Source organism: Hypomesus nipponensis, chromosome 2 (assembly GCF_054491055.1).
Source record: "Hypomesus nipponensis isolate SF chromosome 2, ASM5449105v1, whole genome shotgun sequence".
NCBI classification, from domain to species: domain Eukaryota; kingdom Metazoa; phylum Chordata; class Actinopteri; order Osmeriformes; family Osmeridae; genus Hypomesus; species Hypomesus nipponensis.
In genome coordinates, this window is record NC_140362.1 from 10,478,983 (window position 1) to 10,623,161 (window position 144,179).

General features: G+C 40.8%; 3 protein-coding genes, 1 long non-coding RNA gene and 1 pseudogene across 9 annotated transcripts; 3 read left to right on the forward strand and 2 right to left on the reverse strand.

The window, feature by feature from the left end:
* Nucleotides 1-5,368: 5,368 nt before the first annotated feature.
* Nucleotides 5,369-6,538, forward strand: LOC146300719 (uncharacterized; annotated as a pseudogene).
* A 34,744-nt stretch (nt 6,539-41,282) lies between these two features.
* On the forward strand, nt 41,283-75,268 carry LOC146300720 (inner centromere protein A-like). Of its 6 annotated transcripts, XM_084705189.1 has the most exons (20): nt 53,303-53,394; nt 55,343-55,494; nt 55,677-55,784; nt 55,867-56,057; nt 56,403-56,510; nt 57,197-57,236; nt 57,380-57,591; nt 58,295-58,334; nt 58,416-58,509; nt 58,610-58,750; nt 58,887-58,904; nt 60,254-60,363; nt 60,480-60,600; nt 60,695-60,817; nt 61,924-62,087; nt 62,198-62,315; nt 73,480-73,548; nt 73,774-73,833; nt 74,531-74,684; nt 74,952-75,268. In XM_084705189.1, the coding sequence occupies exons 1-20, from the start codon at nt 53,365-53,367 to the stop codon at nt 75,134-75,136; spliced, it is 2,238 nt and encodes a 745-aa protein (XP_084561315.1). In that variant the 5' UTR covers nt 53,303-53,364; the 3' UTR covers nt 75,137-75,268. The 6 variants fall into 6 exon arrangements, with proteins under 6 accessions (XP_084561306.1, XP_084561282.1, XP_084561278.1 ...); XM_084705180.1 differs by lacking the exon at nt 53,303-53,394 and adding an exon at nt 41,283-41,333 and having other exon boundaries at nt 55,867-56,510; XM_084705156.1 differs by having other exon boundaries at nt 53,298-53,394; nt 55,867-56,510; nt 73,483-73,548.
* On the reverse strand, nt 43,845-52,668 carry LOC146300721 (zinc finger MYM-type protein 1-like). The gene is given in 5 exon segments (XM_084705202.1): nt 43,845-45,780; nt 45,783-46,187; nt 46,423-47,162; nt 48,520-48,532; nt 48,658-52,668. Coding segments are annotated over 3 exon segments (1,395 nt in total). The 5' UTR covers nt 46,694-47,162; nt 48,520-48,532; nt 48,658-52,668; the 3' UTR covers nt 43,845-45,061.
* Nucleotides 75,269-94,632: 19,364 nt separating the features above from the next.
* On the reverse strand, nt 94,633-108,719 carry LOC146300722 (myosin heavy chain, fast skeletal muscle-like). The gene is made up of 40 exons (XM_084705214.1): nt 108,679-108,719; nt 108,179-108,397; nt 107,852-107,995; nt 107,579-107,735; nt 107,441-107,468; nt 107,171-107,279; nt 106,510-106,602; nt 106,363-106,426; nt 106,149-106,247; nt 105,918-106,021; nt 105,703-105,841; nt 105,481-105,599; nt 105,177-105,326; nt 104,794-104,964; nt 104,343-104,646; nt 104,136-104,200; nt 103,919-104,006; nt 102,825-102,942; nt 102,618-102,741; nt 102,302-102,438; nt 101,291-101,546; nt 100,965-101,207; nt 100,700-100,876; nt 100,348-100,493; nt 99,859-99,949; nt 99,327-99,716; nt 98,916-99,042; nt 98,671-98,789; nt 98,352-98,548; nt 98,020-98,203; nt 97,736-97,901; nt 97,423-97,547; nt 97,014-97,322; nt 96,507-96,710; nt 96,296-96,421; nt 95,697-95,867; nt 95,359-95,463; nt 95,162-95,257; nt 94,862-94,993; nt 94,633-94,763 (listed from the first exon to the last, which is right to left on the reverse strand). The coding sequence occupies exons 2-40, from the start codon at nt 108,383-108,385 to the stop codon at nt 94,746-94,748; spliced, it is 5,802 nt and encodes a 1,933-aa protein (XP_084561340.1). The 5' UTR covers nt 108,386-108,397; nt 108,679-108,719; the 3' UTR covers nt 94,633-94,745.
* A 7,582-nt stretch (nt 108,720-116,301) lies between these two features.
* LOC146300723 (uncharacterized) lies at nt 116,302-120,442 on the forward strand. Its single transcript, XR_014766597.1, has 4 exons — nt 116,302-119,322; nt 119,425-119,959; nt 120,053-120,155; nt 120,347-120,442. It is a non-coding gene; the product is annotated as an uncharacterized LOC146300723 (long non-coding RNA).
* Nucleotides 120,443-144,179: the final 23,737 nt, after the last annotated feature.

Genomic DNA, 144,179 nt, shown 5'->3' on the forward strand with positions numbered 1-144,179 from the left:
CGTCAAGGGCTGGGATACCTTTGTCTACGAGGAGACTCTCTCACAGGTTCTGCCAGACTATCAGTATCGCGTGTGATTCTATGGGGTGTCCTGCGCCACTTGTCATTCATTCTGACTCATTCCACCAGAGGAGTGGAAGTTTTGGTAGCTATCCTCAGGGGCGTGGGATCGGGCAACATTTGTGAGGTAGCGTCATGGTCGTCCCCTTTAAACAATATAATTTGATGCATGTATCTCTTTTGTGCAAGACTGATGGTGCAGTGTAGCAGGGTGTTAACTCAGGGTTGGACCCTTATTGTGCTGAGTCATTCTTAATATTGTGTGGTGTGTGTGAGCGGTGATGTTCTTTATATGGAAAGTGTGTATTACCTGTCCAATACTGCCACTGGTCAGCTGGAATGACAGTGGATGAGAAAGGGGGAGGAGGGAGTGTATATCTTACTCAATACATTGTGAGATGATGTGCCTTGTCTCGCTGTAGGTGTATCTGATATAATTATACATACAAAGATGTTTTGTGTAACCTCAGTCTGTGTACAATATTGAGTTTTTGTTCCTCCCATAACAATCCACAAAGCCAATATTGTGTTGTCAACATGATTTATTTTCAAACAATCCTCAAAATATCACTATGAAAATCTTATTTTATGAAACATAGCACCGTCTTGTGACAGGTTTTTGTCATGTCTATTCAACTTCTTTTAACCTAGTTGGAAAAAATATATAATTGGAATTTTGCAATAAAACTGTATTGTGGTATGTAGTTATGTAAAGTGTGCTGTGAAACAATGTTTACAAAACTACAGTAGGCCATGTGTGACATTTGTACTCAAAGTTTGTACAAACATAGTCCCTTTGGAAAAAGTATGTTCTAAATGAATACAATGTCAAATTGTATTCTTAACATTGCTGTTAGCAGGTTTTTACCTTTCCAGAGTCACTACTCTTGGTTCTGAGCTTGTTGACTCAGGAGCCATGTCGGCACACTCCTCAGCCTCCTCCAGCTCATGCTGAAACTTCATTACAGTTTTTCTCAATTGCTAAGAAACTTGTGACACTTCTTGAATGTGTACTGTATTTTCCCCAAACTCTGAACACACATCTTCATACTTACACTGTTTTGGCAAAACCCTTGACTTTTGACCTAAAATCAAACACTGTAGTCAAAACCATATTATCTGTCGTATAAACCTAACTTTGCATTCAAAATACACACAAATCCCTCAAATAAATTCAACTTTCTGAATACCCTTTACACACTGCTGGGAGGAATTGAAAACACTATTATAAAAAGGTTTTCAAGAACCATTGAACCATTGAAGAACATGTACCTAAATTTTTGATATGTTTCACATATGTCACATTTTTGACATGATGTAAATCATAAAACTCACAATTACTGCAATTGTCCTTCTTACAGGCTGTTTATTTTCTATTTACATTATACAGCAAATGCATTTTGAGCTCTTGTTACTGTAGTGGTCACAGTATACAAATAGTAGTACTGCACAAATGTATTGCTGTAAAAATGAATGAAAAAATGGTATGCCTGAGCCATCCCTGACAAGACTCCACAGCAATGTCCCACAAGCTTCTTCCATGGCTTGGAGAAGGTTGTTCTGTCATAGAGATTTCTGTCACAGTTGGCATGGATCTCATTTGAGATTTGTGTTCCTTTTCCTCTTCATCTCCCTTGTCCACCTCCTTTCATTCTGACAATTCTGACAAATCTGCCTCTTCCTCTGATATTTGCATCCATGATTTCAAAGTACAGATGAGTTACTTTTGTATTCATTCCAAACCCCTGATTGCTTGTTGAGTATATTTGCTTGTTAGTGCTTACACATGGATAATTGGTTGTTTTGGGTGTTTGAATTGCGCTGGTTTGGGTTGACTTATCAAACGGCAGTGTTTTCTGAATGACATAATGGTGATAATTGTGTCTTAAAGTGAGAGGAGTGTTTAGACTTTTGCAAAGAAGTGTACATTTACCTGAGAAATGTGTCAAAAAGGGTAAATTGTGTTAAAAGATTGGGGTATATGGTCTTTCTGCTGGGATTTGGCAAAATGGTTGTGTTTAGGATGGCTTACACATACCATTTTTGTGTGTTAGCAATCGAGAAAAACTGTAACTTGGACATGTGGGAGTTGGTCTGCTCCTCCTGGGTGGCATTGAGAGCAGGTTTGAACATTAGCAGAATGCCCATCACATTTTAAAAGGCTGATTTGGTTAATTACTATTTTACTTTGTAATCAAGTCTTATTCTGTAATATTACATTCATATTACAGTTTTTCACAATTTTCTCAAAACAATAACGGCTTTCTCAAAACTGCACACACAAAACTGAAAACCTCACACACAAAATGCTAAACCTGACACTCCCTTTGCAAGATGACTCTTTGCCATCAAATCCATTACCTGTTCATAAAATGGAACTCATGTTCTCATTTGGTACACACAGCCATATTTTCAAATGACACACACATAGCATTCATAACAGTACACACAACTAAGCATTTTCTGCACACTACCAAGCATTCACACCAGCATCCGGTCGCGCACACGCAGACTGGACAACAGTTTCTACTCAAGGGCCATTAGACTTCTGAATGGACACTGATATGGACACTGATTTACTGCACACTAGCCACTTATACACTGTCACTTTCAGCTGCTGGTTGCACTATCAGTAACATTGCACTACTGTACCTCACCATCAGGCTCCTGGATGGTGATTGACGTAGTCACTGATCTGCAATTTTGCAATATTGTACTGTACTCCACTTAGGTTAGAATAGGGTATAGGGTTGAAATAAGTTTTATGTGCATTTACGGGTTAGTATAGTGTATTATTTATTGTTATCTGTAATTTAGGAAGTTTTAGTATTAGGGTTAGTATAGTCGATTATTTATTGCTATCTGTATATTTAGGAAGTTTCACTTATTTACAGTTTTTCACGATTGGTAACACACAAAAAGCAAAACTTTGGCACAATTTTCACAACCTTAACGTCATGTACCAATTGCTCGACCCAATTTATCACTACTTTACACTCCCTTATCTGCATTAGACTCTGACTTTCCTTGTTTACACACTGATGTCAATTACACATCACCTTGTTGTCAAAACACTACACACAATGTTCAGTTGTTGCACACACTTCTCAAGTAAAGTCTCAAAGCATCAACCTACAACACACAAATATTCAAATCTCTAAACACTCAGGTCTGGTGAGCAAATTGCGATCAGGACTGCAGCAAGGGTCTTGAGCCTCTGTTTTGTTTGGTGAACAATGGAGAACTTAGGACATATCAACAACCAGAGAAGGAGAGGAGTAAGAGTGAGAGGAGGAGGAGGAAGAGGAGGGAGAGGAAGAGGAGGACAAGGAAGAGGACAAGGAAGAGCACAAGGAAGAGGACAAGGAAAAGCACAAGGAAGAGGACAAGGAAGGTGATGACAAGGAGGAGGAGGAGGAGGAGAAGAAGAAGGAGGTGGAGGAGAAAGAATAAGGAGAACGGTGATCTCTAATGAGAATCGGGCCACCATGGTTGACCATGTGCTCAACCATGGATTGAGCATGAGGAAGGCTGGCCAGAAGGTCCAACCAAATCTCAGCCGCTTCACAGTTGCTGCCATCATTAGAAACTTTAAAATGGAGAACAGGTATGAATTATATTTGCCTTGTGTACTGAAATATTGCATATCAATAGAATACAGTGTGCTCACTGTATTTGTATTTTGCAGGACTGAAAGAGAACCACGACGTGGAGGAAGAACATGCACTTTTACAGCCAAACAGGAGACTGACATTGTGAAAATGGTTTGTGAAAACAACACTATCACACTCCGACAGATACAAACCAGGATCCTGACTGACCATGCCACATTCAGAAACATTCAGACCATCAGCCTCTCTACACTGTACCGTGTTCTCCGCAGGAATGCCATGCGGATGAAACAAGTTTACAGGGTCCTATTCGACCGGAACACAGACCACATCAAGGAGTTACGGCAAGAGTTTGTAAGTCCCATACATTCAGCACTGACACATGCATGTATTGCACCTGTAATGGGTCTCACTGTACCCCATTGTGTTGACCCATCTGTGTCCATACTATACAGTAACTGGCATTATCATGCTGTCTGTTCCAGCAGATCCAGGAGCATGACACAGCTAATGATCTATATGAAGACATGAATACATATTCATTGATGAGGTTGGATTCAACTTGGTGAAGAGGAGGCGCTGAGGCAGAAATGTCATTGGCCAGCGCACCATTGTTGAGGTCCCCGCCGAGCGTGGTGGGAACATCACTTTGTGTGCTGCAATGGGTTGAGCAGGCCCGTTGACAGTACTGTACTGTTCAAAAAATAAAACTTTTTTTGCTGCATATGTGTGCTGTTTTATGTTTGACTATGAAAAAATGTGGCCTACACTGAGACATTTTACAAAAGTTGAAATGGCTCATTCTCCAGAGTGATTGTCATTCATATGGTGTGTTCCATTTCAAGAATTGTGTTCTCAATTTTGCACTACTGTGTGCTGTGAATGCTTGGTAGTGTGCAACAAATGCTTATTGTGTGTACTGTTATGAATGGTATGTGTGTGTCATTTGAAAATAAGGCTGTGTGTACCAAATGAGAACACAAGTTCCATTTTGTAATGAGGTGAGAGATTTGATGGCAGAGAGTCAACTTGCAAAGGGAGTGTCAGTTTTTGCATTTTGTGTGTGAGGTTTTCAGTTTTGTTTGTGCGGTTTTGAGAAAGACGTTATTGTTTTGAGAAACGTGTGTTACAGTTTTTCTGAATTGCTAAAACACTAAAACCCATTGGCTGAACAAAGTTATCAGTTGCCTAAACTCATGTAGCTAATTGTGCAGTCTGTTGTCAATACCTTAAACCATTTCACATGGTAAAACACAATTTGCAAATCTCACATAGACTTTTCAGAAAAACTTTAAACACATTCTCATTCTCAAAACACATTCTGCACTCTAATGCACATGTCATCCATACTGGTAAACACAAGTGGCAACAATCAAATACAAATAGAGAACACATGTCATTGATTAGACACAACCACTCAAAATTGATTTCACTTGATGTCAAATGATGTGACCAACCAATATAAGGCAGTTTTGAGAGCAAACAGGTTGTTGAAAGTGGGAAGGAGAAGGTCTGAGAATGGATGGAAGAAACAATGTGAGAGGACGAGGACGTATTCGAGGTGGGCGACGAGGAGTAAGAGGAGGAGGGCAAGTAAGAGGAAGAGGAGGACAAAGAGGAAGAGGAAGACAAAGAGTGGAAATATCTGATGAAATTAGAGCAACAGTCATCGACCATGTTATAGTCCATGGATTGACAATGAGGGAAGCAGGACTTAGAGTGCACCCTAATTTGAGCCGATTTTCCGTGTCCACCATAGTAAGGACATTCAGAGAAGAGAACAGGTACAGTACACTACTGTATTTTTGTAATTGCAGATTTGCTGTACTACACTATTGCAGCTGTTTCAATAGACATTTGTAAAGTTCATCACTGTATGTATTGTACTGCATTAATATTTTTTGTAACTGCACATCTACTTTTTGTAGAACTACAAGGCTGCCACATGCAGGTGGAAGGACAGCTATATTCACTCCGGAGCAAGAGACCATTATAGTGGGCATGGTCCTTCAAAATAATTTGATACGACTCAGAGAAATCCAGGAACGAGTCATACAAGACAACACACACTTCCAGGGAATCGACAGTGTGAGCATATCCACAATTGACCGTGTCCTCCATCGTAACAGCATACGAATTAAACAGGTATACCGAGTACCTTTTGAGCGCAACTCACAAAGGGTGAAAGAATTGCGAGCTCAGTATGTGCAAGTAAGTGTACATTCAGACACATTTACAGTAATCCAGATTGTGTACAGTACTGCCACATACTATGTGAATGACATTACTCTTCAGTACATCAATGTATGTGAATCAGAAGTGCGTACGGTAGGCCTAATTGAACTTGTATTCCAACACAGACAATATTTGACTTGGAATCCTTGGAGAGACCCCATGAGTTCATCTTTCTCGATGAAGCGGGCTTCAATCTAACGAAGAGGTGAAGGAGAGGCCGAAACTTGATTGGACAGCGGGCCATTGTTGAAGTCCCTGGTCAACGAGGTGGCAATGTCACAATCTGTGCTGCTGTCAGCAACCATGGTGTTCTACATCACCATGTTACACTCGGGCCATATAACACCCAGCATCTTCTCAGATTTCTTGCCAATCTAAGAGATACTTTATTTGAGCAGCGGGTTCAAGAGCAGCAGGGTCAAGAGCTAAATGAGAACGACATTCCCACCTATGTAATAGTGTTGGACAATGTCAGTTTCCACCGAGCTGCTCCGGTAAGGGAATGGTTCAACATCAATGGTCAGTTTATGACCTTGTACCTCCCTCCATACTCGCCTTTCCTGAATGCGATTGAGGAGTTTTTCTCCTCATGGAGATGGAAAGTGTATGATAGACAACCCTACACCAGGGTAAATCTGCTGCAAGCCATGGAATTAGCCTGTGATGACATAGGTCAGGAATCATGTCAGGGCTGGATACGGCACACAAGAGGCTTCTTCCCCCGCTGCCTCAGGAGAGAAAATATTGCTTGTGATGTCGACGAGGTGCTCTGGCCTGACCCAGCCCAAAGACAAGAAGACGCACAGTGATGACATGATGACTCCTTTGATTTTTTTCCCTTTTTACTTTTACTGTAGTAGCGCATACTGTAGTAGGCCTACAGTGCATTGTAGGCTGTATAATGTACAATAAAAAAGTTGTATGGCCCTGAACGTTGTGCTTTCTATTTGTTACAGTAACAATACTGACTGCTCAATAGATTTTGACTGATTACAGGTTCATATCAACAAAGAACAAGAATGAGTTGTGAGTAGTGAGATGCAGGGTACCGTACTGTATAGGGGTACAAGGAGGAGAAAAAAACAACAAAAATGAGCAAAGCAGAGTAGTAATTTCTGCTACATTTTTAGCTACTATCCTATAAGAGAACATGTTTTCGTTCATCAAAGACAATGACGGATAAATATGAAATTTGTTTCGAGATAAAAAATCTACTTCTCCCTGAGAACTATCTGTTTTCAACAATGTGTTTTCAATTTTTGGGTGTATTGTTTACTGACTGCTTGATAGTGTATATCATTTTGATCACTTTGTTTATGATTTGAGAGCAGTGTTTGATTTTGAGCACAGGTAAATCTGTTTTGAAGTGAAAGTTTGATTTTGAGGACAGGTAAAACTGTTTTGAGGCGAAAGTTTCATTTTGCAAGAGAATTCGAGGTTTTGTAAATAGTGCTTGAAGATGAGGTTTTGTGTTTACAGTTTTGAGAAAATGGGTGACTGTTTCAAGAATGTGTTTTAGCAATTGTGAAAAACTGTAACAATTGTGAAAAACTGTAAGCTCAGCATAGATGTAAATTATGTTCTGTGTACTTATATGTTATGTTATGCCAGGTGCTTGCGTTGTCTTGTCTTAAGAATTTAAGTGCTCAGTCGGACCTTGTGTTGTTCTGTGTACCTGACAAAGAAAAGACTTGAACTTGAACTTGAACTGTAGTGCAACATTGAAAACACAATTATAGAAATGGAACGCACCATATGAATGACAATGACATTCTAGAGAATTAGATATTTCTCCTTTTGTAAAAAGGACCCTTATGTCTTACCCTTCTCCTTCTCTGGTTGTCGATATGTTCTACAGTTTTTTCCAAATGCTTACACTTTTTTCTTTACTTGTGCTCTTTTTTTCTAAATTTAACACACAAATCCAACAATTGCACACACAAAATGCAAAATGCCTCGCTTCTCTTGCAAAATGAAGCACTGCATTCAAAATATCACAAACACGTCTCAAAAGCAAACATTTGTGTCATGTTGCAAACACTTTTACCATGATATTACATTTTTGGGGATATCATATACACACAGTTATTCAAAACCTAAGGCTCTTCTTTCATGAGCCTCTATGTACATTTCTGTATAAGATTGAATGGCAGAGTTGCTGAAAAAACACAAAAACAAGATTGAAACCAAACTATTTTTTTACTGTAAGCATTTTGAAAAAGGTGATTACAGAATGGTACGTGTGTGTTTTTTTTTTTTGAGTGTGTGTGTGTGCTTACAGTTTTTCACAATTGTTAACACACGTTTCTCAAAACAATAACGTTTTTCTCAAAACTGCACACACAAAACTGAAAACCTCACACACAAAATGCTAAACCTGACACTCCCTTTGCAAGATGACTCTTTGCCATCAAATCTATCACCTGTTTACAAAATGGAACTTGTGTTCTCATTTGGTACACACAGCCATATTTTCAAATGACACACATATACCATTCATAACAGTACACACAATAAGCATTTGTTGCACACTACCAAGCATTCACAGCACACAGTAGTGCAAAATTGAAAACAATTCTCAAAATGGAACACATGAATGACAATGACTTTGGAGAATCAGCCATTTCAACTTTTGTAAAATGTCTCAGTGTTGGCCAAATTATTTCATAGTCAAACATAAAACAGCACACATATGCAGCAAAAAAAGTTTTATTTTTTGAACCGTACAGTACTGTCAACGGGCCTGCTCAACCCATTTCAGCACACAAAGTGATGTTCCCACCACGCTCGGCAGGGACCTCAACAATGGTGCGCTGGCCAATTACATTTCTGCCTCAGCACCTCCTCTTCACCAAGTTGAATCCAACCTCATCAATGAATATGTATTCATGTCTTCATATAGATCATTAGCTGTGTCATGCTCCTGGATCTGCTGGAACAGACAGCATGATAATGCCAGTTACTGTATAGTATGGACACAGATGGGTCAACACAATGGGGTACAGTGAGACACATTACAGGTGCAATACATGCATGTGTCAGTGCTGAATGTATGGGACTTACAAACTCTTGCCATAACTCCTTGATGTGGTCTGTGTTCCGGTCGAATAGGACCCTGTACACTTGTTTCATCCGCATGGCATTCCTGCGGAGAACACGGTACAGTGTAGAGAGGCTGATGGTCTGAATGTTTCTGAATGTGGCATGGTCAGCCAGGATCCTGGTTTGTATCTGTCGGAGTGTGATAGTGTTGTTTTCACAAACCATTTTCACAATGTCAGTCTCCTGTTCGGCTGTAAAAGTGCATGTTCTTCCTCCACGTCGTGGCTCTTTCAGTCCTGCAAAATACAAATACAGTGAGCACACTGTATTCTATTGATATGCAATATTTCAGTACACAAGACAAATATAATTCATACCTGTTCTCCATTTGAAAGTTTCTAATGATGGCAGCAACTGTGAAGCGGCTGATATTTGGTTGGACCCTCTGGCCAGCCTTCCTCATGCTCAAACCAAGGTTGAGCACATGGTCAACCATGGTGGCCCGAATCTCATTAGAGATTACCGTTCTCCTTATTCTTTCTCCTCCTTCTTCTTCTCCTCTTCCTCCTCCTCCTCTTCCTCGTCCTCTTCCTTGTCCTCTTCCTTTTCCTCTTCCTTGTCCTCTTCCTTGTCCTCCTCTTCCTCCTCTCACTCTTACCCCTCTCCTTCTCTGGTTGTTGATATGTTCTAAGTTCTCCATTGTTCACCAAACAAAACAGAGGCTCAAGGCCCTTTTTATGCTGCAGTCCTGATCGCAAATTGCTCACCAGACCTGAGTGCTCAGAGATTTGAATAGTTGTGTGTTGTAGGTTGATGCTTTGAGACTTTACTTGAGAAGTGTGTGCAACAACTAGGGCCTATTCCATAAAGGCCACTCAAAAAAGCTAGACTTAAAGTCCCTAAACCAGACTTGAATAAGTTTAATTAGTCAAGCGGGGCTTAAGCGGTTCCATAAAGGCCAATTTCAGCTCACGCAGTCCTACTAATTCAAGTCAGATTTACGTAGTCAAGCTAATTGCGCGTGCACCCTATTTTTTAACAGCCCGAGAGGTAAAACATGGATCATACAATCCACCACGGCAAAAGCAATGCACACGGCCACATGACTTCTTCCAGAAAGAACGTTCCCTTTAAATTTGTGTACAATGACAGCTCCCTCATCCACCGCTTCAATCAAAGTAAAATGACACGCCATGATTGACGTGAACGTAGAACGTAGAAAAATACCCTCTAAACTAATCTAAATTGACTTTTTTGACATTGTTTAAAATAAATAGCCTACTATTAATTAAAACATTATCCAGTATCCTAATGCTAACTTTTTAACATGGGTTTTGTGTCGGGGAAATGGGGGGCGGATTTAGGTTTGTTTTCTAATTGTAGGCTACTGTTACAGTTTTTCACAATTGCTAAAACACATTCTTGAAACAGTCACCCATTTTCTCAAAACTTTAAACACAAAACCTCATCTTCAAGCACTATTTACAAAACCTCGAATTCTCTTGCAAAATGAAACTTTCGCCTCAAAACAGTTTTACCTGTCCTCAAAATCAAACTTTCACTTCAAAACAGATTTACCTGTGCTCAAAATCAAACACTGCTCTTAAATCATAAACAAAGTAATCAAAATGATATACACTATCAAGCAGTCAGTAAACAATACACCAAAAAATTGAAAACACATTGTTCAAAACATATAGTTCTCAAGGAGAATCTCAAATAATCTCAAAACTAATTTCTTATTTATCCGTCATTGTCTTTTGATGAACGAAAACATGTTCTTTCATAGTAGCTCAACATTTATCAGACATTACTACTCTGCTTTGCTCTTTGCAATTGTTCTTGTTCTTTCTCCTCCTTGTACCCCTATACAGTACTATACTGGCCTTGCATAGTTTGTCACCAAAGGGCACTCTACAACGTCCCTGTTGGCAACACGAGTGGGGCAGAATGTTAGGAAAATCTGTTTGTGTTGTTATGCGTTTCTGGATTTTTTATTTCATTACAGTAATTTTCTATATCGGCCGATATATCAGAGTACTATACCCTGCATCTCACTACCCACAACTCACTCCTGTTCTTTGTTGATATAAACCTGCAACCTGTCTAAATCTATTGAGCATTCAGTACTGTTACTGTAACAAATGGGAAGTGCAAAGGAGTAAACACGTGATCAATGTACTTCTTCTTGTCTTTGGGCTGGGTCAGGGTCATTGACATCACAAGGAATATTTTCCCACCTTCAACAACCTGTTTGCTCTCTGAACTGGCTTATATTGGTTGTGTCACATCATTTAAAAACAAGTGAAATCTATTTTGAGTGGTTGTGTTTAGTCAATGACATGTTTTTTCTATTTGTATTTGAGCGTTGCCATTTGTGTTTACCAGTATGAATGACATGTCCATTAGAGTGCAGAATGTGTTTTGAGAATGAGAATGTGTTTAGAGTTTTGCTGAAAAGTCTATGTGAGATTTGCAAATTGTGTTTTACCATGTGAAATGGTTTAAGGTATTGACAACAGACTGCACAATTAGCTACATGAGTTTAGGCAACTGATAACTTTGTTCAGCCAATGGGTTTTAGTGTTTTAGCAATTCAGAAAAACTGTAACTTTTTGAGCGGCCTTTATGGAACAGGCCCCTGGTGTTTGAGTGTCAGGTTTCAGAAATTGTGTGAAAAGTAAGGAATTTGTGTGTAAGAATTTGAAAAAAACTAAGTTCTCCATTGTTCACCAAACAAAAGAGAGGCTAAAGGCCCTTTTTATGCTGCAGGTGCAAATTGCTCACCAGACCTGAGTGTTAAGAGATTTGAATATTTGTGTGTTGTAGGTTGATGCTTTGAGACTTTACTTGAGAAGTGTGTGCAACAACTGAACATTGTGTGTAGTGTTTTGACAACAAGGTGATTTGTCAGTGTGTAAACAAGGAAATTCAGAGTCTAATGCAAATAAGGGAGTGTGAAGTAGAGCCAAATTGGGTCGAGCAATTGGTACATGACGTGAAGGTTGTGAAAATTGTGCCAAATTTCTGCTTTTTGTGTTAACGATTGTGAAAAACTGTAATTAATGTATGACTCACCGCCTCCTCAGCCTGACTCTTGTAAGCCTTCCCAGAGGAGCAGAGGTAGAGGGCATGAGATAAATATAGTAATTGGTTTGCTCGATACAAAATGATGCAATATAATTACATTATTACCCTAACCCATTCCTTGTTGTTGTGAAATCTATCATCATTCCATCAAGTCCAAGATATCCATCATTCCAAAATTACAAATTCACATGGTTATCTAACAATAGTTTCAGAGTTCAACAGGATTGAATCACTCCCTAACCTAAATCTGTATTTTTCTGTGTCTCACCTTCTCTCCATCATCTTGGTAAACTCCCTTCTCGTCAGGTATCCACAGGCAAGAGCCTGTGTCATGGTTACCAGATTAGCAAGCTTCTCATCTTTCATCTCTTCAAGGACACCAAGCAGACCAGCTTTGAAAAACACCTGAGGCATAGGGGGAATACAAAACTGAATATAAAAAGATGACTAAAACAGATTCACATATTGCTCTCAAAGAGACTGTTCCTCTCATCAAATAAATACCAATGCACTGTTTGCAGAGGATTTACCATAAAGTTGCTTGAATCGCATTATCAAGAGTGTATCTGTTATGTTACCTTGGTGTGTCCAAACTTGAACTCCTCATGGTTTACATCAATTGACCCAAGAAGCTTCTCAACATCCTTCTTGTTGTCAACGGACTGGCCTTTGGGGATTACACCAGCATTCAATACTTTGTATCTGAATAGAGAGAAATCTTGATTTCTTACTGTACATTTTTCTGTCGGAAACTTTGCAACAACTGTCTAAAGTCTAAAGCCTAATGCCAATGTAGGTGGGGTTTAGGCCATGGATATTAGTTATTGATGCCCAAGACTGGACTTGACAATCACTGTTTAACATGATATCATGAATAAGAAATGGCCAATAGCAGTATGTTATCTGTTATTATTGAGTTTATTTGCTGTATGTTCTGCATGTGTACATGTGTGCTTCATGAATGTGTGTAGGAAATGAGGGAAGGGTGTTCATGATGTAGGAGTGGGGATTCAGTTTCTCGGTCCTTTGTGTCCTTATTATCAAATGTATCATAATTATAAAAGGTAAAAGGCATCCTGGATCCACACTCTTGACCACAGGTAACCTTGTGGAGCTCATAAAAACTACTATATTGTTTAGCAGCAGCACTAATCTATTGTTTTTGCACAACTCTACACCTCCTAAGCCGGATAGAATAGCTGGTACCAAGCTTGAATTGAGAGTTAGATTTTTCTGTCTAAATGTAAAGATATAGCCTACACACAATTGTGTGTAAATAGTATGCACCATCAAAAAAACTTTGGGAGACCATCCTTTACGATCCTATGAATAAAGCCTTTGTGTAGATTTACTGTTTGTAAGCCTCTGTCTTCCTGATTAGTTTGGGTTAGGATTAGCTGTTGACCTACCTAACCTAGTATCTTTGACCAAATGAATTTGATAAAAATATCTTAAGGCCATAATTCCTCAAATATAAAGGATGGTAAAGAAAAAGCCAATGAAAGATCTCACACTAAAATTGTAAAACAAACTTTACGACTAGATGTCATTGGATTGTTGTTAATTTCTTCAGCATTTACTGTTGTAACGTGAGCGTATAATAAACATCAGCCCTGAGTTATAGTCTAATGTGGGATGTGTCACATGCAATGGCAGAACTCCAGTAAAGCCCAGCCACCTTGGCTTCACTTTGAAAGTTCTTCATGAAAGGCCGAAGCGGGTATCGGCTCATCTCAGGCCAGATATTCCACGCCAAATAGTTCACTGTAATTCAATTATATAATTTAGTAGTGGCGTTTGAGCAGTATTAATAGCAGTAAAAAAGTACTTTAGGTTTGTGGTTGTGTAATACCGTTGATTGCTGAAAAGCAGGTGTTAACTGCTCATGGCAACACTTATAAATGTATAAATAATCTATATGAAGACAGGTTTGTGAGGAAGAATGTAAAATGTTCACACCATCACACAAGTTATGTTATAAAGTCAAAATTCGAATACAATTTCAAATGTAAATGCAATTACTTTGGGATTGTTTTGATTGTCACTCCTCTTTGGCCTTTAAAAAGGCTATTCCCCACCAATGACAATTCTCTTCTATTACAGTAAGCGGTGCTCAAAATTCCCCTGGAGTCCACACACACATACTCAAACATTGATGTTGGGCCATAAATGCAGTCTGTGATCCCTCACAGCAGGCAGCTTCTGTTCAAGATTAAGAGGCTATTTAATAATAATAATAATAATAATAATATATATATATATATAATTTGTAATGCACCTATCTTGCACACAAAATTCAGTAAAGTAAAATATGCGATCCATATTTATAATTATATATTTTTGTTTTATAGCATGCAGTTTGCACACCTTTTGACCAATTTGCTTAATTTGTGTGAACATGAAAATCCAGTTTCTTCTATATTATTGAAATAATTTTGAATAGGTTCTAAAGTAAAGGAAATAACTTTATTTGAAAGGGAACATTGGGTGTATTATTTCAAATCCAACGAGAAGAATATAGAGATGAAATATCTGGCTACCCACATACATGAGTGAACTGTATGACTTTGAAATGTGTCTAGGTTTTGCATGATTCTTGCATGACCATGCAACATTGTCCAATTGTATGAGAAAAATCTTATTGTAAACTAGGGAAGCACCGAATCCAGATTTTTGAGGTTCGGCCGAATATGGAATCCATTGGTTAAGATTCAGCCGAATCCGAAACCGAACACCAAATCCTACTCCCACCCTCAGTCCATTGACACAGTAAACACATTTATGAAGTAAACAACGTCCACAGCAGTGTATTTTATAATTTTTTTATTATAAAAGAATAATAGGCCTAGGCAACATTATGCCAGGAAGATAAGTGTGAAAAACTATTTTGACAATTACCATGTCTATCTCAAGATCCAATCAATAGCCAAAATATTAGCCTTTTAGACTTCTTGAATTTCTTTCGGATGTTTCATACGCAAATGTTTTAACGGCGGATATGTTGTGTTAAGGGTCCTTGCCACCACGAGACAAATTGGTATTGTAAATTGAACATGTATCTTGACTTGAATCGCCTTCTTTTGACTGAAAGTACTGCCAAACAACACTTTTTCTGCTCACAAGTTGCATTTTCCCTTTCTCTCAGCGGCTTACTGCATGCATTGAACGGTCCACCTACGTAAACACCTTCCTATAATCAACAGCGGCGTTATTAAGTCGACCAGTTTAGAGCGCGTAGTGCAAGCGTAGGGTTCGAGTTCGATGGAAAAAAATTCGGCCAAAACCAAACCCTGTCAAAAGCCCAATATTTGGACGAATCCGGAACCGAATCCTGGATTCAGTACACCCCGATTTTAAACCCCAGTAAACGTAAACGACACATAAGCAATGGTATCTCAAGTAGAGCTGGTAGCTTGGATCAATAAACATGTCATATCACCCTAAGTCCAATTTGGGATTTGAGGTGTCAAATGCTATGTCAGGCCAATAAATGGCTTTCATATGCCTCCCATGGAAGGCCAAAGAAGATTTTGGCTTGGCAGATCTTCAGGGCTATTTATTTGACTGGCCACTTGCCAGCATGGTATCAATGTCCTATGTTTGGATACGTTGTGGTGGAACAGACATACAGTATGGTCACATTGCTTTTTTGCCACCTTGACATCACCATGTTTGAAAACAACTTGACAGGAAAATAAGAAATATACTCATTCAGCAGTGCCACATTAGCCTGACGTTGTCATACTCATAATTCTAGTCAGAATATGAGTCCGAAAACTCTCCGTTGGGCTGTGACTATGGGGCGTGTTTCAACCGAACTCGTAAAACAAATGCCTCTACGCTCAATTGGATAGACTTTCAACCAATCAGAGCAACGTAATATGTTGTTTGTTGAAAACAAATTCAACCCAAGGGCTCTTTTGTGACGTTGTTGATTATGTTACTGTTGATCATCTGTCCATCATCGTATAAAGCCCGCCCTGGCAATTTAATTGGTCCGCCCAGATCCTGGTTTTATATTGTTGTTCCCAATACGAGACCCTCCAGACCCAACTTCCCGACCAAATTTTTTTGTGGGCGGGGAGAAGTTGGGCTGGCAGCCAGGCTAGTGCCACGTATGTCAGAGATGCCTTATATTACATTTAGTCATTTAGCAAACACTCTTATCCAGAGCAACTTACAGTAAGTACAGGGACATTCTCCCCAAGGTAAGTAGGGTGAAATGCCTTGCCCAAGAACACAACGTCATTTGGCACAGCCAGGAATCGAACCAACAACCTTCTGATTAATAGCCCGACTCCCTTACCGCCCAGCCTTCTCATGTGCTTGTAAAAGTTAATAATAACCTTAAGCTCTGAAGAGAGATGTTTTCAGTTAATGGTGAGAATAATTAGCCTGACGTTGTCATACTCATTTTTTGTCTGCGGGGCTAAGTTGGGCTGGCAGCCAAGCTAAAGAATAATAGGAATAAGAGAAACATTGATATGTTCATATAAATATGTATATAATACATGTAAATATGTTAATAGGTCTTTGGGACTACCACTAACTGAAGCATCACTCGTGGAAAAGTTGTGTTGCATTCATCTTCATAGACCTGCTATCCTTCCAATTCTATAACTACAGTGCACATACACACACGAACAGACATAAACACAATCCCACACATCCACAAACACACACACGATGAGCCATAAATAATTTGTCAGGGGCATCCCTATCAGCAAACTGACTCCCAGACTGTTTAGGTTATTCAACAGTTTGTTCAGGCTGGCTGGATTCCAGGCTCCTCTAATACAGTTTTGTGTTCCAGGCGCCTCTACAGTATCTCAGTTATGACAGTTAAATAAAACAACATCATACTGTAGTAACTCCAAACACACACAGTGAGCTGTAGATGTAGACGAGAATTAGTATGAGATAATCACATGTTCATGGTCGTCCCCTTTAAACAATTTAATTTAATGCATGTGTCTCTTTTGTGCAAGACTGACGGAGCAGTGTAGCAGGGTGTTATCTCAGGGTTGGACCCTTCTTGTGCTGAGTCATTCTTAATATTGTATGGTGTGTGTGAGCGGTGATGTTCTTTATACGGAAAGTGTGTATTACCTGGGTGATACTGCCGCTTGTCATTGCAGAAATGACAGTGGATGAGAAAGGAGGATATGTCTTACTCCATTTGTTGTGAGATGATGTGCCTTGTCTCACTGAGGGTGTATCTAATATAATTGTACATACAAAGATGTTTTGTGTAACCTCAGTCTGTGTAAAATATTGAGGTTTCTTTACAGGAGTAAAGACTGAATTCATTTTAATTCAACATGACTAAATGCCATAGGATGTGAGTTTCATTAAAGCTAGCTTAAATCAGTTGACAGGCTGACAGGCTTTTGTATACAGTCAAACGTGTTGCTACTGTACATTAGTTTTGTTATACATACTGACTTGGTTATGCCCACAAACAATTTTAGTCTTACCTCCTCAGGGAAAAGGATTTTCACATCACACTTCCCACCATCTATCTTAGACCCTTGAAGTACAACTCCTTGACATCGGGTATATAGCAGGGTATATAGCAGCATCAAATTTAGCACTCAATTTAGCACTCAGAGATTGTCTAAATATTGAGTGCATTATAAAAATGATTTATTATTATTATTATTCAAATGGTAAAGCCTGGGCCTCAAGCCTCTACCTCTCAGGCTTGCGAAGGTAAATTGCAGCTTTCCCATACTGGACCATCTCTACGTCCGTACTCATGGTGGCGGGGTACGGGAAAGAATGGATATTTACATAATAAAATGAATACAACCAAGCGGTCTGTTTAAATTGACAACTATGTCAATATATAGTTAAGCCTTGTGGGATGTCCTCCACCAAATACTTTATATAAAACATATTTTCTCAGGTTTTTTAGGACTTGTTGTCGAAACCTCCTTTACATTTACAAGAAGTCTGTGTAAGACCTCAGCATTTACTTTGGTAACCTGATTTGAGTTATAAAAAAGGGTCTCTTGAATCAAAGTCTAATTCGGGATGTGTCACATGCAATGGCAGGCAACAAAATAAGTCCTTGATCAGTTTGAAAGGCCGGGTCATTTATTTTCCAGGCCAAATATCTCAGTTGGAAATGTATGACAGTATGTTTAATATGTGAGAGGCTATATGTGGAGGTGGGTGTGATACATAAGGTCACATTACGTGCTTTCCACACTCAGTGTCCAAGTTGTAAAATAGAAAATTTCAACCACTCAGCGGTGCCATTGAATCTAATGTCGGTGATAAAACCTTGTAGACGCTTAATTTGCGTGGTGTTGTCGGATGTTAAAGCCCTGCTGCAGAAACACAGCAATGAATAAAGCTTTAATAAATAATCTTGATTGATTAGTAGCAGCTGTTGCCTGTTGATGACAAGACTGTCAAGAAGGAACAAAATGGAGGTCTTTGCTCTTTAGTCTTGAACAATTTGTATTAATCCACTGCAAATCTGTAAAAAGGAAATAAATGGTTGCATACCATGTGAAAGGTATTGCATACTTGATTTATAATTAGTTTGATTTTGCATTGTTTTGACTGTTACTCCCTTTTGGCCTTTACCTTGGCCTCTTCCGGACTGTTGATTCTATTAATAGCCATCCTTTTAACAGGCCCCTCTGCCGACATACTACACGCAGTGCCGGTCCTTGCTGAAGGCGACAAAGGCAGCCGCCTAGGTGCATCAATTTAAATTAACCCTCCCTCTGTCTAAACGTACTACCAGCAGAGGGCGCCAACCGCGGCACGTCCATGTTGTGTGTGTGTGTGTGTGGGGGGGGAGGGTAAACCTCTCCTCGGGCACCAAATTTCTAGAACCAGCACTGACTACACGTTACACACACATTGGAAGAAGAATACGTCTTTGGGGGATCCCTTACAGTCAACTGACTGTAAGGGTCAAGCTCCTTGTCCACACCCCATCAACTCCCATATTTTATTGCTGACATTTCCATAAATCGTCTGTCTCCAAATTAACTTTTCAATCACCCCACTGTGAACAAGGAGTATAGTGGAATCCCAAAAACAGGAATAATTAAGAAAATGGGTATAAAGCAGGGTATATAGCAGCATCAATTTTAGCAATCAATTTAGCACTCAGAGATTGTCAGAGATTGAGTGCATTATAAATATGATTTATTATTATTATTATTATTCAAATGGTAAAGCCTGGGCCTAGACATTACACAGAATGAAAGACCAAAGCAGACACTATTTATTTTAATAGCTATCCTCATAACTAGCCTCATTGAAGACATACTACGTCACACAAACATAGGACGATGAATATGTCTGTGGGGGATCCCTTATAGTAAACTGACTCCCAGTCCTCTGAGGTGAAGAGGTTCCTCAATGGCTTGCTTTGGCTGCCATCCAGGCTCCTCTCATTTCTCATTTTGCTCCAGGCTCCCCCTGTGTCATTCCTGATTCTAAATTGGGTCTGATCCAAGTGGGTCACCCACTCATGTACTGGGGGAGCTCATAAGCAACACTGAATATATAAAACTATGTAAATTAATCTGTAAAAGGAAGTATACGAATTGTACATCGAGTTATTCTGAGATTTGTAAACATTGAAGTACTTTTAGTGTGAACGTTTCCTGGATTTGGTTATTAGTGTGAGAGAAAGTAGAGGCTAAAATGGAATTTGCTTGGCTGGCTCTCATTGTGAGAACTTATGTGAAGGGGATCTGTTGTTCAGTTTGATATTCAGTGGCTGCCAACAAATCCTGCTCAAGGGCACCAAGACAAGATGTCATTCTAATGGGTTCCAGTGCTGACAGTAAAAAATATTTAGTCCACAGCTGGTTGTCAGACTGGGTTCTGAAACTCTTCTTACATGTGTCAAAGCATCACCAGATGGGATCAAGAGTACTTTAACCAGGGCATGAACTACAAAAAAGAAAGAAGAAAGCATGTCATAGGCAGAAAAGGAAATCATATTATGATTTGTTCTTTATGGAGGGCAACAATACTGGCACCTTTCTCAGGAAGGCATAAAAGGCATTTTTCTCAAATTAATGTTTATACTCATTTAAAATAATGTCCAGGCCTGTTGCTGGCATGTTCCAATTCTGTAGTGCCTGCTGTAGTTTTAGACCATCAACCAAACATGAATGAACCAAACTTACCAACAAATATGACAACAAACCCATGTGAAGGAGACATGGTGTACTGTATTAAGTCTCACAAGTCTTTTCACTTCCTGAAGCTACTGTTCACCTTAGGTTTGTGATTACACTACAACTCCTTCCCCTCGATTAAAAAATATGTATATAAAATACCAAATTGATTAAGGGTATGTTTAATGTGCTGAAAAAACATACAATTACTTATAACAATGTTGTTCCAAGTTTCGTTAGGTGACTGTCCAATATGGAGTTGGATTAGTTTCACATACAACCTCCACCTCTCTCTGCAGCCTCTGCTTGGTCTTCTCCAGAGAGACACACTAGGACTTGGTGGCCTTGCTGGTCTCTTCAGCTTTCTGGAGAGGCTGAGACAGCTTCTTCCTGTTGGGGACCAAATATGCTTCAAGTGCTACATAAGTAATTTGACAGTGGACAACTTGGTCAAGTTTTTAGTGAAAAATAAATGGTGAAAAACATCCTATTCAATGGTGTTATTTGACTTCCTTTAGTATCCCTCTCATTTGGATGGCATTAGTCTCATACTTGGTTTGACTTTATATTGGTTATACTGGTTGTTCAAAATACGTGACAGAAGAGAAAGTGTGATAAACTAATAGTAAAGGAAAATGATCCCTTTGGGGATAATTTATAGGATATTACTATTAGTATACTAATTGAGTATACATTGACCTTCTCCTCAACATGCCTCGAGATGTTTTGTTGTCACAGACCTTAGATTTATTAAATACCTTGATATTGGTGGAGAGGTCATCAATCTCCATCTTGTATTCACTTTCTCTTTCTCCAGCTTCTGTTTGACAGGCTGCAGGTTGTCGATCTGCACTCTTAGCTCTGCCACACTGTTAGTCTGCTTCTTCCTAAGGGCTGAGGCTGTGGCCTTATGCTGCAGGGTGGACTCCTCCAGGTCACATCTCTTCACTACTCTTCAGTAGAGGCTTGACCTTGTAGTAAACCTTCATCCAGGAGTAGCGGATAATTGTGGTTCTGGATCATGGTCAAATAATGACACTGAAAAATCCTGTCAACTCAGCCCCTCTCCAGCATCTTAAGGCAGTCCTTCCTGATCTTGTATTGAGTGGTAGAGCTTTTTATTGCAGATCAAGGGATTGTATATTCAAATCCCCACAGTACATTGCTTTAGATAAACATTATCACTATATTTTATGAATCACATTGTAAATTAATTAATTGTATACTACAAACAACCGTACAAATCTTTCACCGTCAGAAATTACAAAACGAGACGAGTGGTCATTCCTCAGTCTTGGCATTACCATAAGTGTCGAGTAGAGGGTTAGCTGCAATGACATCCTCAAGAAAACTGAAATGGGAGTTTGTCAGTCACTGAACAGGGGCTGACAAACTAAAACTGACAAATACATGTTTAATATAATTAAAATAACACAAATTTCAATCATGGAGCATTGGGGCTTATTGTTTATTTTCTTATTTACATTTTGTCATTTATTTTTCTTTGACTAGTGGTACAACAGATGTAATGTTGTCAGTGATCGCCTTTCAAGCTTATTTTATGGTGTATGCTTGAAATGTTTATATTAAGTAGCATCTATACATGTGACTACACTGGGATAATAAAGTTTTACTCTGTTACAGTTCTCCGGCTGATGGGAGTATCAAACCTTGTCTCTGGGAGGTCTTCCCCTCCCAGATGAATTCGACTTTTGGTTGACACTTGTGGAATATACAGTACGTGAGAACAGAGAACACAATATATGCTAATCAGCCATTATGGAGCGCAGATCACATATTAAATTATAGCTACATGCAGACAAATGTTTCTGCTTTGACACTTGTTATGATCACTCTGGATAAGAGCGTCTGCTAAATGACTAAATGATTGACCCACTGACTACTAGCTGGTGAACCCAAATGCACGACTCTACGTACTACGGTGTTCATTTTAGGACATCCTCAGACTCAAACGAAAAGGCGTCAAGTCTCAGACCAAACGGCTTCAGTCTCAGAAAAACCTCTGTCATTCTCAGACAAAACGTCCTCAAACTAAACGCCGTCAGAAAAACCTCCATCATTCTCAGACCAAACGCTCTCAAACCAAACGCCATCGTTCTCAGACCAAACGCTCTCAAACCAAACGCCATCGTTCTCAGACAAAACGCTCTCAAACTAAACGTTGTCAGATTTTTGTTATCAAAGTTAGCTAGATGGGGGAGCTGCTGACTAGCTTTCTGAATTAGCTAAAGTAGCAGCTTTTAAAGTGAATACCATGGTGTTGTTTCTGTCAACTGGTACAGCAAGAAAACTTACTTTTGATATAGCTAATACAAAATAGTTGTTTTCTGCAAGCTAGTTCACTCGTGTAACGTAAACCCATGTGTAGTCCTCCGGTTGCCATGGATACTGCAAACAAACTTTGGTAAAGAATCATAAACGTCATCAACACGCGGCGCACAAGGGTTTTCTGATGCCGTTTGGTTTGACGTCGTTTTGTCTGAGTCTGAGGATGTCCTAAAATGAACACTAGCAGAGCCTGTTTAAGGAGAGCCTTGCCACTCCCTATTACAGTTTTTCTGAATTGCTAAAACACTAAAACCCATTGGCTGAACAAAGTTATCAGTTGCCTAAACTCATGTAGCTAATTGTGCAGTCTGTTGTCAATACCTTAAACCATTTCACATGGTAAAACACAATTTGCAAATCTCACATAGACTTTTCAGCAAAACTCTAAACACATTCTCATTCTCAAAACACATTCTGCACTCTAATGGACATGTCATTCATACTGGTAAACACAAATGGCAACGCTCAAATACAAATAAAAAAAACATGTCATTGACTAAACACAACCACTCAAAATAGATTTCACTTGTTTTTAAATGATGTGACACAACCAATATAAGCCAGTTCAGAGAGCAAACAGGTTGTTGAAGGTGGGAAAATATTCCTTGTGATGTCAATGACCCTGACCCAGCCCAAAGACAAGAAGAAGCACATTGATCACGTGTTTACTCCTTTGCACTTCCCATTTGTTACAGTAACAGTACTGAATGCTCAATAGATTTAGACAGGTTGCAGGTTTATATCAACAAAGAACAGGAGTGAGTTGTGGGTAGTGAGATGCAGGGTATAGTACTCTGATATATCGGCCGATATAGAAAATTACTGTAATGAAATAAAAAATCCAGAAACGCATAACAACACAAACAGATTTCCCTAACATTCTGCCCCACTCGTGTTGCCAACAGGGACGTTGTAGAGTGCCCTTTGGTGACAAACTATGCAAGGCCAGTATAGTACTGTATAGGGGTACAAGGAGGAGAAAGAACAAGAACAATTGCAAAGAGCAAAGCAGAGTAGTAATGTCTGATAAATGTTGAGCTACTATGATAGAACATGTTTTCGTTCATCAAAAGACAATGACGGATAAATATAAAAATGTGTTTTGAGATTACGTAAAAATGTACTTCTCCTTGAGAACTATATGTTTTGAACAATGTGTTTTCAATTTTTTGGTGTATTGTTTACTGACTGCTTGATAGTGTACATCATTTTGATCACTTTGTTTATGATTTGAGAGCAGTGTTTGATTTTGAGCACAGGTAAATCTGTTTTGAGGTGAAAGTTTGATTTTGAGGACAGGTAAAACTGTTTTGAGGCGAAAGTTTCATTTTGCAAGAGAATTCGAGGTTTTGTAAATAGTGCTTGAAGATGAGGTTTTGTGTTTACAGTTTTGAGAAAATGGGAGACTGTTTCAAGAATGTGTTTTAGCAATTGTGAAAAACTGTAAACTTAAAGTCCTAAGCCAGACTTGAATAAGTTTAATTTGTCAAGCGGGGCTAAAGCGGTTCAATAAAGACCAATTTCAGCTCACGCAGTCCTACTAATTCAAGTCAGATTTAAGTAGTCAAGCTAATTGCGCATGCACCCTATTCTTAAGCCAGAGAGGTAAAACATGGATCGTAGAATCCACCACGGCAAAAGCAATGCACACGGCCACGTGATATCTTCCAGAAAGAACGTTCCCTTTACAGTTTTTTTCAATCGCTATGACAGTTTTTTCAATACCTTTAACAATTTTTCTAAACTCTTAACGCACCAACACACCGACCACACACAATTGGCAAAACTGTTAATTTCATGCTCGATATCACACATTGTAAACTAAACTCAAACACTAATTGTCATAACACAAAAATATACTAAAAATGACACCATGTCTACCAAACACTTGACACACGTTCTCTTTTCACAGTAACATTTAGTCAATCATAGCACAATGTCATAAAAAACACTAACATCAGATGGAATTACAGAAACTGCTTTCATTTATGCAGGTATGTGTCAGGTGTCACAGTATATGGATTATAGATTGTGTTTGCAATGCAGTTTCTTTTGAAGCCTCTACATTTTTGTTTTGTTGGGTTTAGAAAATGCATGCATTTTGTTTCTTTTGCTGCAGAAGTTCAGAACAAAAAATGAATGACCGATGTCAGAATAGCTTTATAGAATGTATGGTTACTGTATTGAAAAAAGAAGAAGACAGAAACATAATTGCTGCAGTAAAGGCTTCATTTGCAACAGGACATTACTGCAAGAAATATGCAATATAGCTGCCATTTACAGTATTACCCTAGCTCTGGCCCTTCTCTGAGCGCCACCACACATTCTAACTCCTCTCCCTTGCCCTTGTCCCACTCCTCTCCCTTGTCCTGGTACTTGTCTTCCTCTCCTTCGTGCAGGTATTACTGTACTGTATTCTTACTTTCTTCGTGTTTCTCTATATTGTTTTTTTCCACATAAGATCAGCACAAAGAGCTCCACTTTGCAGTATATGTACCATATAGTCATGCGATTGAAAGAACCTCAACATCATAGTGTTTCCTAGTTGGGAATCAACTGTAATTTATAGTATTTGCATAACTTCAACCAGCTTTTTTCAGTAGCAATGGAATAAAATACAGGGGATATATTTGTGTTTCAATTCACAATATGAACAGCTGTCACTTTGACTTTAGCCAATAAATTAGGTTTTGAACATAGTGTTATCTGTTCTGACATACAGTGTTAAAGCATTGGCAAATTGGTCCGTAAAAATCGATTGTTTTGGTCTTGGTGGAGCTTGTGTGTAAAAGAAGTTCAAGCATTGAAAATTTGTGTTTACTCTTTGCATTTTGTGTCAAAGCAACAAAAAATGTGTTAATTGTATAGCCAACACAGGCGGATGTTCTGCTAACTGTGTCAAGAGTTTAGAAAACTTGTTAAAGGTATTGAAAAAACTGTCATAGCGATTGAAAAAAACTGTAAATCGTGACAGCTTCCTTATCCACCGCTTCATCAAAATAAAATGATACGCCATGATTGACGTCGTGAACGATAGACTACGTAGGAGGACCTTTTTAGACCTTTACTTCGTTGATTAAAAAACACCCTCTAAACTCATCTAAATTGGCTTTTTTTTTTACATCGTTTAAAATAATAGCCTACTATTAATCAATACATCCAGTAGCCAAACTTTGTAACATGGTTTTTGTGTTGGGGAAATGGAGGGCGGATTTAGGTACGTTTTGGAATTTAGGGTACGATTAACAATTATATTGCCATGATACTTGGATAATTTAGATTGAGAAATAGGCCTATGCCTGATGCCTAAACATTTGAAATCACAAACTAGCATCCATACATTAACGGCTATGGTGTGTAGCCTATCAAAGCATTGTTCATCATTGTTTAATGCATTAGGCTAAATGTTGTAGGCTAATTAAGTTGATTTCTATCAATGTTGAACATATTGAACTGATGAGAATAAGAAAATGAGAATATACGTGGTAAAACATTGTTTTCCCATTGGGTCAGTGTTACAGGAACGTCTGGGAAAGCACCAAGTCACGCGAAGCCAGACAGTTAGTCTGACCCTGACCAGACTAGTTTCTCAGCCTAAGTTGCCATAGTAACCGAGTTCGAACTACGTTGAGCTAGCTTTATGGAACCGAATGAACTAGAAATTAGTCCGACTGACTGACATTAGTCTGGCTTATTCGGTAAACTCGCTTTATGGAACAGGCCTCAGAACCACTGCTCAAATCTGCAAAACCATATGCACATTTTGGGCCTTTGACTCAGTTTTCAATTTCATAAAACACTTTTTGCAAAACACAACACACAATTCTCCACGTAAACACACGACATTCTAACAGGAAGCATCTTGATTTCCTTTTTCAAACACAACCAATCAAAATGGCACACTAATTCATCAGTGCCTCACACTAACTCCTCACATGTGCAAACACTCATTGCTTTACTCAACACCAACCAATCATGGCTTTAGAATAGGCCTATAAATAGCCTAATTTGAGTCGATTTACAGTGGTGGGTATAATTTGAACCTTTATTGTAGAAATGATAACATGTATGTAACAATCTACTGTAATGTACACATGTTCTAATGTACACAACAGCTGTTTACAGTTTTTCACAATTGTTAACACACAAAAAGCAAAACTTTGGCACAATTGGGCTCCAGGTGTGACCAGTGCCATGTGCCCAGTGGCTGCAGCACCTCGACCGGCAGGTAGACTCCCTCTATCACCTCCCCCAATTGAAGTTGACGGACCCGCCTTTGGGGTCGGATTGGCTGGTCTGACTCTACTGGTTTGCTACAGTACCAATTGCTCGACCCAATTTATCACTACTTTACACTCCCTTATCTGCATTAGACTCTGACTTTCCTTGTTTACACACTGATGTCAATTACACATCACCTTGTTGTCAAAACACAACACACAATGTTCTGAGGCCTGTTCCATAAAGCAAGTTTACCGAATAAGCCAGACTTATGTCAGTTAGTTTGTGATTTCAAATGTTTAGGCATCAGGCATAGGCCTACATCTCAATCTAAATGATCAGAGTATAATTATCGTAGCAATATAATTGTTACAGTTTTTCACAATTGCTAAAACACTAAAACCCATTGGCTGAACAAAGTTATCAGTTGCCTAAACTCATGTAGCTAATTGTGCAGTCTGTTGTCAATACCTTAAACCATTTCACATGGTAAAACACAATTTGCAAATCTCACATAGACTTTTCAGCAAAACTCTAAACACATTCTCATTCTCAAAACACATTCTGCACTCTAATGGACATGTCATCCATACTGGTAAACACAAATGGCAACGCTCAAATACAAATAGAAAAAACATGTCATTGACTAAACACAACCACTCAAAATAGATTTCACTTGTTTTTAAATATTGTGACACAACCAATATAAGCCAGTTCAGAGAGCAAACAGGTTGTTGAAGGTGGGAAAATATTCCTTGTGATGTCAATGACCCTGACCCAGCCCAAAGACAAGAAGAAGCACATTGATCACATGTTTACTCCTTTGATTTTTGTCCCTTTTACTGTATAGTATTGTATACTGTAGCACAGTGCATCGTAGGCTCTATACTGTACAATTACGTAACAAATGGTATGGCCCTGAACATTGCACTTCCCATTTGTTACAGTAACAGTACTGAATGCTCAATAGATGTAGACAGGTTGCAGGTTTATATCAACAAAGAACAGGAGTGAGTTGTGGGTAGTGAGATGCAGGGTATAGTACTCTGATATATCGGCCGATATAGAAAATTACTGTAATGAAATAAAAAATCCAGAAACGCATAACAACACAAACAGATTTCCCTAACATTCTGCCCCACTCGTGTTGCCAACAGGGACGTTGTAGAGTGCCCTTTGGTGACAAACTATGCAAGGCCAGTATAGTATTGTATAGGGGACGATGGCGTTTGGTTTAAGAGCGTTTGGTCTGAGAATGACAGAGGTTTTTCTGACGGCGTTTAGTTTGAGGACGTTTTGTCTGAGAATGACAGAGGTTTTTCTGAGACTGAACCTGTTTGGTCTGAGACTTGACGCCTTTTCGTTTGAGTCTGAGGATGTCCTAAAAATGAACACCGTACTCTACAGAAGGCACAGTTGACAGGTTTATTGACAAAAAAAAGGACTAGGGGAAAGAAGGAGATCTGGGGTGGCAGGCAGGTGTTGGCAGGCAGACGAACAGGCAAAGAAGGATGTGGCATGGTCTGTAACAGGCAGTGACAAAAGCACAATTACTTAGCATACTGCGATAACGTACCTTAAGTCAGGAGCCAAAACTAACACGTCTAGTAGAAGCATTGAACTGGCGATAAGTGACTGGAAACCCAGGGTTGAAATACTGTGGTGCTGATGAGGGGATAAGTTGCAGGTGTGTCAATTTCACAGGAAGAATGGAATATGTGGCAGGAGACCCGGAGCCGGGAGCCAATACCTGTGAAATCAGGCCAGGGACATAACACATTTCATTTTTACTATCAGTACTCTGTATCTTCTCCCTTCAGCTGGGACGTGTACACGCTATGGCTAATGTTGCCCGGGAAACTGCCCGTTAGCCCTCCTCGAGTCAAAGTGCCCTTCCGAGGAAAATAAATAAATAATTGTGAATTTAAACAGCTGCAGAATTTCATGTAGACCTAGATTTTAAAAATCGCCACCCAAAACGTTTCATAAAGTAGCCTAATTCACTTCCATTCGATAAGCCTATGGGCAACGAGAGTGAAAGTCATAAGGGGGGGGGGGGGGCTGTTTACTCTGCGGTACTGCACGCGACCGCCACCTGAGACGGTCACGGTTGTTTTATTCTGTGTCGATAAAAAACTGCTTTGACGTTGTCAGAAAAGGTGAGTTTTAAGTTGTAGAAATGTATAACAAACGATCAATCATCAAATTTTATGAAATCAAATAAAATCTTCATAAATCCATGCTCAGTTTGCCACGTTTAGCCTAAATAATCAGACGGCTAGCTTGCCTACCAGACAACCAGCCCGTTATCACATGCTAATTTCTTGGTAGGAAAACTAAGCTACATGTCTGCTGATGGTTAGTTTATAACATTTTGATTTAACAATAAGAATAAATGATGTAAGTCATGCAAATGAATTACATGAATTAATATCATGTGGGAGGATGATATTAATCGCCAACTCTGCCGAGGAATATAAAATAAAAAGCCTTTAATTTACTTCTCTATCCATTTTATGTATTTATTTTAAAACTTTACAGATTTCTCTTATACTCCCCATCATAGTCAACAACCCATTATAATGTATTAATCTAACCTTTTTTAAGTTTAGATTTTGTGTCGTCAGGTCACAAAAAGACCTCTCTTTGCAAGATCTTTCAGTCAATAAACTCCTGGGTTCAGGATATAATTCCTCAAATTTGACTTGAGGACCAAACTATGTGTCTCTCATAGCAAGCAATAACTTTTCATGCAACAGTTGAACTTTTTCATCAGGGGTCATAAAAGTAAATACATGTGTTACCTTTATTATACACTTATTATTTTGTGAAGATCCCTACATGTTGTCTAAAATAATGGACAGCAATCAGGAAAACCATTCAGATTATTCTCCCCAGGGATATTCATTTTTATTATAATTTTTAATAAAAGCAAACAGTTTACAGCTGTCATTAGTTTAGCTGTTAAACTATGTTGTGAACTTGTTTTTTTAACCCACGTTTACATTCTCACTTTGGAGGAAATCAAAGCAGTGAATCATTTTATCCAAATAGCAACGCTTGGGATACTTAAGATGATAATGCTGTCACAAACAGTTTCAAATTTAACGATAGACTAGTATATCTAGACTCAACACATCAGCATGTTTTTGGTAACTTGATTTGAGCCATTAAAATGTCCCCTGAGATAATGTCTAATTTGGGATGTGAAATGTCACATGTAAGGTTAGGGGTCCACTAAGTTCACTAAGCAGAGACTTGCAGTCCATGGTTTGTATTCCAGTCCAAACATTTCAGTGGTAAATCTATTACAGCACCAATGTCAGAAATGTTAGGGTGGAGGGGGGAAAACATGGGGTGGTGACTTTATGAGCTTTCTTGAGTGCCTCTGCACTGCAATGTAGTCTGATGGACGATAAGGAATTTATAATACTGTGATGAGTTTCAGGGAAGGTACTCTCTTGGAAAGTACTCTCTGATGTATGCTGTAAACTTCAACAACAGAGTTACACTCTTCAAAACAAGAATTCCAAGAAGTATTCATTGATTTATTCACAAGCAAGCTCACCTCTTTTTAATATGGTCACAGAAGTAAGCATAAGATAGCTGCCAAAAATAGACATTGCAATTGATGTTGTAGGTCTTACTTTATGACCCTTCATCATATAAATGAGCCAAGCTGCTATTTGAGCAGTCTCAATGTCAGTCATGTAGAAATAGATTGTAGGTTTATTTAAGTTTGTATTGTGGGGTAGAAATTTTGTGGGGTAAAAAAGTAAGTTGAAGGTATTTTGGAGGGCAGTGCCAGTCCTAGCACATTTGGTGCCCTAGGCGAGATGTATGAACAGCGCCAACAGCGCCCCCCCCCTCCCCCCCCCCCCAGGAGCACAAATCGGGATGCCGCCCCCCCCAACCGCAACATGGATATGTGACTTGGCGCCCTCTGCTGGTGGTGCGGGACGGTTAATTAATGGATGAACTTCGGAATTTGCCGCCCCCCTCTTGATGCCGCCCTAGGCGGCTGCCTGTCGCCTATGCCTAGGACCGGCCCTGTTGGGGGGTATTTGTGTATTGTACTGTGCACTGTAGACTTCGTCCTTCAAGGCTGTAATATGCAAGACAAAGAAGACAGAATGGTTGTTTTAACAGCGCCTTCACATATTCACTACAATTTAGTCAATGACAAGTAATACCAAAATACTCTAGGGCACACACTCATACTGTTCACAAAAGCTATGTCATAAATACAGTCTGTCAGGGAAGCTCTTGTAGAATACTGGTTCCCGATGCTTGAGGTGAGAAGCTCGTCAACACTACTTCTGGCTACACTACACGCTTCTCCAATTCCCCATCCCAGATCTGCTCCTTGCACCTCTACATCATGGCTGACAGACTTCCACTAAAAACAGACAATGTTGATATCATACCATCGTGTATCAGTTTGAATATTACAGTTTTTCTAAATTGTTTACACACAAATACTGGTACTGGGGACACAATGACCACAACATGTAACTCATGCACCAACCACCTGAACCAATTCTGCTAAACTACAAGCAAAATTCCTGCTTTACACTCAAATTGCAGTTCTAAAACATACTTTTTTCACACTACACACAATTCTCAGCATTTGGCACAATTTTCATGAAGAAAATCTCTTGTTTTCACAAAGAACACACTGCCATTCAAATATGCACACTGACTCATCACATTGGCAAACAACAGTCACACCGTTTTGCAATTAGCAATCACAGCTTTAGCATAAAAGGGCAACAGGTGACCTCTTCTGTTTTGGAGCAGTGGATGCCAACATTGGAAACAGAGGCAGAGCCAGAGGAGTGAGAGCAGGAGGAGGACAGCGATGACAATGATGAGGAAGGCATGAGTACAGTAGTACAGTATTGCCTGTGGACTGTTCTGTAGGACTGTAAAAATAAAGTATATTTCAAGTATTTGGGAAATGTATTCCTACTTTGTATTCCTACACAGTATTTACAGTATTTTACTTTTTGTTTGTCAGAACTGAAAGATTACCAACACAAGTTGGTTGGGAATGTCTTCTGTCCTGAACAGGAAACTGAAATCATGAACATGGTCCAAGAAAATAACGCCATAACATTACGGCAAATACAAAGAAAAATAATAATACGTCATGTGACAAAAATGTTGTCTACATACAAAAAAGTTTTTTGTATGTAGACCACTGTATGTGCAACTTTGTGTTTGTTGCGATGTACACTGTACATTGTTTTTGTGGGAAAAATGTAATTATTTGTTACCGTATATTTGTGTGTTCTGAGTATAAAAACAATATTCCCCAAAATGTTTACAACACACTTATGTATATACTGTCTGTAGTAAGTGTAACACTGAACAAGAAAAGGCCCAAATCACGATGATGAATGAAGAACTCGTGTTTTCCATTCATCATAGTGTTTTATATTGAGCACATCAGTGAGAGATATTCTATGTTTTAGTGCCATCACATGGTAACTCACATGTACTGTAACAAGCATGGTTCTTACTGATTAAATGACAAACTAAAAGGTAAAAAAATACACTGACTGCTACACATCAAAGTTATTCAAATGCTTCCATTGAATTATTCAGCATTTAAATAATGAAAAATGAATACACATACTTTTATACATAATGTATGGAGAAAAACTCTCTTTGTAAAATTGTAAAATGTCACATCACTTTGAATTAAATAAAGTCTCAATAAAAATACGTTATGTACATATTTAAACAATCCCCCACTAATATATGACCTGTTCTGACATGTGAGCCTGACTTTGGGCCAATGGACTGCAGTTGTTTGAGATTACATTGCCAAAGTATAATCAGAATCAGAATACAATTTAATCACCAAGTAGTTTACAAAGGAATTTACTTTAGTGGGCTGGTGCATACAATACATGTATTCATTTAGCAGACACTTTTATCCAAAGCGACTTCCAAGAGAGAGCTTTACAAAAGTGTATAGGTCACTGATCATAACACCGAGATAGCCCCAAACATTGCGGGTAGCCAAACATGAAGGCTCAAGACGCACTTGTTCCGGGAGTACAACGGCACTTAAGAATGCTTGGCTGGACTTGTTAGTTTCCTCCAGGATCACAATGACTCTTATTAAGTGACTCATTGCTCTTTTAGGTTAGATATAACGAAGCTAAGTCTTGTACTCGCTGTGAAATATGTTACTGTTGATTGTCTTCTACAGGTACAGTCCTGCACTTTTGTGGTTCATGTTGTTTTAATTTGTAACTTGTATAACTGCATGCTCTTATGGGTCTTCCCTTTTGGCACTTGTTTAGCTTTTTCACAATGTATGCTTCATGTTTTTGGCTACTTGCAATGTTTGGGACAATCTCGTTGTTATGTTCAGTGACCTATGCTCTTTTGTAAAGCTCTTTCTTGGAAGTCGCTTTGGATAAAAGTGTCTGCTAAATGAATAAATGTAAATGTAAATGAAGCATACAATGTGAAAAACCAAAATAAGTGCCAAAGGGAAGAACCATAACAGCATGTAGTTAAACAAGTAAAAGTTAAACAACATGCACCTCGCGTGTGTTGTACACCAAGCGTGTACCTGAAGAAAAGCAAGCAACAGTAAAAATATTTCACAGCGAGTTTTAAATAATTTTAAATCAGTTACAGCTGACCAACAAGAGCAACAAGTCTCTAAGTAAGAGTCATTGTGATCCTGGAGGAAACTAAAATCAGGTCCAGCAAATCATTCCTAGGTACTGTGGTATTCCCGCAACAAGTGCGTCTCGAGCCTTTTCTTGAAGGTGGGGAGACAGTCAGTGTCTCTGATGGAGATGGGGAGTTGATTCCACCATTAGGGGGCCAGACAGGAGAAGAGCTTGTGTTGACCCGAATGAATGGGTCTTTATCTAGCTCTGCAGAAGCCTGCGTATGACCATTCATTTGAATCAGGTGTGTTGGAGCAGGGAAACATCTAAAACATACGGGACAGGTGTTCCCTGAGGACCAGGGTTGGGAACCACTGCATTACACAATGATTAAATCTGCTTTAAAATGACGGAAATAAAGTTCACAAATAACCGTCATGTATGTGTGCAACCATTTGTAAAACGTGTTACAATAAAGGCAGGCAACTGTAAATTATCAACCCCTTTCTCTTTGTTCTCATTCAGCTCAGGTAAATCAACGATTTGCTAATGTTCTCTTTTGTGCTCGTCTCTTGTTCGTATCCGCAACTTTTCTTGACCTAAGCAAATAAATGGGGTGCTAGTTTACCCATTTCAAATTGGTTTCAAACTTATCAAAAATCTGGAAAAATATTCTATAAAAAAGATAGTAGTATGAGCCAGGTTCGAGAATCAAACACAAATTATTGAGGGAAAGTTTTAGATATGTTGACTGGAGTTAATAGAATAAAAACGACCGGACGAGTCGGGTAGCAAATCGGAAATACAATACCACTGAGGTCTGACCTCATTATGTATCTATAGGTGTGTTCGACCTGGTTTGACTTTATGCAGCGCCGGCGTCGCCTGCAGCCACCTACAGCCCGGCTGACTTGAATCAGCCAAAGGCATTCTCAATTTCAAGGCAGCCGGCTGACTTGAAGCAGCCAATGGCATTCTCAGCTTCAAGGCAGCCGGCTGCAGCCTATCGAACGCCAACTCTGTCAAAACGTGTAATTTGTCGTTTGTGTACAGACGTGACATTTTAAGGTGCATTCAATGATTTGAATGCTGAATGGAGTCAAATTAGGGTCAATAATATTTTGCATCCGCAGAAAAAGACTAGCATCTGCAGAAATGATTAGCATCTGCAGAAGAAAATATATTTACTTGTTTTTCTGCGACTGCAAATATTTTTCTGCGACTTCAAAACTTTGGCCGTGTCAAAATCTGGTCAAAAACGTCCTAACAGCACATTGCTTGTTGAGTAGCTAATCAGAATGCTGCTCACTGACCACACAAATGTTGACTACTAGTGACGGGAAGTTCGGATCATTTTACAAATTTTGGTTCTTTAAATCTCGTTCAGTAAAATGAACAAATCTTTTTTCAAGTAATTCGTGCATTCAACATGCATACATAATCTCATGTAATTGCATGTAAACCAGCACATACTATTTTAAAATAAATTCCTGCATTAAAATAATGTATCATGATGTGACAGTGGTGGCTCCCCTTCCCAGATCACTGTCACCAGAGTTTTGACATTCCTCAACACACACCCATGGGCGTAGATTTAGGGGGGGACGCTAGGTACTTGTCCCCACCAACATTTGAAAATGACAAAATTGTCCCCACCAATATTTTAGCGAATTGTGATGCTATTTGGATCGATTCCGACGGCCAGGACGCGACAGTACAAGAAACGCCATAATTTGATTGGCTGAAAATCCGAAGGGGAGGGTTACCTGACACGCAACACGCACAGGAAGAAGCATATGCTACTTTGCTTGCTTGCACTGGCAGACAACGCAGACAAGTTAGCAGGTGTGTCGGCGACAACGGTACAGCTAACTTACCAGGGCTGTCTGCCAACAATACATACATAAAAGGCCAGAGTAACACATTTTTATATTCCCTTCAGCATGTAGGCCTACATGTTTGCCCCTTTTTGTGCTTTGTAGATTAGATATGCCTCCACCCAAGAAGAAGAAAGGGGACATACAAAGCTTTTTGAAAAAGCAGTGTAAGTCAGGCTAAATAACTAGCCTCACTAGCAGTGGTAGTGACCAGGCTTTCAAATGCAAATTCTACTGTGGAAAAGTATTAACTGGTGATATTATATGTTACCCAGGATATTGTTACAGCTAAACCTAGCTTCTGTAGCTAATCTTTCAACCAAGGTTAGGAGTCTAGCCTAGGACAAATTCACAGTTGATGGACTGTCACTGCATTGCTAGACAGGTGCTGGAAAAAACTGTTGGCAATGTGAATAAGTTAACACTGTTGGTTATTCAAATATAATGAATCATTATTTGATTATTAATGTCCAAATAACACTGTATACAATATGGTAGGAGGGTTAAACTTGCTAGCTATAGGATAGGCTACAAAATGAATGAACCATTTTGAATGCAGGAAAGACAGCATGAAAACACTCCAGATGTAGAGCAGGATGAGGAAACAGCATCAGGGCTTCAGGTGAGGTTTATGATAATAAAACATTTTGTTGTTCAGCATTACAGTCTCATCATCACAGCCTTTTTTTTGGAGAGTGCATTTTTAGATTATACAGTTATACTAGCTCTTTAGGGATAGTATACAGAATGGCATCTCAATTTGCGCGGATGGGTGGATGTCCCCACCAAGTCTGACACCAAACCTACGCCCTTGCACACACCTGCACCTCATTTGCCTGATTAGATGTTCAATCTATAAATGCCAGCTTAGTCTGTTTCTTCACTGCAAAGTCTTGTTAGTTAGTTCTTACCTGCAATACCGAGCGTTACTTATCTAAGAGTAGGGATGGGCGAACGATGCCTTGTGAAGCTTTGGTGGTTTCTTACGGTGGCCCTGAAGTGCAAATCACACCCCCTAATATGAGTACATCCCCCAATACAAAAACATGCTCCCCCAAATGGAAAACGACATTACATTAACTCTGAACGGAAAGGGTAGGTACTACACTTTAGCGCTGATTGGATGCTAGTAGGGTAAGAAATTGATCGACAGAAGTAAAAAATGCAATAGCCTGACAGAGTTACGTGCACCAGGACATGTATTTGGGTATCGAAGCATGTAGCATAGCGTGTTAAACATAGCCAAACAACTAGTTCACGTAACTCTGTCATTATCATGAACTTGATCGTTTTGGTTGGAAGGAAAGAGGAAACATTAATGTTTACAATTCAGAGTCATGACACTACTCTTTATTTTAATCAGGGTCATTCCTATGAAATAATCTCAGATATGCTGTTAACGTTTCACAATATAAGTAGCCTATGCGCACGCTAAAAACGCAGTTGAATGCAGGACTTTTCAGAAGAAAAAACTAATAGTCCAGTCTACAGAAGAACGAAATGCCACAATCACAGAGTAAGGTGGACCAGGATAGTTGTTTGGCTATCGATTTTTACATTTAACACGAAATACTTTTGCCTAAGTAGCCTACTATTTGCTACATTCTTCGATAGCCAAACAAATGTTCTGGTGCACGTAACTCTGCCAGGCTATTGCATTTTGTACTTCTGTCGTTCAATTTCATATTTCTTGTTAGTTAGCCATACTGCATCCAATCAGCGCTAAAGTGTAGTACCTACCCTTTCCGTTCAGAGTTAATGTAATGTGTTTTTGAGTTAATGTAATGTCGTTTTCCATTTGGGGGAGCGTGTTTTTGTATTGGGGGGAGGTGAACAAGTCATCTGATTTGGGGGGAGTGTTTTCATTTGGGGGATGTACTCATATTAGGGGGTGTGATTTGCACTTCAGGGCCACCGTAGTTTCTTCCGGATTGTGCCGAACTAAAGAGCCGAACATTGAAATTGGAGAGCACAGTGACATGTAGTGGTCAGATAAAATTATAGCAGCCGTTTAAACCAACTGAATAAGATGTACTTAGTTTCTGGCGGTACTTCGCCTCGTTAATCATTCGATGTCGTTCATTTTTGTAAGCCTACGTCACGTAGGCTACGTGGTCTAATTTTCGTGTTCATTCATTAAAACCATACATGTGTATTTGAGAACTGTATAATTTTCATACAATAAATGTTTTACTGTGATGTACTGGTCTACACCACACTTTGTAATGTTCTGCAAACAATATAAAGGCGGTAGAATGCTTAAGTGTATGGAATTATTAAATGACTGCTGATACAGAGTGGTAGCCTACACAACCATTCTGCTTATATAGCTGTCTCATTCCTTACATTTGTAATATGTACTGTGAATCAGGTTTAGAAACTTAGAAACAACTTTGAACCAGTTTGTGACGTCTGAAGCATTGAACGTCATCAATCACGTGGCATCGTCATTTGACACAAGCTCCAAACCACTTTTTCGAAACTGTGCGTATTGGTTTTGCGACACAAGCATCGATGCGTCAGTGCCATACGTCCCATCCCTATCTAAGAGATTTATGTGTACCGAACCTTTGTTTTTTGCCTCAACCATTCTTCTGCTCTTCCCTTTGCCTTTTTTAGAAACAGAGATGACGACCCTTGCCTGACATCCGTACCTGCTCTGTGCCTAGTCTCTGAAATTCCTGCAAGCCCCTGTTCGACCCAAGCCTGTGACCCGACCATCCTTTGGATTTGCCTGCCTTGCTGTTTGCCTGTTGACGACCTGTGCCTGTCTGACGACTCTGTACTACCATTAAAAGTCTGCACTTGGATCGCTACCCCTTTCCTGAGTCCGGTCATTACAGAAGACTTCGCCACAACTATGGATCCAGCGGAGCTAACCAACGCGGAGGGTCTTCCCATGGTACGCTGCTCGGGGATCATGACACACAGATCCGACATCTAGCACAGTCCTTCGAGGAACATGCCCGACTTGTCAAACGCTTACTCAATCGTGTCAGGAGTTCACACGCCATTTCCGAGAGGTATTCGACCACAAGGACGATGGACGATTAGCCCGGGATCAGTTGCTGACACTTCGACAAGGGTCCCAATCATCCGCAGACTACACTCTCCACTTCCGCACCCTGGCCACAGCCAGTGGACGGAACGATGCGGCCCTACTTGCCGTCTTCCACCAAGGACTGAACGCTGACTTGAAGTCGGAATTAGCCTGTCGAGAGGGGACTACGAATTTAGAACAGTTCCTTCAATTGGCTGTCCGCCTGGATAACCTGTTACGGACGAGAAGACCAACCAGGACTTCTGTGCAAACCTATAACCCTCCCCTCTCTACGGCGCTACCTGAATCTATGCAGATTGCTTGTGCGCAACTTACCATGGAGGAAAGGGATCGGAGAAGGGCGCAGCACTTGTGTATGTACTGTGGAAATCCGGGACACTACCGTTTGGGTATACCATTCATACCATGTGAACCCCCGTTGCACATACGTGCCATAGACAATAAGCCCATTCGGACGGGACACATATCTCTGCGCATTGGAGTCCTTCATAGAAAAACCATATTACTGCTGATCATAAATTCACCCGGTACAGATGTTATTCTCAGTCTGCCATGGCTCACCTACCACGACCCCGCTATCTCCTGGACGACAGGCGAACTACAGTCATGGGGGAGCCTCATGTCCCACTCAATGTCTGCCTGTCTCATGTCGGGCTACCCAGATAGAGAGCTCTGTTGTGTCAGAGACTGTTACTGTTCCTCCCGAATGTCATGATCCGAGTGCTTTTGACCTTTTACAGGGAGCAACACCTCTAAGAGGTCGGATCTATCCCTTATCAGTGGAGGAGACTGAGGACGGAGGAGTATATACAGGAGGCTTTAGCCATGGATTACATTTGTCCCTCCGTTTCCCCCGTAGCAGCCAGTTTCTTTTTTGTGGGGAAGAAGGACGGGGGTTTGAGGCCTTGTGTGGATTATCGGGGCTTAAATGAAGTCACAGTTACATTTCGTTATCCCCTACCCTTGGTACCCGCCTCTGGAACAGGTGAGGGGTTCACAGTACTTCAACAAGCTAGACCTTCGTAGCACCTACAACTTGGTCCGCAGAGGGTGATGAGTGGAAGACTGCTTTTGTCACTATCAATGGTCACTACGAATATAAGGTGATGCCGTATGGGTTGGCTAACGCCCAAGCCTTTGTCAATGACATCCTGCGGCCATGTTTGAATCAGTTCGTTGTTGTCTACATTGACAACATTCTTATCTACTCACCAACCCTGTGTGCACACATCTCCCATGTCCGACAGGTGCTGCAACTCTTACTCCAACAGCGACTATACGTCAAGGCAGAGAAGTGCGAGTTCCATGAAACATAAGTGGGTTTCCTGGGCTACATCCTAGACGCACAGCATGGATCAGAGCAAGGTCAAGGCGGTCCCCAAATGGCCTTGTCCGAAGTCGATCAAGGAACTGCAGCATTTCTTGGGCTTTGCCAATTTCTACAGGAGGTTTATCCGCAACTTCAGTGCAGTTGCCGCACCGCTGACATCGCTCCTGAAGGCAGCCACATCGAAGTTGTGCTGGACCGCTGCTGCCTCAACGGCATTCGACAAGCTCAAGGCGCTCTTCACCACTGCCCCTGTCCTGAGGCACCCTGATCCCACCAGACCTTTTGTGGTGGAGGTTGATGCCTCCGAATCAGGGGTTGGGGCTGTCCTTTATCAGCATCAGGGTCAACCGGCCAAGTTGTTTCCCTGTGCTTTCTAAGAAGCACAGGGAAACAAGAACCAATAAGCTGTCCCCCGCATAGAGGAACTACGACATTGGGAACTGGGAGCTGCTGGCTTTCAAGCTGGCGTTTGAAGAGTGGCGCCACTGGTTGGAGGGGCCAGACTCCCGTTTCTCGTGCTGACTGACCACAAGAACCTCGAATACATCAGGATGGCTAAGCGTCTCAATCCACGTCAAGCTCGGTGGGCCCTGTATTTCACGCGGTTCCACTTCACGATGTCAAACCGACCAGGTTCTAAGAACGTCAAGGCTGACGCCCTGTCACGCCAGTTCGACTGTGCATCGGAGCCTCCCACCACAGGACCCATTGTTCCGCCGACCTTCATCGTTTCCCCCATCTGATGGGACCTTGACCGCAAGATCCAACAGGCTCTCCATCGGGAACCAACGCCACCAGACTGTCCGGAAGGACGCACCTATGTTCCCGCCGCTTTGAGGCGACAACTGATACTCTGGCTTCACTCCTCTCCAGCATCTGGGCATCCGGGGATTCAATGCTCTGTCACGCTGGCCAGGGAGAGGTACTAATGGCCGACACCAGGGACGTCTAAAATGTTCTTCAGCCCCCCCAAATCATTTGGCATTATTGGCTTAATTTTTTTAAAATAATAATAATTAAACTATTGTTTCTCACACGGACAAGTTATTTATAACTCTAACAAATTATAATCCAATAGCCTGTCATCATACTTTACGATACAAACCCCGGGCACTAGTACCGTCTCGACGTCAACGACAGCCAGTATTATAGCCAAGGAGTTCAGAGTAAATGATGCACGGAGTGAAATTGTAAGTACAAGGAGTTACAGAATGTGGCTATCTGTAGTTGTTAGCGAGTGTTACCTGCTTTAGGTTTACTTGATATGAGGCAAATGAAAGCGAATATTGTAGTGGGCTATGTTAAAACTAAGCTAGCTTACTACTTTGTTAGAAACTGTTCCCAGTTAGCAAGAGTGTGAACTAGCGAATTCGAAATACAAGAAATAACTACCGACATCTCTCTATTCTTTGCATTGATATATCTCTCTAGTATTTCAAAACAATATTATCAGTCCCTATAGAATGTTGTTATTTATAATCAGTTAATGCTAGTGAAAACTAAATGTCATAGTGTCCCTCATAACGCTATTGTGCCGGTATATCATCCAATTCATTGACCAGATTGATATAAGAACATTCTTTAGGAGAGGTGGCAGCTCCGCCCAGTCAGATGAGAGAGAGAAGCAGGAGATTGACAGGGCTGAAGGAGCCGGTGTGACGGAGGTTAGTGGTCTACAGGTCTAGAAGGAAATGAGTGGAGATTTTTTGTCATTTGTAGCCTAAACTAAATTATTACATGATATTTTTATGCCAAATTGGCTTCTGTATCTCGATCAGTTATGTTTCAATGTTTGAACTTACTTATCTTAAAGGTGACATGATATGAAAACATTTTATGAGGTTATTTAACATTAATATGAGTTCCCCTAGCCTGCCTTTGGTCCCCCAGTGGCTAGAATTTTCGATAGGTCTAAACAAAGCCCTTGGTGTTCTTCTCCGCCTTTGACAAAATGAAGGCTCAAACGCTCTGTTTGAAAATCTCCAAGTGACGTAGATACGAGAAAAGTTACCTCCCCTCTCTCTGCTTTGCCCGCCCAGATCATCTGGCCCGCCCATGAGAAACAGAGCTACCACCGTGAAAGGGCAAGTGCGATATCGGTTTTTCCTGGAGAGACATCATGGGGAGCAAACAAACAAAGCACAACAGTTGCTCACATAAAACACATTGGGCCCTATCTTGCACCCAGCGCAAATGACTTAGTCAACGACGCAAGTGTCATTCCTAGCGCTCCCGTGGGCGATTTCAGCGAATAACGAGGCATGTTCCGGCGCAAACGTTCCCTGGTGCTATCTTGCTGTTTCCGAAAAACAATTCCGCTACTGACCAGGAAAAACAAGCTTCCGTGCGCACTGCTGGCAAGGCCAGGGTCTTCTTTCTGCGAAGCTACGTTACATTGTTTTGATTTATGGCATGTTACATTTCTTCAATGATTATAAACAGATTTTCATAAGAAATTTATATGTATGTGAACTTGATTTGTAACAACTGTGGGAATTTCCTCCGATGACAGTTTAACCTAAGCTAATTTTGTAAGGTTTCTTCTCCCATGCCTACAGAATCATAATTCGGTTTATTCGCCATGTAGCCTATGTTACACAAATACGCGATTTACTGTGGCAGGAAGGTGCAAACAATAAACATATACGGGTATAAATTAAGTTCAAAAGTACATTAGTTAAACTAATTCTGAGAACTAAACAATTTAAAAATATAACAATTAAAATTAAATATATGTAAAAATAAGAATAAGTATAGCTGCAAGCTGCGATGCGGGTTCCTCCGCAAAATATTATAAAAAATGTACATTGTAGAAGGTCAAGAGTTGGACAACAAGAGAGCAAAACTACTTTATGTAGGGCCAACTACAATCGGCTGAATGGGGATTTGAACTGAGCATAAGGTTACAAAGCAGCCTCTCTATCCTCTATGCTACACACCAACTGTTGAGAATGTATGAGAGGGCAGAGTATTAGCTTTGGGCGTATTTAGCTCCAAACTGGCCAATATACACATCTGACCAAAGACCAGCTCGACCTTTGCATGTAAACAGTGATTCTGACTGTCAGAGACCTTTAAATAGGCTGACCGAGTGAAACTAGCCTGGCTAACGTAGGTTGCTTTCTCAGGAAAATGACAAATGACATAGGCTTGTTTTGAAAGATCCTACATACTGGCTATCTTCAGCAGACTCTTGTCTACAAAAAGCAGCCCCCCATGACGTTTTAGAACTAGAATTTCGTGAATTACGATATAGTTTACACACTGCCAGTGAGTGAGCGAGCCAAGTCTGTCACTGAGGCTAAGTCAAAACAATGTACCCCTGGGACGCAGTCTCACTCCACTTGCAAGTTTTCCACAAATCACAAAAATAATCGGAGCATCTGGCTAAAAGCACCAGTCCCACATTTCCTAAAGGCTGCCTTCCTCAACATTTTAGGTGTCGACCAAACTGTGAAATGGTGAACTTATGAACATGACGCGACCAAAACATGGATGCCGCCTATGCGGTCTCCCTGGCGTGCTTATTACGAAGACTTTCACGAGCCAAATCAAAATTCTGAGCCGACGGGTCTGTGGAGAATCGCCTGTTCTCCTAAAAGCTGCCCTCCTCTACCTTTTTGATGAATTCGCATGATTCAGTAATTACACAGAGGGAAAAAGGTAGCTACTTTTCGAGTTCGGTTTTCCATCACTTCAAACTCACGATCTAAAGGTCTCAAAGTGCTCAAACCTTAAAGAGTAGTGTACTTTCACAAACCCAATCATTAATTCTAGCTTAAAATGTGTAGAAATAGGACTTACCGAACATGGCTGCCTCCAACATGGCTACCAGGCGATTCCAGTTGAAAACAACAATGAAAAATAATCAATATTCGTAACGGCGAGCTGCGATTGGAAGCAAAATGAAACAGGAGCTAAAGACCAAGGGTGGGGGCTTGGTCAGCACACCATTTCCAGAAAGGATGTGTGTGCGTCTCGCCAAGCTCGCGTGTGTGTCAAGTAGGTTGACCACTTGTCCAGTGGCGGTTCTAGACACATTTTACTGGGGGGGCCAAGGGGGGGCCAGTGTTTAATCACAGGGGCACAAAAAAACGGAAACACATGATATTTAAACATCAAATACTTTAATTTTGCTTTATTTTAACACAACTCCACATCAGCTGTTGTAGCTATCAGAGCCAATGCTGAAATGTGTAACATAAGTAACATTTGAAATCAAGTAAAATCACATATAAAAAAAAACAGTATTTTGACCAAATAAAAGGATACAACAATGTGTCATTTATATTTATGGAAGCCAGTGCAGTGGTACTGTGAACACTTGAGAGTGATTACTTTAGTATTTGAATAGGCGGAATTCTGGATCAATTGCATTTTTATCAAATATAGATGCATAGATTGCTGTTATGCATTGATTGCAGTCATTTTTATTATAAATATTGCATAGTGATATTTGGTTTTCTGCTATTCAGAACTTTCGCACTACAGCAACAGGACACGGCGGTTGTGCTGTCTGGCAAAACAGTCCACAAAAACATTAAGATCGAGGGCCTTGGCCCTTCTGGACTCTATACTCAGGACACCAAAATCACTGAGTCTCTCATCAGTAGTGGTGGAGCGCAAGAAGGTTTTTATTCGTTTCTTGCGTTCGCAAGAGGCAGAACTTACTGGAAGTGTAACGGCAATGTTACACAGTCTGAAGAGTTCAAAGAAAACTTCTCTGTATGGCTCAATGAAATGGATCAGCTCAACTGTACTACATGGCTTCTGGATTTCACCTCTCTGTTAAAAAAAAAATCAGACAGACAGCCAAATGAAAATACAGTGCTGTCCTTTAGAAAGGCATCACTCTGGGGGCTGAGAGACTGTATGCTTCTCATGAGCTCACAGTTGGTATTGGAGAAACGCCTATTCAACTCATTAAGCATGCTGTCAATGACGGGATAGAAATATAAAGTGCGAAACATATCTTTATCACGTCCCACCTCCCTCTGACCAACAGTGCTTAGTGTGCAGTAGCCACTGAGTTTAAAGCTCAGCTTTTTTTGACGTTTTGCCACTGACTGTGTTGCAGCATCACATTGCTCACAGATATTCAGTGCTTCATCCCAAAAGTTATCAAAGAAAGACTCATGTCTGTAGTCTTTCAAAGTCTGGACTAAAGCATTTATCAAGTCAACAGCACTTGACAGATCAACAGTTGGTAACTGTAACATGTCAGACAGCAGCTTTGTCTCCCTGAAACAACTTACGCAGCGTAACAAGATGCACAACACATTCAAAGTTAATCTGAGCCAGAAGACCTCGGGCCTCAACACTTCTCTCACCATGATGTTCTTGAGCCATCCCTTGAAGTTATCGTTTAAGGGCAGGTAGAGTGTCTGTAATGTTATGTAGAGCTAGAAATTGGCATGCCCATCGTGTGTCGCTTAAACGTTGGAGCTCTCTTGTACGGCCATACATTTCTCTTTGCAGAGACAGCCATTTTGGGTGCACATATGAGCCAGATACAAAAATATAGAGACTTTGTAACAAACAAAAAAACTCCTCTGTTTCTGGGACATCTTTGACTACATCGACGAACACTAACATTCAGAACCCCTGAATGCTTACCACTCATAACAGCAGCACCATCATACGCTTGGCCTACAAGGTTATTTTTGTAGTCTAAACCTAAGCGCTCCAGTAAGTGCACTATTTTTCCAGTAAGGCCTGCTGCATCGATCCTCTCTGCAGATTCAAAATGGAGAAAACTCTCCTTGATTGCCCCATTGTAATAGTACCTGAGAATGAAAGAAATCTGTTCTTTTTTTGAAACATCCTTTGTTTCATCTGCCATGATGCTGAATACCTCACTGTTTTTCACTTCCTCTATGATTTCAGACCGAACCATTTCTGCCAAACAACCCAAAACCTCAGTCTGGATGATGTGGCTTGTGTATTTTGCATTGTGTATGGAGGTTAATCTTTTCTTAACAACCGGGTCATGGTTAGCAACTGTGCTAAGAATGTCCCTGAAGTTCCCTTTGTTATTGGACTTCTCAGATTCACCATGTCTTCTTTGCACTATGATTTGTGTGGCTGTAAGTAACAGCACTTCCCCAATTGCTTAATGTATGCACGATTTTCTTGTACTTGTTTAGTGTGTTCTCTGTTAAGGATATCTGCCAGTGTTGCATCAGTTGTAACAGACCTTTGATAATCCCTCCATGCTATCATTGCATACTTGTGCCTATCAGATCTTTCATGTACTGAAAAACCTGTATCTCTCTCAGTTGCTTTTTTCCAGTTCCTAAAGCCAGGTGTTGAGACAAAAACAGTGTCTGGGGCATTTGGGGTGCTAAAATGTCTGCATGCATAACAATAAGTGGAGTCCATTCTAACAGAATATTCAAGCCATGGACGAAGGTCATACCAGTTTGGCCTAAAGCTCCGTCTCCTGTCCCCCATCAAAGTGGTTGGGAACATATTCAACTTGGGCTGTACTGCTACATCGTTCTTGGACTTGCTGATATCTGTGGAAAGATGCACAGTAAACTTAGGGCACAACTATTAATAACAGTTATCTAAGTATGTATGTATTATAAAATGTAGTCCAAGAATTTGTTTATTTTTTAAACATAAGAATCACATATCAATGATGCAAAACTTTATGGCAGAAAGCACCATTTTATGGACACACTACTATGAATTGTAATGATGCTGATTTGCAAATGGCATGTACAAGAACACCTTTTCTACATCACAAACCTGATGGTGTAGTTGATCCACATGGATCCACTGGCTGTTCCTCTATCTGTCCCTGCATGTTTTCTTCCTCCACTCCCTCTTCTTCACCCTCTAGAATGTCCCTCTCTGTGTCAGTGCCATCACTTCCATCATTTGCCTTCCCTGCCTTCTCTCCAACCTCCAACAACTCCTCTGGCTCTCCCTCTTCCAGCGCCCTTGCTCTCTCACGATTTGTTTCTCTTTTTTTATTAACTGGTGCAAAAAAAGCGGCAATGTCCCTTCCTTGTTTCATGACTGTCTGGCAGATGAAAAACAACGTACATTTTCTTCTTCTTACTTACGTAACTTAACTATCCCTCCCTACTTAACACAGGCTGATACTGTTGATTACTTTTGAAGGATGTAGATTGTTTGTGTCTATTCCAATATGTAATGATGGTATTCAATGACACAAATATGTGTTCTAGAAAGAGTGGTCTGGAGTCGCAGAGGTCCGATAATATCAGCTTTAATGCAGCAGTTGGAAATCAACAAGTACAGAGCTCTGGGGCTGTCTACGTTTCCCTACCCGCAACAGAGTTTGGGCTGGTTCACGAAGTCCAACTGGCTATCTGTCCCTGCCCCAGCATATATTATACAGTGCAATTGAAACAGTAATATCAAAAAAGGGTTGTGCTTGGTCTTTCGTGTATCAGGGAGTTGTTCTTCCCTACGCATCCCACCTGCTCGGGTGCTCTCTCAGCCCGGTTTCAAGGTTGCTTCTGAAATGGAGAGATAACAACACAAAATACAGCCTGTTTCCCACACCCTGTGTGAGACACGATGTTTTAAGCCTGAGCACAGTTCTAAGTTCATAAGACATACATTTAATAAGCACAATACATAACTTTAATACATGCATCCTTTATAAAGAGTCTTGTTCCTGTTGCTATATAGTGCACAGTGCCCATGATGCATTTGGTGATTAAGTTGCCACAAATATTAATAGCTGGAATTATAGATAATGCCATGCCCGTGATACAGCTAATGATTATAGTTCTAGAATTGTATTGTAATGTATTATAAATTCTTTACTTTACAGTAGGAGCTAAATCTCTGAGAGCGTCATGGATGTCCATATGGACCTTCATAGACTGACGGCGATGGTTGCTGATCTTTGCATGGATGGACGGACGGCGATGCTGTTCAGAGTGCCGTCCATAGAGGGAGCATATATTTTGGACGGCGATGGATTAGCAGGGACATCCGTCGCTAGGGGGAGCATAGATCATGGACGGCGTCATTTTGGTCAGAATTTGCTTCCATAGTCGCAAAGCATGGTAGCATTGCCTTTGTCTCCGCTCAAAGTGGTCCGTGCGTAACATCGGAGTTACTGACTGGTGGCTCCAAATCCACCCATAAAACACTTTAAACTGACGGCTTAAAAGACCGAAAGGGCGATGTATTTCATAGGGTCATAACACAATGTTAAAATCTTAAATGAGTCATAATTAACCATTCTCGAAATAATTAAAATATATGTAGCCTATATCTAGGCAAACCCAAACCATAACATATTGTTTTTCAAGTCTATATTGTCATGAGATTATACTGCCGATTATGTAAAAAAATAAAATAAAGGCGTAAATATATGGCCTACACTAACATGCAATTCATACAAATTAACTTGACAAAAGATTGAGTCATCCAAAGTTAATGTAGCTTGCTACATGCTATGGTAGCCTTCGGCAGTTCTGTTAGCTCAACAGCCTGCTAAACATGGCCGTCGTTAAATCCATCGCCGTTCCTGCTAATCCATCGCCGTCCAAAATATATGGTCCCTCTATCGACGGACGTCCCTGCTAATCAAGGACGGCACTCTGAACAGCATTGCCGTCCGTCAATCCATGCAAAGATCAGCAGCCATCGCCGTCAGTCTATGGACGTCCATGTGGACGGCTATGACGCCGTCCATGATCTATGCTCCCCTTAGTGACGGACGTCCCTGCTAATCCATCGCCGTCCAAAATATATGCTCCCTCTGTGGACGGCACTCTGAACAGCATCGCCGTCAGTCCATCCATGCAAAGATCAGCAGCCATCGCAGTCAGCAAAAAAAGATTTAGCTGCCTCTCTTACTTTACCGAGTTTGCTAAGATATTTAAACAAAGCGAGACCAGACATTTACAAACTAGATTTTCTTATCGGAGTGAGGAACAACAGTAACACGGTTACGTGCAAAAAAATAACTTTACGAGATGAAATTGTTTTGCTTACCTTAGTCCCTAGTCTTGCAACAAGACATTAAGTAGGTGCTCTCTTGACTTGTTACTGCCGTTCTCATTCTCATCTCGCATGTGATGAGGCAAGGCAGTGTTTGGATGCGTCGCCCTAATTAATCCGTGAAGAACGCTGAGTCACATTAGTTCCGCTTTTGGCGCTAGCGCATAAAATCGTAATAACTTTTTCAATTTTTTTCATTTTCATTTGCAGTCAGCTCAGGGGGGCCACAGGGGGGGCCGGGGACATTTCTACAGGGGCCCTGGCCCCCGTCGGCCCCCGTGTAAAACCGCCCCTGCCTTACACTATACATTAACGAAACCTATTTCTCCTGAAATCCATGTCATGTTTTCCCTATAGCTTATACATCAATGAGTGAGTTAGCAGCGCAACATCAGACAGACATTTGGCAAGTATTTATGGATGGTAAATATCCAGTATTTGGCTAACATAATCCTTGAGATAAGGACTAGGTGAATTACACTGGAATTTTTAGAAAATTGTAGAATTAGTGCGAATTTCGATTTCCATACTATACAGCTTGAATGGGACTTTTGACAAGCTAGCCGGCAGCAACCTATACAGGCTAGCATGTACCCTGGCTTTACAGCAAACTGGGATAGCAGTCATGCATTGACATGCTAGTCAAACGTACCAAAGCTTTGATAGCGTTTTGGGCTATGTTCCTGTTCTCTGAATTGGGCTATCTAGCAAGTTATTTTAGACTCCTGCCATTTGTTCTTTCTTCCTTCATCATTTTCATCCTTATTGAATTGCATTGTTGTTGTATTTCGCAGTGGTCAAAAATGAACGAGACTTCAGCAGCTGACGTCCGTTATTTCTTTGGAAATAAAAACAAAGTATGTTTCTGGATATGATAGACATTATTAACAGAGTAGTAGTTCATTTAACATGTTTTAAGGTACAGGACACCAGACTGACATTAATAGCGCTTAACTGACATTGTGAGTGAAAGTATACATCTATGAGTAAGATGGGGGTAATAAGCCCAATGCCGAAAGTCCCACAGCTGTCCCCCCCAATGTTTGATTGACTATTTCGCCCTTGCATTAGGCTACACACTGAGTGATCGTATAGTTTGAACATTTTGAACACTTACAATATATATACATTCTTAAACATGAACATTTTGTACAAACCACATACCTGCATTCACAATTAAAACATAGTTTGCTGCTTGCGTGACTGCATACAAATCTAAAAAATATAAAACCAAACTCAGGACAATGCTCTCCATAACACGTAATGAAGCGTGATTACCGCCAAAATATACTTTCTCGGTTACAACATTTATAAATCACTTTCATCGTTAGTTTTCAAGAGCATTGGTTACTGTAACTTATATACATTTATATGCATTCAATAGTTCGTAAATAAAACATGTTAATTTATTTAAATATTATTCACGGAGCGCTCCCAAAGCCTGCTTACTTCCAACAGAGAAGATTTAAAATACGGGTAGCGCAAACGCCCAAAATGCGTTAAATAAACGTAATAAACAGCAGTCGCCTGATATTACACCTTAGTGAATGCAGTATAACATTTGGAATTTTTTTTGTTAGAATTCACTTCATCTAAATAAGGTTCATTTCAACTCTGTTACACTCACTGTAATGCAAATGGATTAAGGAATGATCATGTTACAACAATTTACAATAGAAGGTGACATGAAGTTGTCTGTCTAGGTTTATTTTTAGGCGTTGTATTAATTGTAGCCTATATAGGCCCAACGTAGAAAAACCAACCGTTTAAAGGAAGCTCGCATCAAGCACTTTTCAAATGTGGTGTCGAAGTCTATGCTGTAAAATCCCTATTCTACGTACTGTACCCACTTGTTAACAAATCCGATCCATCATTCAACAGTTGTGAACGATGTGAACCGACACGATGTGACATCATGACTAGTACCCTAAATTACTCGGTTTACTATAGCCTACTATTCGTTGGCTCTATAGGATAAGCCACCGACATGCGCTGTGTTACCGTTTTGCTCAACAGGAATCGAATCCAGGTCGTTGGGATCTTTCTATAAATATATTTTCTTAAATGAGTTTCTTGGGATGTAGTGCTCACTTATACAGTCATGATCGCCGCAATGGATATGAAATGTAGCTTGAAGAACTCCAGTAATATGTTTGTGAATGTGTGATGAATCTGGTGACCGAGACAGACAACCGCCGCAGATGTGAAGGGAACATAGCACGCGCACGCGTAGGGAAACCAGTTGGATTGAAAACCAGTTGGCTTGTAACACCGGGACCAACTTAAATTTAAATGTTTTGTTTTTCTTCTCTTCCATGAACAAATCAGATGGTTGGCGTTTACCTTCTATTCACTTAATTTTGCTCTAGTATAACTCTTCCGATTGTATTGGAACCAATTTATAAACCAGGGGTTCAATTTCTGCATTCTTATTGAATGCCATCACACATCACAGATATGTTGTTTATAAATACAAGTTCTGGTCGGAAAGGCTTCAAAAACCTCCCTGTTTGGCTAGGAATTACAACAAATGTTGATCACGCATTTGTTAACCACCAAACTTCGAATTCATCCAAACAGACACATCTTTTAGCATTAATACTGACATAATTATGCAGAATTACCCTCTGGGATCAACTTTGTGAAACTTCAATGTAACGGGACTCTTTTAGCCCCCACCTTTCCTTGGAATTTCTGAAACTCATGTAAAATTTACTCAAAAAACTAAAAACCTTGTTAGCAAATGTTTCAAAATACTCATCACTTAACATATTTCAAAAGTAACCAAATTTATATCAAATTCTAGCCTGATGTCATACTCAATTCTAGTCAGAATATGAGTGTGATAACTCTCCGTTGGGCTGTGACTATGGGGTGTGTTTCAACCGAACTTGTAAAACAAATGCTTCTTCGCTCAATTGGATAGACCTACAACCCTCAGAGCAACGTAATATGTTGTTTGTTGAAAACGAATTCAACCCAAGCACTCTTTCGTGACATTGTTGATTACGTTACTGTTGATCATCTGTCCATCATCGTATAAAGCCCGCCCTGACAATTTCATTGGTCCGAACAGCTTGTGTTCGGACATAGTTTTTCCCCAAACGTGCCCCCCCAGACCCAACTTCCTGACCAATTTTTTTTGTGGGCTAGGATAAGTTGGGCTGGCAGGCTAATCAAATTAGCCTATTTCTCTAAATTTGTGTCTTTTCAATCTCTCAATTAATGTGCACATGCGTCATGCGGTTACTCATCCTCAATCTCAAATGTCAAGCTGCAATTCCTTTTCTAGCCTGTACCCGCCGCCATCGCTGTTGAGTCTGTCTGTAAATTGTTAGCTACAAATGTCGTTACCATAGTTGCAAATTCAACTTCCTGGACTCTCCTAGGTCTCAGAACAGAGCAAAATGCACTTTCTCTACGTTTTCGCCATTAGCCATTAGCTATTAGCGAACAAAGTCACAGCTTGGATCTTTTCCTCTCAGATCCCAAAGCTATTCTAGCAGTTTGTAAAATACTTTGTTCAACAGACAGCGGACTGGCAAATTCACTAGAATCATGTCAGCCTTCTGATTTCTTTAACTTTAAAAACCGGAATTGAAACAACACTTAAATATCACCAATGAACCCGAATTTTGGTTTCCATATTTCTAAGTATTTCACACTTCCTCTGTACAACTTTTAAAACAATTAACCATGGTTATATTTACCTACATAGAACCTCGATTTACAATTCTATCAACTCTTAGTACCATTTCAATTTCAACAGAAAAATTTGGCCTTAACAACAATCTCAGTCTCTCTGACTGGTTCATCTTGTACACACTTCAGTCCCCCGGACTGGCTCAATTTTTTACTTGCGCACGGAGTAATTTAATCCTGTAGTGTTCTCACAACGATTGTGGACAGCCTACCCGCTTCACTGGTATTCTACAGAACTTAGTAAAATAGGTTACTAACGCTGCTTCCCGGACTCCGGCAATTACAATTCCTAATTCATCAGCAATAACAATCAGTTGTTATGTCAATTTCAACCAATATACATTTACAGGTCAGGATCCATGTGAGTTTAGTTCACGACTTCACAGCGGAGTATTTCATCAAACTCTGTTTTACTGCAATGGCATTCCCACATAAATCAGCAATATTCTTTCCATTCGGTTAGGTATTCAACTACTACCAAACTCAGATATATTTCAAATATCTCAGTTCTGGTCGGTAAGGCCGTAACTGATTCTGTTTCCCGGAACTTCCGGCACCATTTCTTAGCAAAACATACAGTCTATTTATTTCACAATCTGTCTGCTCCCAATGCGTCACAGATCACGGGTCTCAGTAAATATGACGCCCTACTCGCTGCACTGGGTCTTTCACCAGGTCTTAGCTAATATAGGACCTCAGTGCGTCTTTAAGGACTCCACTGTGGAATTTGTCAAAATTCTTCCCCAAAAACACAAAAGTCGACTAATTTTATTCTTACCTTGTCTATTGAAAGCTGTGCCTCTTAGCTAGTCCAGAATTCCGTCACCTTTCCACCTTTCCGTTGTGTTTTGCTATTTGCTGTTGTGTTTTGCACTTCAGGGCCACCGTAGTTACAGGAGTTAAGGACATTAAACATTTATCTGAGAAAACAAAACAAGTGCACAAAGGCACACATGGAGAATACAATCAAGCTAGCCATGCTAGGCAGAGACAATCACTATGCAACTGGACGAAGGTCACCAGATTGAGGTGAGGAGAAACAACGAAGAAGTGGATAAGAACAGGCACCTTCTATCAAAGTTAATTGATTTGTGTTAAATTATTTATAAATCCTTAATATTTAGTTTTACAGTAATGGTTGTGTTGTGTTTCCTAATAATACCAGGGAGAGTGGCTCAAGTGCCCAGATGTCCGTGGTTTTCAATATTTCTGAACTGAGTGTAATGATATTTATAGTCCACAAATGTGGACATTTGCCTATAGCTGTGTGCATTAATTACATAATTACTATTTCACAGAGAACTCGTATCATGCAGTTTGTGTTCAATTGTATTAGGATAGTTACCGAATTGACTGAATATTTCACAGCCCCACCTAGAGTAATTTTTACCAGCCGCCACCGCTGCAGCAACCTATTTCTTGGTATTTGATTGGCGAAATTGCTAACTAATTTTCATCATACATTTCATACAATTATACACCACGTTCCTTTTTTCAGTTTAACCTAATTTCCACATTTCCTCCTTGATTAATATTGTTTTGTTGTATCGTTCATTCATTCATTCATTAATTCATTCAGTAGGCTAGGCTTGTCATAGGGGTGAACTAGCCAGTGAACAAGCCAAAAAAAAAAAAAAAATTAGGATGTAGGCTGAAAATGAGCTTCCCCTCTTTGAAAGACCAGCAGCCACCACTGGTGTATATGTATAGATATTGTTTATATGTTTATTTGTAATATTATTTATCTTTGTGTTTGTTATGTAGTTATAATTTGAAAGTAAGTAGTTTCAAAGTAACAAGTTTTTTCTTGTTGTCGAGTATTGTCTATATCTGTCTATTGATTTTGTTCTTGTTCAAACTGAGGCAGTAGGTATATTCATGGGTAAGGAATTGAATGTTAATACACGTAAAAAACAATTACATGGCCGTTTTTAATACAAACAATCCAGGCACTTTAAAATGTCACGTCTGTACACGAACGACAGTTAGACTGTACACGTTTTGGCACAGTTGGCATTCTATAGCAGCCAACTGTCGGCGCCGCCAGGGCTGCATTCAAAGTCGAATACACCGAACGTTAGTGCAACCCCTCCTTTCTTAGGGCCACCGGGTTAATACTGACAGTATTATAGGCGGTATTATAGGCGGCCCGTAACTGCTTTGGCCGTTTGGAACCCATAATATTAAACTCCATTGGATAAACCATTACTTACTGGGCAAAGCTTTTATATATTTCAAGTGCTTCATCCGCTTGTCCAGTTTTCGTCGACAGGGTTGAACCTGGAACAAAACGCAATTATACTTTTTAATGCCAAAACGAGCAGACCTTTTCTTACGTCATTTCAGAACGGCACCCCATTGGCACTGGGAGTTTAAAACTATATGAACAGTTATCAGCGGGTGATACGGAAAAATAGGAACATGCAGTAGTTACGGTTTATGAACTTCTTGACACTGCAGCACTGCGGCGGTTATTTTAAATTATCTGACTACATACATTTGGTCCTGTATCTTATGTTCTCAGGGTAGGGACGTTCGTTAAGGTAAGTACCTCGTTAGCTAATCGTTTTGGTTGAAGTCATTTTGCCAGTACTGTGCTAGTCTACACCAGTGGTTCCCAACCCTGGTCCTCAGGGAACACTTGTCCTGCATGTTTTAGATGTTTCCCTGCTCCAACACACCTGATTAATATGAATGGGTCGTAATCCAGGTCTGTAGAGGCCTGTTTGTGACCATTCATTTGAATCAGGTGTGTTGGAGCAGAGACATTAGAACAGCAGACTAGCATTAACTATTTGCTGCTTGCTAGCAAACTAGTTTACGTCGCCCAGCTAGTCTTAATTATTTCTCATAAACTAGCATTGCTGGTTGAATGTCGAATTCACGATTTCTCCATGGTGTTGCTGTCGGGCAGGCTTGCTAGAATAGATAAATTGCATAACGCAGCACTGTTTATGAGCCAAATTGTCTTTTTCAGGCCTTCACCATGAGCTGCTCAGTTTTCTCGTCAACGCAAGCCCTCATGCAAATGTTTGATGGAAAAGTACAAGAATTTATAAGTGACATCGAAAACGTCCACATGGTTTGGCTCGTGGAGATCCAGCAGGAAGCCAATCGGATGTTCTCCAGGTGAGTTGACAATTTGAAGGTTTGTGTTGTGTATATATTCTAGCTTGCTAATGTAGGGTCTTCCCTCCCATTTCCAAATTAAGACAACTGGAAATATGAGAACATGGAGGGGGGAATAGTTTGGTTCTATTGTATTTACAATAATTGATTTATGAACTGCTTATTTTTCTTTTGCATCCCAGTGATTTCAGTGCTGAGCCAGAGTTGATGCCAAAGACCCCATCCCAGAAGAAAAGCAATCGCAGAAAACGAGTTTCTTTGGGACGGGCTGAAAAGACAGCCAAGAGACGGTATGTTGTGCTCTAGCCTACTCACTTGGGTGACTTTCATAGCTACGTAAAACTAACTGTTTGTGTTTATTTTCACCCTTAGATTTTCAAAGGGCAAGCGTAGTAACTTGCGCCGCTCTTCTGTTAGTACACTGAATCTCATCGCTGAAGATGATGCTAGCCCAGAGGCAACCACCTCTGAGGTGTTTGAAGAGCCCAAACGTAGCACTCGTAGAAACAAGCAGGGCCTGAAGCAGCAGTCTGAGGAGGCAGAGGATGTGGAGCTGCTTTCAGGTATCAGCAGAACCCCTCCCAAGTCTCTTTCAGATAGACCTCCAGAGAGGGCACTTAAAGAAGAGATTAACACTCAAATCTCAGTGAACAACACACACAAGGAGACAGAGACGGGGAAGGAGTTTAATAATCTGCACACTACAAGTCCACACCACTCGCCAGCCAGCCTGCAGCTGCCAGAAGCTGTGGTGAAACTCACCGCTGCCGACCGCCGGTCTGCTGACCTACTAGTAAAAGCCGCACCCTCCCCTGGCCGCTCTGCCACCAAGATGGCCATAGCCACCACCTCTAGCTCGTGCAGAAGCTCTGTGCGCCACTCTCTCACCCTTCGGCGCTCCCTGGCAGGTCTACGCCACAGCATGACCCAGGAGTCGGTGCGGCAGGCCTCCAGGCGCTCCTTCCTGAAGAAAAAGGCTCGCATGGGTAGCTCCACCTGCAGCAGTAACGTCAGTGGTGAGTGATATGTATTCATGACATACTGTCCATATAGAATAAAATACAATACAAGGACAAACGTAATGGACAGAAATATGTCTAACGTGATTAAAACACAGATTTTGGTCCAATGTTTTCAAAAACAAGTGGAATACCTGGTCACTTTGTGAAGGATCAGTTAGAGCCATTCTGATCAATCGTTTTTAAATTATTTAGCCAGCACACGTTACGTTTAATTCCTTAACAGAAGATGAAAAGTGGGAACTTGACTAGATGCAAACGTATGACTTGCACTTGTCCATCTTGGGAGCTTAAGCATTTTTCTGAATGCATCATGCCACCTGAAGCTTTTTCATTTTTGCTTTAAGGTGAGCCATGAACAATTAACCACAAGTGGGCTGTATAGAGTGGAGTACCGAGGCTTTTAAAGGGCAGTTTTAACATAACACGTACACATGAAATTTGCGTGCCATCATATTGGCTTGTGCATACAGTTTGCAATGCTGCTGCTGCTGCACATAGTCATCACATGACATCTTAATGTTGTTATTGGAGGTGGCAGGGGGTGCTATGTCAAATCCAATGCTGTTGTTTTTCTGCAATTTTTGTCCAAATCTAGAGATGGTAATTTGTTGGGTTGTGCTCTGCAGTTGCAAGTAGGTGTAGATGTCCAACTTTTTAACTGACGTTATCTCTCAATTCAGAGGATGTCATAATGTCTGATGTTGGAGAGAATACAAAAGGGTAAGTATATTCCATATTTGTTTCATTAAACACCGTTTTATTCCTTTAGTGAATGTTTGTTGGGGATTAAATTTATTTTGTTTTTAGCTCCACAACAAGTGTGCTCACTTCCTTTTAAAGTTCATACTGTGTGTTCGCCTTAGGGTGGTGTTTGAAGAGGCAACCACAGCAGAGGAACAGACTAAAGCTACCCACACAGAGACTTCTCCAGAGGTTCAGGATAAAAAACTCCTTCCACAGTCAGAGTCTGATGGAATTCGTTTCACCCGCTCCATGGCCCAGAACACTCCTAGCATGGTTTCCACCATCCCCATCATCACCAAAGACAAGAGTAGCACACCCTGCTCTGGTTCAGGTACCATTTGTCATATCTTTTGCTGTCTGCACATACTACTGTTAGTCTTTAATATTCACAAACATACTGATGTTCTTTCTATAAGCTAAGCTTGCTAGGCCATTTAATGCTCCCGTAAGTGCTCCAGTTAGGGCTCATGAAAAAACATTGGTTGAAAGGACAAGTGATGAAAATTGATCCCAGTGCTAAATAGTAGCTAAATAGACTATTTCTAAGTGCAGCACAAAATATATTTTATGAAACCACTTTTTAATCCAAGGCAAGACCATGGGCCAGAAAATTACCACAGGCTAACTCAATTGTGTGTAACCTACAATTAAATATTGCATCATCAAAAGTCATTCATGTTGAACAGTTTTGGGAACAATTGAAAAGGCAAAAAAGTTTCGCCTCTAGGATGCTGTAAAGGAGTGCTGGAATAAAGTGTTAGGTAAAATTCTGCACAAACATTTAGAATTAATACCAGAGGTAAAGTTATCAGGGAAAATGGTTGTCACACCAACTATTGAGACGTTTTTTAGTGTTCACAAAGAAACAGTTTTATATTAATATTATAAAATTATTATTATTGAAATTTGAAATAAAAGTAAACTGTTAATGGGCTAATGGAACCTGCTGTATGAATGGTCTGTGTGTAGTATCTTTGTTCTGTGTGAGAAGGTGGCTTAACAACCATAGTTACACATGCTTGATTTGTCCGTAGATGGTGGCTGGAAAAAAAATCAGTCACTCTCAATTCTAAGGTAAGTTGTGAAACTATTTAGGCCAAAAGTCAAAATAATAGAGTAAAGATACATTTTCAGTCAACTATGCCCTTGTCCTAGATCCCAACCAAGCTCCAAACGCAGAGGCACGGATGCATCAGGCGATTTCCAAAGCCCAAAGAAGAAGCCCTCTCCTCCCAAGAAAAGCCAGACTGTAAGTTGAAGGTGTTTTCAAACTGTTAGCCATAGCACTGTCCTGTTGCTTTTTCTAAGCAGTGTCATCATAACATTAAACAATGGTCTGTGATGCCTAGGCAATAAGGCCCAATATGAGGTCCTTCCTCCATACTGTGCAGAAGAACCAGATGCTGATGATGACTCCAAGCTCTGTAGGCCGTGGCAGTGTGATGAAGTCCTTCATTAAACACGCCACTCCTCTCAAAGTTGATGCCAAGGTAAGTCACAATCACTGGCCTCCTCACATCTGCTAGCTTTACAGTCTGTCCATTTTTACAAAATTGCTTCGATTTTTCTAGAATGTTCATAATGTAGTTTCTTAATCAAACATTTCTCTTCCTCCCTGCTTCCTAGTCGGTCAGTGGTATCGTGGTAAGTGTTAGTGTACAAACCAGGTCAGATTGTAAATTTTGGGGGTTTTATAGAGTAGTTTTTGGCACCAAATGTGTGAACATCTTGTCACCCCATCTCATCTGTGTTGGTGGATAGAAATGGTACTAGTGGGCTTTCCTGTCTATGAACTATTAACATGCCACTATAAAAATGTTTTTATTAACATCGTAAAATATTTGGTAATTAGATCAGTGATGCCCTGCCATCCTCTTCTTTATTACTATCACTCATTGGCTGGATTTCACTTTAAATAAAAAAGATCACTACCTCAAACCTTTTTGTTATATAGTTTCTGGGGCTGTCCCCACTCAGTCGACAAGTCGATAAGTCTATATGCTCTTGGTCGACTAAGATTTTTTTACTCGAGCTGCCGTATGGCAGTGTGAGATCTGATTCCCGCTTGTCATCATTGCTGAATTAACTAAATGTTCTACAGAAATAGTAGATTATATTATTTAAGAAAAATAAAGCAACTCTAAAAATATATAATTTAAAAGAAAAGTTGTTACTGTTTTCCCTTTCCTTAATCTGCGCTTTGTTTTGGTTTGGTATTTTGCACACGGCACGAGCACAATTGGCTGCAGAACTACAAACTCTGCCATAGCCAACTTTGTCAGTGTTATTAGTCAAAATGGCAAAGAAATCTGTGGTATGGCAGCATTTCACTAAAGTAATAACATTTACAAAGTACCGACTCAAAAAACGTTGAATGCAGACTCTGCCAACAACGGTTTATTTTTAATAGTTCAACGTCGAATATGATGTAGCCTACCACCTGAAAAACGTAAGCTGGAATAGCCCTACTTCACTCATGCTAACGCACTGGGTTGAAAAATGAATATGCCTATTATAAGAATCACATCCAAATCGAATGACATTATCTTCTCCGGCCAAGACAACAAAATCTTTCTCTGTTGTACCGTTCCCCACTCAGCTTCTACGTAAGTTCTCATGCTGCAAGTTTTCAGGCGCGCTCTGATGATTTGCATGTTAAACAAACCATATTTTTAATTCGTAGTACATTGTAAGAGATGCAAAGTACCATCGGCATTCGGTTACGGTTAGGACTGGTGATACAAGTCTTATTAGTACTAGTAGGCTATTAGCGTCCGAGTCTGCAATGTCCAGCAGCCATTGAGTCAGTCATGTTTGTGCATTTGTTTTTTGTGAAAGAAAAAAAAAGCGTTTCAAATTTCGATTAGTCGGTTTTCAGACATTTTGGTGGACCAAAGAAAATCTTAGTCGGGGACAGCCCTATTAGTCTCACTATAGCAGTAGAATCTGTCATGGTAAAACTTCAACTGTTTAACGAATATATTTTGTTTCAGGAAAGGGAGCGTCTGAAACTGGAGGCTGTTAAAAAGAAACAGGAGCAGGAGGAAGAACGGAAGAGAAAGATGGAGGAGGAAAAAAGAAGAAAACGTGAAGAAATGAAAAGGTTTGTGTTGAGTAAAATGTGGTCAGTTTAATGTATGTAAAATGTTGCTACTTGCTTGAATTACCGGTATTTTGCTTTACCAGTAAGTTTCAGTATGTCTACGTCATCCTTTTCAGGAAGAGGGATGAAAGACTCAGAAAAGTTGTGGAGGCACGAGTGAAGGAAGAACAGAAAGAAGAAGAGAAAAAAAAGAAAATTGAGCAAAAAATGGCACAAATTGATGAGAAAAATGATAAAGTGAGTTTAGGGTTAGGCCTGATTGTCATAAAGTGACATTTCAAAGGGTTTGAGTGTGCAATGGGGCTCTTATGTCTGTACTGTTGTTTCTCAGCTGAGAGTGGAGCGCTTGGCCGAAGAGAAGGCCAAGAAGAAGGTGGCCACCAAGCGGCAAGAAGAACTGGAGCAGAGGCGGAGGTTGGAGGAGGAAACGAGGAGGAAGAAGATCCAACAAGCCGTGAGACCCCATTCCAATGTTTCTGGGGGGAGTAGCTTATGTCGGTATACGAGGGCTGTCCCCGACTAAGATTTTCTTTGGTCGACCAAGACTCGACGAAACACTTCTGAAAATCGACTAATTGAAATTTGAAACAGGTTTTTTTCTTCTATAAATGTCAATGTTTTTCATCAAACCCTTTTGTGTGATGTTTTACCTGACTGTTTTAAGAGATAATATAAAAGAAATACACACTTAAGAAGGTAGATTAACAACTAGACAAACAAATGTAAAATGTAGCTGCTGGTCATTCCAGATTCAGTCGCTATAAAAGAAGCTATTACTAATAATAAGTCTCGTGTCACCAGTCCTGTTTTTACCAAATGCCAATATAATACAACATTTTGATTGGTTGTTATGTATTATCTCTTACAATGTACTACAAATACAAAATATTGTTTGTTTAACATGCAAATCATCAGAGCGTGCTGATCACTGCCTGAAAAAGTGCAGCATGCAAACTTGCGTAGAAGCCGAGTGGGGAACGGTCAACCCAATGTGTTAATGCGTTAGCATGAGCGAAGCATAGGCCAAATTACTTTTTTCAGGTGGTAGGCTCGGCTACATCATATTCGACATTGAATTATGAAAAATAAACCATTGTTGGCAGAGTTTGCATTCAACGTTTTTAGCATCCCCTGTACTTCGTAAATGTACTTTAATGAAATGCTGCCATACCACAGATTTCTTCGCCATTTTGACTAATAACAAAGACAAAGTAGGCTGCGGCAGAGTTTGTAGTTCGGCAGCCAATTCTGCTCGTGCCGTGTGCAAAAAACAAAACATAGCGCAGATTAACAAAAGGGAAAACAGTAACACCTTTTCTTTTACATTTCTTTATTTGTCTTAAATAATATAATCTACAATTTCTGTAGAACATTTCTTTAATTCAGCAATGGTGACACAAGCGTGAATCAGATCTCACACTGCCATACGACAGCTCGACAAAAAAAAATCTTAGTCCACTAAGAGCATATCAACCAGAATGTTGACTGAGTGGGGACAGCCCTACGGTATACTATGGATGCGATGATGTGGTTGTGTGTCTGACCATTCTGTGACCCCAGGAGGAGGAGGAGAGGCGCTTGCAGGAGCAGCAGGCCAGGCGGAGGGCAGAGGAGGAGCAAGAGCGAGCTCGCAAACTAACTGAGGCCCGCCGGGCACATGAGCTGAAAAAAGAGCAGGAGAGGGAGAAGGAGCTAGAGAGAGAGAAACAGGCAGCTGCTGAAAAGTGAGCTGTTCCCCCATTTGATTACTCTTCGGGAGAAGCCATGCATTTGTGGTAGATTTTTCAAATTTGTATTCCTTTTTGTGGGATCATCTTGAACTTGCTTGTTTCAGAGAGCGAGCGGAGCGGGAAAAGGCCCTGGCTCTCCAGAGGGAAGCAGAGAAGTCTGCAAGAGAGAAGGAAAAGAGAGTGCTAGAGGAGAAGAGAAAGGAGTTGGAGGAGCAGAAGAGGGTAAATTAAAAAAATGAAGTGTGGTATGCTCAGCCACACACACCGACTGATTTAAGTATTCAAGTGAATGGGCTCCTATGAGAGGCTGTATAGGCAATAATTCATACTTGGTCTCACATACAACACCATAACCTCACATATACCATTATACTCTCCCATCAAGGTTTCCCGCAGCACTTAACAATTAAGCACACGCCTGCCACCTTAACTACGTTGTCAAAAAAAACTGAGCGATATCCGCCATGTTACTCTGTCCTGTTTTCTCCCTTTCATTCCAAACCATGACCCATTCCAGTTTCCCTTCTCTACACCCCACCCTACCACCTTAGATAACCAATTTTCTACGGGAAACCCTGCTCCCATATATACCATTATACTCTTGCACTTAAACTAGCATACCCTTTTATATGCACAGTCAAATTTTCCTTTATTTACTGTTATACTCTCTTACACAGTGTAGCAGGGTTTGCACGTTAAGATTAGCAATACTTAATCTATAATAGTCTTGTGAAAAGGGCACCACCTCATCATTTGTTTAAAGGGACTGAGGAAACCTTATTTAATAATGGCCTTCGTAATAATCGGTCTATAGTCTTAAGTAGTGAATTCTATGAAAGTAGATCAGATAACGTGAGGAATAAAGTGAGTATTATACACAATGATTTATTTACAAAAATGTAATTATATTTAGGGCTGCTACAACTAATTGATTAAATCTATTAAAATCGATTATTAAAAGCGTTAGCAACGAATTTCATTATCGATTTGTTGTGTCGCGGGATTATTACACCACTCAATAAGTCGCAGAGATGTTTGAGTATTTAAAAAAAGTTTAGTTGAGCGCGGAGCAGAGTTAGAGGAAAGGCCATCGAAGGGACATTGAGTAACGTTGTTCTGAAACACATGGCAGAGGCAGAGAAATCAATAGCTACGACCCAAGTCATCCAATGTGTGGGAGCATTTCCCTCTAAATACATCGAAAAAGTGTGTTTTGACCGAGGTGAAGTTAGTTTCATATTCGACATTCGTCTCACATTCGGAACACTTTAGGGACCGGGTGAAACTACCCATACCATTTTGAAACGTGTTGACTTTTATAATATTTTTTTAAATATAAAACCTCAAACAGACACCAGAGTATCTTAAAGTGGAACTGAATTGATTTATGAAGTAAGGCTCATATAATTATTAAAATCAGGTCACAAAACTTTCTGTTAACTAAAAGAGCAAAATGTTCCATTTGTTAATAAAAACTAGTGTTGTCAAGCGATTAAAATATGTAATCGCATTCATATCATAGTTAACTCGCGATTAATCACAATTAATCGCACAATTTTACTTTTGGTCCCATTCTTTTTTCAAACTTTAATGCTCTTATAAACATGGAAAAGTGGTTCGGATTGCTTCGTGCAAATTTTTTTTTTGAAAACAATATTGCAATCGCCTGGCTTTGACGAGGGGGCGGAGATTCGCATCAGCTGTGTGCTTGGCCATCAAGTTGTATTTCAGACTGGACGTGCTGCGATGATAGCTCAGTTTACAATGAAATAACACACTGATCACTTTGGTCTTGTCAATGGAACCATTTGGCAATTTTTTTTAAAGTAAACCATTCAGAATCTTATTGGCATCCATTTCGGCGTCTCTCGCTCGCCATCCATTCAAAACGTAACGTTAGCCTACTACCAGAGAATGTCTAATATCTGTAAACGGGCTCTGCTACTACTCTTTAGCCGGCTCGCAAGCCAAAAAAGTGTGTGGAGTGCCTGTTGTTTTGTTTCCAGTCTAGCTAGATCCGGTGTGGTGTTGTAGTTTTTCTAAAGGCGGTAGTTGTTGCAACAGCATGTGAAAAAACTAAAAAGTTTGCTTGGCCAAAAAGAGCGTTAATCGCGCGCAAAAAAAATTTGACGCCGTTAATTTGGGTTTGCGTTAACGCCGTTAAAAACGTGTTAAACTGACAGCACTAATAAAAACGTTTTAGACTTAACTACTGGGTGCGGCCATCTTTGAATCATCATGTCTGTGAAGTCACGAGAATGGTACTGTGACTGCCGCCTGCTAGCAGTCATCAAGATTGACATTGATAGATTGTCATGGAGATAAGGGGTAGAAATGGCTTTAAACGAACCAGCTAAAACAAGGTGCAAAGTAGGATCTTATTGACTGGTTGTACAAACAAATTTTACAAGACAGAAGGCATTCACTATCATGTCCTACCCAAGCGGCAAACGGTTTTACAAAAATGGCTTGTATCTATACAGCGCCAAAGTCCGCCTGTTGCCCCCGGATTCAGAGTTTACAGGGATTACTTTACAAAAGAGGATTCTGTTTAGAAACCTTTTAAATACGCTAACGATACATACACACACTGGCGTTTTTGACATAGCTACGCTAGCTAGCTCTAGCTCCTAAATTCACATCTGATTGTAGACAAAGCTAGCTCTGTTACGTAACGTTTCCTAAACTGTAGTTTGTTTAACCTAGCAGCGAACAAGTTATCAACTCAACCAATGAGCATGTTTCACACAACTTGAGGGGGCTACTAGTAACTGAAACTTACCACCTATGTAGGGCGCTCCAAACTTTCAAGCTCAAGTCTCTTATTGTCAGATGCACAGAACAACACAGGGTCAGACCGAGCACTGATATTCTTAGGATAGACAAGACAACGCAAGGAAACCTAGCATAGTATGACATATAAGTAGCCTACTCAGATCATACTATAATTCATAGGTACAACCTATGATAAGCTAACATAAAAGGTATTTCTCCTCACACAGCATGGGAAGAGCCTGTGCTCAATGATGAACGATCATTTTGGTGGACCACAAACACCCAGGTCATGCAGGTCTGCCTCTTTGATCAGATAGAAGTAGCTAGCTACAAAACACCACTCGGTGTTGTTCAACCTGTCAGTGTTAACTATATTTTTATCTTCTGACAAAACCACATATTCTGCATCATATGGAACAACTGTGGTCCTGCGGGTACATAATTACGTATTGGTTCGAAAGCATACGGCATAGGATGAACAGGGATGGGTGTGATGGGTCGGTTTTCTTCAATTTTTAATGCAGTTTTGCGGGTTGAAATTGAGCCTAACCATTCTCGTGACATCAGATGTATACGTCATTTAAACATGGCGGCACCCAGTTCTTTTTTAGGACATAATTTACACACTAGAGATTTCGATTTTGAATAGAATATGGCCTACAGTTGTATGTTATATATATATTTTTCTGTCATTAAATGTATATACTATTATAAAATCAGTGTCTGATCGCAGCTCAGTTCCACTTTAACAATGTCTGGTATACTTCCACAGCCTTTACTTTTTCAATAAAGTTTCAAATAAAATGATAGAAAATCACTAATCTTTGAAAATAATCCTCACAAATCGTAAATTTTTTCAAAATTGTGTCAAATCTTAAATATACACGAGATTATTCTAATAAACTCTGGCCTACTTCCACAACCTTTCAATTTTCAATAAAGTTTTAAACAAAACTCAAATACATTTCTCATCTTGGAAAATTGCATTAAATCTGCGCTAATATTTACATTTAGTCATTTAGCAGACTCTATTATCCAGAGCAACTTAAAGTAAGTACAGGGTAGGGCTGGGCGGTATGACGGTATATACCGTGCGACGGTAGAAATGTGTCTACCGGGAGACATTTGGCTATACCGTTTCAACCGCGGTATACTCTAATACTATATTTTTGTATTACACGTGTCAATTAAATGTCTGGTTGTTGTATTGTAATTGCAAGATTTATACGATGGCTTATAAGCCATCGTATAAATCGCATTCTTGCAATATTTAGAATTGTAGTCAAACTTTTATTTGATTTGCTATTTTCATTTGACCTTGAAGCACATTTGCGTTGGTCTGACGGAATTTTTGATGTGGAGTGTATTTTGTCTAAGCGGACCACATTCATGCCGATGCTAATTAATTATATATTTGAGGACCCATTCTGCAGGTAACCAATTCGATTTGTTGTTCAAGTTATGTCTCGTGCTGTAAAATTATTGTTGTAAAATTACACTGGTGGCGTTGCTAGCATTCTTGATCTAGGATGATTAGTGAAGGCTAACTACTTACTAACTGAGAGTGAGGTCATGCCGGGATATATCAAACTGAGCTCGCTCATTTTTACATTTTCGTTCGAGGGCATTACGGATTCGCATTGAGCTGTGAGTAGGTCACCACGCGGATGCCATGACTGGCATCAGCCAATCGTAACACTCGTACTCATACCGTAACTTTGAGTCTTTAGTTTTTACCTCAAGTGTTGTCTCATGTGAGGCAGTTGTTTTTGTTTGTAATAAATAATCGAGTGCGATGATGAAGTACGCTATGGTTATTTTGTACCATTTCTTAATTGAATTTACAGAACAATTACTATACCGTGATATATACCGTAACCGTGATATAAAATCACTCATACCGTGATAGAAGATTTGGGCCATATCGCCCACCCCTAGTACAGGGACATTCTCCCTGAAGCAAGTATGGTGAAGTGCCTTGCCCAAGGACACAACGTCATATGCCATGGGAATATTCATAACTTTTTCAAAATGTTGTGCCTGTTTGTGCACAGTGGAGATTTTCTGTCAGTTCTGTTTTTGAATAAAGGGTTGGAAATTAATGCTTTTTTGTTTTATCCGATTCATCGATGAATCGAAAAAAGAATCGACAGATTAATCGATAATTAAAATAATCGTTAATTGCAGCCCTAATTATAATGAACAAATACCAAAGAAGTTATGGGTAAGTTTGAGTTGATCAGTACAGTAGGCCATTTATCATCATCTACAGTACATCATATAATACAATTATTCTGAGAATCTGGAGAAATCTCTGTAAGGGACAAGGGGGAAAATAAATTCTGCATGCCTGTGATCTTCAGGCACTCAGGCGGCACTGCATAAGAACAGGCATGATTCTGTAATGGAAATCATTGCATGGGCTCAGAAACACCTCCAGAACTCATTGTCTGTAAACACAGTTTGCTGTACCATCCACAAATGCAGGTTTAAAGCTCTATCATGCAAAGAAGAACCCACACGGTGAACATGATCCAGAAACACTGCCATCTTGTTTGGGCTAAAGCTAATTTAAATTGGAGGCAAAATGGGATACTGTTCTGTGGTCAGACAAATTTCAATTAAAAATTACTTTTGGAAACCTTGGATGCTGCGTCCCCAGGGACCAACTGGCTTGTAATCAGCGCTCAGTACAAAAGCCTGCATTTCTGATGGTATTGGGGGTGCATTAGTGCCTATAGAATGGTCAGCTTGCACATCTGGAAAGGCAACATCAATGCTGAGAAGTGTATATACAGGTTTTAGAGCAACATTTGTTTGCACCCAGGCAACATATTTTTCAGGGAAGGCCTTGCATATTTTAGGAAGACAATGTTAAACCACATCCTGCATCTGTTACAACTTCATGGCTTCGTTATAGAAGAGTCCGGGTGCTGAACTGGCCTGCCTACAGTTCAGAAACGTCACCAGTTAAAAGCATTTGGTAAATCACAAAATGAAAAATGACTAAGACCCAGGACTGTTTAAGCAGCAATAATCCTGTATCAAACACAAAAGGGACAACATTCCTCTCCCACAACTCCAGCAAATGTTCTCCTCAGTTCCCAGACAGATACAGACTTTTGTTAAAAGATGAGGGGATGCTATAGTGGTGAACATAGCCTTGTCCCAACTTTTGAGACGTGTTGCTGCCATCAAATTTAAAATGACCTTATTTCATCTGTTTAAACATTTGACATGTTTTATGTGTTTTATTGTGAATAACATAATGGGTTTGAGATTTATAAATCATTGTATTCAGTTTTTTTAAATTGTATTTCACACAACGTCCAAGCGAAAGGGGTTATCCTTTTGAAGGTGAACTCTTTCATTGGTCAGTTACGCCCCACCTGTCCGTCATCCTCAGAGTCGCGGCCAGGTGTGAAGTGGTTGGTAGCTTTTGAGTTCAATATTTCAAATGTTCATGGAATGCTTAAATTTCAAAATATAACAATACAACATTAATAAATGTTTTTGTTAGTATGGTAAAATTATTTGGATCTAAAATTTACTAATTTAACTATCTGAAGGGATTATAATCAAACATCAATTAAAACAATATCCTGTTTTTAGGCCCAAAACACTGCCCCCTCCTCCCCCAGTTACTACGCACTACGTATTAACAAATATATTTTTTGACTGCTACACATGTTATACATCATTGGAAAGCTACGATTCTTGTGCTTCCATTGCAATAAACCAATTTAAGATCAGGTCGCAACAGCAAGTGCCATCAATGTCTTTGTCCGGTGACCGTTCCTTCAACACAGCCAGAGAAAAAAAATGTACTTAGGCTACCTACCAATACTTCGGAATGTTCCAGGTATGCACACAACCCATCAAATCTCATCTGCTTACATTCCCAAAGGTCCGAAGTATTTAACCATGTCGAGTAGTTCTCCAAACAATGCTTTATATCCACACATAGCCACAATCTTGTTGCTTAATTAATCCTTATAATTATTTTTATTTCAGTCTCTTACACACTATCGCGCATAGGAGATGTGGGTCGAGTACAAACGTGGGGATAGTCTTAAAATGGGGGGGGGGGGGGGGTAGGCTGCCCTTCTTTTGCATGCCATGCAGGTGTAGAATTGCGACATTTTTGGGATAATTCTTATAATTGACATTTCTCTGGGCCAATTGGAATCTTAGCACGTTTTCTCTTGGCCAACGGAATCTTAGTAGCCTGATGTTGTCAAACTCTGTCATAATTCTAGTCAGAATATGAGTCTGATAACTCTCCGTTGGGCTGTGACTATGGGGCATGTTTCAACCAAACTCGTAAAACAAATGCCTCTTCGCTCAATTGGATAGACCTACAACCAATCATAGCAACGTAATATGTTGTTTGTTGTTAACAAATTCAACCCAAGCGCTCTTTAGTGACGTTGTTGATTACGTTACTGTTGATCATCTGTCCATCATTGTATAAAGCCCTGGCAATTTCATTGGTCCGCCCAGCTCCTGGTTTTATATAGTTTATCCCCAATATGAGCCCCTCCAGACCCAACTTCCCGACCAAATTTTTGTTGTGGGCGGGGCCAAGTTGGGCTGGAAGCCATGCTAGAATCTTAGCACTTGCGTCAGAATCTTTGAGCACACCGTGTCAACTGTTACTTGCACTGGCCAGCTTGCACTGAGGATAGCCTACCGATGTTGAGTTAGCCAATGTTGTTAGCGATGCTAGCTAACGTTAGTTTGCTAGCTGTATATAACATGTCACTGGGTCTTGCAGCTATGTGTTTAGCAAGTCGCAGTATTTCCAAGCCCTAATAGTTTAACTGAGACGACGCAGTAGATACAACGTACGTGCTCGGCTGGATAGAACTAGCACTAAATGGGATAGACTGTTGCACAGTAGTAGCTTAAGTACTGTACTATCTATCATGCCGTGGTGTACTGGCAGCATCATACATTTAAGCAATTCAAGACTTGCATGTGCAGTAAGTAACGTCACATTAAATAATGTATTTAAACTCAAGCTTGTGTGGTGCGTCGCGGTGTTCAATGCCACTGGCTAAACTTTGTCAAAAGAAAAAAAAATCATTTCCGGCACATTCAGTGAAGTTTGGCTAGCAACATCAGCTAGGCTAGCTGGCTCGTATGTTCTTCATGCAGCTTCTCCATGCAGGGCTCTAGACTGAGATCAAATGGTCGGCTTTTTTTTTTACTGACAATGATCGCTTCCATCAAACTTCTTTTGAATTAGACATTTCCCCCTAAATAAATATCAAGCTTATTTATGTGTTTGGGGACATATTTTCAGTTAGCAGATGTTACTACTGTTTGAATCGCAATTCCATCTGAAAAATACTGCTGGTGACAACGTTGTTTGAATAACTTGTTTCAAAGGGGGTTCGGCTTGTTTCATAATAAACGGACCCATCTGCAACCAACGCACGCCCTACAATTTCCCCCAGAAATTGTACCATCTGTAGTTCCTCTTTCAAGTAAAAAGCCCCTGTGTTCAAGTGTTGAGCATTAAATTAGCTGCATGGTCTGTAGAGATCTTGGGACAAAGCTGCAATAGCATACATAAGTGTTTCATTCTGTAAAAATTGTGAAAATCTTTTATGTCGTTAGAGTTCCATAGATATCTATATTATGTCTATGGATATCTATGCCTTGTCTCCCCAACGTGACGTCATCGCCAAATTGCGCTAATATGCTAATGCTAACACCAAAAACACAAAAACTGGTCTTTAACACCATTTAGAGACACGATTTGGAGATTTTTTTAATTATATACATATCTTGAGTGCTTCATGTACCCATTTATCAACAGTGATGTTTAACTGCAATATGGCCTTTAACTCACGCTCAGAAATGTCATTTGCATTTGGGATTCAGATGGCTGAGCGGTGAGGTAGTCAGGCTGGTAATCAGAAAGTTGCCGGAGCGATTCCCCGCCATACCAAATGACGTTGTGTCCTTGGGCAAAGCACTTCACCCTACTTGCCTCGGGGGAAATGTCCCTGTACTTACTGTAAGTCGCTCTGGATAAGAGCGTCTGCTAAAATGACTAAATGTAAATGCATATTAAAATCACAACAAAAATGGAGTTGGGGGCACGCCCCCCCCACCCCCCTCGACACTGTCACCTTTTTTACTCTGAGGAGTTTGCAGGTCTGCATCTTGTTTGACCCAATAGGAGCTTCCATGCCCCGTTGACAGCCTTCTAAAGCCAACAGGGTCTGTGCATCCTGCCCCCCCCCCCCCCCACTCGTTCTAAACCAATTCTCAAACTGCCTTCGACTGGCTCTGATATAAGCTTATTAGCCTTGTAGCTTAGCTCTAGCTGTAAATGGCGATACTCTTTGTGCCCCAATCCTGGGAATCAGATAAAGCACTCCAATGTGTTCATGCTTCAGTTTTTGTGTTTCAGTAATACTTATGTGGGATTTAGCTATTATATATGACAGTTCGAAGTACCACGTTTCATTAGAGATAACAATTATACCTTTTTATCCCAAGAATTTGATCTTGGTTACAAGGGTTATTCTGGAGTCTCCAAAAGGCCCTTTTAGAAAACGCCTGGATGTATGTATAAATTAGTGCTGACAAACGATTAAAATATTTAATCGCATTAATGCCATAGTTAACTCGCGATTAATCACAATTAATCGCACATTTTTATCTATTCTAAATGTCCCTGATTTCTTTTTGTCCCAATCTTTTTTCAAATTTTAATGCTCTTATCAACATAGAAAAGTGGTTCGGATTGCTTTGTGCAAATTTTTTTTTAAATTGAAAACAACATTGCAATCGCCTGGCTTTGACGAGGGGGCAGAGAATTCGCATCAGCTGTGTGCTTGGCCATCAAGTGGTATTTCAGACTGGACGTGCTGCGATGATAGCTCAGTTTACAACGACAAAACACACAGATCACTGGTCTTGTCAATAGAACCATTTGGCAACTTTTTAAAAGCAAACTTTCCATTCAGAATCTTATTGGCATCCATTTCGGCATCTCGCGCTCGTCATCCACTCAAAACGTTAGCCTACTACCAGAGAATGTCTAATATCCGTAAACGGGCTCTGCTACTACTCTTTAGCCAGCTCGCAAGCCAAACGAGTGTTTGGCGTGCCTGTTGTTTTGTTTCCGGTCTAGCTAGATCCGCTGTGGTGTTGTAGTTTTTCTAAGGTCGGTAGTTGTTGCAACAGCATGTGAAAAAAACTACAAAGTTTGCTAGGCCAAAAAGAGCGTTAATCGCGCGATAAAATAATTGACGCCGTTAATTTGGGTTTGCGTTAACGCCGTTAATAACGCGTTAAACTGACAGCAGTAGTATAAATATATTGTAGTATTATGTTTGACTTTTGATTTGAATTAGGTAAGGTTTCAACCTGTGGTCCAATTCTGTCTTCCAGCTAATACCTTCCGTCTCTTGGTCTCTTCAGGCCAAGAGACGGAAGGTATTACATGCATGTACTCCAAATGGTTCAAGAACAGCTTTCAATTTACTTTGGGCATGCTGTTTAGGCGTTTTTAGGCACATTTAACAGGATACCAGAAAAGGATATTCTAAGTAAATAAGACAAGCACACATTATAACACATCAATTGAAATGGTGTCCATGAGCCGCATAGTCCTTGGGAATATGTTTAGAAATCCATAAAAGTTAGTTATTTTATAATAATAATAAGCCTTTATCTTTACAGCACATTTCATACAAGATTTGCAGCTCAATGTGCTTTACATAAAATCAATTAAAAAAAAAAACTATAATACAAGTAATTAAATAAATAAATATATAAAAATGTAACAAAACAAAATACAAACCACAGTCTTTGCGGGAATCAAGCACATAAACCACAGTCTTTGCGGTCTCTCGAATCCGTCTTGGACCCGAGCTGCCTTTGCAGTTTCCAAAACATATAACAACCCAGACTAGCCGCACTCTTATCTGCAGTCTCTCGAATCCGTCTTGAACCTTAGAATCCTTTGTGTGAATACTTAAGACTAACTCCTGCCAGAGTGCTGCTGCCACTCCTTGATGCACCTGATCCAGGTCTGAAGAGCCGGCGCATTTCATTGTCAACGTTCGAAATATCCTCTGTAGATGGCTGTTTTCTTTGATCCAACATGTCTGACAATGAAGCCGCAGCATTTGGAGTATTCAAAATGTTATTAATGCGTCCAATGGCTTCATTAAGCTGCCCACTGTCTGCCATCTTGTCATGTCACTCAGTCTCGTCTTGATAGGGAAGGTGGGCCGTTAGCTACATGTACCCAAAATTCTCCTTCATGTATAAGCCAATCAGGAACTGAAAATGTTGTACCATTTTCAAACTGCCTTCCGTTTCAATCAAACTCTCACATAAGCAAGTATTCTCTCTTGCACATCCTGTTACATTTACACAGTAATTGTGGGTCTTGCATATAACTATTCTTATTCACATAGACTGTTGATCTGACTTGCATGTACTATTACATACACATATTATATACTATACTGCTCACACATACTATTTGTCTCTGACATATGTTGTCATACTTAAGTTTGATGGTGCATATAATATAATACGGCCTTATAGGCTCCTGCTTTTATATGTATGTGTGTTCCAGAAGGAGGAGCAGGTGAGGTTGGCTGAAGAGGAGAGGGCTGCCAAACAGAGAGAAGCTGTAAAGCCAGAGGTTACCAACTTATACCTGATGGTTTTTAGTTACAGACAGGGACTTTGTGAAGAATCATTTTAAGTTGTTGTTGTGGGAAACACTTAAAATCGTTGTTATTGTTTGTATATTGATGCATTATTATTATATCTGTAAGTATAGTATGATTCTTTCAGATAGATATTTCATTTAATCACCGAGCAGAGTTAAGAACTGTTTTTCACCCTTGTATGCTCTCTATTGCAGCACGCTGTTATGACACCGGTAGGAAAAGGATTAGCTTTAAACCAGACTGTGGACATTGAGGTATGGGAGTAAATGTGCATTTCTACTATTCTGTCTAATACTGGCCTTCAAATTCAGAACCCGAGTATAATTTGTATAACTAGTGCTGTACCCGTGCTCTTGGTGCAGCCAGTGATTAAGCCAGTGATGTTGGTTAATAGATTCAGTATCACACACTCACAGATTCCTAGAATTATAGCATTGCATGTCAGTAAAGTGCAGTGCCTGTGATGGACACAGTGATTTAGATGTTGGTTAATTGATAGTACAGTGGCCGTTGTGGCTCTCGCTCGCTTTAAAATACCATAATCACCACAGCCAATGGTAGTATGTTCAAAAAGACACTGCAGTTTGTAAACGTATACTATTAAGTGCTTAGGAGAATTGCATTATTTTGTACGGTTTATGACTTGCATATCATTGACAAGTGTTTACATTTAATTTATTTTTCTTAATTGCATGGACACAATTATGATGTGTAACCTCATTCTCATAAATAGTGCCTCAAAACCCCACACCATTAACACAATTGGCCACTACACTATTACTGGTTGCTTGTTCTTCTTGTTCGACAATGTCGGTTGGAGTTGAATGTTTACTCAGATTCAGCCAAATGTAACCCTAATTTGTCACGTCCAAACAACTTCATACACATATAGATTCCTGGCATAATAGTATGATATATTCAGACTTACAGTATGATTGTCCTTCCCTGCAGCAATCACCTCAGTCTTATGAAATCACTCCAAAGGGTGGCAACAAACCTTTGGTTATCAGCTATAATCCTGAGAATTATGGGATGGACCAGAATAGTGATGACTCCACAGATGATGAGTCGGCACCAAGGAAACCCATTCCATCATGGGCAGAAGGTATTTAGACTACAAAGGAATATGCCTCTTATGATTCATGACATAATTATATATCCACTAATCACCAATCACATCTATAGTTCTTGTTCACACGGCCAGTATAACGTGGCATTTGCCACATCATAATGACACATTAGAAATTGCAGTTCCGTTTAAACGGTTTTCTTCTTATGAGTTCTTATGGAAACGGGTAGGATACAATGACTGACAACTGTAACAAATGATTTGCTTCACATTATATGAATGTTATTTAACTGTGTCCTTTAGGCCTCAGTCTAAAGCAGTCGATGATGAAGCAATATTTCAATCCGCTGAACCTGCACAGTTACTTTGGGGAGATCGAAGAGCCACGGCTGGAGAACATCTTTGACAAGAGCAAACCTCGTTTCTTTAAACGTACCAGCTCTGCAGTCTGGAACTCACCCCCACGAATGGGAACTCTCCCCTATTAAACCCTATGTACTGGGAAAAATTATTTTTTATATATTTTATTTCATTTAAAGAATATTGTTAAATTTTGTAACATGAATAAAATTAGTTGAGCATCATTAAAGTCAATGAATAAATAACTTATTTCAAATTGCCCTCATCAGTGATGTGTGGATCTGTAACATTTTGTGAAGATTACCCTTAAATCAAGTGAGCTTCTTCTGGGAATTTCCTTCCTTTGTTTTACCATTTTTGTCCCCCAAAAAATATGTCAAACTATACAATTGAACATTATTACTGCTTGTTTTGTTTGGTGAAATTACATCAGTAAATTTGGTTGTCGCTCCACCTTAGGACTGTATGCAGCGGGTGGTTATCTTGGACATGTTGTCTGGACCACCCACTAGTACTAGGTCAGCACATGCATTTCAATCGGGCTGCCAGTACGGCTGGGTACACACGTCAACAAAATAATTAGTTTTTCATTCAGTCAATTGAATACCATCTCTGAGGGATCAGGGGGCTATTCTACAAAAGTAGAATAAAGAAATCCAGGAAAAAGCAAAGGAAAAAACTGAAAAAGCGCAACTGGACTGAGTGTGATTCGCTCATTGCGGCTTATTCGGTTGCACGTTTGACAAACCAGGATGAGAAGGTGAAGCTATGTCAATCTAAATGTACATAGTTAGGACAGAGCCTGTTTAAGGAGAGCCTTGCCACTCCCTATTAAGCCCCATTGTACCCAATTTGGCTGCAGTTCCACCAAAGTTCCACTGGGGGTGATCGCGAGCGAATGCATGTTGAATGGGAGTCATTGGAGCTAAAAACTGCTAAATTTGTCTCTTTCGCCTGATTGTCGTTGAGAAATCTCCGATTGATTTGATTGTAGTTTTTGCATGTTCAACATGGATTATAGGTCGAAAGTTGAATGAACGAGTAGGCCTACTTATGTCCTTTTGATTTCTTACAGGGTGAGTCGTTAGCTAGCATTCTGCTAATGAATGCTGATTGGTTAGTGAAGGACTGATACGACCAGAGCTCCCGCTTGATGGCATCCGAAGCGGTATCAGAATGTCAGAGCATTAGCAACAACATTAACAAGCCAAAACTCTTTCTAGCATGTGACAGGGAGAACCTAACCTGTCAGCTGTGTTGTCGATACCCTGAGAGAAAAAATTGACCTGGGGTTTCAGCTTGCGTACGCACAAAACGGGGCTGAAAATGTGTGTGCGCCACTTTCCACGCAAAGGTTGTGATTTATAAAAAACAAACTTGACGGGAGAATGTGCGGTCCTCCACGCAAACTCTGACCCTCCCGTAGGCCTACGCACATTTTGAAAACTGTTGGAATTGGTGACGCAGATGACCGTACTGTAGTCAGACTGCAGAAATTGAATGTGGGAAGAACATTACTCCTAATATTTATATATTTTGTTTTCCTTACACACGTTTTTTTCATTCAATTTCATGATTATCATGAAGATTACATCCAGCAATGTTATTTGCGCTTGTACTGAGTGATTCTTGTTCCATTAACACCTTGTACAATCCAACTCAAATTTTTTTTAAAAAATCTGCGCTTCCTCACCATCAGATTTTCCAGTACGGGAGTTCAGGAGGGGGAGATTCCCCGACTGCATGGAATACAGGCAGTGCCGCCGCTCCCATAACGCGCACTACGCGCTGTGCGTAGGGCACCAAGTCCTGAGGGGGCACCAAAACATTGCCAACTGAAAAATCATCATAGTTATTATAATTATAATGCCGATATTATTTCAGTAGGCCTATATAAATATTACGCACCTTTTAGGCATGTAAATCACAAAACAGGCAAAACAAGAGATATATTTAATTGCTCAAAAAATGTTACGACGGTGCCCCCCCCACCCCACAAAAAAACAAATACACACTGAACTTTCCAAGCTCGCCGTGGGTGCATTTTCCTACCTCAGTGGCCTGACGAATTTTGACAGTAGGCTAGGTAAACTTTTCGAAAATGGCCTCAAAAAGACAACAGGAGTCAGGGGCAGAAAAAGAAATAAACTGCGAGATGATGCCCGTGCATCACTTTCAGGTAAGTCCATGTTTATTGTTAAATATGGGAAATGTGCTGCTAACTTATAGTTAGCCTCGAACTAGCTGACGTTATTGCTAATTTTAGCACACTCAAATATGTTATCTATGCATTTGAAATAACTGACGCCAGCTAGATGTTACTTTACTGTACATTCTATGATGCTTTTATATTCGATTGATCAAATAGTTTTTAAATGAGTAATAAAGGTGGAGAGCTCCTTGGCTGCATGCTTTCAGTTTTAAATGTTTATAATTAATTTGGAAAACCATGCTAAGAAACGTAAGGGTGGCACTGAAAAATTATGACAAAAATACATCACCTTCACTAGACAAGGTTTTACCAATTGAAAAACGGCTGTTTATTTTACATATTTTGTTAATGCTCCAAAAACTATTATGCACTCAAATAAAGGCCCCAAAACTTTGCTCGCACGCATTGCGCGCTCGCATTAACAACTTAACTAGCATCATATCTAACACAGAATGTAGATGCATTGACAGGTGAGCTGTGGGGGGGGGCGCATCATAAATGAATTATGCGTAGGGCACCAAAATGGCAAGCGGCGGCACTGAATACCGGATAACATCACATATCCTAACTTTAGATAACTGCAGAACACAGTGTATAACTAAATATATGTATTTAATACTGTGCAAATATCCTCATATGTCAAAAACTGGAAATACAGTCGTCAAGCTCCCGTGCAATCGCTACACTCTACGTCCTCGTTATCAGTCCAGACTTCAATACATTACTGTTCATAACAAAATGCTTTTGTTTTCAAATTGTATCTCGACTTGCAGTATCGCTGCCAAAGTTGACGCCACTGGCAGTTTTTTTTTTAAATTGGCGATCTACCGGCCACCACATTTCGGAGTTTTCGGGCTCCACCAATAGACTAACAGTGTCTGAGAAGTTGTCATGCGCTATGATTCACCGTAGAGAACAATCGTATGCCAGGGTCATGATGAGATACTAGATTAACATTCATGAGGTGCTTTGCATTGACTTAGACTATTTATGGTTAAAAATGGGCGTGTTCAGGGTGTACAAGCTTCTGTTCGTAAAATGAATGTTCCGTGACACGTATAATACAACTTGAGGAGTCTGCTTTATTTGTGGCGTGTCTGTAGTATCTAACGTCTTGCCCTGTTATATCCTACCGCCCTGCTCCCCGGCCCCCTTGCGGTAGCCTCATCTCCATGCCCATAACCTTACGCCATTGACTAGACCCAGTTACATGACATCTTCCTCCTTTTGAACTGTAGGCTAATTAACAGCATAGAGCTAACAGGGTACAGCATCTCTTCTTAAGAAAATGAACAGTTTACAATGGAAATAAATTCTAACAGAACATGACTAACTCAAGCTCTCTGCTGTTGAGTTGAAAGTTATGACACCCAAGACCTTTTATAAGCCCTATCATTAGCTTCTGTAAATGCTTATGATTAAACAATATCCACATAAAGTGTTTTAAACCATGAACATCCACATCTCCATAAACTGTTAACAATAACATCTGTGTTTTCTTTTAGTTTCCCCACATTTCATGTCCCCTCCCGTTTATTGTTTTCCGTCCGTATACGTATTTGAGAATACGGGGTAACCTGAGGTAATGAGGTAGACTACTCATGTACCTCCATAGCTGCTGGAGAGTATTCTGCTCCAAGAGGCAAGCTATGTGTTAATCACAAAGTCTTTCAGTCTCTCTGGTGGGCGGAGAATCCTCCCCCGTGAAGATACACAAGCCTGAGCAGGGGGCTGTGCCACGGGCCCCAGTGGAACAGTCTGTCTAACAGGTGAAGGTGGGGAATGTTCAGCCACCTGTGTGTCCTCTGTCGTGTCCGGCTCTTGTGTAGGAGGGAACGTCGGGCGCAAGTGTCGCCTGTTCCTTCGCAGTGTCCCATGGTCCATGTGGATCAAGTAGGACCTCGGAGTAGGGTGTGGCATTTGGACTGTCCCTGTTGTCGTCCAGCCTGACTCACCATCGAGTTTCACTGCCACACTGTCACCTGGATTGAGAGGCAGAAGTGATCTGGCGCTGTGGCGTGTGTTGTAGGCACGCCTGTAGCTACTTTTGGCCTTGGAGTCAGCTTGGCGCACTTTTGCAAGGTCGGGCCATTTTGGAGACAGTACCTTTTCGACTGTAGGCACTGTTGTTTTGATCTGGCGGCCCATCATCAGCTGGGCAAGACTGCAACCCGTGGCATGCAGCAGAGTAGCTCTGTAGCTCATGAGAGCCAGGAATGGGTCAGCCTGCCGGAGGATCCTTTTCGCCGTTTGCACTGCCCTCTCAGCCTCCCCATTGGACTGGGGGTAGTGGGGGCTGGAGGTAATGTGTTGAAAGTCATAAGTCACAGAAAAGCTTTTAAACTCTTTACTTGAAAACTGTCCTCCATTGTCCGTGCGTAGCTCGTCTGGACACCCCCACCTGGCAAACATGTTTTTCAGCCGTGCACAGGTGGTCTCACTCGTCATGTCAGGCAGATGGGCTATTTCAAGATAGCGAGAAAAATAATCAATAACGACCAGATAGGTCTGCTTTGCATACTCACAGATGTCCGCTCCAATCTTTTGCCAGGGCCTTTGTGGTAGCGGTGTGGTTATCAGAGGCTCTTTCCTCTGTGTTGGTCTGACCTCCATACATTCTGGGCATGTTGTCACTAGGTCCTGAATCTCGCTCTCCAGACCAGGCCACCACACGCTCATGTGCGCCCTCTCGCGACATTTAGTGATGCCCTGGTGCCCATCGTGCAGACGTTGCAATATGTCACTTCTCATGCTGTGCGGGATGACGATACGGTCGCCATAGAGCACAAGACCTTCTGACACAGACAGTCCATTCCTCCACTGGTGGTATGCTCTTGCTTGAGCTGGAATGTTATTCACATGTTTTGGCCAACCTTCGATCACCTGTCTGCTTACCACTCGCAGTTCTCTGTCCATGCTCGTCTCCTGCTTGATCCTGTCCAGCTTCAGCAAAGATACGGGCCATGCTGCATGAGCTGCGGCTTCAAATGCTGAGACATCACATATTAGTTCACACACTTCACTGTGTATGAAGGGTAGTGGCTGTCTAGATAGCGTGTCAGCTACTGTCAGTGTTTTTCCCGGAACATACTCTGCCGTGGGGTTATACCTCATCAGGCGCATAAGTAGGCGTTGGCACCTCAGGGGAACTGCATCCAAGTCTTTATTGTTGATCAGAGGAACCAACGGTTTGTGATCTGTGTGTACTGTGAACTCGTTTAGGCCATACAGGTAAGTGGAAAATCTTTCACAGGCCCAGACCACAGCTAAAGTCTCATTTTCTATCTGCGCGTAGCGCTTTTCTGTACCAGTCAGTGCCCTAGAACAGAATGCTACTGGTTTCAGTCCCTCAAGGTGTTGTTGCAGTAGCACACTACCCAGCCCATAGCTACTTGCGTCCGAACTCACGATTGTAGGCTTGTGTACATCATAGAAGGCGAGAGTTGGTGCGGTGGTGACGAGTTGCTTTACTCTCTTAAAGGCGTCTGCTTGTGCAGCATCCCAGATCCAGGTTGTGTCATCTTTTAGCAGGTCATTTAGGGGTTGTAGTGCATCTGTCAGGTTGGGCAGGTATCTCCCTAGATAATGGACCATGCCCAGGAACCTTCTCAGACCTGGCACATCCTCTGGCGGTTGTATCTCTGTGATGGCACCGACTTTTGCGGGGTCAGGCCGGATGCCGGCTCTGTCGATGAGATGACCTAGGTAGTTTAACTGCCTCTGACGCATGTGACACTTTTTGTAGTTTAGCTTTAAGCCTGCGTTGTCCAGGGTCCGGAGTACATTTTCCTCATGCTCCTTCTCATCCTGTCCATGAACAAGAATGTCATCCATGTAAATTTCAACTCCTTCCAGGCCTCTGAGCAAGGTTGACATTTCTCTCTGGAATATCTCCGGTGCGCTGGAGATTCCAAAAGGGAGTCGCTTAAAGAAGTACCTCCCCATGGGTGTGATGAATGTGGTCAATTTGGCTGTATCGCGCTCCAGCGGGATCTGCCAAAACCCGCTTTCAGCGTCAAGGAGGGAGAACACACACGATTCTGCCAACCGAGGCAGTATGTCGTCCACTGTAGGTAGGACGAACCTCTCCCTCTTAACAGCTTTGTTGAGCCTTTTGAGGTCAACACAGATTCTCACATCCCCAGTCTTCTTTGGGACAGGAACCATTGAAGCGCACCACTCCGTTGGCTCTGTGATCTCCTCAATGACGCCACATTTCTCCATCCTCTCCAGTTCGGCTTTGACTTTAGGAAGCAGGGGTGCAGACACTCTCCTCGCCGTGTTAACTGCATATGGTTCTGCGCCCTCTCTTAAACAAATTCTCACTGGCTTTATGTTCAAGAGTCCCAAATCCTGCCCAAATGTGCTTTGGCACACCTGGACTTCCTCTACTCTTTGTACTAGTCCCATTGCCACAGCCACGTTTCGACCTAACAGGTTGCTGCCATTGGCTGTTTCAATCACATGGACCTTATATTTGTAGAACTGGCCTTTTGTATTTCGTTAAGGCTACAAATCCCCCCAAACAGCTCAGTTTACCTCCAGGACTGTCAAAGTCTCTGTCGTTCTTTTGTAGCTGGGGCAGGTGTCTGAGCTGGTGATATGTTTCTTTTGAAATCACCGTGGAATCTGCACCAGTATCAATATTAAAGGAGAGAGGTGTCCCACAAACTTTCAGTTTTACTGTCCAAGGTGTAGTGTTGTTGTCTGAGATGTAGGTGTACGTTTTGACTTCACCTAAAAACCGTCCGTCAGACTGGTCGGCATCCTGTTCCGCTATAGTCAGTTCATTTACCTTGGCAGAGTGACACACAACCGCAAAATGTCCTATTTTCCAATAGGGTCCAAATGCAGTGCTCCCTCCTCAGGCCCCTCTAAACCGGAACTCTCTCCTCAGGCCCCTAGAGCCGGAACTCTCTCCTCAGGCCCCTTTTTTCATGTGTATCCGAGGTATTAGCGCCACCGCTGGTCGGAGGATACTGTAGGCTATTTATATTAATAGGCTACCTTACATTGAACTTCGGTTTTAGCATAAGTCAATAATGTTTAACAAAGCGGAAATTAGCATTGCGGCTAGCGTTACGTATTGCTAACATTACAAACATGATCACTGTTCTAACCCTGGCAAGCATAGAAAATAGGTTTGGCAGTTTAGCGTCATCTAGTGGTCATTATAGAATATCACATTTTTTCCGTTGGTCATTTGCAGCAGCAACAGCTGGCTCGTGTTATTGTTTATTGTTTCCACGGCAACAAGAGCCGGCTCTGAAATAATTCATTTTTTAACGTTGATAATACAAACAACACTACTCTCTTAATCTGAAATCAATATCCATCCTTGTATTTATGTTAAATGTTGCTTCATCAATTACCACTTCAATCATAAAGATGTGTAATAGCACTAAACATATATTCCATATTCCAATAACGTAGGATTACGGTGTTCATGGGAAACTTAGGCTACTGCAGGGGGATAAATTAACAATAACCATGCCGAGAACATAGCCTTATGTATCGTTGATGAAATGCCTCATTTAGGCTATCACCGGCCAAACTGGCTAGCGAGTTTTTATTATGAAAATGAAATTTAGCCCGCATTTGGAGGGTGTTAATTTAGAACTCTGTACCTAACGCTAGCCGCAATGCTAATTTCCGCTTTGTTAAACACTATTGACTTATGCTAAAACCGAAGTTCAATGTAAGTTAGCCTATTAATATAAATAGCCTACAGTATCCTCCGACCAGCGGTGGCACTAATACCTCGGATACACATGAAAAAAGGGGCCTGAGGAGAGAGTTCCGGCTTCAGGGGCCTAAGGAGAGAGTTCCGGTTTGGAGGGGCCTGAGGAGGGAGCACTGCATTTGGACCCTTCTCCTATTTTCTGACAATTCCTGCATTGTACAGCTTTAGCTGGACACTGAGCATGTTTGTTGTCCTTGCCACACCTGTAGCATTTTGTGTTGGGTGGTTTTCCGCCTCTGTCGCGATATCCTCCTCCGTGGAAGCTGCCGCCCTTTTCTTCTCTTCCACCGTGTGGCTTTGAAGGCCCCGCGCGTGCATGATTCCGCGCCACTTCACTGAGGTAATTAGCTTCAGCTGAGCTAGCTATAGCCTGTTGGCTAACTTGGCACTTTATCTGCTCGGCCTGTCTCACCATCTCCACTGCTTTGTCCAGTGTCAGGTCTGCCGTCAGCTGTAGCTTTTCAGACATCCCTTTGTCCAAGATCCCTATAACCAGCTTATGTTTTCAATCTTTGCTGGACCAAACTGGCATGTCTCGGCTAGCTCGTATAGCGTGCGGATATATTCCTCCGCTGATTCACCTTGTTTCTGTGCCCTAAGGTGGAAACGAGCCCTCTCGTGTATAACGTTCACTTTCGGAACAAAATAACTATTTAGTTTGGCCAACACAGTCTCGTAGTCATCATCCTTTTCTTCACCCACGAAAACAAAAGTGCTGAAAACTTGTTCGGCCTCCTTGCCCAACGCATATAGCAGCGTGCTAACCTGTACGACACCGCTCTCGGTGTTTAGCTTAGTAGCTGTTCGGTACCGTTGAAAGCGTCGCCTCCACTCCGGCCACTGCTCCGGCCGTGTAAAGTCCATCGGTTCGGGTGGGTTGAATTTTGCCATTACTCGAATCTGCGTTCTGACACCATGTACAAGCTTCTGTTCGTAAAATGAATGTTCCGTGACACGTATAATACAACTGGAGGAGTCTGCTTTATTCGTGGCGTGTCTGTAGTATCTAACGTCTTGCCCTGTTATATCCTACCGCCCTGCTCCCCGGCCCCCTTGCGGCAGCCTCATCTCCATGCCCATAACCTTACGCCATTGACTAGACCCAGTTACATGACACAGGGCGGGGTACAATGCTGATTCACGTACGCACACTTGTGGGTAATCTGTGATTTATAAAGGGAACATTGCGTACAGGTGTGCGTACGCACGGTTTTATAAATCTGAATTTTTGTGTGCGTATGCCATTTTAGGCTTTTTAGGACCCCTGGGGTCTCATTTATAAAACTGTGCGTAGGATTCTTACTAAAAGTGTACGTACGCCCAAAAAACCTAAATGCACACCTGTACGCAATGTCCCCAACATGCACTTTACTCCGAAATGGCCGGCGTGAACCTCAGTCAGCACTGCCTCCCTTTCCTCGTCAGACATGATGACCCTCCTTGGTGGCTGACCATCCTTGCCCTTCAAATACATGCAACCATCTACAATATAAAACGGTTAGAAAAATGGTCTTAAAATACTTAAAATAAAGGAGAACAATTTAGTTGTTGTTAAGATTATTTATATCGTATGGTTACTTAACAAATCTCACCCTGGAGCATGAATTTATCAGACGATCTCCGGAGGGAGCGCTTGTAGGCCTACCCTGGAGAGGCATCCTCCTTGTACTTCCCTGCTGAGAGATAATTAAAAATGTCACTGAAGGATGACATAAATAAGTAGCTACTTACAAAATGTTAAGTATAAATGAAGTATAAATGTCCGTCTATTTCTTTTGTATCTAGATCCTATATGTATGCCTTATATTATTCTGTAAGACTATCTAAATGTAACTCAACTAGTTAGTTAAATCTTGATACTTGATACAATTGTAGCCCTGGTGTAAATCTAACAGATTGAAACCGTTTAGTTTCTACATTCATTTCTACAAAAAGTATATGTAGGAAACAAAATTGTAGTAATGCAATTTAACTCAGTAATTTAGTTTACAAGAGAAACAAAAAGGGTTAATTGAGATTTAAATATTTCAGTGCTACATTAAACAAAGTTTCGCAAGAAGTTAAAAGCTAGGAGTTAATATAAATTGTTCTAAATAGGCTAGTTGTGAGCATTAAGAGTTGTGTAAACGGAACAATATTTATAATATTGTCCTTTATTTTGAAGTGTGTTATAATATTGTACTATTGGTCAATGTTGTTGTCAGTCAAAGTCGTTTGTGGTGAGTGGTTGTGAGTGGAGGAAGTGAATGTGTGAGGGAGGGGTTGGTGGTTTTTTGGAGAGGAGAAAAAGTTGAACGGACGAAGAAGAACGGGAGAGATTCACCACATGGAGAAGAGTAATAAACCGAAAATAAATAAGAGACACGAAAATAGCGAGCTTGGAGAAAATCTAAGTGGATTACTGAAGCTGAAGAAAGGTACACTACGGCACTTTTCTTGTCTAACCGCAGTGGTTATAGCAAACGTTGTGCTAGTGTGGCTGGCTAACAGTTGGAGCTAATGGCGGAGAGTTGCTAATTCAGAGGACACGGATTTCCGATCGGAGAGGACGACGGTGTGTTCCTGCTGAAGAGGACTTTGCTGTATCTCGTGACTGGTTTTCATTTTCGTGTTTGGAGCTGTGTTTCTCGGATTAACAACTAACTGTAAGTTGGATTTCTGTGAGTTTGCTTCACCGAAGAAACACGTCCTTCGGAAGCATCGCACACCAGCTACCTTCAGGCCTGCAACGGGGTGTGTGTGTCTGTGTGGTACCACGGTTAATATGTTTTGAGAACGTTTTGCAGTGAAACTGATTTAAGGAGGAATATTTGTTTAGTTGTAAGGTTTCAAGTGGAAACAGAAAGAAAAGGTTAATTGTGTGCGTCTAAAGCAATATTGCCATTAGCCTATTTGAAGGGTGTTATTTGTGTTATATGTTTTTATTGTTTTCAAGTGGATGCTAAATATCATTTGTACGTTTCAATTATCGTCCAGTAAACAATACTTTTCTTGTTTAAAGAGTTGTCTGGGGTCAGTTATTCTAATACCAAAATATAGATTTACATGTAAAAAATAGGGTAGTATATGACTAACCCAAAATAGGTAAACCTTCGGGGTAGCTACCTTAAAGAAACGAACTCAAAACACCTCATCATTCCAGTCTTAAGTTAAAATGTTACAGCTTGGGCACGTTATGGAGTGTTGGGGTGCTACACAATATATACAATCGGTAGGCTATTACAAAATGTTATACTGATATGTTATTCTGTAAAACTCTAGTGTAAAGCTAGCAAACTTGCTAGTTTCAAAAGTCTAAGTTACTATAACTTAAACTATAAATCAACTATTTACTACTGTTCTATTATTTATTTTTGTATACAAACAATACACTAACTATGACTAGAACTAAATGTAAAGGAATGATTTAAGGGTTATATGATAGTAGATCGTCTCCGGGTGGATGTCTTGATGCGTCAGCAGATAAATAACAACTCGAGCCGATGACGGTCCAAAACTGTGTGAGAGCGAGACTGAGGTCAATTGCAATTTAGAAGCGACTACCTAGCAACCAGAGTAGCAATCAGGATAGTTTCCCGCTGCTGGCACGCGCAGCCATCTCAGGAATTTAAGGTCGGCATAGCGACGGACGCGTCCTTGCTTCGGAACGGCATTGTGACGTCAGGTAGGACACTATTTGGCTCCATAGACCTCCATTCATTCTGCACTCGCTCGTTGGCGCCATAGACATAATAAAGAGTGCCACTTGTGTAAAATTCGCTGGCCAATGTTTTCCAGTAATATCTGTTTTATTTCTACAATAGCATTCTTGTGTCAGTTGTGTCATCAAAGTCAGTGTTATGGAATATGACATATCAAGTCTCAGTTCATAGCCGGGTATAAACCGTCCAGTGCAGTAAACATAGGGGGCTAGGCTACAGTAGCTTGCTAGCTACAATTTCAGTACAGTAATTTCAAAGATTATTGCTCAAAATTTCTCAACGTTGGTAAGATTCTATTTACAAAATGCAACAAATAGTACTGTAATGGTAAATATTACTTGTGAAAAGTAATCCCCTGAGCCCTATTTAAGATGGTTCGCCGATTAGAGCATGAATATGCTGCACAGTGTTGCGGCATCTTGTTTACTCTGCTGCTACGCAACTGGGAATTTGACCTTTCCAGGATGGCGGCCGCATTTCTCGCGCCCAGCAGCCTATGCGGCGTCTACTCTTTATTACGTCTATGGTTAGCGCCCTCACATGGAATTTCAACCAGTTCAGAACCCGGAGTGGCAGTTCTCTCTGAATTTGAATTTACGCAATCTGAATTTCAGCAATCTGAATTTCAGCAATCTGAATTTCAGCAATCTGAATTTCAGCAATCTGAATTCCTGCAATCTGAATTCCTACAATCTGAATTTTAGAAATGTGTATTTTTGGATCAAAATAATTCAGTTTAATTAAATTCGGCATACAAATAATTCAGATATTATATATTCAACAGCAAAATATTTCAATTTTATGAAATTTGACACACAAATATTTCAGAACTTTCATATTCAAATTCAGATATTTTTGTCAGCTTTCTAGCTCCATAAATCCGTTGCTTTGCATCCTCCGACGGATGGTCTGGTGGCCTACGCCGAACAGTTCAGCTATGTCCTTTATTTTTAAATCATTTAATAAACAGTTTTCGATGGACTCGAACGGAATGTGGATGGTTATTCGTCACCGTCCCATTTGAGGCTCCACAGCATCCAGCCGTTCCAGGACTGAAGAGAGGTTTACAATGGCAACCTCATTAATGTGTACGTCTGTGACGGCAGAGTATGCAGCCAAGCTCTCTGTGACTTGTTCTACTCGGTCACAGGCATCAGACTCAGATATATTATTAGTTTCTACCAGCTCAGCTAATTCTATCAGTGTCTGCACAATTTGAGGGAGCGCCATGATCTGTGATGCGTCCTCTAAAGACCCGGCAATTCAATCAATTTCCCGGCACATTTGCCATGTAGGCTAATGCAATGTATTTGCACACCGCCCCCTACCGAACAAGATGCAGGGAGCTTCAGCCAAGCCCCCACCTCTCGGCTTGAGGCAACAGCCCCGGTGGATGTAGTTGGTATTGCATTTCCGATTTTCTACCCGACTCGTCCGGTCGTTTTTATTCTATTAACTCCAGTCAGCATATCGAAAACTATCTCCCCCAATAATTTTTGTTAGATTCTCGAACCTGGCTCATACTACTAGCTTTTACATAGAATTTTTCCAGATTTTTGCAAAGATTGAAACCAATCCGAAATGGGTAAACTAGCAGCCCATTTATTTGCTTACGTCAAGAAAAGTTGCCTGGAAACGTGCTCGCGGATACGAACAATGAACGAGCACAAAAGGGAGCATCAGCAAATCGCTGATTTACCTGAGCTGAATGAGAACAAAGAGAAAGGATTTGATAATCTACAGCTGCCTGCCTTTATTGTAGTTTTACAAATGGTTGCACATACATGACGGTTGTTTGTAGAGTTAATTAAGTTATTTTAAAGCAGATTTAACCATTTTGTAATGAACGCTATTATGCACATGGCATGACAAACGTAATTATAGCCTAATCTAATTAGTTATAATATCGTGGCATGTTACGGCTTCATTATATATTGTTGACATGTTATTCTGAGGCAAAGACAAAGATGAATAAATCATGTCTGATAACGTCAATATTGTTATGGTCGTTATATTGTTAGAACTTTAAGTCAGTTAACACCACAACGATGGCATTAACAATAAGCTAGTAAACAACACTCATCATCATTATAATAGTAAAGGTATAGGCTTAATTTGCTTTGCAAAGCTAGAACAACAACGGAGCCAGATATTCAGGTTTAAAGTTTATTTATCCGACACAATACATAAGCAGTTAAACTATAAACACAAAGCAAAAAGAACAACGTATAGGCCCTGCACGTATAATACTACAGTACTAATAGTATTGATTTTTGTAAAGTTCACATGAAGTCTATCTGCTTCTTGATCGGACTTGTACCACATTCTGACAGAATGCATTTTCGTTTTCGAATTATGGGCAGTTCTTTGCGGGCAGAACACGAAAATGAAAATGCAATGTCCGCTCTGTTTTCTTTTTGATTATGGCATATACTTGCAGTCTTGAGGAAGAAAATGCAAATAGGATGATTGATTACAAATTGTATTTATGAGTCAAATAATGCAGCCACATTCATAAAATGAAAATGCATTTCTGGAAATGCATTTGAATTTGAATTGTGGTCACGATTTTGCGGCCACGTTCTTAAAATGAAAATGCATTTCTGGAAATGAATTTGAATTGTGGTCACGATTTTGCAGCCACGTTCTTAAAATGAAAATGCATTTCTGGAAATAGAATAAAATGCATTTCTGGAAATGCATTTTCAAATTTTACATTTAAAATTGAATTTTGGTATCTATTTGCTGGGGCATATTTTGAAAATTAGATTTCAAATGTCTTTTTCGTTTTCATTTTAATTAAGGGAAAGAATGAGCAGTCTAAAAGAATAAAATTAAGATGCAAATAGGATGATGGATTACTAATTTCATTTATGAGTCAAATAATGCAGCCACATTCTTAAAATGAAAATGCAATTCTGGATATGCATTTTCATTTGAATTTTGTACATTTGCTTCCATAGAAAACCCTCTATGTAACGCTTGCTTATCGCAGCACAGCAGAGTGCATTGGGCAGCGATCTGAACGGTGTTACGTCCCAACTGGTTCCTAATTTAAATGGTTCCCCAGCTGTGCGTGCACCTGTCAGTCTGCCTCTATCACCAGATTCATCACAAATTCACAGACATATTACTGGCGATTTTTAAAGTCGGATCTCAGCAAATATGAAAGTAGGCCTATGGGCTACGTGCGCACTACATTAGACTGCCATTCGCGACAAAATAAATGGAGAAAAAATAAAACATTTGCAGGCACATGAAGTGGGATTCGATTGCACTTGACTAGAGCAAAAAATATATGATCACTAAAGTCCATTGATTTATGCAACGAGATACCAGCTTGAAGGGAAAGTTCACCAGTTACGTATTTATTATCTACGTTGGTCTTCAGTTAACATTTTGATTTTGCTTCTTCTGAATCAACTGGTTCCCATAAACACTACCCGAAAACTCTCCGTTGGGCTGTGACTACGGGGCGTGTTTCAACCGAACTCGTAAAACAAATGCCTGTACGCTCAATTGGATAGACCTACAACCAATCGTAATATGTTGTTTGTTGAAAACGAATTCAACCCAAGGGCTCTTTCGTTTCCCCTCCATGAGTCACCACCTTACCGCGGTGGAGGGGTTTGCGTGTCCTAGTGATCCTGGAAGCTATGTTGTCGGGGGCTTTATGCCCCTGGTAGGGTCTCCCAAGGCAAACAGGTTCCAGGTGAAAGACCAGACAAAGCGTGGCTCAAAAAACCAACCATGAAGAAACACAACAATGGTTCCCAGTTGCCCCTGCCCAGAAGCGGGTCACCGGGGCCCCCCCCTGGAGCCAGGCCCGGGGGTGGGGCTCGATGGCGAGCGCCTGGTGGCCGGGCCTTTTCCCATGGGGCCCGGTCGGGCACAGCCCGAAGAGACAACGTGGGACCCTCTTCCAGTGGGCTCACCATCCGCAGGAGGGGTCATGGGGGTCGGGTGCAGTGTGAGACGGGCGGGGGCCTTGGCGGTCCGATCCTCGGCTGCAGAAGCTAGGTTTAGGGACGTGGAACGTCACCTCGCTGGCGGGAAAGGAGCCTGAGCTGGTGCGCGAGGTAGAGAGTTTCCGGCTAGATATAGTCGGCCTCGCCTCGACGCACAGCACGGGCTCCGGAACCAGTCTCCTTGAGAGGGGCTGGACTCTCTTCCACTCTGGAGTTGCCCTTGGTGAGAGGCGTCGAGCTGGGGTGGGAATACTTGTTTCCCCTCGGTTCGGTGCCTGTACATTGGGGTTCACCCCGGTGGATGAGAGGGTAGCCTCCCTCCGCCTTCGGGTGGGGGGACGGGTCCTCACTGTCGTTTGTGCTTATGCACCAAACGGCAGCTCAGAGTACCCACCCTTTTTGGAGTCTCTGGAGGGGGTGCTGGAAAGCGCTCCTCCCGGGGATTCCCTCGTCCTCCTGGGGGACTTCAATGCTCATGTGGGCAATGACAGTGAGACCTGGAGGGGCGTGATTGGGAGGAACGGCCCCCCCAATCTGAACCCGAGTGGTGTTCTGTTGTTGGACTTCTGTGCTAAACACGGTTTGTCCATAACGAACACCATGTTCAAGCATAAGGGTGTCCATATGTGCACCTGGCACATGGACACCCGAGGTCTCAGTTCGATGATCGACTTCGTAGTCGTGTCGTCGGACTTGAGGCCGCATGTCTTGGACACTCGGGTGAGGAGAGGGGCGGAGCTGTCAACTGATCACCACCTGGTGGTGAGTTGGCTCCGATGGTGGGGGAGGACGCCGGTCAGGCCTGGCAGGCCCAAACGTAATGTGAGGGTCTGCTGGGAACGGCTGGCGGAACCCTCTGTCAGAAGGAGCTTCAACTTCCACCTCCGGGAGAGCTTAGATCATGTCTCGGGGGGGGCCGGGGACATTGAGTCCGAATGGGCCATGTTCCGGGCCTCCATTGTTGAAGCGGCTGACCGGAGCTGCGGCCGCAAGGCGGTCGGTGCATGTCGCGGCGGTAACCCTCGGACCCGGTGGTGGACTCCGGAGGTGAGGGATGCTGTCAAGCTGAAGAAGGAGGCCTATCGGGCTTTATTGGCTGGTAGGACTCCTGAGGCAGCTGAGGTGTACCGGCAGGCCAAGCGGAACGCGGCTCTGGCGGTCGCGGAGGCAAAAACCCGGGCATGGGAGGAGTTCGGCGAGGCCATGGAGAATGACTTCCGAACGGCTTCAAAAAGGTTCTTGACCACCATCCGGCGACTCAGGAGGGGGAAGCAGTGCTCTGTCAACACTGTATACGGTGGGGACGGTGCGCTGCTGACTTCGACGGGGGACGTCCTGGATCGGTGGAAGGAATACTTTGAAGACCTCCTTAATTCCACCAACACGCTTTCCGACGTGGAGGCAGAGTCTGGGGACATCGGGGGGGGCCCTTCTATCTCTGGGGCCGAGGTCGCCGAGGTGGTTGAAAAGCTCCGCGGTGGCAGGGCCCCTGGGGTGGACGAGGTCCGCCCGGAGTTCCTTAAGGCTCTGGATGTTGTAGGGCTGTCTTGGTTGACACAACTCTGCAACATCGCGTGGACATCGGGGACAGTGCCTCTGGACTGGCAGACCGGGGTGGTGGTTCCCCTCTTAAAAAGGGGGACCGGAGGGTGTGCTCCAACTTTAGGGGGATCACACTCCTCAGCCTCCCTGGGAAAGTCTATTCAGGGGTCCTGGAGAGGAGGGTCCGCCGGATTGTCGAACCTCGGATTCAGGAGGAGCAATGTGGTTTTCGTCCTGGCCGTGGAACAGTGGACCAGCTCTATACCCTACGCGGAGTCCTGGAGGGTACATGGGAGTTCGCCCAACCAGTCTACACATGTTTTGTGGATTTGGAAAAGGCGTTCGACCGTGTCCCTCGGGGGCTCATGTGGGGGGTGCTCCGAGAGTACGGGGTACCGGATTCCCTGATCGGGGCTGTCCGGTCCCTGTACGACCGGTGCCAGAGTTTGGTCCGCATTGCCGGTAGTAAGTCGAACTTGTTTCCGGTGAGGGTTGGACTCCGCCAGGGCTGCCCTATGTCACCGATTCTGTTCATTACCTATATGGACAGGATTTCTAGGCGCAGCCAGGGTGTTGAGGGGGTCCGGTTTGGTGACCTCAGGATCGGGTCGCTGCTTTTTGCAGATGATGTGGTCCTGTTGGCTTCATCGGGCCGTGACCTTCAGCTCTCACTGGAGCGGTTCGCAACCGAATGTGAAGCGGCTGGGATGCGAATCAGCACCTCCAAATCTGAGGCCATGGTTATCGACCGGAAAAGGGTGGAGTGCCATCTCCGGGTCGGGGAGGAGATCCTGAACCAAGTGGAGGAGTTCAAGTATCTCGGGGTCTTGTTCACGAGTGAGGGAAGAATGGAGCGCGAGGTCGACAGGCGGATCGGTGCGGCGTCCGCAGTGATGCGGGCTCTGCATCGGTCCGTCGTGGTGAAGAAGGAGCTGAGTCGAAAGGCGAAGCTCTCTATTTACCAGTCGATCTACGTTCCTACCCTCACCTATGGTCACGAACTATGGGTAGTGACCGAAAGAACAAGATCGCGAATACAAGCGGCCGAAATGAGCTTTCTCCGCAGGGTGTCCGGGCTCTCCCTTAGAGATAGGGTGAGAAGCTCGGTCATCCGGGAGGGGCTCAGAGTAGAACCGCTGCTCCTCCGCGTCGAGAGGAGCCAGCTGAGGTGGCTCGGGCATCTGATTAGGATGCCTCCTGGACGCCTCCCTGGTGAGGTGTTCCGGGCACGTCCCACTGGGAAGAGGCCCCGGGGAAGACCCAGGACACGCTGGAGGGACTATGTCACTCGGCTGGCCTGGGAACGCCTCGGGGTCCCCCAGGAAGAGGTGGTGGAAGTGGCCGGGGAGAGGGAAGCCTGGGCCTCCCTGCTTAGGTCGTTGCCCCCGCGACCCGATCCCCGGACAAGCGGCAGATGACGAGACGAGGGCTCTTTCGTGACGTTGTAGATTAAGTTACTGTTGATCATCTGTCCATCATGTATAAAGCCCGCCCTGGCAATTTCATTGGTCCGTCCAGATCCTGGTTTTATGTAGTTGTTCCCAATATGAGACCCTCTAGACCCAACTTCCTGACCACATTTTGTGGGCACGGAGAAGTTGGGCTGGCAGCCAGGCTAAGAATTCGGTCCAACATCGGCAAACAAATTATATAAACACGTGAAAGTAGTTTTCAAGCCATCCAATGAAAGGGTGTATTGTTGACTTGTTGTAGCACACGAACATTGCACATCTGGCACAAATCCACCTAATTATTTAATATTTTTGCACCGGGACTTCTCGGCAGTTCTCCATTGAATTGAATGATATCCCCGGTAAACTCATAGAGTTAATATAACTTGACACAGCTACTCCTGTCTTCCAAGATGGCGTCCCCATTCATTTCTATGAAAAGTGGTCAGTGGCGCAGTAAGGCAAGCGAGAGCGCCAAATGGGCCGCGCCATCTTTGCTTGCAATTAGCTGTCATGAGCTTGTGAGCTGGAGTTAAGGCATTGCAGAAAGCTGTCCAAATGTGGTACAAGTCCGATCAAGAAGCAGATACATGTGAACTTTACGAAAATAAATACTATTAGTACTGTAGTATAATATGTATTATATGCTGGGGGGGGTGTTAGACAAGTTAATACAGAGTTGTAGTTATCTAAGGTCATACAGAGTTGTAGTTCTCTAAGGTCACTGTTGTAGTCATGGCCAAGCGTGCAGCCTGCAGTTCAGGGCTGGATTAACAATTTTCTGTGCCCTGGGCAACAAGACTCAAGGCCCTTTGTGTTTGATGTGATGCCAGTTACGGATTTTAAAAATGAATGCAATTTTTTGGGCCTTGATTTGAGCGCAAAATAGTCCGACAGAATTCAGACATTTTTTATGTGCTTTATTGACCTGTGTAAACTAATTTCTATGTACAAAGTTGTGCAACCTAAGACAACATTTATACCTCCTACAACAAATCCACAAGCCATGACGTTTTGATGATTTTATTTTATTTTTCTGAAACCTCAAAATATCACTATGTAAAACATATTTTATGAAACATAGCAATGTTTAGGCATAAGGTCTTGTTCAGGTTAGTGTCTATTCCGCTTCTTTTGCCTGATTAAAAAAAAGAAATTAGGAATTATTGTAATGAATTGATACACTGTAATGCATTTCTTGTCTGAACCCTTGGTGTGACATCAGGAGATCTTTACCTTTCCAGAGTCACGACTCTTGGTTCTGAGCTTGTTGACCTGAGACTCAGCAATGTCGGCACGCTCCTCAGCCTCTTCCAGCTCATGCTGAACTTTCCTGAACTTGGACATGTGGGAGTTGGACTGCTCCTCCTAGGGTCATTCATGTTGAAAATGTTTCTTTAAAACTTTGTAAATGTGCTTGCTGCAGTGATCATTTAGACAAGAAATATGCTATAGGTAAAGTCATAGAGATATCCACCGAAAGCTAGGAAAGCTTTATTTTGCATAAGCAAAGCTCAAATAAGTTATTAGACTTACCGCCTCCTCAGCCTGTCTCTTGTAAGCCTTCACTTTAAGCTGCAGCTTATCCACCAAATCCTGAAGTCTGGTTACATTCTTCTTATCCTCCTCAGTCTGAAGCAGAATAAAGGTACATTTAAATTATTTGTTGTATAACATATACTGTTATATAAACATATACTGTTTTTGACAGTATATGTTGTATGTGTTGTTACCTGGTATGTGAGCTCTTTGACTCTGCGCTCATACTTGCGGACTCCCTTGATTGCATCTACACCTCTCCTTTGTTCAGCATCAACCTCAGTCTCCAGCTCACGCACCTGAATGGAGGACATCAGCTCATGGGTGAACCTATGGAATCTACCACTCAGGCACAACTTACTCAATGCAATCAATCAATTGCATACAAAATACTGTATTTTACCTCAATGAAAGCATTTGAAGTCATTTAGAGTATCAATTCCTTACAGAGAAGACACACATTAAACTTATTCTTCTCAATTACTTTTAATACACAATAGTTTACTGAGTTTGAAGGTGACTATCATCTCACCCTGGACTCCAGTTTCTGGAGCTGCTTCTTGCCACCCTTCATGGCTAGGTTCTCTGCTTCATCTAGACGGTGCTGCAGGTCCTTTACTGTCACTTCAAGATTCTTCTTCATCCTCTCAAGGTGAGAACTGGTGTCCTGCTCCTTCTTCAACTCTTCTGCCATCATGGCTGCCTGCAACAACAGAATACAGGTTGGTTGAACTGAGGAACTGTACATACACATAGTATATTGTACCAGATTACATGAACAAAAATGATTTCTCAGTACAGAATTATATCATCTAGACCATATACTGGTGGAATGACCCAACAAACAAAGCCTTTTGAGAACTGAACGGCATAAGAATCAGCACCATCTAACACGTTTCTGCATAGATGGATCAGTGGGGGTCGACACTAGAATTGTGAACACATAAGTTATGAAGAAATCACTAGAACATGGCCACAAGGTGGAAGGTATGCTACCATAGGGGTAGGCTACTGTATGATGATATGGTGGTTCCATATTACTTTGATATGGCCTTAATGATGATGTAAGTAAAGTAGTGACTTAATAGTGACTGTACTTTGATACTTAGATACTTAGTTAGCCAGACTCACATCAGTGATGGCCTTCTTGGCCTTCTCCTCAGCATTTCTGGCCTCCTGGACAATGTCGTCCACCTCTCCCTGCACCTGAATCAGGTCAGACTCAAGCTTCTTCTTGGTGTTCAACAGGCTGGTGTTCTGGAAGAGACATATGAGAGACATGGATATAGCAAAAACAAAACCTTTGCTGTGAATGTTATGTGTGTGTGTGGGTTCTCCACACCTGGGAATGCAGCAGTCCCACTCTCTCGCTGGCGTCCACCAGCTCCTGCTCGGCTACTTTGCGGCCTCTCTCTGTCTGCTCCAGACCCACTCTCAGCTCTTCAATCTCAGCCACCATCAGACCATTTCTACGTTCCACCATGGCAGCCTGTTCCTTCATGTCGTCTGCGGCCCGGACGGCATCATCCAGGTGCAATTGGGCATCCTAGAATCACCACAAAGTGTAGAGAAGAATGAGAAGATGCTGCTGTGTACAGTATTTCTTAAACCGTCTTCTACTGCTTCAGCAGTACTGTTTGTACTGGAAGGTGTACTGTTCTTTGTAAGGATGATATTATGAATTGCTCTTCTATATACATGCACCCATGTTTTCCAAACCAAAACAAATATGATCTGAGATGGATATTTGAGCCCCCATTTTGTGTGTAGATCTGCAGTAATGGTCTGAAGTAAGTATTAATGTAGTTCACTGCAGTCTGCTCATCACTATGGTCAACATTCACAGTACCTTGAGCTGCCCCTGAACATTTCTCAGCTGCTTCTGGGACTCAGCAGCCTGGCGGTTAGAATGGCTCAGCTGGATCTCCATCTCATTCAGGTCTCCCTCCATCTTCTTCTTGATTCTCAGGGCATCATTCCTGCTGCGGACCTCAGAGTCCAGGGTGCTCTGCATGGAGTCCAGCACTCTCTGGCTGTTCCTCTTGATCTGCTCCATCTCCTCATCCTTCTCTGCCAACTTCCTGTCCACCTCACCCTTGATCTGGTTCAGCTCCAGCTGCACACGCAGAATCTTGGACTCTTCATGCTCCAGTGTTCCCTAATAAAGGAATGTTTTAGCAAATGTCATTCTTAATTGTGGTAATCCTTAGAATGTTTATCATTTCCACGTCATTCTGGAAATGTTGGCGAGTTTGTACCTCAGCCTCCTCCAGAGCCGTCTGGATCTCAGACTTCTCTGTCTCCACTGTCTTCCTGGCCTTCTCCAGCTCATGGATGCTTTTGCCAGTCTCCCCGATCTGCTCGGTCAGGTCAGAGATCTCCTCTGTGATTTGAAACAGAAGCTTTTTCATTTAGCAAGCTCAGTTTACTGGATCCAAAATGAGCTCAACAGGAAACTGTTTTACCCCAGTTGATAGTTCTGTAAATCAACTAATGCACAGTATAATGAGATGGTGAAATAGGAAATAATTCTCTCTTTTCAATAATACAAAAGCACTACATTTATCTCACGTTGCAAGTTCTTGTTTTCTCTCTTCAGAGTCTCAAGTTGGTCAAGAGCCTCCTCATAGGAGTTCTTCATCTTGAAGAGCTCTGTGCTGAGAGAACGAGCCTCCTTCTGAGCTCCCTCCAGCTCAGCCTGGCCCTCCTCATACTTCTGCTTCCACTCTGCAAGAACCTAGGAGAAAGCACACACAAAAGTAGCCTTTACAAAATTAATGTCAACATGTAGACAATGTGTTAGGCTCCACACTTACAATTACATCAAAACCTAGAGCTGCCACAATATTTTTCACCTTGTCAAAGTTCCTCTGCTTCTTATCCAGGTTTGTAGCCAGGCCATTGGCTCTCTCAACATCAATCATGAGGTCCTCAACCTCTCCCTGCAGCCTCTGCTTGGTCTTCTCCAGAGAGGCACACTTGGAGTTGGTGGCCTCGATGGTCTCCTCAGCTTCCTGGAGTCGCTGAGCCAGCTTCTTTCTGTTGACAAAAAAAGTATTGCAATTGTGTTCTGTCCTGAGAGCAAACTTTGAGTGGTTGACAGTAACTTTATATTGGGGAATTATGAATTACTATTCACTTTCTATATTGCAAGATTAAGGAAGACTATTGCATTTTGTGTACTTACTTGGCCTCTTCCAGCTCTTCTGTCCTCTGGATGGCATCAGTTTCATACTTGGTTCTCCACTGAGCCACCTCAGAGTTAGCCTTGGACATGCCACGTTGTAGCTCTGCCTTGGCCTCCTGTTCCTCCTCAAACTGCTCTCTCAGCAGGTCACAGTCATGCCGGGCAGATTGGACACCATGGGCCAGTGCGTTCTTAGCCTGAGAGGAAAATAATTGGAGATGTGGGTGAAGTAGTAAGGGACCAAAAAAGAGTATTTGTAAACCACTGTACTTTTAAACTGTCATAGTTGATAAACATAGGGATTCTTTAGTTGTTTTACCTTGACCTCCTCCTCAACATGCCTCTTGAGCTCCTCAATCTGCTGGGTGTAGGCCTGCTTGCCTCTGGTCAACTGAGACACCAGGGCTTCCTTTTCCTCCAGCTGGCGACCAAACTCACCTGTGGGCAATTAAGGAAGTTATTCCTTGGGTCTGATTCATTATTATACTTGTTTTGATTGTTTTCAATATACACCTTGTGGAACATATTTCTGCATGTAGGCCTTTGAACAAATATGTCCCATACCGTTCTCAGTGAGGAGTCGGGCTCTCTGTCCACTGATGTCATTGACCTGGCGAACATTCTCATCATTCTTGGTCTTGATCTCACTGAGCTGGTCCTCAAGGGTACGGCACATCTTCTCCAGATTGCCCTGTGGCACAATCATCATATTTCAATCGCATAGATACTATCGGGTTTTTTCTTTATACTGTTAAGTGTAACACAATGTTTTCCAATTGTTGAATTGTTAAAATGTAGTAAATTATATGAAATTACAAAGGTGCCTTTAAGAGGGAATTTAAAATCAGTAAAAGATTAACATGAAAAAGGCTTTCCACAAACCTTGGTAACCCACTCTAAAACCCAACCTTTTCGTACTTGGTATAGTTTTACATATATTCTATCTTTCTGTTTAAGTTTATTTGTATCACTGACCTTAGCCTTAGCAACTGCCTCCATGTTAGAAGAAAGGTCATCAATCTCCATCTTGTATTCACTCTTCTCTTTCTCAAGTTTCTGTTTGACTCGCTGCAGGTTGTCGATCTGCTCTCCCAGCTCTGCCACACTGTCAGCCTGCTTCTTCCTCAGGGCTGAGGCTGTGGACTCATGCTGCAGGGTGGACTCCTCCAGGTCACGTCTCAGCTTCTGGAACTCAGCCTCTCGCTTCTTGTTCATCTCAATCTGAGCAGCTGTGGCGCCTCCAGCCTCCTCCAGCCTCTCACTGATCTCCTCAAGTTCCCTGGACAGATCGGCCCTCTGCTTCTCCACCTTGGCCCTGGCAGCACGCTCAGCCTCAATCTCCTCTTCCAGCTCTTCAATACGAGCCTATAGTAGACAAAAACATTTAGCATCAAAGTCTCAAAATTCTGGCCCGACTAAATAGACAACGTGGATTTTAAACACAAACAAGGCCAATATCATCAAGGCAAAACCAGGAAATGTTACTTGTTTAGCAACTACAGCGCACCTGGAGCTCCTTGATCTTCTTCTGTAGCTGGGCACTCAGAGACTGCTCATCCTCAACCTTGCTGAGGAGCTGGCTGGTCTCAAAGTCCTTCCTTTAGTGCACACATGAATCCATGTCAGGTTTTGGTTTTGTGTCATTGAGTGGAAATTAAAAAAGGAAAGCACATCCATAATTGTTCTGTTAAGTATTTCAAAACAAAAGCCTTGTTATCCCTAATGATAAAGATAATCAATTAAGTAATATATAAGTTATCTGATTAGTATAATTAGAAACAAAAATCAGTTTCATAGGTTTTTATTATTGCATTACTTCAAGGTGAGTAATATGAATAATCATTGTGAAATGCATGACCTGTAGATAGGGTTAAACGTTGGACGTCAAAATGATTATGTTGAAGAAATATGAGGTGTAAATTCAATCGAAGGATTGCTGGAGTAAATTGAATCAATATAATGTCAAGAATGTCACTAATGATTATACATTACTTACTTCTTAATCTTTTCATCGGACTGCTGCTTGTCGTTCTCCAGGTCCATTATGGACTCCTGGGCTAGTTTCAGGTCTCCCTCCAGCTTTCTCTTGCCTCTCTCCAGGTCCATACGGAGCTTCTTCTCTTGCTCCAGAGAACCTTCAAGCTATAGGAAAAAACACAATTCTCATACTAAAGCTTTGATGTTAACAGCTTTTTATTCATTGTATAGTAATGTATAATATTCGTTATATTAGTCAGTTGTCCTACTGAATCCCTAAAACTAACTTTTTATATGAGATTTAATTCAATACCAATCGAGGCAAAGTTGGATAAAACCCAAAATTTTGCTCGAAAGGTAAGTTTACTCACATCATCTACTTGCTGTTCCAGCTTGGTCTTGGCCTTGGTCAGAGTGTTGACTTTGTCCTCCTCTGCTTGTAGGTCATCCAGTGTCTGCTGGTGGGCCTCTTGGAGGGCTTTCTTTTCCTTGGTCAGCTTGGCAACACTCTCATCTTGAGATGCCATCTCCTCAGTCAGGTTTTTAACCTGCACAAGACAACGTTAGTTCAAGTGAAAACTATTGTTTGGTGCTTTTGAACAAGCTACTGCTTGGGTATTGGTGATATGTTGATACCTTGTTCTCGGTGGCATGTTTCTCCTTCTCCACTTTGGCCAGGGTAAGCTCCAAATCATCAATGTCCTTCTTCAGCTCAGAGCACTCATCCTCCAGCTTCCTCTTCTTGGCTGTTAGCTCAGCATTGATCTCTTCTTCATCCTCCAGTCTTTCTGTTGTCTCTTTGAGTTTAGCCTCCAGCTGGATTTTGCTCTTGATCAGACCCTCACATCTCTCCTCAGCATCATTCAGACCTTCTGATTCCTGAGAATAACAGAGGTTAATTAGACTTGAATGTGGTGTGTGTGTGTGTGTGTGTGTTTTATGCGTGCGTGTGGCTCACTCACAGATGCAACTTGGAGAGCCAAGTCATTCTTCTCCTGCATAAGGGATACCATTTTCTCCTCCAGCTCCTTCTTGCGAGCCTCAGCCTTGGTAAGAGCAACTTTACATTTCTCATAGTCCTCTTTCATGTTGGCCAGCTCCTTCTCTGTCTCAGCACTTTGCAGAAGAGGCTTGATCTTGTAGTAAACCTTCATCCATGGCCAGTGTTTCACATTCATGAATGAGCGGACATTGTACTGGATGGTGTAGATAGACTCTCTGATAATGAGAAATAGACACAGTCATTGTTAAGCTCAATAGAAATTATGCAATTACATTGCAATTACATTGCATAATTTCACCCTAACTGTGACAATCAGGTCCCCCTGTCTCAGATTATCATCACCTGAGTATTAAGACGGCACTCCCTCTTCACGCCTGCAAACAATTAAACCCATCAGTCCACTCCCTCATGCTTTGTGTATTTAATCCAGTTACTCCCTTCACTCTGTGCTGAGTTTTGTTAACAATATAGTGACATTTTTTTAAAATATCCGGATGGACTCTGTTATATACTGACTTTGTTTTTGATCCTGACCTCTTATCTGCTCCACCTGTACTATTCCTAGACGGCGTGATCCAGACCCTTGCCTATGCTGTGGAACCTGACCAAGCCTTCCTTCATTGCCCAGTCCACCCCTGTTTGACCTACGCCTGTGACCTGACTACCCTTTTGGATTGTCTCTCTGGCTCTGATAACTGTGTATGACCCCTGCTTGTCCAACAACGCCCCCATAAACCCGCACTTGGATCCTTTGTCTTGGGAGTCTGTCCGTTACACTAAAGCTAACCCATTCCTACATGTAAAATCTATCATTCCAAAAAAGCCCAAGATAGCCATCATTTTAAAATGATGAAAATCATTATTCTTACAATAGCTTCATAGTAAAACCAAATGTATCACTCCCTAAAAACAAGATTTGAATGGAAATACTTGAATCAATATTATTATTTTGTTATCATCTCCATCTCACCTCCTCTCCATCATCTTGGTAAACTCCTTCCTCATCACGTATCCACGGGCAAGAGCCTGTGTCATGGTTACCAGATTAGCGAGCTTCTCATCTCTCATCTCCTCAAGGACACCAAGCAAACCAGCTTTGAAGAACACCTGAGACACAGGTATGGAAAAAAAACTTGTATAAACAACATTTGTTGTTTATACAACAAACAGCAACACTTTAAACTGCATTTTGAATGTTAACCAGGTAAATGAGATATTTAATAACCTTTGTAGGTCACAAACATGAGTTGCCAGTGTCCCATCATCAATAGTGTATGGTATGTTACCTTGGTGTGTCCAAACTTGTACTCCTCATGGTTCACATCAATTGACCCAAGCAGCTTCTCAGAAGCCTTCTTGTTATCCATGAACTGGCCTTCAGGGATTACACCGGCATTCAATACTTTGTATCTGAATAGGGAGAAATGTGTTTTATTAATTGCTATGTTGTTATCTATCTACCATATCTTTGTTGCATTAGTGTGTTACATTACCTCTGCTTGAAGTCAGCATAGAGGATTCTACTGGGGAAGCCCTTTGTGCAAATCCGAATACCCTCCAGCACACCATTACACCTCAACTGGTGGATAACCAGGAAGTTCTCCATCAGACCTGGATGAAACATTTAGGGTCAGCTATTTAATTTGTGGAACTTGATTATAGACATAATAATAAAATGAATGTACTCTATGTTTAAGGTACTACAGGCAAAAACACAGATGTTTGTTCAGTTGGTTAATTTCGATATTTTTTATACAACCTTCGCCGAGAAAACAAAACCTTAAATCATGGTCTGTTACCATCCTTTATTGAAATCTGTCTCAGCAAGTTAAGAAATAACTTAAATGAATTGTACATTGTTGGAAAGCTTATTCTCTCAAGCATATGGCTGGCCAAATCATATATTTCTATTTACTTTTTTGTCATGGAAGTGAGGGGGGACGACACACAGAGCGATAGAGAGAACCCGTTCCAACACTTCTAAATGTTGAACAGCGGTTTTCTCAAAATGGCATAGATGTATAGATCTAGCACACATGTCAAGCTAAACAAGTCTTGGCTCATAATGGGTAAAGCCACACATTTTTACATACTGCTTTGTAATTGCAATATCTAGACATGTTCAGAGGGATTTTCTTTTTTTTTTTTTGCCAATCTCATTTTATGTGGTGTTATAGGCCAGAAAAAAGGGAAAAACGTTGTTGTTTTTTTAGCACTGGTCAAGTGCATTTCAACATAATTAACTGAAAAACATTATTTTGTCAAAATCCTCTGAAAAATTCTAACCAATTAGTTATTGATCCCATTAAAACAAACCAAAATGTTCTGACTTAATTTATGATGTAGTAGCCGTGTTCTACATTGTATGCAAATTAGCGCATATTTAATTAGAAATTAATTAATAATAATTTATTGGGCGGGAAACTAAAAGTCACAATACAAATATATCTTAAATTTTTGGGTATATTCATGTGGTAAAGTTTCATTCTGATATAAGAACAGGATTTTTTTTCTATTCACCTGTAGTACCTCCCCATAAAGTCGATAATGACTTAAGATAAATAATATGTAAAACAATATGTTTTACCTGGAGTCTTTGACTCATTGGGGATCAGACACCGCACAAAATGAGGGTGGGTGCTCCTCAAGTTGGTCATCAGCTTGCCTAAGTTCTCCTGCAAGGTTGTTATAAAGCATTGTTACTCTCAGATATTATTCACAATAAAGCTAAAATGCTCACTAATACTAAAGTACAATCACAGCATGAAACTATCAAAAATTGTGTTAAAAAAACCCTCACTCACTCTGAACTGAGAGGACACAGTCTGCATGGAACCTCCCTTCTTCTTGCCTCCTTTCTTTGTGGTATCTGTTATGGGAGTATCAGGAGTTAGACAATATAATATATGAATATGTCTTGTTGCTTGAACAGTACTTTTCAAGCAACAAATCATGTTAATATGTGTAATGTATAAACCTGTGTGTTTGTACTCTAATTCAACCATACTAACCCTCAGGTGGAGGAGCAACATAGAGTGTGGCCAACAGTTTGGTTGAGGACTTTCCATACAGCTGAATCACAGAGTCGTTCAGGGGATCCTTGTTCTTGTCCAGCCAACCAGTGATATTGTAGTCCACTGTACCAGCATAGTGGATCAGAGAGAAGTGGGCTTCTGCTTTGCCCTTTGCTGGTTTAGGCTTCTCAAATGCTTTAGTCTTTCCAAGATGCTGGTCATACAGCTTGTTCTTGAAGGAAGTATCAGAAGCTTTGGGGAACATGCACTCCTCCTCAAGGATGGAGAAAATGCCCATTGGCTGTGTAGAAATATACTTTGATCAGTCAAATATGCTATGTATAAGATTTAGCTGAAACAAAAGTTTAGTCATACTGTATCTACGTGTATGAATAACCTTGTATCCTTGCCAGGTATGACATATCCACAGTTTTTACAAACACCTCACCTTCTCAATAAGCTCAATGCAGGCAGCCAAGTCCATGCCAAAATCAATGAAAGCCCAGACAATGCCTTCTTTCTTGTACTCCTCTTGCTCCAGAACGAACATGGTGTGGTTGAAGAACTGTTGCAGTTTCTCATTGGTGAAGTTGATGCACAGCTGCTCCATGCTGTTGTACTGTAGATTTGCAAAGTTTGGCAGAACTTTATTGAGCAATCCCACCAGGCCGTATGCATTTTTTACTTTATCTGCACTTTTTGTTCCTCTAAATCAAATCAGTAGGTACTAGAGTAGATACTATCTGTATAGTTTAATGACACCAAAGAAACCACTTTTGAACGTATTTCTAATAATTTTGTCAAATATTGCCATAATGACCTCAAACTCACGTCAAAGATCTCAAAACCAGCAATGTCAAGCACACCGATGTAGTAGTTCCTTGGCTGCTTGGTGTCCAACATCTGGTTGATGCGGATGACCATCCACAAGAACATCCTCTCATAGATGGACTTGGCCAGAGCACTCACTGAATTGTTCACCTGTGTTATAATGTTGGTTCCACTTAAACATTGATTTCATTTTAAGAATAGTTTTTTACCCGTAATAATTGAACGCTATGCTAAAATTACAATCAAGCTTTATTTCTTAACAGCTTGTTGGTTCAAATTGCTCTGATACTTTTCCAAGCCTTACCTGAGGCACTGTCTGACCCTTGGTCACATACTCATTGCCGACTTTCACTCTGGGGTAGCACAGGGCTTTCAGCATTTCTGCTGAGTTCAGACCGAGAAGGTAGCCAATTTTATCAGCCACTGGGGAGAGAAAGGAGCAATGTGCATCAGACAGCAATGTTTATCACAGGAATATAGTTAAATGAATGCTCTTCAGAACATTGACACAAACAATTCAGCTTACCCTCTGTGCCATCTGGCTCAGCCTGCTCCTCACGCTGCTTCTGCTTGAATTTCATGTTGCCGTGATGCATGACAGCACCGGTAAACTTGTAGATGCTCATCTTCTCTTCACCGGTGAAGCCCAAGATGTCGATAGCATCCTGGAGTGGGAAAGAAAGTTTACATGAAACCACCAATACATTATGATTTTCAAGTTAAACCCTTTTAGTGACTTACATCTGTGGCATCAAGCTCGACTGTGTCATCAATACTGGCCACAGTGATCTGACCCTGGCTGATCATGGGATAGTCATAGGGGTTGGTGGTGATAAGCGACATTTCTGTGGAGACAAAACAAAAATTATTATCACCCAAGGCATGTGTATATTTTATGTAAAAGACTGAACCCTTAACGAGTGGACAAAGGAGTAAATGCCATTCAGAACATCTTTCCCTACAGTGCCTCACCAACAAGCTCAGGTTTGTGGTTGGTCATCATCTGGTAGAAGATGTGGTAGCCTCTCTCATCAGGCAGCTGGAAACTTACTCTGGACTTCTCCAGCAGGTCTGTGAGAGACATGGTTGAAAGGATAGAGAAAAACGAGAACAATTTGAATCTAAAGTGACTGGACACCAACATTTATATAAAGGATCAACTGGGAAATGATCCAAACCTACTTACAGGTCTCAATGTCAGCACTTGCCAGTTTTCCATTCATGTGGAAGTGAATCCGAATGAATTTACCCTGAAAGAGTGCATAGAGAGGGCTTTTTCAACATATCCTATTGATTTCTAAGTTAGTGTAAAATATTTTCCCTCCAAACTTACAAAGCGAGATGAGTTGTCATTCCTCACTGTCTTGGCATTACCGTAGGACTCCAGTAGAGGGTTAGCTGCAATGATCTGATCCTCAAGAGAACCCTGAAGGGAGACAAACCAGTTGGTCATATAGACTGATCACCAATATTCCAAAATAATTATCTTGTCACTTTGTCTTTAATCATTCACTCCTGGAACGCTTCCCCTAGACTAGGTCTAACCCTGTTTCTATATTATCTTTGAACACCTTTAGTTTTATATGTTTGGTCAGAGTTAATACAGTACCCCCCACTTAAAGAATGTCATAAATCCTTAACCTCTTGAGTTGCTATATAAGTAACATACTAACACTCTTATTAATGGTATGCTGTATGTAAAACTATGACAGGACTGCTGTCAAGAATGACAACATATCTGGATGAAGATATAAACTATATTTTATCTACCGTAAGTATGCTTGTTTTCAAATGTGGGGGGACAGATGTTTTTAATAACTGATGATGCAGCCAGTGACTATAATTTTCTTGTGAGGATTTATTTACAGTTTTTATGTCAAATGAAACATACACCCTTGAACTGTACCTTGGACAAAACTTTTTTGGAGGGCTGAAAACAATGATGGGTCAACAATTGATTGTATGCACTTTATATGGTGTATGTAAGGTCATACCTGCATTTTGCCGGGTATTACTTCCTTCTTCGTTCCAGAAACAGCAATTGTGGCAAAGTACTGGATGACACGTTTGGTGTTTACAGTCTTTCCAGCACCGGATTCTCCACTAGTTTATTAGATTATAAAAATATAATTTAGTGTGCATGAACTAAAATAAGTGTTGTCAAGCTTCTTAAGTCATTAATCACAACTATTTTCACATTTATATACATATAAGTATATATATAGTATATACATAAAATATACTCTGTTAAGTATTAAACTTACGTGATTAGGACTGACTGGTTCTCCTTATCTGAAAGTAAATTGAAAAAATAAATATGTCGGAAGTGATACGAGAAGAAACTAAGAATACATCCGTCCATCTATTTATGAATTCAGCCATCCATCAGTGAGCGTCCATACCAGTCAACATGAACTGATAGGCGTTGTCAGAGACGGAGAAGATGTGGGGTGGAGCCTCCATGCGCTTCTTCCCTCTGTAGGCATTGACAACTTCCATGTCATATACAGGGAGCCACTTGTAGGGGTTCACCGTGGCACAGAAGAGCCCAGAGTAGGTCTGCATATGAGCAGAGAGTTAACGGAAATATTGCTATTAGAGTTCAACTATACATTTTCTGAGGGTGTCATTTGCTTCCTTAAGGTGGCTCATGTCTATATGTGTAGTTTTCTTACGTAGATCATCCATGCGGCATAACGCTCTTTGAGGTTATACAGGACTGTAGCTTCACTGAGGTAGGTCATCATGGCCATGTCCTCAATCTTATCATATTTAGGAGGGTTCATCTGCAAGACTTCCTCTTCTTTGAAGGTTTTAACCTGAACAATTATGTCAATTACATGCATGAAGCTTACACTAATTGAATAATATATACATTTTGAGTGAATTTCAATCATATTTCATAGTTTTTGTAAGTTTGAAACAGCTTAAACGTGTCAGTAACTGTGGCTGCAAAATATAGATGTACAGAACCTACCAAATAGTTTTTTCATTCCTCTTACCTCGTCATTGATAAGGATTTTCACATCACACTTCCCGCCATCTCTCTTAACAACCAGACCCTTGAGGTAAAACTCCTTGACATCGGGTACATAGCAGGCATTCTTAGAATCAAATGGTGCAGCCTGGGCCTCAAGCCTCTCCCTCTCAGGTTTACGAAGGTAAATGGCGGCCTTGCCATATATGGCCATCTCCGCGTCCGTACTCATGGTGCCGGTTTACTGGGGAAAAAATATATCACTGTTACAAAATCTATTCCTTCTTTTGATTTAAATTATGTTCCCTTTCTCATTAATTCATAATTATCCTGTGGGCCTGAAAGTATAAATGATGAATGCATTTACTGTACATTACTGTAAAGTAAGTAGGCCTCAGAAGCCTACAAAAGGTGTACAATACAAATACAATTTAACATTTTATACAATTACAATGGTAGATATACCGATTGGTGCTTTAGCTTTGAGCAGTATACACTCATATGAAGCGTCAAACTATGTCTCACCTGTTTTTCCCCTCCCAGATGAAATTGACTCTTAGTTGGTGCTGTAAAATATGATTGTTTTGAGTTTTTTTTGTAATTTATCCAGAAATAAAACAACATATACAATATTTACATGTCATTGCTATACCTCCCATCACATTTGAGTATTACATAGTAGGGATGTACTGATAAGAAAATGATTGGCCAACACTTTAAGCTGTTATTTACAACAAAACTGCCCAATGCTAATATTTTGACTTTACTCTGGGTTAATTTTAAATAATTTGTACATATATTTGATGAAGAAAAAATGTATACCATTCAGACATAGGACAAATGACGACAAATTGTATATGGTATACACATTTGATGGACACATTGACACGTGTAAAAAAAAACATAACCTATTGTAGAAATATGATGGTGCCTTTTCAAACATCACATTTGGTTGCAAGTAATCAGCCATTTTAAAGTAGTCAGCCGATATAAACATTATTTTTTTGGTGTCCAATATCCATTCATGGAAAATGAATCAGTGCATCCTTGCTACACAACAAACATGATTTACTGTAAATGTTAAATGTCATTCAAGAACAAAAACATCTACATCCGATATCTTATAGTAAAGCAAAGTTTGTCGTCCCAAAATAGTATTTCAGTTATGGGACAAAACGTATTGTATCACATTGTCTTTACATTCAAAACTCAATCTTACATGTTTGTCCACAATAGTTGACTCATTTTTCTTGGATATGGGCAAGGCAAACCTACTTATCACGTAATAAGCGTTAAAAGTTTTATCTATGTGCCTGATCTCAATAAAAAGGATGTGAAAATAACGAGGATAAGTAATAAGTATCTTACCCCACAGGTGGAAGTTGTCTGTCCTTGGATGCTGCTCTGTGGGACTCCTTATATCTAGTGGAGAGTGATTAGCAAGCAGAAGCTAATTGTGGACTACTCTCCTAAAGGAGATGGATTAGAGACAAGAGTCTACAGTTTGACTCTTACCCCGTCCCTTGCTTTCCCTCCTTCACTCTATGTCTCTATTGCATAATATAGGACATTTCTGAATATATTACGCATTATGTTCATTTTCTTGGAGTTTGACATTTGTTTTTTTATGGGTTTACTCATATAGGTTGTACAATAATATATACAAATGCCTTAGCTGGATTTCTCTGAAGTACAGAAAACATTAATGGTTGTAATGAGTACAGCACTAGATCCAGATGGATCATTAGCGATGCATATTTATAATTGTATTCTTTTGTTTTACAGCATGCAGTGTTTGCACACCTTTTGAAAAATTGCTTAATTTGTGTCCAGTTTCATTCTATATCATAGAAATAGTTTTTAATAGGTTCTCCAGAAAAGGAAAAAACGTTTTGATTTGAGAGGGAACATTGGGTGTATTATTTCAAATTCAACGTGAAGAGTATATAGAGATAAAATTCTGGTTACCCACATACATGATTGAACTGTATGGATTTTATAATAATGACTTTGAAATGTGTCCAGTCTGGTTTTTCAGTCCATTGAAATCTACGACCTATTTCTTTTCAATAATAAATTATCGAATGACATGATCTACTGATTTAGCAAGCCATAGACATTTACAGTAGGCTTACTATAAATCCACTTATAAGGAGACAACATGTAAAGATGTCACACCTGTATTTCAGGTTTCTCTGGTCGGAAATGAATGAACTTCATCCCAAAGCTTTGATGACATTAACTGAGGCTGGGACCAACAATCTGTGCTGCATGTCTGGCTTGATTATATGTAGAACATATTTGACATGGAAAGGTTGTAAAACTTGTCAAACGATTACAAACTACATAACAAAAATTTAATTAAGTAAGGGCTAACCAACTCAAAATGTATTATTGCAGTGGGGTGATTAATTGAGCAGTTTTGCATGATTCTTGCATGACCATGCAACATTGTCCAATGATATGTGAAAGATCTTATTTTAAACCCCAGTAAACGTAAACCACACATAAGCAATTTCTTTGGTAGCTCAAGTAGTGTTAGTAGCTTGGACCAATAAACATATCATATCCCCTAAGTTTAAGTCCAATTTCAGATTCGAGGTGTCAAATGCAATGTCAGGCCAATAAATAACTATATGTGCTTCCAATGAAAGGCCAGAAAAGGTTTTGGCTTGGCAGACCTTCAGGGCTATTTATCTGACTGGCCACTTCATCTTGGTATCAATGTCCTATGTATGAATGGGATATGTTGTGGTGGAACATCTGGACATATATGGTCACATTGCTTTCTTGCCCTCCATCTTGACATCACCATGTTGGAAAACAGCTTGACAGGACAAGAAGAAATAGATTCATTCAGCAGTGCCACATGAGATGTATCATGTCAGAAATGCCTTATATGCTTGTCGAAGTCAATAATAATCTTGACCTCTGAGGAGAGATGTTTTCTGTCGATGGTAAGAAGGATAGGAATAAGAAAAACATTAATATATTTATATAAATATAGCTGCAAGCAGCGATGCAGGTTCCTCTGCAAAATGGCAAAATATTATAAAAATTTACATTGTAGAAGGTCAGGAGTTGGACAACAAGAGAGCAAAACTACTTCATGTAGGGGCAACTACAATAGGCTGAATGGGGATTTGAACTTGTGAGCATAAGGTTACAAGCTATAGCGGACGCATGAGGTATAGTTGTCGACTAATAATTGCCTCCCACAATCAACACATTGATCGCAACACTGTTTCGAGAATTTCTCATCGATGGCTTGAAGACCGCCTGCCAGAATCACAGTCAATTTACAATCAAGAATAACCTCATAGGCACTAAGTCTATGACACAAGCCATGATCATTTATTTTCAAGTATTACTCTGCTACGGCCGACTCTCACTTACGATTAAACCACACAACATGCACTCTCAGGGTGACTAACACGATTATTTTAACTAACAAACAATATTACAAACATCTAAACGAACGCAACAACTGAAACCCCTTGCATAGCTGTTGTTCCCTCCTACTGGAGGAACCCTAAATATTCCAATGTTACATATAAATTAATTTAATAGGTCTTTGGTTCTACTACCAATTGAAGCAACAGTCGTGGAAAAGTTGTGTTGCATTTATCTTTATAGACCCATTATTCTCAAATTCTTTGACTACAGTGCACATACACACGCACACACAGACACAATCCCACACATCCACAAACACACACATGATGAGCCATGAATAATTTGTCAGGGGAATCCCTCTCAGCAAACTGACTCCCACACAGTTTAGGTTAAGAGGTTATTCAACAGTTTGTTCAAGCTGGCTGGCTGAACCTGTTCCAGGCGCCTCTTCAGTATCTCAGTTAAATAAAACGACATAATACTGTAGTAACGCGTAAAGACGTAAAGTAAGCAGCAGATGTAGATGAGAATAAGTTGGAGATAATCACATGGTCATCCCCTTTAAACAGTATAATTTGATGCATGTGTCTCTTTTGTGCAAGACTGATGGAGTGGTGTAGCAGGGTGTTATCTCAGGGTTGGACCCTTATTGTGCTGAGTCATTCTTGATATTGTGTGGTGTGTGTGAATGGTGAATTTCTTTGTATGGAAAGTGTGTATTACCTGTCCGATACCGATACTGTCGCTGGTCAGCTGCAATGACAGTGGATGAGAAAGGGGGGGGGGGGGGGGGGAGATGTGAGACGATGTCCTTGTCTCGCTGACGGGTGAATCTAATATTCTACATATGTTTTGTGTAACATCAGACTGTGTACAATATTTAGTTTTTTTCCTCCCTTAACAAATCCACAAAGCCAATATTGTATTGAAATCTCAACAAGATTTTGTTTCAAACAATCCTCAAAATATTACCATAAAAATCATATTTTATGAAAATAGCACTGTCTTGGGTCCGGTTGTTGTATATTCAGCTTCTTTAACCTACCCTATTTTTTGGACCGTAAATCGCTCCGGAGTATAAATTGCATCACTCAAACAATGTGTCATGAAGAGGAAAATAACATACATGAATCGTATTGGATTTTAAATCTCATTTATTCAGAAAAATATTTCACAAAATCCAAGACCAAGAACAGACATTTAATCTGGAAAGGCATGTTATTCAACTATACAGTAGCACACAGAACAACAGGCTGAACTTCCGGAGTTCGGTAAAGTTGGCATGACATTCACAGATTCAAACTTCCGGGATCAATAACTCCATAGCGAAATGTTATTAAATCACAAATAACACATATTTCGTACTGTAGTAAGGTAAACAACAAGCTACAAAGTCTTTTCCATCAAAACGAGCCGTCCTGCAACCAGAAGAAATAACATTGGTCTCTACAAGCAGCCGGCAGTAAGACAAGCACTTAGGGACCGTCTACAAACTACAACAGCGAAAACAGATACAACAAAAATATTTATTAATTTAATGTTTAAATAAGGTCTTTTTTCCAAACTTACCTCAATTATAACTTGTCTCCTGCTAGTTGTACTACAGCACTTACTTTCAAAAAACAAGCATAATCCTATTTTGGGGGAATCTTTTTTGCCCAAAACGTTTAATAGTTTCATCATTAAATACAGTTGTGTCTTTAAACTTTCCTCACACATCAATAGTCTTATGTTGGTTGTACTACAGCACTTACTTAAAAAAAAAGCCATATGTATAATTTTAGGGAATATTTATTGCTAAAAACATGTAATACTTTAATAATTACAAAGAGTCATGTCTCCAAAACGAATCCACACATAGTCTCGATCAGCAAGGTCTTCTTTAAGCAGATGAAAACATTGCCTTCTAATGAGAAACAAACTATTTCATTGGTGTCAAATAGCAATAGTTTATGCCCTGAAGTTTAGTATTATTTGTCTATGCAGTGTATTTTTGCCTGGATGTGCACACACTAAAAGTTCAAGTTCAAGTCTTTTATTGTCAGATGCACAGAACAACACAGGGTCAGACTGGGAACTGACATTCGTAGGACAAGACAATGCAAAGCGTCCTGGCATAACATAACATACACAAATACACAGAACATAGATCACCTATAATAAGATGACATATAGTAAACCTCCTAATATACAAATAATATACAATATTCAATACACTATACTAAATCTCTAAATACACATAATACACATAATAACCTATACAAACCTTAAAAACCTATACGAACCTAATCAGAATCAGAAACAGAAAGGGATTTTTTTGCCATGAAAGTTTGCACAGACAAGGAATTTGCTTTGGCAGGAAGGTGCATACAATAAACATATAGGAATCTTAAATTTAAATGTGGTTTAACTATACTAAGGGTACATAAACTAGCAATACTAAGTGGAATAGAATTAAAATAAAATATACAATAAAATATAAGTTGCCGTAATTTACAATATAAAAAAACTAATATTACAGGAGATACAAATGGTACAGATACAGTGTTTTAAAGTAGTGCAACATGCAAATTGTTTTAAGACATGAAGTCATTAAAGTCAGTGTGAACTCTTGGCCTTGTTGGAGAGGCCAACAGCAGAATGGAAGTTTTTGTTTTTGTGGTTTGAGGTTTTGGTCCTGATGGACCCCAGCCTACTGCCGGAGGGGAGTGACTGAAACAAGGAGTGTCCAGGGGGTCAGATGGCTGAGCGGTTAGGGGGTCGGGCAATTAATCAGAGGGTAGTTGGTTCGATTCCCGGCTGTGCCAAATGACGTTGTGTCCTTGATGGTATTGAAGGCAGAGCTGAAGTCCACAAACAGGATCCTGGCGTAGGATGCTGGGGAGTCCAGGTGCTGTAGGGTGAAGTGGAGAGCCATGTTAACTGCATCGTCCACAGACCTGTTGGCTATGTAGGCAAACTGCACGGGGTCCAGTAGAGGGTCTGTGATGGATTTAAGGTGTGCCAGCACCAGGCGCTCGAAAGCCTTCATTACCACAGAGGTTAGGGCGACGGGTCAGTAGTCATTAAGTCCTGTTGGCCTTGGCTTTTTGGGCACAGGGGTGATGGTGGAGGACTTTAGACAGGCTGGCACATGGCATGTCTCCAGGGAGGTGTTAAAGATGTAGGTAAACACCAGAGACAGCTGGTCAGCGCAGTTCTTGAGGGTGGCTGGAGAGACAGAGTCCGGCCCAGCTGCTTTGCGGGGGTTCTGTCTCTTGAACAGTTTGTTCACTTCTCTCTCCTGAATGGAGAGAGTCGTCACTGTAGAGGAGGAGAGGGCAGAGGCCTCATGGGTGGAAAGGAGTTGTTCAGGACTGTCCAATTGTCTTTCAAATCTACAGCAGAACTCATTCAGGTCGTTGGCCAGGCGGGAGTCGTGAGTGGAGTGGGGGGCTCTGGGCTTGAAGTTGGTAATCTACCTGAGCCCTCTCCAGACAGAACCGTCGTTTGCAGAGAATTTATGTTCTAGTCTCTCCGAGTACAGTCGTTTAGCCTCTCTCACCGCCTTGCTAAACCTGTTCGTAAGACAAGTGAAGTACAATAGTGCAATGTTGCTGATAGTGCAACCAGTAGCTGAAAGTGACAGTGTGTAAAGTGATTAGTGAGAAGTGCATCAGTGTCCATAATGTCTATTCAGAAGCCTGATTGCCTTTGGAAAGAAACTGTTGTCCTTTTTACCCCGTCCTGACAGCTTTTTTGAGGCATTGTGTGGTACATGTCCTGTAGGGCTGGGAACTTCCTGCCGATTATGAACTCAGCAGAATGGCTTTGTCAACCAACAACAAACTGTGGAGTAGATACATGAAGATACATGCTTTAAAATATTCCTCAAAATTAATATTATGCCTATTCTTTAAAAAAAAGTGCTGTAGTACAACCAGCAGAAGACTATTGATGTGTGATGCAAGTTTAAAGACACAACTCTGTTTATATACGAAACTATTAAACGTTTTTGGAAAAATATTCCCCAAAATGAGGATTATGCTTATTTTTGAAAAGTAAGTGCTGTAGTACAACCAACATAAGACTATTGATGTGTGAGGAAAGTTTAAAGACACAACTGTATTTAATGATGAAACTATTAAACGTTTTGGGCAAAAAATATTCCCCCAAAATAGGATTATGCCTATTTTTGAAAAGTAAGTGCTGTAGTACAACCAACAGAAGACTATTTATGTGTGAGGAAAGTTTAAAGACACAACTGTGTTTAATGATTAAACTATAAAACGTTTTGGGTAAAAGATATTCCGCAAAATTATAATTATGCTTCTTTTTGAAAAGTAAGTGCCGTAGTACAACCAACAAAAGACTATTGATGTGTGAGGAAAGTTTAAAGACACAACTGTATTCAATGATTAAACTATTAAACGTTTTTAGCAAAACAATACTCCCATAAATGAGGATTATGCTTGTTTTTGGAAAGTAAGTGCTGTAGTACAACTACCAGGAGACAAGTTATAATTGAGGTAAGTTTGGAAAAACTACCTTATTTAAACATTAAATTAATAAATATTTCTGTTGTATCTGTTTTCACTGTTGTAGTTTGTAGACGGTCCCTAAGTGCTCGTCTTACTGCCGGCTGCTCGTAGAGACTAATGTTATTTCTGCTGGTTGCAGGACGGCTCGTTTTGATGGAAATGACTTTGTAGCTTGTTGTTTACCTTACTACAGTACGAAATATGTGTTATTTGTGATTTAATAACATTTCGCTATGGAGTTATTGATCCCGGAAGTTTGAATCTGTGAATGTCATGCCAACTTTACCGAACTGAAGTCCGGTATGTTAACGTAACACATTTGTGTTCTCTTTGGGTCATTCTGACCCATCAGTCATGTGACCCACAGTCGTTTGCAACAACTTTACCGCATACAAAAAAAAAATGAAGCATTTTCTTTTAACCGTTGGGCTGTCTCAGACCCCCCACATTGCGAAGGTTAAAAGAAAATTATTTTTATTTGCTTTTGTATTGGGTAAAATTGGGGTAACACAACGATGGTTCGTTATGAACCTTTTGGTCATGTGACCTGAAGACAGCACAAGGGTTAAGTTATTCAACTACAATAGCATAAAAACTGGGAGGCTGAATAGGCTAAATTAACATAACAAGCTAGCGAGTCCAACAAGCAAGTTACCGGTAAGCCAGTTCACCAAGCTCCTGATCTCATTCCACATCAATGAATCTGTTGAACTTGTTGGTTCATGTCAGTCAGTATGAATTAATAATTTAAAACATGTTAAATTATATAAGTAAGGGATAATGCCCGACAAGGTGTCCAATATCAGCTGATAATAGACGATGCGGATCGTGAACCGTCCGACGCTATACCATAGTCACTTGCCAACGATTTTGTTTTTACAAACATTGATTTATGTTTTCAGGCGTTTTGCAAAATCAATGTAACGTTTTTTAACGTTAGCCAACTCTGATATAGTCTGCTCAGCTGATGGAACCAGCACTGGCTTCAAGTTTCCCTTGGCTGAGATATTAGCCTGAACGCTAACGTTAATTGGTAGCAAGATTTAACGGTAATACATTGTGTACGGTTGACAAACAGTAAATATAATTTTACAGTATGTTTGACAATAAGATTTGCTAGCTAACCAGCCATGTCACTGTCCCAAAATCAATATCAAGATTTTCACGAACAAAGTAGCCTAGCCTATACCGGCTATCCCAGCTAACACATGACGTTGCAGCAACGTTGCCAGTAAGTAATCAGTTGGTAACCCACGACGTTACCTTCTGGCAACGTCGTGGCAACGTCGTAGCAACGTTATAAAGGGCATGTTGCCAGTTGGTCGCATGGACAACGTTGCCACGACGTCGTACCTTGGTCGGCTGGTTACGTTATTTTTAGACCCTTGGGCAACGTTGCCGCGACGTTGTACCTTGGTCGGCTGGTTACGTAATATTTTGGTCCCATGGACAACGCCACGACGTCGCCCCTTGGTCGGCTGGTTACGTTATTTTTAGACCCGTGGACAACGTTGCCGCGACGTCGCCCCTTGGTCGGCTGGTTACGTTATTTTTTGGTCCGCGACGTTGTACCTTGGTCGGCTGTTTAAGTTATTTTTGGTCCCGTGGACAACGTTGCCGCGATGTCGTACCTTGGTCGGTTGGATACATTATTTTTGGTCCCGTGGACAACGTTGCTGCGACGTTGTACCTTGGTCGGCTGAATACATTAATTTTGGTACCATGGGCTAAGTTGCCGTTTAGTCGCTCTTTGGTAGCAGGACAACAGATATAGTAGCCTAGTTTATCCAGAGATGGAGAGATCACACTGGACTGCTCTCAGTTCTTACACTTTTGTAATGTAGCCATAGTCTGCATGAATTTCAATCACACACAATATTAAATGTTGCACCTATAAATGTAGACAATGCATGTAATTCATGTGCAGCTCAGCCCCAGCATGTTATTGGTCATCAATTTTCTCATATGCAGAAACATACCTTTAATAAATAAAAGACTGAATTTGGAATATAATGTAGTCTTTCATTCTTTACTATAAACATGTACAAAAGCAATCAATGTGTAATGTGTAACATGATTAAAAAAGCATTCTTTGTATAGCACACCAAAGCTGTATGACACACAATGCAAATTTGTGCTCCAATCATTTTGTAATACAAAATTGTTAAATGCGACCAAAAGGTAAGCGACCCCTAAGAGTTTCATTTCCAATGACAAGTCATCACAAAACAATACAATTCTTCCTTAGCAAAGCTGCCCCTCAGTCTGCCCCTGAGCAACAACTTTACGCATGCCCATTTCAACGCATGGCTGAAACTGGGGTTCCTCAACAGATTTTGCAGGGGTCCCACCGTCTTTCACATTTTGGATTTTACCTGGAAATAAGTTACTTGAAAGGTGAGTTTACAGAAATAGTTCTAAATATATAAACATATTTTCAGAAATTGAATGGGGCATATAGGTTAGAAATTGAGGCTATTTAGCCTGTTTATGTGCTATCAGATTCACATTGTTTACGTTAGGATTTCGCTAGCTAGGTTAAACCCTCCAGAAAGTTATGTTGAAATACGGAAAATGCATAGCGTTACATGTTATCAAGGTCACAGAAATCACCCACAAAAGAATCAGTGAAAATAAACGTTCAGAACTGTTAGAAATCCTTGTCCCAAAATAGTTTATTTAGCCCTGAATTTTCAATGACTCTGGAGCTAGCGTGTGGCTGATCACGTTCACAGTCGGTCATGGCATGCACAGCAATGGCGTCTGTAAAAGTATCATGTCACTAATTCTTCCAATTTGTACATGACATCCGTTTTTGGATAAGTTTATTCGTTTTAACCTTTAGATGCGTGAGTTCTAAATATTTCCGACGCGTTATTTGTGCGTTATTTTTCCAAAACGGAACTATGTAGCTTTAATTAGCTTCCGTTACCTAGCAATCTAACATAACACTCGTACCAATGCTACTACTTGCTAGTATTACTTGTTAGCCTCAGAATTGTACATTTTGAAGCCATACTATAGTGTTTATCATATAGTTTTTGCCCATCGGAAAATAGTCGGTTGGAATGTTCAGAATCACACATGTGCGACGGTACGCTGTGGGGCCCTGCTTTCGAACGATCACATATGAACGATGCTACTCCCTTTAATATCAATATACTAATACTATGTACGTAAACTACATTCCACTTTCATTTCTGTACAGATGATCCGACCACCATCACGAGCACTGTGTCCCTAGGAAATGATGGTAAAGTAATGAATGGCCGTTTATAACAGTGACAATTGTATGAGCCATGGCAAAGGCAATGTTTTGAAGCAGAAGCATGACTTCAAACTTTTGAATCACCAGATGCCATACCCCTAGGTGTCAACCCTGGTCTGGTGGAGGAGAACCCATTGGGGGCCCAGGAAAACAGCTGGCAGCCAGGCAAATGCAAATATAAGACACTCAAAAAAATACTCAAAGCTTCTCAGTAGCATTGCCAACTCATTGTAAGGCATACATAAGTTGTTCTGATCGTGGCGGGGGGGATACATATTTGTCAAAACAACATGTGTCATACTAATGCTTTGTATACAACCATTCAAGGTAACATTTGTTATTTACATCAATGTTACAGCTGATCTAGACGAACCACAGTGTATGCCAATCATGCTAACTCTTGTAAACTTATTTTACTGGTCTTGAATGACAGACACATTACAGGTCATGCACCGGAAGATGGAGACATTGGAGGAGAACCAATGAGAGGTTCTCCTATTCAAGCGACAACAGGATAGACACTGAAGAGGTGCCAGTGATGGACCTACAGGTGGCCTAAACACAGGCTGAACTCCAAGACCTTGAAGAGCGCCTTAAGGTGCTGTAGTCCCGAAAGAGAGTGGTAGGTGTTTTGAGATGCCATAAACTATGGCTTACATGCAGCGTTCAACGCTCAAATTGGTGCTAACAATAAGTTTATGACTTCTTATTGCAGATGCTGTGATGAAGCGGAAGACGGGACTGGTAGAGAAGGCTGTGGAGCTCCTCATAGCGGATACACTCAAACACGCCCCGGCAGCCCATTCAAAACAAGCCAGGTGAATGAATCATGTTTGCAGCTTCCATATCCAACCTTTCACATGGCTATGTGACAAAAAACTAGAATCCCATAATATTTTTTTGATGAAGTATATTATTCTAGATGTGATTTTTTAATGACTTGTATAGCCCCTTTCGCACGTGCAATTATGTTGATAGGACACTAACTTATTTTGTGCTTCATTGTCAGGGCCAACAGACAGGACCTGTAGCGGAGACTGGCAGAAGATTTTAATTCACTGTTTGGCACTTTGTTTGAAATAAAATTACTGAATGTTACATGGAAATGCTGCCTTGTTTATGCTTGAGTTAGGCTACACATCACACAAACAGTCCTCCTAAAGTTGGCTACCATGTAGCCAATTATACAAGAATAAGTAGCATTTTGGGCATATGAGGTCTGCATATGAACCGCCCCAATATAAGCAGTAGAATTGAGAAATATAGGTGACTTAATTGACGTTGCAGTTACGGACTGGCAACGTCACAAAATTACGTTGCTAGGAGGTCGCGGTTACAGACTGGCAACGTCACAAAACAACGTTGCTTGGAGGTCGCGGTTACAGACTGGCAACGTCGGAAAATGACGTTGCTAGGAGGTCGCGGTTACAGACTGGCAACGTCGGAAAATAACGTTGCCACGACGTTGCGGTTACGGACTGGCAACGTGATTTGGTGACGTTGCCGTTACCTCATGGCGTCTTTCACTTTCCACGTTGCGGCAACGTCGCCAAAGACGTTTGGTCAACGAGTGACGTTGCGGCAACGTAACTGTGTTAGCAGGGTATAGTCTTGGCCACTGTTGCCGACCGCAGCCTGTAGTGAGTTGAATATCAAGACTAGCCAGCTATCCAGCCATGTCGTTGTCCCCAAATAAAATCAAGATTTAAAAATTAGAAAATAATAATTCATGTGTAGAGTTGCTGCTACTGTCGTGTTGGCCGCAGCCTGTCTGAAGTAGATTGACTAGCGAGGTGAACAGCGAATGGGATGTGAGATGAGCGGGTACGTGACACTGACACACTACATTCAGAAAAGAAACATTTTAGGTTAAAATAAATATTGAAGTAACTCATTGTTGTAAATACAAATTACAGTAGCTTGTTTAAGTCTTTCAATGGAGGCTTTGACTCCGTCACTGTTGTTATGGTTACTTATTTCAGATACTTTGTACAGTCTCCTTAGCCTGACGTTGTCATACTCATAATTCTAGTCAGAATATGAGTCTGAAAACTCTCCGTTGGGCTGTGACTATGGGGCGTGTTTCAACCTAATTAGTAAAACAAATGCCTCTTCGCTCAATTGGATAGACCATCAACCAATCAGAGCAACGTATAATGTTGTTTGTTGAAAACGAATTCAACCCAAGGGCTCTTTCGTGACGTTGTTGATTACTGTAGCAGAGTCTCGACAGACAAAGCATGGTACCATCCACACCTTCACAGGGATGACCCCCTTGTTCATTGGGGTATTTAACCCCCAAACGTACAATCACCCCCGCTCGTTCGTAGGATCAACTGGAGGTGCACACTCTAGTCTATTTCCTCATAACCTGCACATTCACTTTGCGCCCGGAACTTTGACGAGAGATTCCGTTTTATATTCGTTGGACATAATGAACCATTGACTCCGTTCTTCAAACCGACAAAAGTAACTGCGATTTGCAATATTTCTTACTTGTGACATATTGGCATGTTGTGTTTGAATTGTTAATGTTTGATTGTATTTTACAAATGATTTAACTTAATCATCGTTAGGTCAGTTTCCATTGATCGTCCATTGTTACTCTTCCTCTCTACCTCTTCCTCAACTTCTCCCCCTCCCCCTTCACACGCGCTCTACGCAACCATTGTGTAGTGCGCTCGCATTAGAATCTAGGCCTACTGTACTGCTTTAGCCCAACTAACCCATAACTTACCTGGTATGTGTTCACTATAATTACATTCTCTTAAATAAATCATTGTGTATAATACTTGCTCATCTCTCACGTTATATGATCGGCTCTACTTTCATAGAATTCACTACCTAAGATTAGACTGATTATTACGAGTGCTATTTTATTAAACAAGGTTTCCTCTGTCCCTTCCACGAATCAGAGGTGGTGCCCCAAGAACTACTATACTTTATTATAAACTAAGTATTGCTAATCTTAACCGTGCAAACCACACTACAATTACGTTACTGTTGAACAATTGCTTCATAGTTAAACAGGATTGAATCACTCCCTAAAAACATGGTTTGAATGCAAAAAACCTGAATCCGTATTTTTCTTGTATCTTCTCAGTCTCACCTTCCCTCCATTAGGGTAACCAGATTTGAGTTTGTGAAAAAGAGGACACTTCGTCGTGTTAAAGCAATAATTATAACAAATACAAAATTCTAAATAATAAATTGTTTATGGTCACATATTAACATAAGAAAATTAAGACACTTTTCAGTCCTCCTCATATATTCAGCAAAGGCGGCAAGGTGCTCACATTGTTGCCAGATTGGAAATTGTATTATACCAAAGGCTCAAAATCATCGTATTTGGAGGATAATTATCGTGCATCTGGCAACACTGAAAAGGCGGTTGACCAATGACAGTTCTCTCTACGGTCAGAGCTCGCGCAAGAAGGTGGAACGTATACCTTCCAAAACTTGTAAGGCCGGGCATAATAATTAGTTTGTGAAAGACCCAGAGAAACACAAATATCCAACGAGGCAAAATCCCGGACGATTTTGGAATCCCTGCCGGACGCATTTTTTAGGTCTCAAAAAGAGGACATGTCCGGGTAAAAGAGGACGTCTGGTCACCCTACCTCCATCATCTTGCTAAACTGCCTTCTCATTAGGTATCCACGGGCAAGAGCCTGCATCATGGTTACTAGATTAGCAAGCTTCTCATCTCCTCAAGGACACCAAGCAGACCAGCTTTGAAGAACACTTGAGGCACAGGGAGAATACAAAACTTAATTCAAAAAGATGACAAAAACAGATTCACATATTGCTCTCAAAAAGACTGTTCATCTAATCAAATGAATGCCAATGCACTGTTTGTAGAGGATTTACCATAAAATTGCTTGTAATTGCATCACCAAGAGTATGTTACCTTGGTGTGTCCAAACTTGTACTCCTTATGGTTTACATCAATTAACCCAAGCTGCTTCTCAGAAGCCTTCTTGTTGTCAATGTACTGGCCTTCGGGGATTACACCGGCATTCAATACTTTTGTATCTGAATCGAGAGAAATTTCGATTTTTTACAGTACATTTTTTTGATTACCTGTAGTACCGTAATTATTCATGTGTGTCAGTACCTCTGCTTAAAATCAGCAGAGGATTCTGCTAGGGAAACCCCCCAGGTGAAAAAAAAGTATACTTAAGAGTATTTCAAGCATATTCACATTTTCAATAGTACATTTTAAATATACTAAGAAAAAGTGTACTATCTGTAAATATATAAAAAGTATACTACCATCATGCTTTTACCAATTTTAAAGTTAATACGTTGAACACGCTTTAAAAAAATTGTACTACAGTACACTTATAGTAAATATATTATAAAAAAATATACTTGAAGTAAAACATATATGTAATTTTTTAAGTGTACAACTGGAACTTTGTGTTTAAACATATTATTTGTATATTTTAAAATGCATGCTAAAAATTATCTTTGTAACAATGCACTTAAAGCTTACTTTAAAAATAAACATTTTAATATGCTGAAATGTAAGGATATAATATAAGTTACTTTCGAAGTCCTTTCATCAATTCAGCCTTCAGTGTACTGGTATACATTTGCTGTACTGTAGTGTGTAGTAGAGTAAAATACCTATTATTATTTTTTTTACAGTTTTCTTGTGCTTGTACGGCTTCTATTTCGAAGCGGCTTATAGTCCGGTTTTAGAACAAAAAAGTGGCTTCTTTCAAGATCTCTATCTCTATGCTCAACACTTGAACGGGGGCTTATTACTTGAGGAATAATTTTCGGTGTCTCTCAGTTGCACTATCAGGGCTTGGAAATACAGTGACTTGCTAAAGTAGGCAAATGGCTAGTAGAACAAAACATTTCATAATAATTTCAGTTAATCAAACAGCTGCAAGACCCAGTGAAATGTTATAGGCTAGCTAGCAAGCTAACGCTAGTATCACTAACATTACTAATTCAACTTTGGTAGTGTAAACAAGCTCTTTGTAAGCTCGTTTTAGATATAATTGTATATGATCGTGTGGACCATGAGACACGGATGTGGTATCTTTTAAAAACTTGTATTTTACCACTGCTCTTCTTGACATAGCCATTTGAACAGCCCTCACTGATTTCACATAAACTAATGGTTTCAGCATCAAGCCTAAAGCAACTCCCGAGGGACAAAACACCCTTGTCCTTTGTCACATAGAAAGGTCTGCTACAATAGGCTATCCTCCTGATTTGCAAGGTAGCTAACAAAACTTATACAAAATTAATTTCGTAGACATAACAATGGATTCTGCCACTAAATGAGTGACTTGGCTTTATTTCTGGAGATACTAGTATCCACAACCGAAGTGTGTTACACAATGCTGTAAGATCACCTATACTCGTGCATTGCTCTTGGTACCCAGAATGCCCTGCGGCAAGCTGAAAAGCTACTAAGTTAAGGGCATTAGTTTGGTTAAATAAGCATTGTTTGGAGTTCTATTGTTTTGTTCGTTTTGTTTTTATATGTGTAATGCTATGGTCTATAGTATAGATAATTTGAGTGTTCACCTTGATTGTGAATGTTGTCTAGTTATATAGGTTTCCAAGCTATCCGTTACAAGAAGTGAATATGCAAGTACTCCATCGCGAGTATAGCGTCGTTTAACGTTGGCTGCACAATGGTACGTTTATATTGAAAGTGCGACTTGTACGAAATGACCCTCTGGGGGTCCAGGTAAAAAAAGTATATGTTAAGTATACTTATCCATAGCACACTTGAGTATACTTGAAGACTGATTAGTTATCAGTATACTTAAAGGTATTGAATGATTAATTAATTTGAAGTGTGCTATTTTGGAACAACTTATTTTGTATTAAATATATTTAAATTGTAATTAAATTGTACTAAAGCACAATTTAAAGTGTACTTTTATGTGCTAAAGTGGAACAAACTTCAAGTATACTTAGTACACTTTAAGTATATGGACATAGCATTTGCTCTGAACATTTCACCCAAGACAGTTTTGACAACCTTGCACAATTTCAAGCAGGATTTGCTAGGAAGCTGAACGTGGAAAGAGGTGCTGTTCCGACCGTATGCCCATTGCAACCGCAAGCTATAAGGACAGTATGATGTTGTGCTAACAGTTATTAGCAATGCTAACGTTTCCTGTATACAGCATACCAGGTAGAATGCTAAATACGTTTTTCTACACACATCAAATGACTCTAGCTAGACTAGCTGTAGTCGGCATTAGAAGGGAAGCTTCCGAAAAATAGCCAGAAAACGAACAGCAGTCTGGCTTATTGCTAACGCCTGTATAGATAATCTATTTAAAAGAACTGGAAAAAGCAGGTGCTAGATACAGGATACGTTAGCATTGCGAGTAACTGTTACTAGTACTAGTAGTAACACCTAGACTGTAGGCATGTAAACAAATTTAGCTTGCTAACGCAAGAGCATAGGTTGAATGTGTGATCATTTAGCCTAGTTTATTGGCAATGGGGCTAACGTTGATTCATGTTCCTGACTGTGTTTCATTCAAATAAATAACCTGTGTCATGTAAATCTACAATTCACGATGCATGTTTGTCCACATCTTTGTCATGTTATTTTTTATCTAGAGCTAGCTAGCTAACTGAAGCCGAGAAGAATCACGATATGGTTTGGTTGCTAAGCTGTAGCCTAACTTTCTACCCACCTAAGTCAATCCAGTTTGCTTCAACAACAGAAGTGGAAACAAGTAATGTTATCATTTCAAATGATATATAGTCAATCTGTTGAAAACAGTGTTGTGTAGACACAATAGATTTATTTGCGCGTTTTCATTTCAAGTTTCCAACTTCAATTTTTCAGCGAGTGCTGCTGTTGGCCGTGTTGTGTTTTTGCTCCCCAGCTTCACTCGTTGAAAACCAACCAATCAGCGCGCAGCTTATCTAAATATTAATGAGCATACCATAAAATGAGAAAAGCTATTGTTTTTTCCCGGGAACATTTCAGAGGATCTGTCAGGGGGCATAGAACAGCACCCGGGCCATTTTCAACCCAACCAATGTTACATACCCTATTCGGAGACCTTAAGGAACAGTGTGAAATACCCCAAAAACCCAGTCAATTGCCCCTTTAATACAAAATAAGTTGTTATATAATAGCACACTTCAAATTAACAAATCATTCAATAACTTGAAGTATACTAATGATTAATCACTCTTAAAATATACTCAAGTATGCTAAGATTTAGTATACTTAGCTTTTTTTTTTTTTATGTGGGCCTTCCTACAGATTCCTCCTCCAAATACCCTCCAGAGGTACCACTTTACAATAAGGGTGCATTAAGGTTGTTAATACTTTAATGTATGAATCATCATCAGTTAATACATAACTCAGAAAGTACTTAATTACGCACTGATCATGAACACATCATTTGTTAATAGGGAGTCACATATGATTTACTATTAATTAAAATCAGAATCATGTATAAATTTGTATTGATACCAATTAGGGATGGGCATTCGATTAAATTGTCTTAATCGATCGTCGGGAGAATATACGATCGATTTTCGATTCATCATTAACATTTTTATATCAAAATTAATTATTTATAGGCTATATTAAAATGCAGTGAAAATAGAAAAAACACAACTTGCTTCTGCATTGAGATCTGTATTACAATAAGAATAACTATTTCTGTAACTCCTAGCAGAGCCGACAGCTAGGAGCCGGTGCTCAAACACAACTGACCCTCGTTTTTTTCTGGCTAATTAACAAAGCTTCCTAAAAACCTTTGCCCTCAACAATACTTAAGGGTAGCATATCCATCTTGATGGACTTGCAGATCCGTCGGGTAATTTTCTCTGCTCGTTGTGCATCGCAACTCCTCCGTGCTAACACCGAGAGCAGGATGCACCGCCACTAACCAGGGTCGGATGTACGTTCTTCAAGTGGTACATAATTTGAGTCGTGGAGGAGTTGTATTTATACTCGGCTTTGCATTGTTGGCAGAGAACAAAGTAATGTTTAAGTCAAAATGGTCTCACGCTACATTTCGCCGTGACCTCTTCATGTTTACTTTTGAAATACATGGAAACTCGCCGGTAACTGAGTAGGCTTGCGGCGTTTTTTTTTCCAAACATTGGCTTTGTTTGGTAAAATGCTTAATTGCTGCCACATAGCGAAATCCATTGCATTCCTTCCTTCCTGTGCGTAGACTCACACTACGCAACGGAACACGCATTAGTTTTATCGATGAACAAATAATGTAATCGACGAAATTCTTAATGATCGATATTCGATCGTCAGTTAATCATGCCCATCCCTAATACCAACACATTAACTGATAGGTAAGTTAACTACTTCAGTTAAACATGCAAACTAATACTGTTAACTGTGTGAACTAAAACCCTGAGTTAACAGGGTAAACTAATGGTAATACCTTAATCCATGTGTTAATTACCACAATAGCGGCATCCATGGATTGAGACGGTACTTAATCATTTGTTAATAGTCATGTGCCTCCTCAAGTAAAGTCATAACATAATGACACATTCACTAATCATTGACTAATTATTCACTAAAACAAACTGTTTTTTCAGAGAGACATTGAATTAAACAGTGTTATGAGTTGGGTTCCTGCATTACATTCAAAATTACTATTACATCCATCATTTCAAATGGATGACTACCATGCCGTTTGAAACACATTTTATTTCACTCGGACAACACATGCAAGGCCACCTTTCTAAGACGAAGAATTCAACTCGAAATATCAATCAGATGTTCGGTATAACATGCCTGACTGCAACACATCCTGGAGTCTGGACCAATTCATGAAGGTGAACTTCTATCTTTGAATGTTAATTTTCCACTATACCCCAAGCTCAACATAATGCATTTGAAAAGGGTGCAAGCTAACAGAGAACCATTTAGCCTTTGAAGGGTAAAGGCAAACTACATAGAGCTGACTGCCCTCCTCAACTCATTCAAACTTAAGTGTTAACGTGACAGTATTTTCTATTATGGTATTTTTTCTGGTCTGGTTGGCTTCCTTAAGATGGCTCATGTGTACATATGTCATTTTCTTAAGTAGATCATCCATGCTGCATAACGCAGGACAGAAGCTTGAGGGCATCATGGCCATGTCCTCAATCTAGTCATACTTAGGAGGGTTCATGCTCATGACTTCCTCTTCTTTGAAGGTTTTAATCTAATGTACAAAACATGTACAAATATTAATGATCTGAAAAATTAGGAAACATGAGTAAAGACTGAATTCATTTTAATTAGACTCACTTCCTAAATGCCATAGGAAGTGAGTTTCAATAAAGGTAACTGAAACGTATCAGTTGACAGGCCGACAGGTTTTTGCATACAGTCATACGTGTTGCTACTGTAAATTAGTTTTGCTATATATACTTACGTTGTTATGACCACAAACATTTATACTCTTACCCCTTCAGGGGCAAGGATTTTCACATCTCACTGCCTGCCATCTCTCTTAACAACTAGAGAGGGTAACATTTCTGGGGAAATTGTAGGGTGTGCTTACGTCGGTTGCAGGTGGGTTCGTTTTCCCATCTAGTGATATTTTCAAGCATTTAGCCCAGGGGTTTTCAAAGTGGGTGCCGCGGCACCCTGGGGTGCCATGACGCATGCTCAGGGGTGCCGCGGAATGGCCCAAGGCTTTATCATTTAATTACGTTTAAAAAAAAAAGTATTTGCAGCACAAACAACAAAAAGCTACAGTTTACAGTTGATTCAGGGGGCAACGGTTCTTTCGTTGACAATGTTCGTTATTCCGTATTGACAGCAGATGGAGGAGTGCAGGTTGGCGCAATGGACAAGTTTTTAAAGAGAGTGCATCCACCTCCACAGGAAACAACATCGGAATCAAATCCAGCAAAGAAAAAAGTTAGGCATTATAACAACTCGTACCTCCAGTATGGGTTCACTTGGTGTGGTGAGGTAACGTGCCCCAAACCAGTATGCCTGGTCTGCAGGGAGACGTTGGCTAATGCAGCCATGGTGCCTAGCAAGTTAGCAAGGCACCTGGAGACCAAGCACCCGGCATACCAGAGCAAAGACATCGAATATTTTAAAAGACTGAAAACACAGAATACAACACAGAGTGAACGAATGCTTTCTGCCGTGCGTGTGTCTGAGAAGGCACAAAAAGCTAGTTTTTTAGTTGCTGAGTTGCTCGCTAAATCGAAAAAGCCACACACCATTGCAGAGTCGCTCATATTACCAGCCTGCAAAAAAATGGTCGACGTAATGCTAGGGCCAGAAGCAGCAAAATAAATCGAAAAAATCCCCCTCTCAGATAACACAATCAAACGCAGCATTGATGACATGTCGGAGGACATGGAATGTGTAGTAAATGAGAAACTACGGCTAGGGGGGAAATTTGCACTTCAAATAGATGAGTCCACTGATGCTAGTGGCCTTTGCCAGCTGATTGCAAATGTGAGATACATGGATGAGGACACAATTACAGATAACTTTTTATTTTGCAAAGAACTGGACAACCATGCTTCCGGAGATTAGATATTCCGGGTGACAGACGAGTACTTGAGGAACCATGATCTCAGCTGGGATATGTGCGTAGGCGTTTGCACTGACAGGCAGCCTCGATGACCGGTCGGGTCAAAGGCTTCGTAACGAAAGCCAAGCAGAAGAATCCTAACATGGTAGCGACGCATTGCATGTTGCATCGGGAGGCTTTAACTGCATAAACGATGCCTCCAGACCTGACGGATGTTTTGAATGAGGTCGTAAAAATAGTTAACTACGTTAAGTCACGTCCCCTTCAAACACAGTTATTCACTACCCTCTGCAGTGAAATGGGTTCAGAACACCAGGGTCTCTTACTGCACACAGAAGTCAGGTGGTTATCGAGGGGGAGAACATTGGCCCGTGTTTATGAACTAAGAGAAAAAGCTGCAGGGAATTTGCGAGGGACCATGACCTTCCTTTCAAAGAGAAGATGAATGATGACTTTTGGTGGCTTCAAGTCGCTTACTTAGCTGACATTTTAGCCCACGTGAATGAGCTAAATGCGAAAATGCAGGGGAGGAACCAAACTATTCTTTCAGCAACAGACAAAATCAATGGATTTAGGTCAAAATTAGCTCAGTGGCGACAAAGAGTGGCAAAAAAAAACATCGACATGTTTCCACTGACAGCTACCAATACTACTGACAAATCTGCAGTTTTTTAAAATTCAATATCTGCACATTTATCTGCCCTGGAGAAAAAACTTGAGGCCTATTTCCCCCACAAAAACGAGGAATTTGATTGGGTTCGAGATCCATTTCACTCTCTTTCCACTGAATCAGCAGCGAGATGCCTGTCATCAAGAGGACAGGATGAGCTTGCTGAACTACAAATGGACCGCACACTCAAGTTGCAACACAGTGAACTGTCTTTGGACACATTTTGGCTGCGTGTGGGTCAGGAATATCCCTCACTTTCAGAGAGTGCTATAAATGTGCTGATCCAAGTCCCTACCTCTGTGAACTGGCTTTCTCCTCTCTCACATACATAAAGAATAAACCGAGGTAAAAGCTGTCAGTTGAACAGGACCTCCGTGTTGCACTGTCCACAATCCCTCCTCGCATTGACAAACTCTGCAGTCAGAGACAGGCACATGTGTCCCATTGAGTTATTATATATCACAAAATATTTTTGTGAACTTTATATTGAAGGTTTGTTCTTGATTTGTTTTGTGACTGCCAGCTAACTTCTCAGTTATTACCAATATGTATTTTGACTGTGATATAGTCATGAAAGGGACAGACAGAAGCTAAGAGCTTCTTTGGAACGCTCTTAGAACGCTCCTAAGAAGCTCTTAGCGTTAAGAGCTTCTTGACGAATCTGGGAAACGCGGCCAATGTCTGTTCATATTCTGTTCACTATTTATTCAACAGTTCTATTAAATGAGTTGAAATAAAGAGAGTGGTTCATTTGAATATAACAACAATTAGATAAACCTGACATTCTCAATGTAATGCCTATAAAAGCAGTTATAGCCTATTCAACATATCACAAGGTAAAATCAAATGGCATAAGTACAAATATCAAATATGACACAAAGGAGGTTGAGAGTATTAAGTAAAAAATAGGGGTGCCGTGGATGGAGAGAGATATGTTTAGAGGTGCCGTGAGCCAGAAAAGTTTGGGAACCACTGATTTAGCCTACTCATATAAGCTCTGTGCACAATAGTACTGACGAACTTCCGCTGTAGCCAAAATTCGGGCTATGGGGCTATGTTAGGCTATCATGTTTCAAAGAAAAACGATTATGGATAGAGAGGGGCAGAAATACCAATGATATTACATAAAAACGGACAGTTAACGTTTCAAATAAGGAAAAACAAACTTCTGAACAACACTAAAATGAACACATCGCTAACTAGCGTAGACGCTAGCCGACTGGAACACCACATTATACTACTTACGCTCATAGTTGTGCAGATAACTGGATATGTACAGTTTGAATCCCTTGTCCCGCTTGCTTGTTGGAGCAGGGGAAAAAAGCATTTACGATGCGATGGACTGACGCTTATTTAAGGCAGGTCTTGGAGACATCTACTAAACTGAGCATTTTGGAAACTCAGGTGATGGTCTCCAGTAAACCGGAAACTGATTTCCCGAATTTTGGCTTCAGCGGAAGTTCGTCAGTACGATTGTGCACAGAGCCTATTGCATAATTCATTAAGAACACCCTTTCAAACAAGAAACCTGCTTTGAAACAAGCTGCTGTAACAACGTTGTCACTGGCAGTATTTCAGATGGAATTGCGATTCAAATAGTACCGTCTGCTAACTGAAAATAAGCCCCCCAAAACGTAAATAAGTTCGATATAAATTTAGGGGGACATGGCTAATTAAAAAGCAGTTTGCTAGAGGCAAGCTAGCTGCTGTTGCTATCCACACTTCACTGATTGTTTGAAAGCGCCGGAAATGAGAACGTTTCTTTAGTAATGGATAATGTATAGAACGCCGGTCATTATTGGGAAAATAAGCCCCTTCAGGGCGAAACAAAACGCCTTCGCTTCGCATCGGGGTGCTGTTTGCCCTGTCGGGGCTTATTTTCCCAATAATGACCGGCGTTCTATACATTATCCCGCTTATTACACGACTACTTGCCAACAAAAATAACTTGACACAATGTGTCTTTTTACAATGTATTTGTTACCATTCGTATTGTCGATCAGCAGAGAAGTAGTTTGCCAAAGATGTTGAACTTCATAGACTTTGAACATTCTTTAGGTTTCAAATCAGCTGACGTCGCTAAGCAACAGAGTATGCTGGGGTTGAAAAGTTACCGAACTACTTGCGGAGTGCTACAAAAGACGTGAATCCGAGGCAAAAAGGCCACTTCCCTTGACAGCTGTCAAATATGCATAGCAAAGGTCAAATATGAGAAAATTGTTCACCGCAGAACGTTGGGAAGCCCCATTAAGTGAATGGAGCATTCTACTGTATTAAGAACAGCCGTGTAATAAGACATAATAAAGTTTAGCCATAGCTGTGGCATTGAAGACAGCACTGTAGCCTACTACTACACACTGCCAGTGGGCGAGCCGAGTCTTTGACTCACAGGCTAACGTCAAAACAAGACGCGGTCTCACTCAAATTCCAAGTTTTACACAAATAACAAAAATATGCTGACCCGCTGGCTGTCTTCACAATCACCATATCTTTAATACACTGCTCTCCATTTGGATGTAGAATTGACCCTGGTAGCTACGAAATTAAGAAAATACTCATCAGACGCAGATTGACTGTTAACAACACTGTTGTTGCTGCTGCAATCGTCAATGGAGGCTGACGGGTCTCTCCCGTAGCAAACAAATCAAAGTTTTTACAGCAACCTACATTTAAATCTTACCACCTGGCTGTCTTCACAATAGTCATATCGTCATAAAATTTCCCTCTTTCTGTTTTATCGTGTAAAATTGAACTATAAAATTAGCTACGAAAATACTACTATTATGCTTTCTAGGATGGCAGCCAATGTTTGATTTAGGTCGTCAAAGTCTTTGTAATTTGAGCAAGTGCGGGTCGCCCGTGAGACCGCCTAGTCCTAGTCGGCTGCCATCCTAGAAAGCATAATCCTAGAAAGCATAATAGTAGAAATCGCTTTCTCAACAAAGCCAAATGGTTGGGATTTTTTGGGGTGGTATTTTTCACTCATAATCCAAGCTCCAATTTGTGTGCTAGAACGTCTCTATCACGTTGTATCCATGCGTCGTTGCTGACGTGTGGTGACGTGGTGACGTAGCTAGCACAGATTACCGTTTGTGGACTAAAGGCACTTTGTCACCACAAAAACGTTGTAACCTCCCAAACTGTGCAACAGAACGTAAATCCGAATAGAAGCAACGCAATTGCTACCAAGACTAAACTTTTGACACCACCGTTGTCTATGTAGTCCAAATATTGACTGAGCCTTAGGGGCGCAAAAATAAACAATAATAATAATATATATATGAGATTACAATGGTTTGTGCTAGCCAAAGGCAAGCACACCCCAACTAAACCCTTGAGGTACAACTCCTTGACATACGACCTTTTTTGAAACGTAAACAATAACAGACCAGTTTAGAACGCAAGGCCCTGAACTATATCCGGTTAGCGCATCTCATACATTAGTCGCTAGCTACTTTACCATCGAGTTAACATCATTATTCATATTCTTATCATATTACCATCAATTAACTGGCTGTGAATAGCAGCGATACATCGAATAGTGTCCCCTAACTGACCCACTGGATCAGAACGTTATTTATTTTAGACTGATCTGAAATTGATAGCCTAAGGTAGAGCTAGAGCTAATCTATCCCGATGTCTACTATTTCAAATAGTAGCTAAATTAGCCTACCAAATACCAGAGTGCGTTTACTGTCAGTAAAGAGGTTGTTGGAGCTTATATAAGTCTGATGCCTACAACTATTTTTTTAATGGGAGTCAACAAACAATGTACATATTAAGATAGAGACGGCTTAAAAAGACCTACCAGCTATGTCTGCATAATAAATGCAACGGTCGGGAAGGTGTGCAGCGGGTAGGCTGTATCTGCTGAAGGTTACTTTTTGAATAACTGCTGTGAAATTAGATAATTAATAAATGCACTGATAAATGTTCAATATGATCTGCTGGTTTTACATCACCCACCTGTCATTTCTGAACCCAGTGTAGGCCGAGGGTTAAAAACCAGGTGGATATGAGAGTTAGCAATAGCCTAGGACTACGCATGCAGTGTCCGATCCACAACCGTTTTATCTCTACCGAAGTATATTTATTGTTCAGGTGGATCCCTTGCCTGTTGCGCAAATTCATTTCAGTTACCTAAGCCAGGACACGTCCCATTGATGCTAGGCATGATTGGAATTCCCTTCCATGACAAGTTATGGCACCCCAAACCACCTTCTTAAAGCTCTAATCCAGATAGCAAACTTATGCTTTCAACGAATTTAATTGAACCAACGTCAGACTGACCTACCATCATGCACCCATATTTAATATTGCAACAATGATGAAAAACCAACGCTATTCTAACGGTATTTCCACCACTATTACGATTGAAACAACGTTGAAAGATCATCAAGTTATTATTTACAGCAGCAGTCATCTCGTTGTCCCGTTTTTATAGGAAATGTAAAGTTGTTGACACTTGTTATTCCCTCTCGACGAACCGCCAAACACATCAACAATTGACATTGTTTAAAAAAACATATGCCACTGTAACTTGGTCACTTATAAGTGATTGTTTTGATCAAAACAATCACTTATAAGTGACCAAGTTACAGTGGCATATGTTTTTTTAAACATGATTGCGAATGATTGTTTTGATGGAAGTCAGTTTAGAAGCATATGCTTCTAAACTGACCCCACAAGACAAAAGAAGCATATGCTTCTAAACTAGCTGACTTCCATCAAAACAATAATTCGCGCGTCTGAAACCGGAAGCTTTCAAGGGCCAAACTTGACAAATGAAAATTCTAGAATGTTCATCAAAAAAGGTCTTAACAGGCATTCTTAGAATCAAATGGTAAAGTCTGGGCCTCAACCCTCTCAGGCTTTCAAAGGTAAATCGCAGCTTTCCCATACTGGACCATCTCCACGTCGGTATTCATGGTTGCTGCAAGGAATGGATATTTAGATACGAAAATGACAACAACCAAGGGGTTTGTTTAAATTGACAGCTATGTCAATAAATAGTTAAGCCTTGTGGGATGTCCATCCACCAAATACTTATACAAAACATATTTTCTCAGGTTTTTTAGGACTTCCTGTTGTAACCTCCTTTACATATACAAGAAGTCTGTGTAAGACCTCAGCATTTACTTTGGTAACTTGATTTGAGTTATAAAAAAGGGTCTCTTTAATCAAAGTCTAATTTGGGATGTGTCACATGCAATGGCAGGCAACAAAATCCTGGATCTCAGTTTGAAAGACCAGGTCATTTATTTTCCAGGCCAAATATCCCAGTTGGAAAAGTATTACAGTATGTTTAATATGTGAGAGGCTATATGTGGGGGTGGGTGTGATACATAAGGTCACATTACGTGCTTTCCATACTCAGTGTCCAAGTTGTAAAATAGAAAATTTCAACCAGTCAGCAGTGCCATTGAATCTAATGTCGGTGATAAAGCTTTGTAGACGCTTGATTTGGGTGGTGTTGTCGGATGTTAAAGCCATGCTGCAGAAACACAGCAATGAAAAAAGCTTTTGGGAACCCAGTTAATTCTGTACCTGAACAATGAAAACGTTCTTAGTTGAAAACATGTTTAGTTGAAATACCACTAGGTTTAGGGTTTTTCACCCACAATATAAGCAGTAAGGGCAATAATAATCTTACATTACATGCATGCATTTAGGACACACTTTTATCCAAAGCAACTTCCAAGAGAGAGCTTCACAAAAGTGCATAGGTCACTGAACATAACAAGATAGCCCCAAACATTGTGGGTAACCAAACATGAAGCACACATTGTGAAAAACAAATAAGTCCCAAAGGGAAGAACGATAAGACCATGTAATTAAACAAGTTACAATTAAAAAGCATTGAACCTCAAAAGTGCACCTGTGTACCTGTGTAAAATACAAGCAACAATCTTGATTGATTAGTAGCAGCTGTTGCCTGCAAGACTGTCAAGAAGGAACAAAATGGAGGTCTTTGCTATGTTTTACTCTTGAACAATTTGTATTAATCCACTGCAAATCTGTAAGAAGGAAATAAATGGTTGCATAACATAACAAAAGTAATGCATACTTGCAGCCATATTTATAACTTGTTTGATTTTGCTTTGTTTTGACTGTTACTCCCTTTTGGCCTTTACTTTGACCTCTTCCTGACTGTTGATTCTATTAATAGCCATCCTCATAACAGGCCCCTTTGCAGACATACTACACGTCACACACACATTGGACGACGCATACATCTGTGGGGGATCCCTTACAGTGAACTGTAAGGTAGAGTCCTGCATCGGGTCAGGTACCCGCAGTTCTTCACAGGTAACCTGCTAAAATAATTTTTTTGAGGTTAAGGGAAAAAAAACATTTCAACCCGCAGGGCGACTTGCAGTTCAGAACTAATATTGCGGATCGGAAACGTTATTAAAATAAAATATTTGAAGATGTGTTTAATTTTCTAATTCTAAGCAACATTATAAATATTTAGCTTGATGTCAGAAATAAACTATTTAGCCTATAGGTTATAGGCTCCAATTTTTTATTTTTAGCGATGTCAGTTGTCAATTTACGCATTGTCGTGAAAAATAAATCTACAAAAGTTTTTTGCTTTGCAGTTACTTAAAAGTTAAAATAGTGCCACACAATTGATAAATTCTTAAGGGACATCAGAGGAATATTACGTTTGGATTCTAAACCAATTAAATTAATCTATTCTTTTCAACGGTTAAGGATTTGGCTCTTAATGCGGGTGTTTCGGTTTGCGGGGGAAATCTGTCCTTATGTCAGGTGTTGGTTTGGTCTCGGAATTGATGTTGCCTGTGCGGTTCGGTCACGGCTCATAAAAACCGAAATTGTGCAGGATTCTACTGCAAGCGACAAGGTCCTTGTCCACACACCATCAACTCCCATATTTTACCGTATATGGTTGCTGAAATTACCATAAATCGTCTGTATCTAGATTAATGTTGTAATCACCCCACTTTGAACAAGGAATATTGGAATCCCCAAAACAGGAATAGCTTAGAAAAAGAGAAAAACTGTTAAAAAAATAGACATTACACAGAAGGAAAGACCAAATCAGCAATGGCGGATCTAAGGGGTGGCAGCTGCCACCCCAAGTTTTATTTTTTATATATATTTTTTTAAATATATTTTTTAAGAACCATAAGAGCATGTAGTGAAACAAGTTACAATTAAACAACATGAACCTCAATCTTCTCATGGAAAAATATTATTTGTACATTACAGAACATTTCAATAAATAATATTAATGTTACTGTTTAATTTAAACTACAATATTCTAGCCTAATCATTTACCATAGGGAGTACTGTACCCCCCTACTCTGGGTTTGATATGCCTCCAGGAGGCCACCCAACAACTTCCTTCTGCCACCCCATTGCCACCCCGAATGAAAATCTCTACATCCGCCTCTGACACTATTGATTTTAATAGCTATCCTCATAACTAGCCTCATTGCAGACATACTACATCACACAAACATTGGACAATAAATATGTCTGTGGGGGATCCCTGATATTAAACTGACTCCCAGTCGTTTGAGGTGAAGAGGTTCCTCAGTGGTTTGCTTTGGCTGCCCTCCAGGCTCCTCTAATTTCTCTTCTTGCTCCAGGCTTCTCTTCTTGCTCTCTAGTTGCTCATGAGCTCCCCCAGTTCATGAGGGGGTGACCCACATGGATCTGTGTCATTCCCAATTCTAAATTGGGTCTGATCCAAGTGGGTCCCCCCCTCATGTACTGGGGGAGCTCATGAGCAACACTGAACATATGAAACAATGTAAATTAATCATTGAAGTACTTCTAGCGTGAATGTTTCCTGGATTTGGTTATTAGTGTGAGAGAAGGTAGAGGCCTAAATGGAATTTGCTTGGCTGGTTCTCATTGTGAGAACTTAAGTGAAGGGCAGTTCAGTCAACACACTCACGTGATTTATTTCATTTATTCATACGCATAAAAAATAGGTTTAACATTGGCGGAATGGATGTACATGGGGAAGTGCTCCCTGCCTTTACTGCAGCTTGCATGACATGACATGAGGCAGGGAGCAACGAGTTAAATCCTCCACGGGGAGAACAGACAGAACACATGGGAGAGAGGGGGTAGGTGGTGGGTGGCAGCAGCGCAGAACACTAAGGTTAGCGAGGATGCGTGTGGGTGCATGTGTGCGACTTATAGCGCCGTCTATCGAGCTAAGCCTATGGCTGTAGGATACGGCGATGGGTAATATGACGCACACTGCCCAAGTGCCGTGCCTGAACTTGCTTCGCTCATTTCAGTCAAGACACTCACGTGATTGATTTCACCATTTATTCATACACATGAAAAATAGGTTTAACATTGGCGGAATGGATGTACATGGGGAAGCTCTCCCTGCCTTCACTGCAGCATGCATGACATGAGGCAGGGAGCAACGAGTGAAATCCCCAAAACACCGACACTACGCCTGTCTATACTATGTGTAAAGCGGAGCGTTGCTCCTCCTGTGCCACAGGAGAACCACATGACATCCCACTTATTTACTAGTGACGAGGCAACAGAGATTCTACAGAGAAATCCAGCGTTGGACAAACTGATAGCCTTCTCATCCATACAGGGCAAATTTATGCTACCTCTAGAGACCTGTCCTCAGCGACTGTCGGCGACCCAAAGGATGTATGCGAAGGTGCGTGTGTGCACAGACATGGAATGTTACATGAGGATGTGACAACAAATGTGTCAGCGGAACATCTGCTGTTCCCTGGGAGTCCAGGGCATCTAAACGGATATCCCCTTGTAGACACTGTGGATTCTGATTGCTAGCTTAGCGCTTCAGAGCACGTCTGCGGATTGCCACAGCTACATGGAGACCCGAAGAGACATTCTAGCAGTAGCAATGTACAGAGCCACCCAACCACAGGAGACATGAGGACCTTTGAGGAAGACTAGGACCTGAAGAGTAGGACCTGCTTGGCGTAAGCCCTATGCCTAGAGTAGGAATGTTGCTGAGCGTTGTCTAATTTAAGCCTCTTTATCATGTACCGAGGGCTCAATATCTTCCAGGCATCCACAATGTCCGACGCGTTTGGGTGCACATAGCGCTTGTAGGCCGATGACGACTACCGGCCCATAATTTTCAGCGTTCATGTGGAAACCTTCGCAGAAGCGGAGGTGGCCGCCCCCAACCGGAAAGAATGCTCTGTATGCAGCTCCGGAGACAGGCCACAGTGCTCGTACAGCTGTCGGAGATGCTGCGTGAGCCACGATCTGGTGAAGGCCTTGCCTTGAATTCGTTTTCAACAAACAACATATTACGTTGCTCTGATTGGTTGTAGGTCTATCCAATTGAGCGAATAGGCATTTGTTTTTTTGAGTTCGGTTGAAACACGCCCCATAGTCACAGCCCAACGGAGAGTTATTAGACTCATATTCTGACTAGAATTATGAGTATGACAACGTCAGGCTACAATAACCCACGATAATGTATTAATTTAACCTTTTTTAAGTTTAGCTTTTGTGTCGTCAGGTCACAAAAAGGCCTCTCTGAATTGAGGATTTTTCAAACTCAAATAAAACTCCTGGGTTCAGGATATGATTCCAAATACATATTTTACTATTTCAACTGTAATATATTATGTGACAGGATATTTGTGACTTGAAGACCAAGCTATGTGTCTCATGGCAAGCAAGAATTTATTATGTACCAGTTGAATACCAAGGGTCATCAAAGTAAATAAGTGTGTTACCTCTGACTATTTTGTGTCTAAGATCCCTACATGTTGTCTAAAATAATGGAAGCCAATCAGGAAAACCATTCTGATTATTCTCAAATGATAATGCTATCACAAACTGTTTTAAATCTAATGAGAGCCTAATATATCTACTAGACTTAACTCATCAGCATGTTTTTGGTAACTTGATTTGAATCATAAAAAATGTCCCTTGAGATCATATCTAATTTGGGATGTGAAATGCCACATGTAAGGTTAGGGGTCCACAAAGTTCACTAAGCAGAGACTGGTTGTCCATGGTTTGTATTCCAGTCCAAACATTTCAGTGGTAAATCTATTATAGCACCAATGTCAGAAATGTTAGGGGGAAAACATGGGGTGTTGACTTTCTTGGCTGAATCATTGTGCTTGCCCACCACTAGGTGCCTCTACACTACAATGCAGTGTGATAAACAATAAAGGATTTACAATACTGTGATGAGTGTCATGGAAGGTACTCTCTGAAGTATGATGTGAACTTCAACAACAGAGTTACACCATTCAAAACAACAATTTAAAGAAGTATTCAGGGATTGATTTACAAGCAGGCTCACCTCTTTTTAATATGGTCACAGAAGTAAGCATACGATTGCTGCCAAAAATAGACATGGCAATTGATGTTGTAGGTCTTACTTTATGATCCATCATCACCATAAATGAGCTAAGCTGCTATTAGAGCAGTCTCAAGGTCCGTCATTAAAAAATGTATTTTAGTTTTTTTTAAGTTTGGATTGTGGGGTAGAAGTTTTGTGGGGTAAAGTTGAAGGTATTTGGGGGGTATTTGGGTATTGTACTGTGCACTGTAGGCTTCATCCTTCAAGGATGTAATATGCAAGACAAAGAAGACAGAATGGTTGTTTTTACTGTGCCTTCACTTATTCACCACCGTGTCATTGACCACCATCAATGACAATACCAAAATGCTCTAGGGAACACACTGTAGCAACCCAGGGGACTTGAAGGCCCGATATACCAAAAAATAGGACTCAGACACGGGGGTTAACTTAAATGGGGCTTTACTAAGGGTTTCAGGGTAAGGGTAGCGGGACAAACTTCAAATTAGGGGTCTTCCCGTCTGGGGTCCTTTACGGAGTGCAGTTCTGGGGGGGTCAAAGCAGAGGGAAAGGTTACTGTCAATGCTCATCCAGGGTGGTCTCTCTCGTTCTCTCTCCCCCCTGCGGCCTTGGGCTGGCTCCCCTTTAAGCCCTCGCCTGATGGGCTCCAGGTGTGACCAGTGGCATGTGCCCAGTGGCTGCAGCACCTCGACCGGCAGGTAGACTCCCTCTATCACGTCCCCCAATCGCAGTCGAGGGACCCGCCTAGGGGGCCGGATTGGCTGGTCTGACTCCCCTGGTTTGCTACAACACACACACTCATACTGTTTACAAATGCTGTGGCATGAATACAGCCTGTCAGGGAAGCTCTCGTAGAATGCTGACTCCCAGACACTTGAGGTGAGAGGCTCGTCAACAGCTACTTCAGGCTACTTTCCATGCTTCTCCAATTCCCCATCCCAGATCTGCTCCCTGCACCTCTACATCATGACAACAATAAAAACAGACAGTGTTGATATCATAGCACCATGTATCAGTTTGAAGATTAGTAATTGGGCCTTTATTCCTATACAGATCCTGAGTGAGCTAGGCTGGGAAGCGAGGGAGAGCTCTGTGGGCCCATTCGCCTCAAATTAATACAATGCACCTGTATTTTACATTTACATTTAGTCATTTAGCAGACGCTCTTATCCAGAGCGACTTACAGTAAGTACAGGGACAGTCCCCCTGAGGCAAGTAGGGTGAAGTGCCTTGCCCAAGGACACAACGTCATGTGGCACAGCCGGGAATTGAACTGGCGACCTTCTGATTACTAGCCCGACTCCCTCACCGTTCAGCCACCTGACTCCCTATGGCGAATAATTTTAAAAGATTATTTGCTTAGTTGTTAAAGCACATCACCCAAGCACATATAGGTCAGAAATTATTACAAGGAATTAGCACTGAATGGCACTTTGTTGGGTTCTAGGTCACCTGAAATCACTACCTCTTTTTTGTCACCTGCATATTAGGCATTATACTCAGATACTATACTGTAGATCTTTTGGATGACACAAGTGTATGTAGCCAAATTAGTAGTGGCTGAAATATTCTTAGTTAGTTGTTTACTCTATGATTTTCTGATACTCTAAGTTAGTTAGTTCTGTTTATAAAGAGCCTACCCTGATCCTGACCATTAATAGATAAGAAGACAGAGAGGGAGAGAGACAGAGACAGCGAGAAAGAGATTTGCTTTAGTGCCATCACATGGTAACTCAGATGTACTGTAACAAGCATGCTTCTTCAGAATCAGAATGGGATTTATTCGCCATGAAAGTTAGCACAGATCAGGAATTTGCTTTGGCAGGAAGGTGCATACAATAAACATAAAGGAACCTTACATTTAAATATGTGGACTACCTACACTGAGGGTACATAAACTAGCATTACTAAGTGGAATTTGAATAAAAATAAAATATACAATAACAAAATAAAATCACAATCTTCCCTGCACGCCTCAGGGTCCTCGAGGTGTGCAGGTCCTCGAGGGTAGGCAGATTGCAGCCGATCACCTTCTCAGCAGTGTGGATGATACGCTGCAGCCTGCTCTTGTCCTTGGCAGTGAAAGCAGTGTACCAGATGGTGACGGAGGTGAGGATGGACTCAATGATGGCAGAGTAGAAGTGCACCATCATTGTCTATGGCAGATTGAATTTCTTCAGCTGCCGAAGGAAGTACATCCTCTTTTGTGCTTTCTTGATGAGGGAACCGATGTTCAGTTCCCACTTGAGGTCTTAGGAGAGGATAGGGCCCAGGAAGCAGATGGACTCCAGTGTTGACTAGGGAGTCCCTTACGGAAAGAAAATATATTTACCAATATATGATTTGAAATACATTTTAATATATTGTAAAATATTATTTTCCATTACATATGACCAATATCTTATATATGGAAATACATGGGACAATATATTGATGATAAATATATTACTAATATATTATAAACTATAATATATATATTCATGTAATATATTGCAATATATTGCAGAATACAGCAATGATTGCCGTTTTCCATATATTGCAATATATATATATATATATAATATATGTGGTTATATCCCAAAATATATTCAATTATGTATTCATAAATAACCACCATAATCTATGCCGCTTTATATGGGAAAATGTATGGGTAATATATGTAAAGATATAGTGTCACATGTATGCTTCATATATGGTAGAATATATTTTAAATATATGTAAAATTATATGGAAAGATATATTGTACAATGCATGTGTACATATATGAGAACAAGCACATACAATGTACAGACATATATGGTGATATTTACATTTAGTCATTTGGCAGACGATCTTATCCAGTGACTTACAGTAAGTTACAGTAAGTACAGGGACATACCCCGAGGCAAGTAGGGTGAATTGCCTTGCCCAAGGACACAGCTTCATTTTTGCGCTTCTGGGAATTGAACCGGCAACCTTCTGATTAATAGCCTGATTCCCTAACCGCTCAGCCATCTACAAGGTATTCTAATAAGGTTGTCAACGGAAGTATTTCAAATGGAATCCCGATTCAAACAGTACCACCTGCTAAGTGAAAATTTGCCCCCAAAAACTTTAATACCGTAAGTATACTGTTCTCAACAGCTTGATACAGCAAGTTTACTCGTTTCCCAATGTCGTTATCCTCCAAGGAATACGCCAGGTATGAATTTAGCAGGATGTATTGAAGAAAAGGTAAAACTGAAATACACAATAAACACACAGGTAAGAATCTAAACACTGAAATGTGATCAAATGATAACATGTTTCCATTCCTAAGGTTCTTAAATAAAGATAACACTTA

Excerpts from the sequence above, each read along its gene's own strand:
- LOC146300720 (XM_084705152.1), top strand. The coding sequence starts at position 53,365 with ATGCAACTGGACGAAGGTCACCAGATTGAG. Across the intron at positions 53,395-55,342 it reads ACGAAGGTCACCAGATTGAG|GCCTTCACCATGAGCTGCTC; the intron begins GTGAGGAGAAAC and ends TGTCTTTTTCAG. Across the intron at positions 60,818-61,923 it reads GGAAGAAGATCCAACAAGCC|GAGGAGGAGGAGAGGCGCTT; the intron begins GTGAGACCCCAT and ends CTGTGACCCCAG.
- LOC146300722 (XM_084705214.1), bottom strand. The coding sequence starts at position 108,385 with ATGAGTACGGACGCGGAGATGGCCATATATGGCAAGGCCGCCATTTAC. Across the intron at positions 102,439-102,617 it reads ACAAGTTTGGACACACCAAG|GTGTTCTTCAAAGCTGGTTT; the intron begins GTAACATACCAT and ends CCTGTGTCTCAG. Across the intron at positions 98,549-98,670 it reads ATGTTGAGGAGGAGGTCAAG|GCTAAGAACGCACTGGCCCA; the intron begins GTAAAACAACTA and ends TTTTCCTCTCAG.